General features: G+C 41.9%; 4 protein-coding genes and 1 long non-coding RNA gene across 11 annotated transcripts in view; all 5 read left to right on the top strand.

Annotated features, from left to right (window-relative positions):
• The first annotated feature begins 10753 nt into the window (after positions 1-10753).
• SERPINE2 (serpin family E member 2) lies at positions 10754-20779 on the top strand. Of its 3 annotated transcripts, none has more exons than XM_057417166.1 (9): positions 10754-11049; positions 12250-12369; positions 13493-13720; positions 14771-14968; positions 17419-17617; positions 17761-17861; positions 18882-18968; positions 19509-19592; positions 20105-20779. In XM_057417166.1, the coding sequence occupies exons 1-9, from the start codon at positions 10794-10796 to the stop codon at positions 20140-20142; spliced, it is 1311 nt and encodes a 436-aa protein (XP_057273149.1). In that variant the 5' UTR covers positions 10754-10793; the 3' UTR covers positions 20143-20779. The 3 variants fall into 3 exon arrangements, with proteins under 3 accessions (XP_057273149.1, XP_057273150.1, XP_057273151.1); XM_057417167.1 differs by having other exon boundaries at positions 10773-11049; positions 12253-12369; XM_057417168.1 differs by lacking the exon at positions 12250-12369 and having other exon boundaries at positions 10773-11049.
• An 8709-nt stretch (positions 20780-29488) lies between these two features.
• Positions 29489-56679, top strand: WDFY1 (WD repeat and FYVE domain containing 1). Its single transcript, XM_057417090.1, has 13 exons — positions 29489-29751; positions 36784-36851; positions 38545-38618; positions 39834-39888; positions 41213-41356; positions 43855-43861; positions 44454-44566; positions 47113-47239; positions 48843-48948; positions 51050-51151; positions 51943-52073; positions 53001-53109; positions 53805-56679. The coding sequence occupies exons 1-13, from the start codon at positions 29615-29617 to the stop codon at positions 53862-53864; spliced, it is 1233 nt and encodes a 410-aa protein (XP_057273073.1). The 5' UTR covers positions 29489-29614; the 3' UTR covers positions 53865-56679.
• A 7491-nt stretch (positions 56680-64170) lies between these two features.
• AP1S3 (adaptor related protein complex 1 subunit sigma 3) lies at positions 64171-82286 on the top strand. Of its 3 annotated transcripts, none has more exons than XM_057417149.1 (5): positions 64171-64281; positions 77872-78050; positions 79209-79317; positions 80258-80395; positions 81359-82285. In XM_057417149.1, the coding sequence occupies exons 1-5, from the start codon at positions 64171-64173 to the stop codon at positions 81392-81394; spliced, it is 573 nt and encodes a 190-aa protein (XP_057273132.1). In that variant the 3' UTR covers positions 81395-82285. The 3 variants fall into 3 exon arrangements, with proteins under 3 accessions (XP_057273132.1, XP_057273133.1, XP_057273134.1); XM_057417150.1 differs by lacking the exon at positions 64171-64281 and adding an exon at positions 66724-67003; XM_057417151.1 differs by lacking the exon at positions 64171-64281 and adding an exon at positions 77094-77171 and having other exon boundaries at positions 81359-82286.
• Positions 82287-93675: 11389 nt separating this feature from the next.
• On the top strand, positions 93676-95554 carry LOC130603440 (uncharacterized). Its single transcript, XR_008973170.1, has 3 exons — positions 93676-93994; positions 94393-94510; positions 94835-95554. It is a non-coding gene; the product is annotated as an uncharacterized LOC130603440 (long non-coding RNA).
• A 23874-nt stretch (positions 95555-119428) lies between these two features.
• Positions 119429-121896, top strand: part of SCG2 (secretogranin II) — a 6062-nt gene continuing 3594 nt past the window's right edge. Inside the window, exon 1 of one of the 3 annotated variants that reach the window (XM_057417191.1) lies at positions 119429-119560. The gene's annotated coding sequence lies outside the window, so the exon portion shown is untranslated. Of the gene's footprint in view, positions 119728-121896 lie in introns of all 3 variants that reach the window. The other 2 variants (XM_057417193.1, XM_057417192.1) reach the window with 2 other exon arrangements.

The raw sequence follows: 121896 nt of genomic DNA, 5'->3' as shown, positions 1-121896 counted from the left end.
ATTTACAGAAAGTACTAGCCTGTAAGTACCGTGTAATTCAGTGCACTTGTATTAACCATAAACAACTTTTGAATAAGCAAAGTGAGATAAAGAATTTCCTCTTTTTAGCTTTGGAAAGCACGTAGCCAATCACCTACATGTGAATTTAGAGATTAACAGTGTAAATTAAAGAACTATGAAAACATAAAAAGGTGCGTGTTTGGTTGAGTTTTTTTTACCAAAGTCTATAGCTTGTGTGTGAGAATGAGAGCTAAATATGTGCAACCATGTTCAAGTGTGTCTCCTGTGTGATGGTTAAAATGATGGGGTTGGAAGAGATGAGAAAGAGACACAAATAAAGGTGGTAGCATCCTAAAGCTGTAGCTACGCAATTGTTTCAGCTGGCATGTTATGGAAAAAAGCTTTCCTGTGCCCTGCTTTTGCCTGTCTTGTCCTTGGTACTAGAATAGAGTTCATTATTCAACTACATGAATACTTCTGCAAACACAGAGGTCTGTTGTTGTTTCAAACAACTGCTGAAGCTGGAGACGGTGATCATGGACAGGAAGAGGGAGGGAAAATTCAGTGGCAATGCTAGGATGAGCCATACTTGATTTGTTTGTCACGGCCTTGAACGCTTGAGTGCAAACTGAAATGCTTTATTTATCCTTTAGTACCTCTTCTTAAGCAGTGTCTGTGGAAACACATGAGTCTTGGCAGCTACTGTATCTTGCCTGTGGTCTGGTGCTCACCTTTAACAGCCAGAAAGATGCTTATATTTTCAGGCTGAAATCAGGAGGTGTCTGGTGCTGAGGTCTGTTAAATATGCTGCAAAGCAGTTTAAGTATGAAACTGTATTCATCTGTGGATTGATCTTCCCATGGTGGGAATCTCAATCTTCCTGACCATACTTGGCAATGTGATGTAAACCATGTATTTCAGGAAGCCTCCTGTTCTCTTCCTGGGCTTTAGAAACAGTAGCCTGAAGTTTTTTTTAGTATCTTGTAGTATGACAGCAATTATGGAAGGCATCAAGACTGATTACCAGCAAGTTCTGAACTGAAGACCCTTGCTCAAGTCTGTGTATATGAAATGTTAGTTGTCAACAGACCATAACCTACAGTTGTTAATTACAGAATTGTAAGGTTTGAAAGGGACCTCTGAAGATCATCTAGTCCAACCCCCCTGCCAAGGCAGAGTCACTTGGAGCAGGTTACACAGGAACATGTCCAGGTGAGTTTTGGATGTCTCCAGAGACGGAGTCTCTGGCATTGGCTCAGATAGGTTGCAGGTAAAAAAAACCAAGAGGAGAACTGAACATGCATCTAGCTTTTTCTCTTTCATTCTGTTATCTTCTTATTTTACATCCTTAAGCGATATGAGAAATCTTATTTAGAGGTTGGTGGATTTGGTAGCTGTATGTCTCCATTATGCTATATATCTTCCTCCTCCATAAGGAGTAGTTCATGTAGCTTTCTCAGCAGTGAAGGAAGCTTGAGGCCTCCAGCTGCTCTGGCAACTCAGCTTAAGAGGCTGCTTTCCCAGCTAATTGCTTACTTCCTCTTCTGAGGTTCATCATCTGCCTTACAGAAAGTGATGGACTGTGCAGCAGCTTCTCAGCCAACACAGCCTGTAAACTTTCAATCTGAACTGAATCAGATGGCTTAATATATCAGGTCATGACCTGCTCTTGCAGGATTTCTGTGCACAGTTCATACTCAGTTGTCCCTTTTTTTCTGTGGAAATTTAGGTCTTGCCTTTCCAGAAACCTGTAGTAAAACCAGTGTGATTAACTGGAAATGAGGTCAGATTAATGAAAAGTGCACGTTTTCTTAAAAAAGAGCTGCTAATTCTCTTATTAACTGGGTAATATAAGTCTTCTTTCAAATAATTGAGAAGGTATCAGGTTTCCCAGCACATGCTTCATTCCCGTGTTCTTACAGATTGTGATTCCTAGATTCTTAAAAGCATCTGTGATTTCTGATGCTTTTGGGGTTGGCTAGTTCTGCTTCTGAAGCTGGGAGTAGGGGGAAGATGAATATACATAAATGTCTATATGCTGTAAAGAAAAATGTAAATATCCCTATTCTTTTGGGTAACTTTTGGGCTAGTTCACTTAAGTGAACTTAAGTCTCTTATGGTGATGCTGTCCTGGAGACAGAAAATCAATATGCTTTTTTCATCGTAAATGTTAATAACTTTAGTCCTTGACTACATCACACTTCAAGAGTTACATTTGTTATATAGATTAGAATAGCATTTCTAGACTCACTTGCAGATAGGAAGCGGTTGATTATTAGTGTTGTACAGTATGATTAATAAATGAAAGGCTAGTCACCTATCACTCTGCAGATCTCCAACCACAAGTAAAGTAGATGGAGAGATCAAGAGCACTGCTCTAACCAAGTATTTTGTCAGGTGGTAGTATTCCTTAGATACTTGTAAGTTAACTAACTTACATAGCTTGTAAGTTTCAGGTCTTGGATCAGTGAGTTTGAGTAACTGCAAATTCTTATTATGATCAGAGAACATGGGAATTATTCCAATTTAATTCTATGGAGGAAAGAGTGTATCAAATACAACTGTGTAACTTTATAGAACTGCCAACACTGTTACTATGAAAGCCTTACCTTTTGTAGAAGGAAGAATAAGTAAAACATAATAATTTCAGGTGGAGTTTCTTAAAGGCCATTTGGAAGACTGAGAGACTGCAGTCTGGCATCGCTAACCAAAGCATGCATGTGGCTGGTGCATCCTGCCATCCCTTATTTTCCCAGGAGTATAAAAATATTATTGCTACATAGACACCCCTGTTTTCAGTTGTGCTGTAAGCGCAGACTGAACCATAGAGTGTGGAATGATGGGAACATAGCTTCATAGTATTTTTTTAATAGGAAATACAAGTACCTCTTTTGTAGGTTAAACCAAACCTAAAAGGTGTAGAATCTGAAGGCAATCATCTGTCTTCCGCTGTACAGCAAGTTGCATGCCTTGTCAAAGCTCTGTTGAACTTTTTGCTATTAGTTTGAGGAATCTTCTATGTCTTCAGCTTTGATTACTTTTTTTTTTCCTTCGCTTGGTGGTTCTCCATGTCTGAGTGTTTCAGATGTTAGTATCGTAACCCTTCTGAAGAAGGATGTGTACTTGGAAGTTCCCAACATTCAGTCTGTTCCAAGCACAGCTCTGCATGAAGTTTCAAAGTGGCCATGGAGCCATTTCTGCGAGGCTTTTTCTACTCTTTCAGCCTGGTATGTGCAGGAGATGGAGCATGTGTTGCTGGCCTGCAGACTAAAATTTACCTGGGGAGGGAAGTAGCAAGTTGCAGTTTGCTTTGCAGGGACGTAGAGGGGCGAGTCCTGCTATCAGGAGAGTTCTGCAACATGTAGGAATGAATAAAGTTACTGAGTTTCCCTTTAATCCTTTAAGGAAGAAAAGAAGGTCAAATACTATAGCAGAAGTTGGGGCTGAGGTAAAGGTGTTGGTGGTGAGGTAGCTGATAAGACACCAGCCATTGTTAGTCCAGCACCTTGTGCTGCTACTCTGTAAATGCGGCCCATTATCAAAGAGTTAATGCCCTGTACCTTACTAATAAGAGCTGGCAATCCTGTAGGTTTGCCTTTGGCTCTTAATGAGCCTGTACTTGCATAGTGAGTATTGTATTGTAAAATAATTGTGGGAATTGTGGTTCCACGAGGCTTTTCCACAAAATCTTGAAATGGGAGTCTGGTTTGTGGACCTGCTGCTATGTTTTAGGCAAATGCTTTAATTATTGAACCATCATTCCCTCTACTGGGGTGAATCCAGAGCAAGAGGGTATAGCCTGACTGCCATGTTGTGAAACACTACTGTGTTGCATCTTTTTGGGAAACTGGTTCTGCAGCATTAGTCATGATGGGCTGACTGTCCCATGCTGTTTCTTCATTATGTTAAAGTAACCACATTGCATAAAGAACTTAAGATCAACAAAACCATCCCTTTATTAAAGGGACACCAGTAAATTAAAAACATAATTCTCTTTAATCTTCTGATACTATAAGACTTGATAATAGATCTTGGAGAAGATTGTGGAAAATCTGCTTTAAATACAGGAGTAAATGACACATAGAAACTTTAACAATAGTTGTTGAGCTTACCATAATGAAAGAACACAAATAAAACTTGAAAATGGTAGTGGAACTATAAAGTCACAGAATTCTTTGTGCCCCCTGCTCTCTGATCTCGGCAAACTGTGTATTTATTTCATGAAGCAGAGCTAAAGTTTCTTTCTGTATAAATGAGAGATAGAAGTAAAAGGAAACGATATGTAAGCACCTTCTTGAAACTCATAGTTGTAGTATAGTTACAACTAAGTGATGAAATCAAAAGCTGTCTCTGGTCAATGTCAGAGACCTATTTTGTTTCATGAAGTGAACTGCAATGCACCACCATCTAGTACTGGAGAAGGTATGTGAGAGAATTAGTCTGGCTTATGAACTGGAAACACTAGTTGTGAGGCTACAGAAAGCTTTAAATGGAGCTTGTCTCTCTCCTTCATGCTAAATGGAAACTCCCGTGAAGCAGTGGTCAGGACCCTTCATAAAGAAGCACTAAACTCCACTGGCTCATGTGGGAGCTGCACTTGGATAAAGAGATGGTTCCTATTGGGGCCAGCCAGTTTTTGAAGCTGATGCTCTGCTGGGAAATTCCCCCTTGGCAAGGGAGGCTGGTTGGACACAGCTGAAAAGGAGGTGTTCCAGATGGAGACGGTCCATCTTGAAACAAACACAAATACACTAATGAACTGAGAGAGTTAGAAATGGCAGAGAGAGAATTAAAGCTGAGAGAAGAAAGTGCAGAACCAGTACCATGCTTCTTGCAGTTGTGTGCAGCATTGGCTGTATTGCCTGAAGTCAGACCAATATCTTAAGGTACAAAATGTTCTTAAAATAACCTTCCAGCTTATCTCTGTGTGCAAGTTGTTTATCTCATGTTGACAGTAACTTACTCCTCTTCTGAGCAATGTTAAGTACTGAGCTGTTTAAAAGCTAGCAATCATCCTTTCTTGGTAATGCTCTGCATGTACTAAACCTTCCAGGTATTGAGTAATATAAGACTGTTTTGTTGTGTTAGATACTTTAAATGTGACCTGACATGTTGATAAAATGTGGCTTTTATTTTTTTTGTATCTGTGGGGATGTCCAGGGTTTTTTTCCTTACTTTAAAGTAGGAAGCACTGGAAAGAGTTGTTAGAAGGGAAGAGCCAGCATTCAGGACATACCAGAAAACCTGGAGGAAGAAGAAACATCTCTTATTTTTGTTGTAGAAGAAACCACTTCTGAACTTTGTTGCATTCAGATTGTGGGTCCTGCTGCTCTGAACCTGAAAGCATGTTCAGATGTAGCAGAGGCCAAGCAGCATGGTAGGAAAGCTGAAGCTGGAGGCTTTAGGATATAAGAAGTTTAGGCAGAAGGGGAGTTGTGAACACCTGTGAGGGGAGAGGAGAAGCCTACCAAGAGGCTTGAGCATTTTAATATGCTGCCAAGTGTGCATCATCATCTGAAAACCAAGATCCAGCATGTGACCTTCCTATTGCAACCAGAGTGGTCTCATTGCTTTGCAGGAACAATTGCAGTGTGCTCAGCCAGCTCCATAAATGACTGCTAACAAGTTTGGTTGAGTATTTATTCTGTCCTGCTGGAAAGAGTTAGTTAAATGCCTGGAGTGAAGCTGCTTTCTTTGAGCTCACATGTCAGTTGCAATAAGACTTTTAAATTAGTAGCACAGATGGCACTGACAAGGATATCAGCATTTCAAACTTGGAGAAGTCTCCCATTGTTTGTTCCAGGCCATGTTTCTCTGGGCACAAAGGCTGCCCAGTGCCTGCCATGTGGACTCAAGGGCTTTGAGTGTTTTAGGCTCAATACAGCAAGACCAGCAATGCTGCAAGACTGCTTTTTAGTTTTACTCTGTTTAGCTATGCTTGCTGCCATTTTCGTTACAGCTATACACAAAAGCGAAGTCTGGTATCTAAACTTCCCTATGCTTCATGTATCTTCAAAGAAACTATTGAATACACCTTGCAGCTGCAAGAATGTGCTTATACCTTATAACCATTGAAGTTGGACTTCAAAATAAACATGTAGAGGTGTCTCATGGGATACTTACAGTACTTAGTGCGGTTGGTACAAATAGTTAAAAATGTATGTACAGGTCACCTTCTTCCTCAGTTAACTTTAAAATGTTTTTCAGGTTCTCTGGGACAGGTCTTTTCTCCAACGCACACTTTAAATCTGGGTATTTTTTTTCAGGTCATGAGTTTTCACTCTGATCTTGAACCAGACTTCCATCTCTAACTCTTGAGAAGAGGGCAGCAGCTTGGTCTGGCTTTCTTAAAATTGAGTCTTTCTTAAGCTAGTGCCTTCCTGTAAGAGAATCTCCCTGCTCAGCTGCTTTTTGTGCCTGGTGCTGAAGATGTAACTTCTCCCTGCTCTACCAAATGCCTTTCTAGACCTAGATCAAATGGTCTATATTAATGTAACTTTGCTTTTGTACCAAGCATTCTATAACTGCAGGCCGAAAGCATTGTGTTCTCTTTGTTGACATAAACAGTTCCATGATAACTTCAGCCAAAAACTTGAACTATGCATCATGTGGGTGATGTGAATAGCTGAGCCTAGTGAGAGTTGAGTACGCTGCCTAGTATGTGTGAAGGTTGGTGTTTGCAACACTTGCTAGAGTCTGAGGTCATCTGGAGATTGGTAGCCTGAAGACATTTCATCATCTGTCATGGAACAACACAAAGCTACCAGTGTAAATAGGACACACTATGGTGTTTCCCTCCTATCTTCCCCAGAGCTCTGTACCTGACAGGACTCTTTCAGCTGCTTAAACTAGGCTCTGCAGTTAGGTATAGGTAGTAACTACTAATTTAGCATGATGTACAGGACTTGGAATGGTGCTGTTCAGTGAAGCGGGGGGAGTAATGGAGTTCTTTTATGCTTGCCATGGGCAAGGCATCCCTCATGCAGCTGAATGCATGACACATCTGTTTTGTTCAGAAACTTTAGGGTTAAGAACTGGGTTTGCCTAACAAATTGCATTTGGGGGTTTTGTCACTTATTCTCTAGCTGCATTTCTCTGGGTCAGTGACAGTGTTTTCATTGTCCATTTAGAAGTTTTAAGTTGTGAGATGTCCTTCCTGTAAGTTCATAATCTAAGTGGGTAGCCTACCTTGAAGAGGGATTTTTAGTCCATCAGCTTTCAAAAGCCCACACTTATGTAAATGAATTTGCCTATATACCTTCCTCCTTCTCAGTTAGCTTATAAAAATATAAAGGTCATCGGCAAAGAAGTGCCTAGCTTTTATTTTTGTTAGGCTTTCTGAAGCATTAGATTCAAATTTAACTATCTTTAAGTTTTTAGCTTCAGCATTATGAAAGCTTGTTGAAAGCTTGTTGGTATTCTGTATAGCAGGTCAGCTGTTTTCCATCCTACACATCCTACATCCTTTCAGTTTTTTTTTCTCCTTGCACTGTACTTAAGCTGTTTCTTTCAGGATACGCAAATGTATGTCTTGTTACTGAACTTCATAGAGGTTGAATATACTGAAATCCATGCCAGAAGCATTAATAACATGAATGCCACTTCAGCTCAAAGATTAAATTTGCTCCTCAGTTAGCTGGTCAAGCTATCCAGTGGGCATAGCAGGGCCAAGAAGTGGCTGCTCTAACTAATGCTGAATAGCAGTTGTACAGTGCTCTGAGCACAAGAGTAAAACTTTTTCACTTACTGAGCAGCCATCTGCTAGAGGCCGTAATCCAAAACGGGGACCAGCCTTCCTAATGGCATAGTAGGAGGGAGAGGTTGGGCCAGTGTGGACACCTCTGAGGAAACCAGGTGCAGGAGGTAATAGTGTTGGCCTGAAACAAAAAAAGCAAACCCAGCCCCCTGCAGCAGTGGCCTTGGGAGCAGAGTTGGGTGGTTTTGACAAGGCTTTGCACATGTCATGGGGAAAATGCAAGGTTATCGGTAGCTGTCACCAGTGAAGTGCAAAACTTGGGACTCGCAATATATTGTGGTAAAGGCAAAGAAGAGAAATGTCTGACTTCAATTAGGCTTAGGCAGGCGCAGTATATAAATGACAATGAAAAAGTGTTTTATTTGTTTTCATAAAAGTGTAACTCCTGTCCTTGCCCTCATAATAACTTCTGGCCATGTAATGCGTCAAAGGTAGATGCACTTGAAATAGTCCAGTCTCTTCTGGTTTGCTCTCTGGACCACGTGGAGCTGCCTCAATCAAAAGCAGGGTTTGCAAATTACAGCTCAAATTGTGTTCTCTGGGATTGCAGTTGCCTGTCACCATCTGTGGTCTCCATCACTACATGGGACATGATGTATTGCACCAATGTTAACTGTTTGCTTGCTTGTAAATACTAAGAATGTCTAGCAGTTGTTTTTTTTTGTAGATTTCCCCCCCCCCCCGGCTACTAAGTAAATGTAAAAGTCAAATTAATAATTGGGATTAATAAATTGTTTAAACTGGTCCTTGAGTCTCTGGGTGGGGAGATGGCTGCCAAAGAAAGCCCTTAAACAGCTTTTCTTGGAGTGGGAAGCCACACTTGCCTCCTGCAAGAAAGCACTGCCATCAGAGTAGAGCTGGGGAAAGAGGGGAGCCTTTCCCCCTAAGAATGAAACTAGAGATTTCGAGTGGTTTGTGCTACTGTCAAAGAACACTCCTTAAAGAATAATCTGTAACATTTTTACTAGAAATAGTACAAGTTCACTTTCCCTGTCAGGCTGCTGGTCCTCCCATGACTGCTTCCTGCTGTAGCCAACAGTGTGGGGTGCAGGGCAAATCTAGGAAGTGACTCGTATAACCCTCTTCAGAGTTATACCCAAACATCACAGGGTGTTTGGGTTTTCAGTCCTGGAGGTCTCGGCTGCAGCCAGCCAAATCCAGTCTGGTTTTCAGACTGAGCTTGCATAGTGCCAGCTGATGGCTGGTGTGGAGCTCCTTTGGAAGGAATTGTGGGGTGAGTTTAGTTACTCCAAAACAGTTTGGCAGCTTAGCAGGTTGATGGGAAAGACTTAATTAGTGGGTGAGCTGTTAACCTGCCTTGTAGGGCAGCATTTTCAGTTGCATAACTGAAATCAATCCAAGTTCCTCTGGTCACAGGAATACTAAAACGCTTGGGTTGGGGAAGAAAGATGTCTTGCCTCCTGTGTCACTTTATATTAAGCGCCTGATTTTTCTGTGCTGCAGCTTTCAGCACGAAGCTGAGTCTATGCCCTGAAATGGTGTAGAAGAAAGTGGAAGTGCTGTATTTGTTACTTCCAAGTGCTTTAGCACAGTGAAAGTACATGCTATTAAAGGAATCTGTACAGACACCAGCTGGTTTCTGGCGATGGGGTGCTGCAGCATGGCTTTTGCCATAGGTAGGTTGTGCAGTGGCAGAGCTCGCTGGTGCCATACACCCTTCCGTGGGAGTGGGAGATGGATGTGAAGAACACCCAAGCCAAAACACCCTCCCCACCTTGGTGCTGCGGCCGCCAGCTTGGAGCTGCGTGAGCCAGAAGAGCAAGTGTGCAGTGCTGAGCAGAGGGGGCAAGGGGCGGAGGCTCCTATTTTGGGGTTTTGCCTGTGGTCACATGGTATTTTAATCAGTTGTATGCTTTCTGCAGCCTCATTTAGCCTTTGGTGAGCAAGGGAACTAGCTAGCCAGCTGCTCAGCGTGTTCGAGGCTAACGGCTAGTTGTGCTCTTGGAGCACTACAGTCAGCCCGGTGGGAAACAGACTTCTTCTTGGGCTGAAAAATGGAAGTCAGGACTCTAGAACTGCAACTGAAATGTCTTAAAACAAAAATGTGATCAAACCTCTCAAAGGTGAGCAGCGTACCTAATTTGATGAAATAGATTATTGCATAACTATTCCTCCAGGTACCTGTTTGCCCTAACAAAAAACGGGGATTGAATAAACTTCCGTGAGGAGGAAATACAGCCTATTAGCAACAAGCCCAAATCTTAAAACACTGAGTATGTGTTTAAGATTTGGGCTTGGTTCTCTCTAATCAGTTGCTGAGAGGTCCTGAACAAACTGCTGCTGCTTGTGCCTCCTTTCCTAGGAGGTCATGGGTGTAACGAAACTGCATTCTGTTAGGTGCTAATCTGCAGATGAAGGCTGGCCCATTTCAAATGTGAAATTCCTTCTGTACTCATTAGCTGCTGAATTTTTGTAATGGAAAAGCACAGGCTAACATCCAAACTTAACCTTGCGTTTTGATATCCTTAAAAGTTTTCCTCTATATTCCGATCATGGAAAACGCTAGTTAAGTAGCCAACTCTTGTTATTCTAGGCAGGTGTAAATTCCCAAACAGAAGGTCTCTTTGCATATGTATACATGCTTCTCTTCGCTGTAGAAAATGATCTGTAAAATGTACTGTGCATCACATTTGTGGATAAGGACCATAAGCCTGTCTAGCACTAATTTATTCTGAAGGGCAGCTTAAATAGAATGCTAAGACTCCATTTAACCGAAAGACAAAACCAATGGAACTTGTGTGTGGTGGAAGGTAGTATCCCAGCTTGGCAGCTTTTGTCCTGTTATATGGTCACTCACTGATACCTGGCTATTTTATGGTTATCTCCTGCTTCTGAAAACCCCTAGACCTAAAATACTGCTAGCAGTAAAACACAGGGGTGATTCCCAGAGCATGTGCAAGACTTGCTTGCTCTTCAGGTGAATAAGAATTTAAGCTGAAAATGAAAATGTTGTACTTGTGAAAGCTGATTTAACTTTCCCCTTTTGTTCTCTTTCAGGTATCTCCATCCAGAAATCATGAACTGGCACTTCCCACTTCTCTTTGCTCTTGGGACTTTAACATCTGTATGTTCCCAGTTCAGTTTTTATCCTCTGGAGGAACTTAGCTCTGATGTTGGAATCCAGGTCTTCAACCAGATAGTGAAAGCTAAGCCTCAGGACAATGTTGTTGTTTCTCCTCATGGGATTGCATCAGTCCTGGGGGTGTTACAGCTGGGTGCTGATGGCAAGACAAAGAAGCAGCTGACAACTATGATGAGATACAGCGTAAATGGTCAGTGATTCCTAAGGTGATTTTGGCTGTGGTTTGTCAGAGTCCTCATGCTCTTTTGAGGTGGCTTTCGAAGTGTGGTAGATAGCATCATGCACCAGTTAACTCTGTTTACCAAAGCACAAACTGGACATGCTTGAAGTTAATTGGTAATTTGAGTATGGACATGTACTTATGCTTGAACTGGCTTATAAGCAGCTTTATTAATGACTCCAGGGCCTTGGCTAGAACTGCCTTCATACTTTCTAAATTGATTTTCCAGAACAGTGTGAATGGCAGTCCAGTGCCAGCAGTACGCAGGAAGGCTTCAGTACCCCATTGCAGGCTGTACTAAACAGCCTTTAATGTGCCACTCATAAATAATGGGGGAAGAGAATACTTCTCATCACCACATGGAAAGCAAGGCAAACTCTAACCATTCAATTGATAGTTTCACTCTGATGCTCTTCAGTTTTGTTCATTTGTGTTTCTGCTGTCAGTCTCCCTGAATCTGTAGTCCTTGTAGTGCCCTCTTCTTGCAACAGCTGTTTCTGCTTGTCTCTGTGCCTGGTACTGCATGCATTTGTGTTTATATTCATCTGCCAATGTCTGCCCCTTGAGAGGGTGTAGGCTGAAGGCTCTTGCTGCTTTACTTTGCATGCTGAGTATTTTGTGAGTGTTTGCCAGCAAGACTTAACATCTTAGTGCCAGCATACTGCCTTACTTCAAGGAATAGGAAACCCTCCAAAGGTAAGTGCACATTTAAGTCTTAAGCAGTATTGTCATATAACATGTTGTCCTGTCTTCATTTGCTTTGCTGTTTTGGTTCTGGTTTTAAAATACAGCAAAATGATTTCTCAGCTTAAGATCTAAATACTGTAGATTGAAATCTCTTCATGGAATAATCAACTTCGGGAACATCTTAATGCTCTAAATAAAAACCTTGCAAAAATTCTGAAGCATTATATTAAGTAGTTTAATTTGGCCTGCAGGCTTCCCAGTCCTAGCTGTGAGACACAGAGGTTCTCAAACTCCTTAGAAGGTAGCCAGTACCTTATTACATGAATTTGTTACTGGGATTGCTACCTATCTCTGCACAAATCTCCTTTGCTCTTTTTCATGATTGCCTTGCAGTCTTTTGGCAACTACAGCAACTGCTTCTTCGGAAAGTTAATAGTTGGAAAGTATTTAATTTATCTTTAGCTGTCTTTTAATGCGATCTAGCAGCTGGAAGCAAAGAGGAGAGCCAGCATCATGAGACCAACCAGCTCTCCCCAGACCACCAGAAAGTCCTCCGTGGACCACCTGTGGTCCACAGAATACAGTTTGAGAACCTCTGTTATGGTATGTTCTCCGAAAGAATTTACCCATAATATTGGAGAGTGAACATGTAGAAATTCATACAAATGGTACTGCTTAAGCATTCATAATACATGAAACAGCAAAGCCATCTGAGGCTTTTTTTTACATGCAGCTACTAGAATAACTCTGAACTAATTTATTCCCTTCATATCCCTAATATCAAGTTTGTCTACATAAGGAAGCAGTCTGGAAATATTTCCCCCTAAACTGTTTTGGGAAGCAGAGGGAGCCCATTAATAACTGCTGTGAAAACAGCCACCCAAGAATCCTGTTCAATATTATGGCTGAACACAAAGTTGCTTGCCTAGCAATAGCTTCCCTGTGTAGACAAGCACTGATTCATAACAGGGAGGACTGGGTATGGTGATCACAGCAGTTCTTCTGTGCTGCCATATGCATTCTCTTATGTACAGTGAAGGAGCTAGCAAACACTTGATGATACAAGCTGCTTTCAGCTCCTAAGCATCTTGACTGTAAGCACTAGAACCTACTGCTTTCCTTTTTCTTTAAAAGCAAGCTCCTATTAAGGGGTTGACTCCTGCTTGTAGTTGATTTAGGCCAGCACCTAGTCTTCAAGGAAACAAGGACTTGAACATTGCCATAGAAATCTTCACAGCTTCCTTTATTCTCTAATAAATGGGAAGGAAAGATGGTGAGAAAACAACTTTTGCTTTGCACTCTGAGGTTCAGGGACACCTGCAGGCTGGTAGCAGGTGAGCTCTTGACTTTCTCACTGTCACAGAACTGACAGGTAACCTGGACTTAAGAGATACGCTTTGGAATAGTCTGCTTTGTGGAGGAGTGTGGTTAGGAGCTCCACACTAAGACTTGAACCTCAATACTATTCCCAGCACTTTCTGTAGCATTTTGAGCAGACAGCTAGCTAGAGGGGCAGCAGGCATCACAGTGAAGGTCATGTTTTTTGCTGGGAAACAGTAGCCTTTCAGATGAGAGATCAGAAATGGGTATTTGGAAGGCCTCTTAGAATGCCTGCCTTGGTCTCCTTGTGTGGTCCATTACTTTTTGTGTCATTAATAGTTGCATATGCAGTAATTGTTTGTTCATCATCTTATTCTAAATTAAACTTGCTGTTCTTTCCAACTAGGAGTTGGTAAAGCGTTAAAGAAGATAAACAGGCTCATAGTCTCAAAAAAGAATAAAGACATTGTTACAATTGCTAATGCAGTTTTTGCAAAGAATGGCTTTAAAATGGAAGTGCCTTTTGTTACAAGGAACAAAGAGGTGTTTCAGTGCAGTGTCAACAGTGTGGACTTTGAGGACCCAAGTGCAGCATGTGATTCCATCAACCAATGGGTGAAAAATGAAACAAGGGGTGAGTATTGGTGAGTGCTTTTTTGTGCATGGCAGGATGGTGTCTGAGGCCTATCAGATTTGGATGGAAATACTGGGAAAGAGAGGGGAGGTAGAAAAAGCTCTGCCTTGCAGCTGAAAACAGTCTTTATGCTGGTATTAGTGTGATGTTCTAGAGCTCATGGGCCAAGAATCTGCAGTCTTACAGCCCCAGCAGATGTACCTGTCTGGTGGACTTAAGGGATGTGTATAAGTCTGTGTGTATGCTCATTTGCCTGTGGGATCAGGGAGCTTCTACTGTTCTCTGCCATTATATGACTATTGATAAATCCAAGCTCAATTATCTTGGAGCTATGCATTCTCAAACATAAAAGATGCTTTCCATTTGACTCAGTAAATCAGACTGTTGGAAAGCTGTAGACAGTTCATCTTTTGTTCTTACTGCCCTAAACTCTTGCAAGGTATGACCATGTTCTTGGGAATCATGTTTAGTGGAGGGTCTTTAACCCTGCCTTGACAAAACTCTTCATGGTTCATGCCTCTTGGCAGCTAGCTGTTAAGGTTACATGTGCTAAAAAATCATGTATTGCAACTTATTAATAATCTAGGCAAACTATGTGCTTTGTATATCTTGGTTAAAACCAGTGCCTCCTGGATGTGAAGAATGTTAATGTTGGATGTTTGTGAAATACGGCTGTCAAATTCTTTCTTAACCATGTCAACCAGTTTTGCGTAGCAATGTTGCTAGGAGTATGTTAATGGGAAAGTGCTTCAGCTAAAACTGTTACCATTGTAACATAGTCTTAGATCTGTTCACATGCTTGAAAGGGTAAGGCTCTGTTAGTCATAATGTCAGTCTATCAATTAGCAAGATATGTTGGCTAATTATCCCAAAGGTTTACTTTATGACAAAGAATACTGTTGGCTTTATGACCCTTGGGTGTATTTCCCCATGAAGAGTTGGCACACTCGCAGATCAAGAGGCCTAAAGTAGTATGTGCTTCAGGTTCTTAATGAACAGTTGGCCAGTGTTATGACAGCAAATACTCAGGCTTCATTCATTTCTTTACAGGTATGATCGATCAGGTTGTAGCTCCAGATGATATTGATGGCAGTTTGACCAGACTGGTTCTAGTAAATGCTGTATATTTCAAAGGCTTATGGAAATCACGATTTCGACCTGAAAATACAAAGAAACGTCCGTTTTATGGAGCTGATGGGAAGACCTACCAAGTTCCTATGCTGTCCCAACTATCTATCTTCCGCTGTGGTGAGCTCAGTAACTACCACTGTTCATAAAATTTGCTTTTTTTCCTTGAAACTGAAACTAGAGTTTGCTGTATATGTGGTGTTTAATAGTATTGCTTAATCTAGTTTATGTAGGAGGCTTTGGATTACAGAAGTATCTCATGCAGCTGAGGTATGGATGAGCTTGCTGTGCAAGGTATTTAACAGTTGCTTAAGGTTCAATACTCTGTCAAAGTGCTTGCCTTATCCTGTTTCCTTTAGAAAGGAAAACCTGAAGTACCCAAACTGAGAACTTTGCATGTTACTTAAGCTTTGCAGTAAGGAGAAATCTTTATTTTTGGAAGAGCTGAGAATGCCAACAAAACCAGAACCCTGAGGTTTATCTGGTGATGGGCTGTGTATGAAAGAATAGAATCAATGTGTTTTGCATAGAATCAATCTATATTTTACTGTCTGATAAAGAAATGGGACTTGCATACAGTCCCCAGTCCTGTGGGACCCAGAGGAGCACAGGGCTAGTATGTTGGCTATATTTCAAGGTGTGAAGCTGCTCCTCAAATTCAAATCGAGTCACAAGTGAAAAGAAGTTCAGCAGGTTCAGCCAGACTTTCATCAGAGACTCTCAGAGCTGACATAGGCAGCTTTGTGACTGGCAGTGTACATCAGAGCTTCAGTGTTGCAGCCCTATCGGGATTTTATCAGTCAAAGTGAGATTGAAGCTCTGATTAAAAACTTCTGGTTTGCCCTTCCGAGAGCAGTGCTGCCTGAACTTGCTTCCATGTATGTTAAATACAATCTGAGAAATAGGCCTGAGAATAGAGTTTACTAAAAATCAAAAAACCAAAACCCACTGTGGCTATAAATGTCTAGTTTTATTGTCAGTAGTGCTCAACTAATATTAGTATTTGTGTTAAACAGCTGTGACTTTGTCCCAGATCCATGTATTTAGAACAGGTGTGATGTAATGCTTTCAGATAACTGCTGAAAGTGTGAGTTGGGTGAGGCAGAGAAGTATATTCGACTTATCTCTGGGGTTTGAAAGAAGTTCATGACTAAAGATGTGCTTTAGCAAGGCTATTTTAAAGGCTTTTGATTCTGATGCTGATGGAAAAAATCCCTTATGTTGGTTTATGTTAAGCTAGAAAATCTATTTAAGCTAGAAAGGTACAAGATAAATACCCAATCAAAAATGAGTCCTAACTTGGCAGTATCTCTGGATATCTGAACGCAGGGCTTCTGTCTTCTCTATGCTTGCAAAGGGATCTTTAAAAGTATAAATTTCTTAAGCATCTTAAATTCTATCAGTTGACTGTTTTGGTATGCCTCAATAGTCATGATAGTAGTACATAGCGGACAAGAAAAGTGGTACCTCACTGTTAGACAGTTTACCTTTTGTCACTGTCCTGTAGATGACTTAGATAGCCAATGTTTTGATCTGTAGGCCCCAGTCTGAGAGCCACTATCAGGCTCTCAGGAAATAATCAGACTGCCAAGCTTGACACAATTCCTGCAAAATAAATGCAGTATTGTCAGTTTTCTAGCAATGTGAGCTCAGTCAAGGCAGGTTACATGGCCCTGGCAACAAGATTAAATTTCTAATGAAGATGTCAATTTTCAGCTTGGGCTGACAAGTGCAGACTTAGATGAAGAAATGGGAAAGATAATAAGATCTTATTGCTATCCAAAAACTTTCCCAGAAACCTGTGTGTAGTTAAACTGACAAGTTATCACTTGAAACTCCTATAAAAAGAAACTTTTGCTTCCCAGTCACGTGCCAGAAATTTCACTGTAACCAAAGGGAACTTTGAAGAAGAGGTCTGCTCAAAGACAGTCTTACTGGCACTTGCTGTAACTCGGAGGCATTGCTACCTCACTCCTTCTCATCTAATTGGCCTCCTGCACTACCTAAAAGTGGCTGCTCTCCACTACCTTGAAGGACTTAAAGCTGCTTCCAAAAGAGATCCTTATTAAGCAAAAATATGAAGTAAATGCAACAGACTGCTTCAAACAGGAGCTCCTCCAATAACTCTTGGAGGAAAAAGAGCTTGTCTATAAGTTCTTTAGTTTGGAACATAGTCTGCTGGTTTTGTTTGTTTTTTGTTTCTCAGTGCTCAGTTGGTTTTGGTACAGCTAAAATCCAACTGATTCACAGACCTGCTTATTTCTAACATGAATTGACACTTTGGGCTGAGAAGGTTTGTCTGGGAAACAGTATGCCTATCAAACTCAAGTGAGTATTTGCTTCATGGTGTCGTCCTGTTTTTGTTTTTGTCAAACTAGCATCTGTACAGAGCCCATGACCCCTTTCGAAGGGCTGTCTAGCAGGAAAGCAGGCAGTCAGTTACATTTTAGTCAGTTTTAAGATGTGGGCAAAACTTTCCAAAAGACTCATACAGCAGTAGGTGTCTAAAGGTAAAATAGAGATTTAAGACTGGAAGGATTATGGCTTATTAGCTCGCCTTAATTTTTCAGGCACTACAAGTACTCCGAATGAGCTGTGGTACAACATCATTGAACTGCCATATCACGGTGAAATGATAAGCATGTTGATTGCCTTGCCTACTGAAAGTACAACGCCACTTTCTGCTATCATTCCCCACATCAGCACCAAAACAATAGGAAGCTGGATGACAACCATGGTAGCAAAAAGAGTGCAGGTTATTTTACCTAAGTAAGTACTAACATGATCCATTTCTTCTTCATGAAGTGTTTTGAGGGTCATATATACATATCTCTTCTAGTACAGGAGAAACAGTTTTTAAGACAACTTTCCTACATAATACTGATGCATTCTTTTTTGCTTGTGCCAACTAGATTTACAGCAGTAGCAGAAACAGACTTAAAGGACCCTCTGAAAGCACTTGGTATTACAGATATGTTTGACCAGTCGAAGGCAAACTTTGCAAAAATAACAAGTAAGTTTGGGTTGATAGGGGTTTTTTTGGGGTGGTGGTGGGTGGGTTTCTTGCTTTTTTTTTTTTTTAATCCATGGTGGTCCTTATTTATAGTTTCTGGCACTGAATAAGGGTCTCTTATAATAATGCAGTTGTCTGGTTTGGATAAATGTTATCAGGACATTCGAGCAAGTTCTGTTTTGTAGCCAGCCAAGCATGGCTGCTTGGTCCTACTGAATGCTGCAATGGCTCTCTTCCCCTGTAAATCCTGCAATGATTTACAACAGTAAATCATCTTGGTCAGCTTCTTAAGATTTGGTATTACAACCTGAGGGTCTCAAGCACTGTCTAAAGTCTGTGGCAGGACTTCTAAGAATACCATACCTTGGACTGTAACAAATATTTCAGCTGCAATATTTAGCTTTTCCTTGAAGTTCAATGACTTGAGCTGTAGGAAAGCCTAGGGACTACACTCCTGGTTTAAGGGACTGGACCAACCTAGAGCTGTAAATGAGGTGTAGACATTTTTGAACTTGTGGCTCTTAAAATGTCATTTTATTTATGTTCTCTGCTCCCATTAAATTCCCAATTTAGCTTCTATAGAGAGATCTAACAGAAAAGCCTGCTTTGTGCTGGTGTAATTTGAAAACAAAATCCTGTGTTTCACTGAAAGCAAGATGTCTAAGTGCTTTTTTTCTTGTCCTGACACAGAGCTAAATGGGAGTGTAACTTAAATTCAGATAGCATATTTTTTCAGTCACTTGCTTAATTAAAACTAAAAATGCAAGTGAACACTTCTAACTTAAACCATGATCTAAAACCTAGTAAATGGGTTAGGTTATTCCTTATTATTTGTAATTACTTAGTGACTGTATCCAAAGATATTACCAGTAGTGTTCTTTATTGCAATTTTGGGATTTCAGCAGGATTGTAGCAGCTTTTATTATTCTGAGCTATGCCAGCCTAGCTGCTAGCTAGAAGTTACTTCAGGACTCTTGCAGCTGGTTTCACTGAAGGTGCTGTTCTCCTTGGGATTTTCAGGAACAGAAGGTCTTCATGTATCTAATGTTCTGCAAAAGACAAAAATTGAAGTTAGTGAAGATGGAACCAAAGCTTCTGCAGCAACAAGTAAGCATCTGTATTGTTAGCTGTCAGACTCGAGGAAAACTGTATAAGGCTATACCACTAAGCAAAGACAGCCCACTTTGAGATCACTGCAGGAATGTGCTTTGTCATCAGATCAGTTGACGTATTTTATGTAATTTCTCAGGAAAATCCCAATTTGCCAGTATTGTTCAGACCACTGGTATCCTCTAAGAAATACAAACAGGCTTACTTCTAGAGAAGTGTCTCCTAATAGCTAATGCTTTGGCCACCAGTGTAATGTTCTGGTAATCCAGATGTTGAAGAGGACCAAGCTACTACATCCTTTGGGTGGCAACCCAAGACTTCCAGCTTTCTGTGAGTCCTGTGATGTCTTTTTAGAATGGTTCCTGTAAGAATAACCTGTGACCTGTGGTGGTTTAAATGTCCACGTTGGTAGGTTTTAGGCATTTATCTTTACCTGTACAAGCGTATAGTATGCACTAGGAAACTTCAATTTTATAGAGTATATTATGTGTTACAGTACTTGCTTTGTCTAACTTTAAACATTATCTTCCTTTCAAGCTGCAATTTTAATAGCCAGGTCATCCCCTCCGTGGTTCATAGTAGACAGGCCGTTTGTATTTTTCATCCGGCATAATCCTACAGGTAAGCAGCATTTCTGTGTACTTTTTTGCTTAGAAGTTGAATATCAGCATGCAACAGAGACAAAAGAAGTCTGATGCCATTTAATTACTATCGGTTTAAAAAGAAAAAGTCCTACAAGTATATTTTTATGCCTTTAATATTAGATTATTTAGAATACAACTCAGAGTTGTCCAGTTAGTTTGAATAACCCACCTACTTCATATTTGGATGATATATGTGCAAGTTAGTAGGGAACAAGATGCAGCTGCCAGCACCAGGGGAAGAGCAGGCTCCTGGCATCCTGGCAGCAATCCTCATCCCAAGGCTCCACAGAGCATCAACAGAGCTGTGTCTCTAGAAATACAAGCTGGTCACTTATCCAAACATATGCTTCCCTGGGCTCACAGACTTGAGGGAGGCTAGACAAGACTGACGAGATGGCTTAGCTGTGCTCTGTGGGCTTTATGCTTTCATGGAAAAGTTTAACTGTGTCTATAGACTATGGTAATCCTTGTTTTCATTTCATCCCTCAGGTACAATCTTGTTTATGGGACAAATAAATAAACCTTGAATGTGGAGAAGACTTTCTTCAAGAAGTAAACATTCATGTGACACACCGGTGTTCTGTTAAATATTTTGTACACTACTCTTTGACTTCACTCAAGAGCTAGTTTTAACCACTGACTAGGTTTTGAAACAGGAGTCGATGTAGTTGTGGCTTTGTGGGGAAAAATACAGATTGAAAACTACAGTATCTCTTCAAAATGTCTAAAAGATTCTCTAAACTACTGAATGGTTACCTATGCTAACAAACTTTTGAGCTTTTTCTGTATCTACTAAGAATTTTATGTATGGCTTTTGTGAGAGGATTTTAACAAAGAATGATAAATGTTTCTATTAATGTTGGTTTCTTCTTGTGAGTGGAAAAGGTCTAATTTTGTAGATACCGCCTATCAAGATTACTTTTGGTTCTTGAGTGTCTTGGTACCTGGATATTCTTGGTAGAAATAGATTAAAAGTTCTAGCAATTTTTATATAGTGCATGTATCACTGAGAATTTTAAAACTAATGTGGTGTTCAGTACACATCGCATTGTCCTGTCTTATTGTAATGTAAACTTGTCATTGCTAGTATACACTTTCTATTGGATTTAAATTTTATATTTGTTTTTGTACAAAGGAAAAATAAAACTGCATTATGAACTGTCAGTGTTGTGGATCATGGGTGTGCTGATGGGTATTTGGGTCCAGAGCCCTGTGAAGTACTTGTCTGAGACTTCCCTTTAAACAAGGCGAAAGAAGGGTGGATTTGAAGCTCTGCGTGTGTGTGTGTGTGTGTGTGTTTGGGGGCTTGATTATTCTGTGGTATTTTTACTGCCTGGTGCTTATTGACTTCAGCAGAAAAGGTATTCTGCTGAGGGTGAATTATCCATAGGTTCAGTATCTGAAGAGTAAGCCTTAGTTGCTATGCCCAAGTTACTGCTAAAACTGCTGTGTGAGGACATCTTGATATGCTTTTGGGGTGTTTCTTCCTGCTTGCTGTATCTAAGTTGCATGCACATTTGCATGTCCTCAGCTTCTTATAGGACTCTCTTGAGTGCAAAACCCTTCAAAAGATAAGCAGTAAATCCCTTTGTTTTACCACAGATGATTCTCTGTTTGTAGGCATGTTGTATCGCTCCTGTGGCAGCAGAGGGATGTGGATGGGAAAGGTAAATCTTTGCTAATAGCTGCCCTCTTAAAGGCACATTGACAGTGAGAGGAAGCTGGCTGATGTGGTCTGTGGTCCTGCTCTGTTTGGCAGACTTAGCCCTGGTGTAAATAGATGACTACTGCATAAGCTGGAGGATGAATGAGCATTGAGCCTCTTCATCAGGTAAGAATACAGGATGAAATGAAAATGCTTCCAGCATAAAACATCTGATCTGTCATGGATGGCCAGTCATAACCCAGTACAAAACCCAGGATGCACTTTCACAATGTATTGCCACAGATAATATGTGGATACTTAACTTGGTAGGGGGAGGGGAGTAACAAAACAGCTCTACAGGAAGAATGTCTGGCTCTAACTGCTGGCCTTTCTTCCTGTTTCAGCTGATTACTGGAACATCGAGAAGAATAAATCTGTCTAGCTGTCTTTTATGGGATGTATTAGCTGCCTGCCACCAAATCCTCATAAGCTGAGAGGGAAATGCTCCTGCTGCATGCTTTCCTGTGGAGCTGCACAAACAGGGCTAAGTCCTCTGCTCTCTAGAGAGGTGAATGGAGAAACCAGCATGATCTCATCCTGTCTTGAAGAGAAATTGAGCCATGCTGGGGGGCAGGGGACCACAAAAAATCCCCACGCCTTTATGCATGTGACTGATGTAACTAAAGATGCTGGTGCTGAGCAGGAAAGCTTTGCTGGCTAGCCTCGCATAGCCAGGCTTGCCTTCAATTTGTTGCATCTCACAGAGGGAAAGAGTAAAAGGAATAACAGAATTGTCACTGAGTTTTGTACAATTACAGCGAAACTTGTGTTGGTTTGTCTCGTATCTAGCTTGAGTATGGTTTCTCCTGCAAAAATAGAGGAATGTTGCCTCCCAGAAACTATATAGCTAGGACCTGAGCTGGACTTCAGAAGGCATAATGCATGTGAGAAGTGACTGCTGAGGTGCAAGTTGCCCTCTTAGGGCTCTAGAGCAGCATGGGATTGTATTTCAGAGAAACAGCTTGCTATTTTTATGTAAAAATAAGCTTACAATATGAGAATTAATTTTCCAGTTGCTTCTACTTGATGTTTGTGGTAAGAATTCAAATATTAAGGGCTTGGCATTCAAACTGAGCTCCCGAAGGGCTTCCACACAGCAGCAGTGTGTGCTCTGTGCAGTAAACCAGCTTGGGATTAGAGTTAGGCAAGAAAAAAAGCAATGACATAAGTTTTCAGACTCTCCTTAGCACAGTTTCTCTGTAAATAATTTCTGTTGGTCCTGAAATAATTTGCAAAATAAGATGATTGTTTAGAGTGCCAAAGAAAGAGTAACTATGGCTGTTTCCTTTTCCCATCCAGGCTAAAGCTGGACAACGAAGAGCATGGCTTGGCAAATGTGAACTGGCTTATTCAGCCTGATGGGGCTAGGACTAACTGCCCAAGCTGAGCTGTGAGCAAACTGATGGGGAATGTCACATGTAGCAGCTACTTGAGAACTTCAAGGTTCTGCAGGACATGGGTGAAATATGTCAGCACTCAGGAAAAAGCTCTGACATTCTTATGCAGTATTTAGCTCTTTTTCAATGCTGGGGAAAAAGAAGTTTAACAAAAGCAGGTTCGAAGTAAAATGCTGATGGCTTGCTTATAAACTATGTAAAGGAAGTCAGGATGAAGGGAAGTGAAGTAAGAGCCTGGGAAGGAGAGGGTTAGGTTAGCTGCTAAAATCTTCCTTTTTAGTAATGCTGTAAAAACACTGTCTGTTCTTCAGCCTGGGAGTTGATTCATATCAAATTTCTAGTCCTGCTCAATGGAGTAACTAGAGTTCAGTGTGATGTTTTAGTGGTAGGTCTGTGCCTACTTTCGTCTTATTAACCCTTACGGTAGCAGTCTGTTAGCTGCTTCTGAAAGGCTTTGGGGAATCTGCCTGAAATCTGCAAAAGTTGTCTGGTTTTGCATTTTCATTTTTTTGTTGTCTCTAGGAGTATCGAGCCTAAGGAGGATGCTCATGCTGCTTGGTTCTGCTTTGATCTATTCCTTCTTTACGCCCAGCTGCTTTGCAGTTCAACTTCGTCTTCATCGAAAAGCCAGTGTGGGTTTGGGCCTCTGAGCAATGTGACACAGACAGCCCTGCATGCTGCTTGAGGGCAGGAGGAGTGCTGGGGAGAAACTGTCCTCAAGGAAGAACAGAAATAGTGAGGCTGAATGTGTGAAGCTTGTAACTTAATGATGGATTGGTAATTTCAATCAGGAACATAACTGTCCAGAACTGCAACTCAAATGATCTCATTCTCTATCTGCTGTTGCTGGCTGCTTTCTGTAGGTTTCTCCATCTTTAAAAGTGGAGGTAACGCATCCTTTGTCTGCTTTTCTGAGGTGGAAAGCCCAGGGAGACTGTAACTCTTAAGTAATATGAGACTGAAGCCCTGGGTAGGGAATAGTTATGGAAAATGCCTGTGGTTACAATTGCTTTAGCCTAGAGACTAAGCAGGGAGGCAGAGTTTAGTAAAACTCACCCTATGTTTCCTGAGCCAGATTTGTAATGAAGTGGTTATTCATGAGGTAATTAACAGCAAAAATAGCAGGCTATTAATCTGCTAAACTGTGTCTCAGCTTTGTTTTCATATCTTCAGAGAGCTCTAAAAAGGTTGCTTTTCTTTCACAACTTCCACATTTCATTAACACTTTGTAGTTTAAAAATCTTATTTGGTGGACAGAATGGGGAGAGGAGGGAGGGGACAGATCCTCAGCCTTTGTGAACGGATAACTGCTTTCATCCCTTGGTATCACACTGAATTCCCTGCTGGCAAGCCCTCTCCTGACAGCAGCCTCTCCTTTAAAACCAAGACTGCATTGCCTGCCAGCAGCAGAGTGGGTTAATAAAGATGAAAAAGAGAAAGAAATTCAAATACCTCTTTGTAAGCAACGTTCTGAAGACTCCCTTGTGCTTCAAAGAGAAAGCCCTTTAGCTTAGCCCCATCAATTTCAGCTGCATGTATTAGTAATGCTACTACTACCTGTAGTGGTTGAAACCTGTCTAACACTAATGATTCCCATTATTACTGTGGTGCCAGGAGGCTGTGATAGTCTCATGTGCTGGATGTGACACCCAGGAGGAGACAAGCCCCTACCTAAGTCAGTAGGGGAACATGAAGGTAGAAGCTGCAGAGGGTGATGCCGGAGGCTGGTGCTGAAGCTGGCTTCAGACTGCAGTTGTCCTTGCTCTCGGTTCGCTAGGCTTGCTGCTGTGACAAAGTAGGCACCATTCACTTACCAGATGACAATTTTCTGTGAGCCCTTGACTAATGATGCTTTGTGTGCTGCAGGGACATGAAGTCCTGTTGAGTGGATATTGCTAACTCACAGTAACAAAGCTAGCTCAGTGCTGCTCTGCTTTCGGTGCTCTCCTTCCTGAAATTGCCAGGGATGCAATTTTTGCTTTCAAAGCCCTGGTGGGAATGGGTCCAGGGAGACTGGACCCTGTCTGGCTTGCATGTAATGTGTGTGTATTAACATGATGCTGACATTTCCATTCCAATGTACCTCCAACACATTATTAGCCCTGAGCCTTTCCTGGGCTAAGCCTATGGCACCTCTCTTGAATACTGGATCTGCACTCCTAATGCACCAAGTTCCCTGTAATTAAGTGAACCAGCTCCTGAAGGGTGTTTGTGCAATAGGGGGAGTGAATCAGATGCTTTTTCCTTTGGGGCAGTGAGCACCTGGAGCCTGTGGCTATCAGTTAATTATAATGGCTTTGAGCCACCCTGCCTTAGACCAAAGGGCTGGGCATGTGTCTGTGGTTCACAGGCAGCATTTGTTTCACTTCCAGACTAATTTGTGCTGTCTGATTTGGGATCTGAACAGATGGTTGAGAGTGGGGAAGGCAGTGCTATATCTTAGGCTGTATCTCACCAACCTGGGCTCTTCTACCTTCTTGAAATGGTTGAGGTGAGGACACTGGTGCTATAGGCTTGTTCAATGTGGCTGATGCCATGGGCTGATAGATGCATGCCCATGGGAAACACTGACCCATGGGCATTCTTGCAAAATGCTCCTTCCTCTGCCTGGCTGCTGTCCTCAGCAAGAATCATGGGGCTTCTGGTGGAGCAGGGGCAGCACATGCCCCTTTGGGAAGAGGTGCCATCCCCAATGCTCCTCTTTGTACTTAATATATATATAAATATATATGTATACATAAAATAGAGGGGATATAATTTAGATAGCTTTGTTCTCATTTATTTCTTGTGTTGGAGCTCTTAAAGGATGTTCTCTAAGAACCAGGGTCACGTACAGGGTGAAATTCCTGCTTTGCTGGCATCTCCACGTGGCAATATTTCAGACGGAGCTTCCATGTTTCCTGTCACTGTGTCTTATCTGGACTTCAGCAGGGTGACAGGAGCGGCCATCACTGTGGTCCTGGGCCACATGGGGCTGCAGCTCACCTGAACGTGCACACATATATCACCTTTTTGATAACGGGCTCTTTGCTTAACCCAGAGCTGTGGAGCCTGAGCAGCACCTCTGAGTTTCCCTACAGAGCCTGCCTGCAGGAGGGGGAGGCAATGCTCTGAGCTGTTCCTGCAGCTCCCACTCTTCCTAGGCAAAGTGGCTGCTTTCCCAGCTGTTTTGGGAGGGCCTCTTCCTCTTCCAGGGGTTCACCATCCCAAGGCAGACAGCTTGAGTGAGAAGCCCTGCAGCAGGGTGCCAATGGCCAGGATTCTACTCAAAAGCCCTTGCCTGCTTGCTGTCCCTGTTCCTGCACACTGAAGTGCTGGGCAGCAGTGCCCTTCCCGGTGGCCCTTATTGATATCTTGGCGCCCATGTTGATCTCTGGTGTGATGGGGCATGTGGAGGAGAGGGGCAGTCAATTCTGGGGAGTTGCTTTACCTTTCCATCTTGTTTTCAGGGATGCCTGATAGCTGACACTGTGCTAATTATGCCTGGTTTAAAGAGGAAGGCTGTGGAGCAGTAACCTGGCTGATGGCTCTTAGCCTGTTAAAATGGGCTGCAAGGTAAAGTCCTCTTCCCCACAACAGAGGCCTGTATGGAGGGTATGCTGGACAACACCTATTTCTGTTAAAGGCAAAGGTGATGAAATGTGCTGTGTCCTTTTCCTCTGGAGGGGCAGAAGCAGCAGGGGAAGCAAGGGCCATCACTATGTAAAGAACAATACAAATGTGGTCTTCTCAGGGCATCGCTTTTATTAACAAAAGAACAGCTTGTGCTGGATTTCTGCTGCAGAAGAGCTGGCGTGATCCAGGTGTTGTGAACACAAATGGAAATCTTGTCACTCCAGTGCAACGTGCCATGTGGCTTACTTACTTGGAACAATATGCCTTAGAGCTAGACTGACCATTATGCCATGCCTATGGCATGAGTGATTAGTTGGGGGGGGGGGGGGGGGAGGAAATGCCAGTACTGTGTTTTGTGACTGTACAAGAGGCAATAGGAGGCAAGCTGAAGAAAGGGAGGAGGAGGAAGGGTTTAGCAAGGAGCATCCAGATTGCGATTCTGGAGGTGGAAAACAAGGTATTTTCACATCCCCTGTTCCTGCAGAGGAGCTCAGAAAGAGATGGAAGAGCTGGTAGAAGAATATGATATACCTCTGAGCCAAAATCCATTTCCACCATAAGCCCAAGTCAAGGCAAGCAGGATGAAGAATACCAGATGATGAGGCCAAAGGGAATATCTTACATGAGAAGAAAGGAAGGTTTAGAAAAAGAAGGCTACTAAAAAAAAACTCTTAACTACTACTCCTCATCAAATAAAGTCTTCAGATAGCTGTTGTTGAAAAGACTTGTGTGGATGTACTATTCTATAGCTCCATGTTCATACAGAGTCCCTGCTGTGAAGTCTCTGTATGGGGAGGATGCTGCCTTCCCCTCTTTTCTTCAGGCAGAGAGCCAGAATCTCACTTCTGACAATTCACGTGAGTTAAGCAGCTCAGGTTTATAAATCAGAGCAGTAGGCATGTATAAATCTGAGCGGGAGAAAAATCCAAAGAAGCATTAGGCAACAAAGTGCTTTTTGGTGGCTGCTTGGATTAGGAGAGAATTATTAGTTCTGATCATAAGTATGTTGACTGGGCTGAGCACCGTGTTGCTGTTTGGAAGCCTGGGGAAACCTTGAACAGCAAACATGGTCCAGGCCTGAAACACTGTGCTTGAAGGATTTTTAGATCCAGCTGTGCCGTCTATCTCACCTATGTAGTTACTGCCTGTTGTCTGTACTGGACCGATTTGTTGGACCAGACCTGGAGTAAAACAGTCATGTCCCTGGTGACTGAGTCTGAGTGCCATACAGCCGGTCCCCCCTTGCCAATGGGGTTCAGGCCAGACTCTCACGGCGTTGTAGACCAGCCCGTTACCTAATACACTGTTAGGCTTACCCGTGGAGCTTCCGGTAGAGGTGGCAGGAGGAACTGGTAAATGATTGCAGCCGTTCCTGGTGGTCGTGTGCAGGCAGCATTCCCGCGTGCACGGCTGAGCGAGCAGCTCTGCGGCCTGCTGGACCTCAGCTCTGGAGCACGTAGAGCAGTAAAGCACTGAGAGAAACCCTAAAGCTCCCTCTAGCGTGCAGCAAGTGTAAGGACTGTAGATCTGCAGACGGGAGCCTCGAAGGGAGGTTGATGTTTAACCCAAGGGGATTCAGTCACCTGCATCCCTCGGATGCTCGGGGATGGGCTCTGGGGGTAGCTCTGCGTAGAGATACTGGTTTTGGGAAGAGCTGTTTCCTCTGCACCTCCTTCTCTGACCTTTCCCTCTGAAACCCTGGGTGAACGCTTGGACAACCCTGGAAAAAGTGAACATAGTCCCTTGTTACAGGGACTGTTATCTTGCCACTTCATCTTATCTTATCTCAGAACCATGAGAGATGTGAGGTAGTGCATGGCTGGACTGACTTGCTGCTTGCTTTGGTCGTGGTGGTGGTGCAAACAGGGTGATGGGGGAAAAAAAAAAAAAAAAGAACGGGTTGAGGAAGGAAAAGAAATATAGAGAAAAAGCAGGTTATAAATTTAGGAACTGGATTAAAAGAGCGACCACCAGAGAAAGAAAAGCACTATGACACTGGCATGAGGAGAGATTGGGAAACAGGGAAAAGCTGAAAGCAAAGTGCACTTAACCACAAGTATTTTAAAAACTTCAAGTTGGTCCCATTCGTCCTGAGTCTGTTTCTTTTAGTGTCTATAAGGAAGCTGGGAAACCCAGTAAAACAGATTAAATTCCTCTTTTTGGGCCGGTAAGGGGGAGATAATTGCTGTCTGCTGGCCGCTGTCCGCATCCAGGAGTCTGGGGAAGCCTCATTCAGCTTCCCTTGCTGCAGGCATGTGGCACTGTCTGTGATGGCTCATCAGATGATACGATTCCCACCACTGGGTCAAGGAGGTTTGTCCTCACCTCTTCTTGTACCTCATCTTTTTGGGTACAGTACTGTCTGGGATGCCCTGAGCACAAATAGCTTTGGATTTTCACACAAGTTTGTGTGTATTCGTTATATCTAGACACACCGCTGTTCAAATATTTACGTATTTGCTAGACCTGGGATCAGAAACTACATCCCTGCTCCCGGAGGAGGGTCCTGACCAATTCAAGTATCCTTTCCACGAGCCCCAGGCCCGTCGTGACAAGCAGGAGCTTTGGATCAGGACTGGACACAAAGGTGTGAGCACCACCACTGCCATTGTCACAGCACTAGCACCGAGGGGAGGGATTTTGCTGTTGATTAACCAACTATGTCGACAATAGTCCCATGCACTTGGACACTAAGACAACAGCCAGCTGCCTAACAACTTAAACGGTGAAGGCTTACAGTTGCTTCTAGTTTAAAAGGCATAAAGAAACTAGCTAATATACTTCCTGTGACTACACATCCTTTCTCAGTCCGTATCCCTCTGTTAATTAGTCCAGGGGGAATACTCTTTTCTTTGTGTCCTTAGTGAGACCCTAGGCCAGGCTGGGCAGTGAGGTGGCTCCTTGGGCTCTAGAGTGGTGGCAATAACTGTATTTAACAGCAGTGTGGTTTGTGTACGGGACAGCACAGCCAGCCCCATGGATCAAGCCGTAGGAACAGTGTTACAGCCCACGGCCACCTTCTCCCGCTTAGGAAGCCACAGCCCCACAGAGATCCATTTCTCCCTCTCTTCTGCGACATACGGCTCCGTGGCTCTTCTACTACAGAGAATACGGCTGCCGCCGGCCTGCCCCGCCCCGCGCCGGAGATGGCGTCAGCGCGCGGCCGTGCTGCGCCGCTACACGGGGCACCTCGGCGCGGCGCCGCTACACGCGACGTTACGGCGGCCGGCGGGCTTTCCCCGCGCCGTCAGCTGATGGGCGGCGGGCCGGTCCCGCAGCAACATGGCGGCGGAGATCCACTCGCGGCCTCAGAGCAGCCGGCCTGTCCTCCTCAGCAAGGTCGAGGGGCACCAGGATGTGGTGAGCGCCGCGCTCCTCATCCCCAAGGAGGACGGGGTTATCACGGCCAGCGAGGACAGGTGAGTGGGGAATGCGGTCCGGCCCGCCGGGGCGCCTCACGGGGCGGTGACGGCCCGATCCCCCACGGGGGTCCGAGGGGGCTAGGCCGGGGCGCTGGTGGCGAGACGGGCCGGCAGGGCTGGCGCGGCCCCTCGGCGGAGGGTCGGGTCCCGTCCGGTCCTCTCCTCTCACTCGGCGGTACCCACTCCGTGCGGGGCTGGGGCCCCGATCCCGCAGCTTCGGAGCCGGGGCGCAGCGGCGGTGCGGTCCCAGCGGGAGGTGGCAGCCGACGGGAGCCGGCTGAGTTGGGGAAGCGCAGCACTGGGAATGGGGTGAAATTCACTTTGTAGGCTCCAACTTTGCTAGGAGGCATGCAGCCATGACTCTTTGCCTGGAGCCGTAAGGAAATAACCGAGGCGGCACTTCGAGGGAGGAAAGTATCGTCACCCGGCTTCCCGCTCTCGGAGGGAGTCTGCGGGCGGGAGCGGGGCTGGGAGCGTTCCCCTGCGGATGGGAAAAAGCCGTCGTACTTCTTTTCCAGCCCTGCGAAGTAGATGGAAAAGTACAACTCGTTTGTGTGTGTGAAAGGGGTCTGCAGTGGTAATGAGTAGAACCGAAAGTGTGGGGGTATGCTTTCCTCTGCCGTCAGCTGTGTTGGCTCAATCACTTGCATGAGAGTTTGGAGCTCTCCAAGCTGCTTCAAAACAAGCCCATTCTGGTGCCTCAGCCTGAACGTCTCAAGCCTGGCTGAAACCGTTGAGAGAGTGAGTTGGCAGATCTGAGGGGAGAGGTGGTGATGAGCTGCTGAGGACAGTGGTTTCTGGAAAGGAAGGGAAAAGGTGTTCAGGTTGTAATCCCCATCCTTGATACGGTATGTGAAACATCTGTCACTAAAGCTGGTAATGTCATTAAGCAGTTATTCAGATGAAAGTGGAAATGAGGAAGCAAGTAGCACAAGATTGTTGGTTAGGAGAAAGATGAGGGGTCTGCAGTGTAGTGGTGAGAGCTGGAATTTCTGGCACGCTATGTGGAAAGTGACTTTTAAATATGAAGAGGCATAAGAGATTCTTCTTTAGAGCTCCTCTCCTGTAACTAGCAGGGTTTGAAAGGAGTATACAATGACTGGCGCTGATTATCAGCACTTCAGAGAAATCGGAACGCTCTAGTCTAGCTTCGCTCTCTGTGGAGAGGAGACAAGAACGTGTTTTTCACTAGTATGCGAAGAATTGTTTTCAAGTGCCAGTTGAGCATTTTAGAAAGCAGACAGTAAAAGTAGTTGATTTCAGAAGAGGAAGACTTAATAATTAGTTCTTCAAAGTGGCTAACTATATCCCACTCCCTTTTTTATTTCCCCTGAAGATTAACACACTTAATGCTTAGACGAGCTATCAGTTATCAGGACAGGAGTAAAAACTCATTACTGAAGTCAAAAAGTCTGAAGTACAAATGCCGTAAGTTTGGAGTAACTGAAGACAAAGATTTCCTTCTGTTTAAAAGTTATTTGAAAATATTTTTCTGAGCCACTTGGAGTCAGGCTCTTATTCCTAAAAAATACTTTTTTTCAGCTATCACATTGGGTGCTTATCTTAATAGGCCATTCAAGAAGTGCTCTTAAGCGTTTTAGTGTTATGGTCGTACCATCAAATTCTACCATGTGACAGATATCATGGTCTTCTTTCCCAGGCTTCTAGAATGATGGAGCTCTGGGTTCTGGAAGCGTTCAGCATCTTGACCCTTTGAGCAGTAATACATACTGCTCCTTGTTGAACCATGGCAGTAATTGTACCTTGCTTACAGCAAGCATTTACGCTTGGATGTGTTAGCTGTGTTTTCTGGCTTTGATTGAAAGGTGGACTTGGGTTAGTCTCTTCCCTTCCTGTGGAAATGACTTTCTGTAGTACATGTTGGATAACAGGTTTTGGATGGGACTGAGCAGCTTCCTTTTCATTCTTCTCTTGCATGAGATTGTTCTGGTATCTTAGTCATGTGCAGGATGAAGTTGGCCTTTTGGGTGCAACTGTGGGTTGAATCTTAACCTTGTTTTGGTGTGCTTCCTGGCTGGGAGAAGAGGAAATAGCAATTTTTAGGAGTGGGTATGAGTTAAACTGAATTTCATGGTGCAGGTTTGCAGAGGCTTGCATGTTGCAGACAATGTCAACTTTCAGACTTAAAGGTCTAAAGCTGAAGGTTAGCAGCCTGCATGCTTAGACTGTGTTGGTAAGAGCCAGGGATGCAGCTGCATCGTTATCTGGGCAAGTCAGATACAGACTTGTGCAAGGAGGGCAGAGGCCGTTACCCACGTTTGGTGTGTATAAATTTCTAAGAGAAGATTTGGACTCGGGGTTAAATTTGTGTAGGCTGCCTTACTATGGGAGTTTACTTAGACCTTTAAGCTTTCAGAAACCATTGCACTGTAGTACCTCTAATATGGGATACCTCCTATAGTACATCAAAGCTTACTCACATGTACTTCACCTACAGTTTAGCATGTTATCAAACTTACTGCTCTTCTATTTGTTTACTATAAACAGGATGTAGGTGTTAATACTGCATAAGTGATGATGCTGTTAGCATCAAGCATAGTACAGAGTTGAAGATGTGAAAGTACTGCTGTGTACACCGAGAAAGTAGTGCAAAAGCATGTTTGATTAAATCTCAATACAGCTAAGGCTGTCAAGTATTTCATAATAGCCAGTCAGAGGAATGTGTTTACAAGTTAAGTAGTGAGGAAAATACTGGTGCGCAAACATTTCCCAGCAGTGTTGTAGATTATCCTCTCATTAAAGGAGTCGTAGTTCTTTCTAGTTTAAGTTGTATTTTCTAGAATGAGAAGTAACAGGTTTTTGGTGGTGGTGGTGGTTTTGCTTGTTTGTTTTCTGTTTGGTTGGTTGGTTTGTTTTTTTTTTTGAGGGTACAAAAGGTGCCATTGTAGATTTGCGAATACAAATAAAAACCTAGCTTTTCTTTTGTAAGTTTTGAAGCCGAAAACGGTAGCAAGAATATACTTGCAGGAGTTAAATTACTAGTTTTCCAAATCTGACTTTTGGCAGGATACTTGCTATCGGTGAAGCTTTCTCAGAACTTACCCAGAAAGGGTAATTCACTCTGTGTCCCTCTGAGTATCTTGTCTGACTCTGGCTCCCAGACAATGTTCGGAATTGTTGCAGTGTTTACCTCAGCCTGGGCAGAGGCCTGGGTACCAGCTGTGAGTTGGATCTGTCCGCTCAAGGCTGGCTTGTGTTTTCTCAGAGCTGATATAGGCCCGTGTGGGCTGCACAGATCTGTGATACCACCAAATCTCTAGACTTGGCCTTATCATCCTTGTTCTCAGCAAACAAATACCTAAGGCAAGATTGGTGTTTCCCAGCTGTAGTTGGGGATACTGAGGGATTATAAACTAGTGTATAAGACCCTAAATGCAAGGTGAAGGTATTGTATATGCTGCAGGTTAATGGGATCTCTAGAGTCACTAGTACATCTGCATGCTGGTGTTCTGTGATCATTAGCAGCTGCTATTGCATTGGAACTACTGCTTGTAGTTGTGGTATTAAGTTTGGTTGGGCTTTTTTCTGTTATGGAACTTAAATATTGGTCAAAACTAATGTTTTTGTGAGCAGAAATTAAATAAAACCATCAACTGTGAGTCCTTGAGATTGCATTGTGTTGTGATTAAACCAGATTCCTAGTGCTGTTTTGGGAACATGGTCAATAGCAATGTAAATACTTCTGGTTTATTTTGACTACCAGAAAAATGCAGTCTTCTGTTTTCTTGCTAGGAAAACAATTGTGATTGCTTTCAGGTAGGAAAGCAATGGTTAGTGGTTTGAAGGTGTTGGGAAGATGCAGTTCTTGGAGCAGGGCTAGTGTGTCTGTGTAGTACTTGCGACAGTGCTGGGTTGTAACAAGTCTGGATTTGCCTGCTAATCTTTCATCACTTGTTTCTCCCTGACATAATGCATTTGGATTTTAGAGGACAGCCTATGTGGCACAAGCACAAATACTGTTGGAACACTAAAGGATTTTCTCAGTTCTCAAACCTCAAATTTTATCACCAGCGCTGTTGGGTACTTCCTCTGTACAAGAAGCAGCTATTGAGAGCAATGGAAATGTTTAGGAATTGCTAAGGCCGTGCTTGTTATTGCTTAAAGATGTCTTTTTGTGCCTTTCTTTATATTACTGAAAAAAAACCCAAACAACTAAAAAAAACCCTTTGAATTACTCTTTTATAAACACACATGCTTTCCAGCTGTTTCAATACTCAAATGCTGGGGAAATTTGGAGGTCTTTTTTAATCTTGTCTTACTTCCTCCTGCCACTCTCGGATATCTGAGCCTACTGTAATCTTAAAAGCATGTATCTATCTATCTCTGGGTGCTCCTTAAAGAGTTTCAGCATTTTCACATCCTTACTGAGACTGCTGTCAAATCAACCTGTGTTTTTCCAGGCCCTTAATAGGAAAAGCCTAAGGAAAAGTAAGTGTGGTGTGGTAGCCAGCTCTTCTCAGGTACTGAGCACAGGCCTCTTTGTTAAATAAAGAAAGTTTTGAGAGGAGTGCTGGAGTTTCTAGGATTGATGTAGTAGTTCTCATAATAAAAAACCAAAAATAATGGTACAAGGAGACTGTGGAAGCAGTATTACTGGAGGACTTTTCTAGTCCTTGGACCTAGAACTGGTACCAATTAATTTGTCCTAACAAAAGGAGATGCACCACAACTGGTCTCTGGGAGAGAACTGAGAAGTGGTATTTTGGCACAGGTTATTTGCTGAGTACTGTAAAAACAATCTCTTACAATTTTGCTCAGAGTTTTGTATAATTAGATATAAAGCTGTCTTGACAGCTTATCTTTGCAAACACGAGGCTAGTGAAGTCTAAATCTTGCTTAAACCAAAATAAGAAGCTTTCAGAAGTCAATTTTGCTAACTCTTGCAGCTATTTGCTTAGGCTCTCAACTTCAGTGAGGGGCTGTGTTACTGATGATTGGTGCACAAATTATACTCCCAGGAAATAATTTGCTTAGGAAAACCAAATCCTTGCTTCCTTTATGTTAATTCCTAGTTTAGTGTAGTCGACCAGAATACTGAGAGGAGATAAAGTCTACCTCATGAAAATTAGAAATGCATGACCTCAATCACTATGATAAACCTAGTCTCTTTATATAATTGCATGGTTTTAGCTAGAAGTGAAAGAGTTGAGTTAGTAAGTTTGGAAACTACTATCTGAGATGTTCTGAAGAGTTTGAATATGATGGAGCTGATTTAAAAAGCAGATTAAAAAGCCATTAAAGTGCACAGGTGCTAAACCATATCACTGTCATTTGCATCATAAAAATGTCTTGGAAGCATTGTTTTTTCTCATGTTACCAAGATAATAGCAACTGCTCTCCTGAAGTGTTAACTTTCTGACGATGGGGCAGAGTTCAGATTGCTGTAAAAAGAAAGTGATAGCTTTTAAGAGATTGTCTTAATGCATAATATCTTATGGACTGGAGTGATACGCATCTGCCACTGAACTGGTGGAACAGTGGCTTGATTCAAAAGCTGAAAATCATTGTTTTGAGGCAGTGTGTACTCAGCTGTATTGATTTCAACTTTTAGAAAAGGAAAGTAGTACATTAAGGGTGGCCGTTTGCTTTATTTTTGAGTGGTCCTTTAAAGAAAAGCCCTTAAATGGATTACAAAATTAGAATGCTACCTTTATATATTCAACCTCAAAAGTGCTAGTCCTGGTGCAGGGTACCAGTTCCTTCCTGTACTCTTCTTGTTAAACTTACTGGCAGTCCCATATGATGTTTGGCAAATCTATCCCCTGGTTGAGTTAGTTCCTTTTTTTAGCCAAAAGTAAATAGAACAAGTCATCTTAATGAACTCTCTTGGCAGTGTTTCCAGGTACACATATTTACAGATCATTTAGGTTTCCATGAGGAAGTTGGATTTAAACAGTATCAAGAAGGCAAACAATAATCTGGAGAGGAAATTTCAAGTAGACTTAAAATAACCTTAATACTGTGTACATGTGTGCTCTTAACTTCTTGATGTAGATACCCTTCAGATGTGCCTATTGTAGGAATGTTTTTAACTGACAATAACCTTCCACTTCCTTGCTGACTCTCTTATATCCCTCCTCCCAGGATTAGACAGTGGTGAGAGTGGTATAATGCTGAATGTTCTCAAGGCCATTTTTCCTTTCCTTCCAAGTCTGATTCTAGAAAACTACAAACCTAAAACAATGTTACAAAGAACACTGGCATGCTCTCACATCATCTTGCCAATTTCTTTCAATTCCCATGTGACTGGCTAATCAATCCTTTTCATATTTAGGCCAGAGGAGCAGTGCAGTGTAACAGTGCTGCTAATGTTGCTTGTCCTTTGCATTCGTACATGAGAGAGTAGAGGCGTGGCTAAGAGGAAATAACACTGAACTAGATATGATGTCCCCTATGGATCCATAAGTCAATATTTGGGGCTGGAGGTGTCAGTAATGTGCTGGTCTGGAGGATGAGGTGCTTCTCTAACAATATTCAGTATCTGGCTTGCTGAAGGATGAGTTGCACAGAGAAGCTGTAAAAATTCAAAAGTTCAGGCTTCCATAGTAGAATTATTTCCTCTTTTTTTTATTTTTATTTAAACAAATCAAACACTTCATCTGCTCTAAAACAAGTTCAGCCAAAGCTGAAAAGTTCCTTCAACTTGAATGTGACTTAAATCAGCCAGAGCCAAGGAGAAGGAATTAAAGGGATACGATATGTAGCAGTTTCTGTGGTGAGATGAAATAGTATTTCCATTCCATACTTGCTAAAAGTCCATATATAAATAGTTTTGGAGAAGACTCTTCAGAATCCAAAGGTGGCTATTCTTAGTACTATTATTCTTGTTATGTTAAAGTACTATTGGAGTACTGTGATTCTGTTATATTATTCCTCTACCTATTATGTTTGAGCTGCACAAAAGCTGGGAGGATTTGAGCTGATGTGTAAGTAAACTGGTTAACTGTTTCAGATGCAAGGGATGATGCACTTAGTTAAAACTGTCTTTTCCCTGCTCTTTCCCAACAGAACAATACGAGTATGGCTGAAGAGAGACAGTGGACAATACTGGCCCAGTATCTATCACACTATGTCATGTAAGTACAATGCTGGAGATGGTAAGTGGTGGCCAAGCATGACATGGGTTTTGTACCTGTGCTGTGTGTGTGAATACCTCCTTCCCATTTCTCCAAGTGTTGGATTTGCTCGGTGGTTTTGAAATTGGGAACTTTGCAGACACTCTGGCTCAGACTTTAGTTTGAAACTAGCTGTATAGTGGGTGAGATCTAAAGCAGCATTCTGTCAGAACCGGATCCTTCACCACATTAATTGCTGTATGGATCTGCAGCTGTAGATGTCTCAAATGCTGGCAAATAATTCTTTTGCTGAATAAGTGACCTTTTCAAATGATTAGCTTTAAAGTTCAGGCATAAGAATATTCTGTGCTTTCCAAGGTTGAAAGAACCTGTCTTCTTTCTTTGCCCCCCTCTCCCCCTCAACATTTAGATTATTAAGAAAACAGCACTGAGCAACAGCTTCAGTGTTGAGTAAATCTTGAATGTCAGTGTGCTTTTTTGGTTTTGGAACATCAGTCAGCCTGGGTTCTTTGCTGTAGCTTCTTTAATGTCTAGTTGCTACCTGGACACATACCACATGTAAAAAGAAGGAATACAATGGCAAAACAAAATATCATAACACGAAAGATAGTCTTTGGAATGACAATTCCTGGAGTAATTTCCATACAAATGTTCAATGAAAACCAAAGAATTGGACTTCATGGTGTTCTGTGCTGCCTTAGCTGCAGGCTCAGTAGCCTACCATCTAGGTTGAAAATATGAAATGTAATCTTTTTATTTTTTTTTCCTAATAGTTGATCTCAATTACAGCAGTTGCTCCATTTATTAGTTTTCTAAAACTATTCAGATTGTATGTATAAACCTACAAAAGTTTATGCAAAACAATGTCTGCCTGTAGGTAGTTCCAAGGGGTGGACTTGTCCTTATGCAGTATGACCCCTGTAATATTCCAGACTGTGCTGTCTGTCTTTAAATTTCTACAAACACCTTCAGGGCCACATTTTCTGAGGGTCCTGGGGGAAGAAGGTATTGGTTTAGAACACTGTATCTTTCTCATCCTTGTAATTTGCAAGTTAAATGAAGACATTCTTCAGTGAAATTTCTGTGCAAAATTTCTTTAGGACCTTTTATTGTATTTTCGTTGTCATTGCTTTTCACATCTATTTTAGCCCTTAATTTCAAAAAGGGAAGTAGGTCTAGAGGCTTTCTGCTGAAAAAGATTGTGTGTAATCTCAAAAAAATAAGTCTCCTTAAAGTTGCAGATGTTGAGACAGGATTCCATATGAAGTTGACATGCAATTACCTATTTGTCTCTAGCACTTTATCTCTCTCTAGTGATAAAGTCCTCAAATATAAAGAACAGATTATTGTTGTATACAACTTAGGGATCCTCTTGAGATAATTTTAGTGAGCTCAAGTTCTTAAGTGTAACCAGCTGCACATGCTGTGGTTGCTAAGTAAGCTTTCAGCCTGTGTAAAATTTCTCTTACTCGGTTGCATCCTGGGGCAGGAAATCATTTTTGCATATGCTTCCTAGTGCTTTGTCTGAGCTACTGTAATAGTGTTCCTTCCCTCAGCTTCACTATCTTACCAAGGGATGCTATCTATGTAGACTAATTTCAATCAGCTTTTGTCTTGAGTGGAAAAAAAAGCCATAAGTTGTGTATCCTAATGCCTCTGTTTCAATGACTGTTATGTCTGCCTTTTTTGACAGCACCATGTTCAGCCATGGCTTATCATCATGACAGCAGAAGAATATTTGTAGGCCAGGATAATGGGGCTATCATGGTAAGTTGCTGTGACTTTTCTTCAGTTTGTGAGTTAGAATTGCTTAGGTTGTCTGTGAGCATCAAGTGTTGCTGGCAGCTGTTAATTCATTTTCTTTCCTTTGTTTTTGGAATGCAACTACTACTAAATGGCTGAACTTCTTGACAGTTCACCTGAGATGTACATGGGAGGACTGCAGATTAGCAAGGGTTCTTCTGGCTAGATATGAGCCAGCTACCCTCAAGAAGTCATTGAGCCATTGGTGTAGCAGTGGACCCAAACAATTGTATTTCATCAAGGAATTATTTTGAGGGGTATATTAAGCTGGGCAGAGTGCTATGGTGGTGTACTAACAGCGGTTGTGAACTGTAGCTACCTTGCATCTGGCCAGAAGTATGGATCTGCTTGTACCTCGTCATGCACATTTCTCTGGATTCTCTTGCTGCAGATCTTTTTGTGATATGGAAATTTCAACACTACTCCTAAAATGACAAGAGGCAGGGCTGGTTTCTTTCTGGGAATTCTTCTGTCTTTTTATACCATCATTGTAATTGCTTTCACTTTCCTGGAGAGCAGATGCATATGGCAGAATAGAACGTGGGTCTGTATTCTTCCCCTCTTTCCTTGGCAAAGGAGGGGAATCTTGTGACTCTCAGATGCTTTAATGGTTTCCTTTCTCTGTGAAAATAAGATCAAAATCATAATTGTCATATAAGGAAGGATACAGGGTACTGCATGACTGTCATAAATAGTGATTCTGCTGATAAGTAGGTGTGAATTGCCTACACAGAACTACAGAGAATAGTGATTCTAGTGATAACTACTTGAAATTGTAAGCTGAGACTTTTAAAATTTCAGTAATGGATCAAATAGAAAATACTCTCACTTAAATATGTCCATTATGAAGTCTCAGATACTTAAATCAGAAATACTACTATGTACAGTTTTGTTTGTTCCTGCTGGGACCAAATGAGAGCTCTTTCTTCCTGTATTCTTCCTTCAGCAAACTTGATACTGAAATACGCTTAATGCTGAAAGGATGCTCCCTATTGAAAATGAAGTTCACTAGTTACTTCAATTTACAGTTGGTGTGTCAGTGCGCTATGCTCCAGCCTCAGAAACTGCTAGATATTTGCTATGCAAATTCTGGCCTTTGAGGTTACTGTTCTTTTTTGGGGTATCAATATTGCTTATGTTACTATGGTATCTTTTCTGATAGTTCCACTTTGCTTTTAGGAATTTCATATTTCAGAAGACTTTAATAAGATGAACTTTGTGAAGACTTATCCAGGTAAACTCTTAACCACTGTTTACACTGAGATTTGCATGTAATGCTTGGGAAATAGGACACCATCATAGATTAATCAAGTCCAAATATGCTTAAAGTCTGACTGACCTTCTAGATGTCACTTAGTTGGAATAACTGCCGTAAGAAAAATGTTGTGTTATTGAGTAATCCTCTGTCAGCTGAGTCTGAGTTGCAGTCATTAAGTTCAGTACATCATTAGTCTGTGAGTGTAATGAGCCAGAACTAGTGAGTTCATCTTTGGTTCTTCAACTGTGGCTCTGTTACATGAATGTTAGGGTAAGAGCTTTCTAAAGGTGCATATTGGTATTTGTAGTTTTCATCCTCACTTTCCATATTCACTGAGCTTGGTTACTTGAAGGTAAGAGTCCTTGCCTTCTCTGTCATCTTAGGAGAGCAATAGGGATAAAAAAAGATCTAATTTTTCTGGTACATAGGGAATAGGGATTGTTCTTCTTGTATTTATGGAGATGCTAATTTCAGCATTTGCACATCCTTTAAAGAAATACAAAACTCAATGGCTGGTTTAAATTGGAATATTCATGTGAAAGGCTTGATGGAGACTCTTAAAGACTGCGGATTATGTAGCAAAACAAAGCGCAGTTTGTCTTATGACTCCCTGACACTGATAGAAGCAATGTTCTTGGTTAGGAGAAAAAAGACCTTGTTCTTAAAGCAACAAAAAAACCCCTTTGTCCTAAGGAAGATGACTTTACAGCTCGGTCAAGGAAATTGCTTGCATACTGGGGGCTGGGGGGCTTCTTTCTAATGTTTATAGCTTCTTGCTTAGTGGCAGCTTTCTAAACAGAGTTGGGTGGGATTTGGTTGCTATCACAAGTAGCAGTTTGAATTACATGGGCTAGATATACTCTCAGGTGCTTAAAAGCATGAATGTGAGCATAGCTCCCCTGGGGTCAGGAGAAGGAGGCACTTAAAGCAATTAGGGTTTTTAGATGTGTTACATTACTCCCAGAAGTCCTGGCCTAACTAGAGGAAGCTGAAGATTTGCCTGCTCCTTAACCAGAGCATCTTGGGTATCTGGGCTGAACTCAGTTTCTGTCTTTGTGGAAGGAAGACTTTAATTAGCTGATTGACATGTTTGGTTCACTTCAGCTGGGTCAGAAGGCAACTACCAAACAGAACAATGCTAACCTTTTAATTTGGCTTAGAGGCAAATATAACTGTAAAAACATCTCCCTGGGGCATTGCTTAGATATCATCTTCAACCTATGTATCTCTGAATTAGAACATAAGAATACATCACTTGGAGTTTTAGGAAAAACTAGCCAGAATCCTTTTTTTTCCACAGCTCATCAGAATCGAGTGTCTGCTATTACTTTTTGCCTGGCATCAGAGTGGGTTATCAGCACTGGTCACGACAAGTGTATCAGCTGGATGTGCACCAGGAGTGGGAGTATGTTGGGAAGGCATTATTTCACCTCTTGGGCTTCATGTTTACAATATCCTTTGAAAAATGATTGTGACCCTGAAACTAGAGAATATTTTGTTCCTTTAGCTCAATTTGTTCCCTCCTTTTCATATAAAAAGCTAGAGTGAAGTATCTTGCATGTCTGCAAACCTGATTAGATGTTTAATACCTTTATTTCTGTTAGCTGTTGTTAGTTAGTAGGAAGGGGATGTTGTGACCTTGAGTTACATAAATCACAGTATGTACTAGTTCCTAATTTTGAAATGTTTGTAGCATCTTGTGACAGTGACTTTTAACTATCTGTAGTCTGGCCTGTATACTTCCTAGGCAAGTCACTTTGTTCAACAGATGCTAGTTTGCATTTGAGTTCTTCAAGAGCATAAAACATAATGAAAATCCTTTGCTTTAATTGTTCTGTGTTTGCTCATATTAATCTTTTCCATTTTTAAGCTATGGGGTACTTTGAAACTTTATTCATTACTAGTAGCGATTTGTCTGTGTGCAGTTTCCTTTCCTGCAGATTGCTTTTAACTGCAACATTTGTAGTTTAAAGACCAGTTGTCTATTCAGTTGCAAGTACTTCAAGCCATTCTTTATCCTGCAGAAAAGACTTACAAACCCGGTAGCTTAAAATGTAGTTCATATGTCATGAGCATGAGTGAAAAACTCATAAGCAAAACTCATAAGCATGAGTTAAATAAATTCTAAAACTGTTTTAGCGCTTGTTAATGGTGGCAGTTTAGATGTGGCTGGATAGTAACTGGAGGAACTGGTTGGTGTATGAAGATTAATGGCAGCAATGCAGAAGTGGCATGATTGAAAAGCTGAACTACATCTCTTATAAAAATAAAGACCTCTCTAAAATTGTAATATACCTGTGTAGTGTGAAGAAACTAAAAGAAAAGCTAACTGCTTGGTTGCCAGCAGCAGGTCCAGCCTTCTGAGGTGTCACATCTGTGCAGACCCTGCCATACTGACTGAAGAGCTGACTCACAGGTTTGTGTTGTTGCATTGTTCCTCTTTTTTGCTGTCCTTTGGAGTTGTGTCCCACAAAATATTTCATGTACACCTCACCTCAGCTCCATGCAGCACAGAGCGGCGTTAATATTGGGGTGTGTGTGTTAGGAGAATAGCTCACAGAACTGAAATTCTTTCCTGTTAGGGTGATGAGGCACTGGAATAGGTTGCCCAGGGAGGTTGTGAATGCTCCATCCCTGGCAGTGTTCAAGACCAGGTTGGACGAAGCCTTGGGTGAGACGGTTTAGTGTGAGGTGTCCCTGTCCATAGCAGGGGACGTTGGAACTAGATGATTTTAAGGTCCTTTCCAACCCTAACTATTCTATGAGTCTATGAACTGTCTGGTGCCTCTGAGTCTCACTATTTGAATTCAGTGGGTTCTATAGCTGATACTATTGCAAATAATGGAACAGTGTATTATGAAAATGGAGGAAAGAATATGACCTTTTCTATTAAGATAAAAATAAATTTCCACTGAAGACTGTGACATTTGCAAATGCATTGTCATTTATCCTGCCTTTGGATTTATGTTTGAAAGAACTAGGTTTCTGGTGTGTGTACTAGCTGCTGGCCTCCCTATCAGGAATTTCCGTAGGAGTTATTAATGATCCCATGTGTAAACTTCTGAAAACCACAGCAGAGTGCTTATTCTTTACTGGATTAGTGGGGATAATGCTTGCCTGAACTTCCAAGATGAAGAAAGTATCACATGGTCACAGACTTAGTGGATTTGTTGAAAGTGAATCATTATCTCAAGATTCTGAAGGCTTAAGAGATTTCAGAATCTCATCAGATGTCAAAACTTCTGTTTTTTTCACTTACGGTGATGGGCTTTTTGGTACATTGACTTTTTAAAGTTTAGTCTTTTCTGTTGTGTAAAGTAGGCTACTTTGCTAGCCACTGCTTGTGTTTCTGTGTGGCTCCAGAAGGACAGGTGAGATTATACACAACTCTTGGGTTATGTGGTATCAGCTGTTTGGATTTTTCATAGCTCTTGCATATATCCTGAATATCAAAAGTCTTGTAAAGGTGGCAAATTATATCGTTCTATACAGCTTGCTGTGCTTTAGCTTCTGGAAATGGTAGTTATATAGTTGCAAAGCCTGAATATCAGAAAACTGTTATGATGTATAAGATAGCCCAGTATGCCACCTTTTTAATAGATTACATGTTAGGGTGTGGTGTTGCTTTTATGTCACTGTTAAGTAACAGAACTCTTTCTGAAAATCATTTCAGTCTTTGATACTGTGCTCAAGGACCTGCATTAGTAAACTTGAAAGTGCAGAAAACGGACCGAGAAATTACATGGTCTCACCTTCTCAGTAGCTAGAACATTTGGAGTATACTTCTGCTGTAAGGTAAACTAGCTGTAGGAGGTCAGTGTCATTGTATCTTGGTTTTCTTATCCTGAGGGCATCAACTAGTATAACATGCCAGAAAACTTAAGTCTGTAGGAGCAGATAGTAGCACTGGGTAAGACTGAATACCATCCAGTGTCCAGTGAGGTGTTCAGTGAGTAGCTGTGCACTACAAGAAGTAGCTTGGGGAATTCTGGCATTGCTCGTAGAACATGAGTGCGTTCTGTAAATAGCTGCTAGAAATGGTCTAAATCTTCTTGTCCTGCCTTAAACAAGGGGAATTACATCATGGCTTCTCCAGTGGCTTTCTAAAACTTTTACTCACTTATTTTCCATGCTGTTTTACATGCACATATAGGGAAGCATGAGGAGAAGAGAGGAATGAAAAAGTTTTAACTATTATGGTCTCCGTCCTGTTTAGTAGTAGTGCCCCTCCTCACTGGCAGAGCACGAGAGACTGAAAAGCCCTTGATCAGGGTAAGCATTACTTAGCAACAACTAAAACATTGGTGTGTTCTCAGACTAAAGTTGAAAACACAGCACTGCGCCAGCTACTAAGAAGAAGAAAAATAACTGTTACAGCTGAACCCAGGACAGGTGGTAATGTAAATATTTATGTGGCACATTAAAATGTTGGGTTTTTTTTCCAATTTGTTTAAACTCTGTAACGGACAACTGTGCTATCTGTTTTAGTTCTGTAAAATACTCATAAGGTCAAATGGGGCTTCTCCTTGACTGATATTCAGATATGATCATGAAACTCGACATGCATTCGTTGGTGATTATTCTGGACAGATCACTCTCCTGAAGCTTGAGCAGAATACATGCTCAGTTATCACAACGCTCAAAGGGCATGAAGGTAGAGTAACTCTTGCTCTTAATTCCACTTGACCCAGATTATAGTACCCATTTGTAAACTGGGATTATGAAGTTTGATGTCTGCCTTGTAAGGATAGACTTTGGGTAAACAACTAGTGCAGGGTAGTAGTTACCAGAAGCTGTTTAGAGCTGTACATATGACTTCTTTAAGAACAGGCATGTTCTTGTGAGGGGAAATCTTAGCCTTGTAAATAATGTAAATACTGATGTATTTGCATATTTGCAAATATGTAAATACTGATGGGTATTTTTATTATAGATGAAAAATAAACATACGTATTCAATTAAACACAAGTTATCCACTAGATGGCCACCTTTAAAAACTTTATTCTCCCTACTATTGAAAAGAAGGGATGAGAATGTAGGGTCTTCTTGGTTGTTGGGTTGTTTTTTCCTGGAGACCTTCTAGTACTATAATAATACCTAGCAGCTCACAGTCTAGCTTCTAAAAAGCCACTTAATTCTGCTCAATACAGACTTTGCTGTTCTGATCACTCCTTGAGGCTCTAGTTTAGTTTCCTATGTTTAGCTGAAACTAAGCTGTATGCAAGAAATTTAGAGAGCCTTTTAGAATCAGAACTGTCTAGTGAAAGACAGACGTCTCATTCCATGTAGTATAGCTGAAATCCTTATATCAACTGAAGAACTAAATGGTCTGTAACATGATACGGAGTCACTCTCCGACGTAATGAGTAAGGCAAGAATGCAAATCACAGACAAATGTGCAATTTAATAATATACTGAGAGAAATAAACAAGACTTAATGCCTCTTCCCATGTGGTACTGGCAACTTTCAAATCAGCTGACTAGTTTGCATTTGGGTAGGGGTGAATTACTCAGAATCATGAGTCTGATCCACTGGAAAAGGCTGCCTTGTTTAATAGCTGTAAGTATAGAGTAGACTTTGTTAAAGTCGAGTAGGCTCCTGACTTACAGATGACTCTAAAATTATCATGCTGGTTTTGAATGCAGGAGGCAAGTCAAGATTTTCAAATGATAAATGCCTCTTCTGCTTTCAGCCAGAATTTCAGATTACTTCATTAAGAGCAAAATAATTCTCTTGGTCCTTTACCTCTGTATGCTTTTGCACTAGTCTGCTCAAGTGCAACTCCTTAAGTCTGAAAGCAGTATGTCTTGGCACAGCACTGCATAAAGTGCGTATTCTGTCTACTGCTTCTAAGCACCAGCTCCAGCAGTGCTGTCCACGTGGCAGCAACTTTGGCTTATATGTAAGTTCCCATCTGTATGGAGATTGTGATCCTCAAAACAAGAATTGATTTAGTATAAAAGATGTTTAAATCCGAGGGGCAAAACCAGGTTTTTCTTCAATGGGTGTAATAGTAGCTACTTTTTTTCCTCCACAGTATTTGGGTAATACTCTCAAGGCCTGGTAACTCTAAACTTGAATGGCATCTATTTCTTCTCTGAGTGCAGCTTTGTTTGCCAGACTTCAAGTCTGACTTCATTTTATTTCCTTTCTAGCTCTTGCGTTACTGTGACTTCATAATCAATCAGTGTCTGCTTTGCAGTTTAAATGTTTTTAGAGCTTGTCCTTCAGTGGGCAGCTGCTTTTTATGTTGCAGATGCCCACTGTGCTCTAATACAGTTATTCTGAGATGGATCAGTCTGAAATAGTCTAGTCCTAAAGGGGGCAAGAATAAGCTTTTGCTCCAGAGACCTGGAAGGGACTGATTTGGGCTGTAAACTACCATTCATCATGCTTTCAGACTAACAAGGTTTTTTTATGGAAAAAAAAAAACAACCAACCAAGCAAACCAAAAACCCAAACCTGAGCAATGGAAGGATGCTCTAAAGGGAAGGATGTCTGGAAGGCAGTAAAATGTTCTTGCAACTTCAAGACTATAGCTGGTTTGAGTAACAAAATTCATTCTTTAGTCTCCTGCCTACATTACAATATCCATGGGTTTAGTATAAGACTGCTGCTGTAAGATGACTGAATAATGAGCTGCACAGCCAGGTTGGGCCTTCTGAAATCTAGTTTTGTAATACAGTACATCGTGGCCAGATTTGCTAACAGCTGTGAAACTGTCACTTAGTTTCTTATTCCAACTATTAATGTTGTAAATAGTTATGTAATGGAGTTGGTTTAGCTGTGAACACTGCATGCTGTTCCGAAACTGCTGACCAAGCACCTTATTGTGTAGTATGTAGTAGTTTCTACTTGGCAAGTTTTAATACTTTTCACCTTCCAAAGATCACATTAGCCTGCCAGCTCCTAAAACCAACTACCTAAATACAATGGGCAGAAAGACAGTAACTCAAACTTTCTGATTTATGATTTGAATCAAACTTTCTTCTTAGGAATGTTTTGTTTTGTTGTTAAATGCTCTTTGTCTCTCTAGGAAGATTGTATCTTGCTGTTGAATGATGTTGTTTGCCTTAGGGCTTTCAGTCTCTGTTGCTGTAGTAAGGGACTATTTCAGGTTTCACTTTAATGACCCAGAAGAGCATCACTGTGTTGGGGAGTGACTCCCTTAGATCTAACTGCAGAATGTTCTTTCCTAGGAAGTATTACTTCCCTGTGGTGGGATCCAGCTCAACGACTGCTCTTCTCAGGTGCCTCTGATCACAGCATTATCATGTGGGATATTGGTGGAAGGAAGGGACGAACACTGCTGCTTCAGGGCCATCAGTATGTAATGGGGTCTTATTTTTCCTACATGTTCCATAATGAACACAGAGTCCCAGGAAGAGTAAATAGCACAGCAAAATATATGAATGTGAATAAGAGAGAAAATAACTTCTTGCAGAACTCTGAGGAGGAAGAAAGTCAGTACTAGGATAGTGTTACTGATAAATCTTTATTTTTGCTCATGTTAGATACGTTCTTGTTAACCATGGTTTAAAAGTAACATAAAAGTAGGTTATAGGAAAAAGGTGGATAAAACTCCTAAATCATCTTGTTTGGACCTTATGTAAAAGTTGCAGGCTTATGTTTTGTAAATACCTCACTGAGTTGCCTGTGAAGTTGGGGCTAGAAACTATGTATATGTGTGTTGATGCACCCATGTAGAATAAACATCAGTATTTTCCTGTTCCCAGCCATCTTCTCTCAGTGAGGTGATACAGTGATTGGCTAAATCGTAGGGGTGGTCTCTTGACTTCAGAAAAGTATGTTACATCTGCACTTTTCTATGGATAAAGTAGTTAGTTGTCTGTATTAATCAAGTCTTTATTTTTACAGAGACACAACACTAGCTGCCATTTTTTAAATCTAGGGCCTCAATTCCATCTGACTGGCAGTTCACCACCGAAGATATATTTTACTTTAGAAATGAAGTGGTAGTTGAGATCTTGTTTATGTTTAAAGATGTATTTGTATAGTGCATTCTCCTCTTGTCTAATTCCATAGATGTCTCCATCCACCTTTGATCAAGACTGATAGCCTTAGCCCTAGAACTCTTGTTAAATCTTGAGGATTTAGTTTTATGGCTAAAGAACTAATTAATAGAGTACTGGTTACAAAAAAAGTAACCGAAGTCAGTGACTGGAGGACTTTATACTGCTGTTACTGCTGCATCATGTGTCCTGGTGAAGACTTGTAACACTGTTAGTTTCTCTTCAAACATCCCACTTAGCATCAGACTTCATACTGAATGGGAAAGTAAGTTGTTCTGAGTAGCAGAATGTTTTTTTTTAATTCAACTTGGATGTTGCAAAGCAGTCTAATACTGTTGAGATCCTTTGTTTAGCATCTTAGGGTAGACTGTTATTTTGCCATGCCTTTATTTAGGATTAAATTGTCTTATTGGTGAATGCATGCTTTGCTTTGCAGCTACAGACTTACTGTGATTTGTTAGCAAAAGTGGAAGCTCCATCTGCTTCCTAGCTGTATCTTGAAACAAATATTTCTTATTATTTTTCCACTTGTCTCTGTTTTGATAACTGACTTTCCTTGCCAACACAGAAGAGTATTCGCACGCACGCTCTGAGGCAGTTGACACTCAACTCACTGTCAATGCTTACTGCCAGCAAATGTTAACGTGGAACTGTACCTCTGGTATTCTGGTCAAGCCTGTAAAAATGCTGTTCTAGGCAATGTCCTGATGCTAAGGCAATGCTCAGGTGACAGCATCTGTTCACTCATCTTCATGGCTCTACTTAGTAGACTTACCGAAGTGTTTGGAAATAATTTTTGGCTTCCTAGGTAGCTTTAAAAGGATAAATCAGGGTTTGCTGGGAAACTAAGCTTTGTTTAAATACCTGTGGGTAAATAGTGTCTACTTCGTTTGCAGTGACAAGGTGCAGGCTATCTGTTACATACAGCTGACACGACAGCTGGTATCTTGTTCAGCTGATGGGGGAATTGCTGTTTGGAACATGGATATCAGCCGAGAAGAGGTAAGATCATAACCAAGGTCAAAGATTTCTTTCTACTTTCTTTTTACTTTATTTTCTCTTTAGCCTCCCCTCTTTTTCAGAGGCTGATGTGGCTTTCCTTAGTCAGTTCTGCAGGCTGGTTTTCTTACATTACCTGAAACTTCAATGCTGAATCACATAGCTAAAAACTGCTGTTCTAGTGTCTGTCCATGCACTTCAGAATGTAGAGATTCAGTCCCCACATAGCATTTTTTTGAAGACCTTAGTACACAGCAGCTGAGCCTGGCATGCAGATTCTTTTTGTGTCAGTTCATATCCATCATAGAAGCTGAAAATATATGTATTACTACTATTTTTGGTTAAACTGTAATTATGGGAGTTAATTTTGGTTGCTCCCATAAAACAGTATTTAAGGCTCAGCTCTATTGCTATTCCTTAAATGCAAGTGTCATGGTTAAGAACTGTTTTCTTCTTCACCTGAAACACACTGGATGCTGTATGTGAAGCTCCTAACATTTTCATCATGACCTCTCTTCAAAGCTTCTGTGATATTATGAAACTTTGTAATTGTAAATAATTGACTTGCAATACAACTGGGAAAACAAGATGTGCCTATGTCTCTTTTGGATCTGCACACAATAAGTAAGGGATCTTGTAAATAATAGACAGTTTTAATACAAGTAAAATAATACAGTTAGCTTTAAAACAGCCATGATATCTCAGAACTCATTGGAAAAACATAATCAAGCCCAATCCAAAAGCAAAGAAACTAAATGTTTGAAGAATGATGAACATACTTCCTCTGAAGCACTAGCTAGTGAGTTGTGTTATAGGGCATCTTCAAATATGCAAATGAGACTAGACGACAGACTTGTTTTGATTAGAAGGAATGGTAACTGTGCTGACAGTGTTGCTATGATCTCAATCAGTTCCAACTATATGTTGGCAATAATGTTGGCAGGTTTTTACCTCCTATTTTATGCTGAAATGAAGATGAAAAGATCAGGAAGATATCCTGCTCTTCTGTTAGAGGGAGCCAGAAAGTGGATTGTCTTCTCAAAAATGCTATTAAGTGAAAACTTATTGTAAGTAACTGAAAGAAGCAATATGGAACATCTCACTTGGGGGAAAGGTGACTCATTTCCTCTACTTTGCTCCCCACCCCCCCATGCTAGACTTGTTACTACCCTTTACAGTATTTTCCACTAGTGTGGAGGAAGGAAGGGGATGCAATCAAGGTTGAAGATGTAGGAAATGGACATCTGGTATTAATAAATATTCATAGTGAGATGGTGGTGTGTCTGACAATACTATTGTTTTATTACTATCAACAATGGATCTAAGTGAATTCAGGAGAAAAGCTTTGTTGTTCCAGCTTTCTTCCTGTCAGGGGAGTCTCCCTGAAACCCATCAGATGTATAAGGATGTATAGAATATACATAATTCAAGTCTGTACTAAAAGTATTGTGCCTCTCTTCCTATTCATTACAAGGGTGCTCAGTTAAAGTATCTGAGAGTGTTAAAATATGTGAAAGCTCTTAAGGATTTTTATTTGGCCTAATCCATTTATGGCAGGAATAGTATGTTGGTGGGAGAAGGAGTGCTTAATGAAGGTATGAGCAAGATGGAAAATGCATATGAGTTCTTAATTATTTCAAACTGCCATCCTAGGGATACAAAATATGATTACTTCCAGAATTTACTTCTGGACCCTGCCTTTCGAGAGGATGATTGCCTCATATCCTCTACAGTTTGGACTACACTAGCCCTTAAAGATCATCTAGTCAACCAGAGCAGCAGTCCTTGAATGCCTGCAGCAAATTTAATAACTTAGATGTTTCAATTAGGTTACTTACTAAGGCAGTACCATAACACACTGCTGTAGGCTTAAAAAGCATAGGAGTTATGTAGGTAACAAATAACTGTAGTCTTGGATTTGAAGTCTTGTCTTTTATACTAAGCTTCCTATGTACTATACCTTAGGCAATCTGTTGTAATGTCCAGAGCTGAGACAGGGCATCTTTCCAAATAAAACTTTACTTTGTGTTCTTAAAACAGACTTCTTTGGCTGTCGTATGAGGAAAAATAATTCTGATTGCTTATATCTCTTGCTCTTTTATAGGCTCCTCAATGGCTAGAAAGTGATTCCTGCCAGAAATGTGAACAACCTTTCTTCTGGAATATAAAGCAAATGTGGGACACAAAGACATTAGGGTTGAGGCAGGTGAGATTGCTGTTTTGAGGCAGGTGAGATTGCTGTTTTGAGTGCTCAGCTGTATTTCAGCACTTAAGCAAAATGTAAACAGAAAACTATTAAAAGCTGTTAGATCTTTTAAACTGTTGGTATTTTTGCTGCTTTGAAGTGAGGGTTTATTGAGAGGTCACAGCTTCTAGGCAGTGCTAAGAAATTTCCAGATTCTATGGAAAGTATTACATCAAACTTCCATCATGGGGCAAAGCAAGTTGTGTTGTCGGCACTGTGTTGGATTTCTCTGAATATCTCTATGCACTGGAACTGTGGACAGCTAATCCTCAAGCATTGTGTAAAGCAGCACACAATGCCCCATAACTGAGCAAGTTGCAGCCTAACATTGTAGGGTTCTAAGTTCAGTGAGGCAGTGATGGCCCTGTTCTTACCGTCTAGAATGTAAAAGTCTTGCAGATAGATTTCTTTTTGGAGGTACTGGACAGGCACCAAGGCACTTATCTGTTTCTGACTTCCTTAGACTTATTATTTTCTTGGTTGATTATTCAACCCTTTTTTTTTCCCCTACTCCCAGAAGGAGCTTGCAAAAAGAGTAGAGGATGGTCAGGGCAATATGGAGGTAAACTCATTAATGGCCAAGAAGATTGTACAGAACTCCAGACTCCTTGGTCTTTGACCTAACGGAAGACTTCCTAACAGGTTGCTTCCTAACAGGATGCAAACCAGAAGCTGTCTTGGTTTTATTCAGTGAGTGCTTGGTAAGCGACACAATAATAGTGATTTGTTTGTTTTCTTCTTCCTCCGTGAAGCATCATTGCAGAAAATGTGGGCAAGCAGTGTGTGGGAAGTGCAGTAGCAAACGGTCAAGTTACCCAATCATGGGATTTGAGTTCCAGGTCCGTGTCTGTGATTCCTGTTTTGAGTCAATCAAGGATGAAGAGTGAGTATTAAAGAATAATAAACAAAAGTAATACTGCTGAGGTATAGAAATGCTTGTGCTTCCTCCATATCCACACACAATGCTACACTGTGTGACTGTTGACCCTCTGCTGCTAGGCCACCTTTTCCTTGGGCACTCAAAGCACTAAAATAGCCGAGATCCCTCAGCTGGCACTGCAGACTAATTTGGATTAGATGTGGTATTGCAACTTTTTTATCTACTCTATTTCTTATTTTCCATGAGCCCAGATCTAGAGCTGAAACATTTGTTTCAAGATTTCTGTTTAGCTAAATGCTATTGATGGCATGTGGATTAGTTCATGCTGAACTACTGAAAACTGCTTCTTTGGGAATATTCTTCACAGCCCAACATGCAAGCAAATTGGGTTAAACATTGTTTGCTGTCTCATTAAACCATTTTTTGCAATGGAGGAACCCTGTTATTATCTTGATAAGAGCAGCACTTCACTGTTTTGTCATCTCCTTGGACACGTGGTGTGCTAAAGGACCAAAGTAACCAGATCCCAAACACTCCCAAAATTGGCTTTTTTTTTGTTATGGTGGTAGTTGTTGGGTTGGGGGTTGTTTTTGTGGTTGACTAGCTATAGCCAGAGGATAAATGTAGCTGAGCTTGACTTAATAACCAAGAGTAGAATTATTTACTAATGTGCTTTCCCACTTCTGCCCTGGTATTATTAACAGGTTGTAGAAGACTAAGAAATGTCACACCTGTATAACTACACAAGCAATGCCATAGTATGACTTGCTAATTTAATTCTGGCCCTTTTAATATGGCACTGCAGTTTTCAGGACTGATTTGTTAGTCCTTGGGCAACTTTATTTTCTTGTAAGTTTATTTTGCACTGCTATAACGATGCTGTCAAGCTTCATCTGACAGCTGGCTTTCATTTGAATTGTTCTCATGCAGCCGTACTTCCTTGGCAACCTTTCATGAAGGAAAACACAACATTTCATACATGTCCATGGACATCTCCAGAGGGCTAATGGTCACTTGTGGGAGCGACCGGATTGTGAAGGTATTCATGTACCTCTTTCGTGCATTTATTAGAGATACTTAATAGAGGACTAATGTTTGTATATACTTTTTTCTTTCTGACAACTGTTGCTACAAAGTTAAAACAAGGTCAGCAAGAATCCTATCTGTTGCAGGCTGTTCTTCCTGCAGCTGAATGACAGTCACCTAAAGTGACTCCACTTTATGGAGTTTAGCTGTCAGAGCTGGACTCTCCTCTGGACAAACAAAGCAGTAGGAGAATGGGCCAGCAGCCTTAAAGGCACAGATGGGATGAAGCAGACTTCCTTAACTCTGAACTCCCTGGCTTCTTGGACCATTGCAACTTAAAAGCCTTGGTTATGAGACAGGGACATGGAAATCAGGCTGAATATAGAATCTTGATGTGCTTCAGTTACACATCCACCATGCATGTCAGAACTTGAGACTGTTCCAGTCTATGTTGGTTTTGTGTAAGCCTGTTTGTAACAAACTACATAGCGCTTTTTGAAACACACCCACAGAGAACTGCTACAAGGCTCTCTTGAGCCCAGAGTTTGACTTTAGGTTTGTAAGGCTGGTATAACTCTGGCTTTTTTTCTCAAGTAGTTGCTGCTTTGTCTCCAGGGAGGTATCCATGTTTGCTTTTGTGCCTCTTACAGAAATACCTCTTGGGTCTTACAATAATGCTGCGTAATTCTCTACAATATTTTCTTCCAGATCTGGGACATGACGCCAGTAGTTGGTTGCAGCCTTGCAACTGGCTTCTCTTCACGCTGATCTCATACATGACAGGGTTATGCACCTTATGTACAGCAATATGCACCGAACGGATGGAATTCTTCTTACGATTATTACCGCAAACACTGGCTGCTTGATTCTTCTCCTGCTGCTGTTCCTGGATGGACAGTCACCTTTGTAGAGCACGGCTTTTCTGTTGGGCTCACCAGGAATCTCCTTGGTGCAGAAGTGCAGTTTTGCAGCCTCTTGGACTAACTTAAAATGGCTACTGGCAATATGACCCCTTGATGAAAGGACCTGTTGTTTCTCAGTTTACATATATAGTGTTAACAGTGTGCTATCTCTGCTGATAAATCTTGTACAGATACCTTGTAGCTAAACCATTATCTGAGTAAAACAACTGTAGTAAATGCAATTTGTGCAAATAGTAAAATAACTTATTCTCTCTTCCAAAAAGCAGTTCTGTAGAATACGTTTGAGCAGTCACTGTCTAAACTGCCTTGAAAAGGTATGATGGTTATTCCTATGGAAGGAGGAAAATGGCACATAACTTCTTTCAGATGAGATAGTTGGAGAACCTTTGATCACACAAGATTTCCTTTATTGGCTTTCTTGTAGTGTTTTTCTTCAAGTTCATTTACTAGTGAAATCACTTTTGTGGGTCAACTGTTTTATTTAAGTAGCTGGTGAGGCTTTGAACAATTCTAGGTTCTTTAGGTAGTGTTTTAGCATAGCTAATAAACTTCTCTCATTCTTACGAAAACATGCAGCCCAGCTACTCTACTCTAAAGACAGGCTGTAGGTCTGAGCCATATAATTTGACAGCTCTATAATGGTGTTAGAATGGGAAGTTAAGCAAATCTGCCTTGTCGGATATAACGGCTAAGAAAATATGGCCAGCTAAATTTTAGAGACTTTTTTCCCATGGAAAGGCTGATGTTTCTTTAACAGTAGAGAACCTGACTCTGCTAAAGTGTGGCATAAACTCAGATGCTACCTTGATGTTGCTTAAAATGGATAAACACAGAGCAATAATTACTGAGGTACAGAACAACTGCTTTTTTTCCCCCTGCACTTAAGTGTGTTGATCCCAAAATACTTACTGTTGATTATTTCCTGTCTGAAATCAGAGAAGTGTAAAGAAGAACTGGGAGGGTTTTGTGACTGCAGTTGGCACGTACAGGAAATAATTATTGAGATATTGTCAATAAATTGGTATGTCAGCTGTGTGAATTTCCTGCATTTGAACACTGCAAGAATTTACTTTGAAGCTTCTGAAGCTGAGGTAATATGTCACAGTTTTAAGCTTGGAGCTGTTTAGATTTTTCTGAAGACAGAAGCATATGTGTGAGGACAAAAATTGTGGGTAGGTCAGCTGGCTTGGAATACATGGTGTTGCACAACTGTCAAAAGGTAATAGGCTCTTTCTGGCAGAGGACTTAAAGGTTAGATTGTCTTTATTTACAGCAACAATCAAGTGGTGCTATGAGTGTTGGTGAATTCAAGTCCTAGGTGTGTAACTTGACACTAATAACCTGCACTGGACCATGCTGTAGGCTGAAATACATGAAGATCATGGTATTGTTAATATGTCATGATTCACTTGCATTTTAAGCCAAAAAGCTGATAGTCTCCAAAGGGCATTAGAATCTAGAATATGTTACTGTTATTTTGAATCTGGCTTTGTCTGCTTTTTGATGGGCCTTCTCTGGAAGTTTGTCAAAGAGTCTTTTTAATTTGCTATGCTTATTGGGCCACCGAAGAATAAATAAATCCCTCTTTTGTGGGCATCCCAAAACTTGCCCTCAGTTTGGGATTGGAAACTTGTCATGCTGATTTGACTCATGCCTTGCTACATGCTACATGCTGTATAGCTTAGTGGTTTTTGTGAAGGCTTATTTCTAAGCTATTGAAAGAAAATCAGCTTATACTGAAAAAAAAAAGTTGCAGCTTTCTGCACTGAAGGCCTTCACCCTTGTAAATTAGAAAGGAGGCTGGGTGAATAAGCCTTGATAATGCTCTGCATTCACTTTCAGACTTCTTCATGTCTGGCTCTGGAAGAAAATAGAAGCCTTCCTCACAGTGTGTAAGACAGAACATGAATTACATTGCTAGAACTGTTTAAGATTCTACTGTGGTAGGTAAGGAGGATCTAGGATCAAGAGTTAAGTTGGGAGATTGATGTAGATGTCGGAGGAATAGCATATTTTTCAAACTAGATGTTCTGAAACTTACACCAATGATACTGAGGTGTAACTCCTTTGCAGCTAGCACTCCTGAGCTTCAGCATTTTTAGTTACATGCCCCCTGCTTAGCCTGCAGCTCCCCTCTTCCCTGTGAATACTTCCTCTACTTCTTTGCATTACAGTTTTGCCTCTAGATAATATAATCTCTACTACATACTGTTAAACCTAAGGAATCTATTTTCTATAATTGATATACTTAAAGATAGCATCAGTTTAGATATAACAAGACAATTATGGCTGCTAAATCATTAGTCATTTAAGTATACTCTTGGTGTTGAATGAGTAATGCTTACAAACCACTAAAGAGATAGTGTTTTGTTTATAAACAACTATTTTGAAGGGACACATATGCTCTCATGAATCTGAACATCAGCTGTAGTGTGCAATTACTGAGAAGGCTTGATCTGAAGCATTTCTAATCTTGCTTGTATAACCTCCTTCACTGGGGCAGGGAAGGGGAGCAAAGGGTACTAATATGTGCTAATTCTTTACTAGTTGTATTTCTGTACCTTGCAGTTAAGAGATGCTAGATAAACCTGTCCCTTGCTCCTTCTTGTCTGTTTTTTAAACTTTGATTACACGTATAATAAAATATTTCTTGATATTCACTTAGTCTGTTTGGATGATCCATCTTTTCTTCCATTCTGTGAATGCACAACCCCCATTGTATCCTCTGGCTCCTCCTTTACATAGCCCGTGTCCAAATTCTAGGTTGGAGGGAAAGCTTGTTGTATGTGTTGTATTTGGAGCTGAATGAGCTGCAGCAGTGGGGTTAAAGGCCCAGGATGAAACAGTGAGCTGAGACACAACCAACTGCTGTGTGGTCCCAGCTAGGGATGTGTAACCCTATCCTGTATCCTACTTGCCAACCCATATAGACCCCTTCTCTGGTTCATCTGGTTCCTCTTCAGCGGTCTAGCAAAGGCTCTTACAACATAGAGTATCAGAGGATCAACCCGTTCCTTGAGATCCTTTGGACCTGAGGTATTACAGAAATACTAATTTCTACTGGATGGGATAATCAGGCTCTATGATATATACAGAGGATATAAACTGCAGGCACAGGAGGTAGTTACACTTGTCTCATGATCCTTTCTCACAGAGCAAGGATGGGAACCAGCTGGGAAGCATCCTTATCCCTCAGTTACAAACAGCCTTCACAGGCTCAAATACAGCACTGGCTGGCTTTGTAATGCTTGGAATGTTTGCTTGTTGGCCAGTTAATGTAGTGTAGCTCACTGCTCCCTTGGGAATTCAGGAGCAATAGAAGGAATTTGAAAGGGTTTCACAAACTCCTTCCATGTCTGAAGGCTGGCTGAGTAGCCTGTGTGCTATATAATACTGTAATTTTACCATTTTTAACAAGACACATTTCATTTTGATCAGCTTACACTCCTCATCTTTTCTAAGGCAAAATACCTTGGTTTCTACTTTCCATAAAAACTGACTGAAGTCAATGAAGCTGTTACTGATGTGTAGTCAGAAAAGCCTATTTAGATGTCTGTGTAGACCATCTTACAGAATGTTTCAAATAAGGCATATGAACTCTAGATTTAGTTAAATTTGAAAATGTTTGAGAACTGCAAATGGTGTCCTTGTAGTGAAAGCACTGAAATATGTGTGTTGGGTTTCTAAATGAGATACACATAATGGATAGTTGATCACTTCTCGCATTCCTTATGTTGCAAACTTAGATAGCTGTGTGGCAGGTCTTAGCGATGAAGGGTTTTTGGTGTGGTGTTGACTTTTTGTCATGACCAACCATCTTTCAGGGAGTTGTAACATGGCCTTTGAAGTCTTTCTGTGCTTCTCTAGTGGGTATAAGGCAAGTATTCTCAACGATCTCTTCAGGGACTGCCACCAAATGATCCCACACAGCTTTTTGCCCCTTTGGAGGAAGTAAGGGCATGGTCTCTAGGCAGCTATGTGTTGTCTACTAAATTCTTTTAATATGTACAAGCTAACGAACAGATTCAAAGACGGTGTTACTGGTTTTATCATTTTGCAGTGGAAGAAAGTATCAAAATATTAGTAATAAAATCTATACAATTTATTTTCCATTAAATTAAATATTTCACCAAATAGTAAACTGAAATATATGGAGTAACTAGAAACTTTGCTTTCTGCTTCTATAGCATAAGCCTTTTTCACCCCAACATACAAGTAGCTCAGACTTGCTTTTAATAGTTGCCCTCCAACTCACTTGTATACCCAAGGTCCCTTACTATATAACCTGTTCTCACACAGGGAAGTTGAACCATATTCTTTGACTTAATTCTCAATGTGTTACGCTAATTTAGGTGGGATTGTCTTCAGAATATTTGGTATCTTCATTTGCAAATTGTCTTCTGTCACAAAGATATGAATTGCGTTATATCTAACTTATAACTAAATTCGTAAGTCCTGTCAGTTTTGTATACAAAGACCCTGGTGCACTATGAATCATGCTTTCTGTGAGGAACCCAGAGGTTTAGGTATCTCCTAGCATTTACCCAGTTCAATCTAAGATAAATTTATGTGGAAATACAGGTTGACTGTAGGAATTCCCATCTGTATTTCTGTGTGTTTTACATATTTTTATATTTTTCAGTTTTTCCTCTGAAATACTTTATATTACACTGTTCTTCAGGAAACTGACTTGCAATAGCAAATATTAGAGGTGCCTGCTTTTCTCTCCTATATCTTGTTCAGAGGGAAAGACACAGAATAAGGTTTAACTTGCTCCTGGCTTTACCTTTATAGCTGTTAAATAAAGATGCCATTACTTTCATTTTCTATATTGTTTTATTCTTTCTGAAGCCTGTTTTTCCTGTGGTTTCAGCTGCTCTCAAAATCTATATGCATGTATCTGTCAACACTCTTTTAAGTTCTAATGAACTGAAGTGTACCCCTGTGTTGTTGATCTGGAATGAGCACTGCTTGCTAATACTTCTTGATGTTGCTGTTGCTAAGCCATAGCTGGCTTTCTGTTCTAGTACTGTGCTGTGTCTGTTCTCATTCATTTTTCCTTCTTTCTCTCTTAGTTTATGGCTCGTTCTTCAGGTTTCCTCTGCAGCACTATGTCCATGTTGGATTTCAGCTCCTTGAAACCCGTGATGGCAGCTCTTGAAGCACAACAGAAATGCTTGCCTGAGCCTCCTTCATGGTCTGTAAGAGTGAGCTGAATTAAGAATGACTGAGACAGCAGGTGTGGAAGGTGAGTGCCTTTTAGGCCATTACCTCATTTCACTTACAAGAGTCCATCCACTAAACACCCATAGCAATGCAGCCGTAACTTGCTTTTATGTTTAGTGTAGCCTTTTCAGGTTGGAAACTAATACTGGGAAAGCCACGACCTCTTACCACCCTGACTGTGCGGTGTCCCAACTAAGTGGTGGACACCAGAGTTCTTAATGTTGGTGATTGGTAGGGAAGGACTGGGGATCAAAAGGACTGTCGATAGTACTTACAGGTTTTGGAGAATGTCAGGATCATCTCTGTAGGGGTAAAGAAACATTGCACATGTCTAAATGGTGTCTGTGGGGCACTCACTTTAAAACTTCATCTCATAGGTGTCTAAAGGAGGGAAACAAGACTGTAAATTGTGTTCATGACAGTCCATTTATGCAGAAGAAATGCTAGGAGTATAAGCATGCTTACAGGCAATGAGGGATGTTTCAGTCCTCATACTCCAAAACAGCAGCTCTCTTGTTTTATGGTGTGACTCTACCAACTGAGCACTCTGCTGTTTCAGAAGCGTAGTCTTTGAATATGCTTAGATTTTACAACCAGGATGGGAAGAGGAAAAGCATGAAAGAAACTAAGGGAAGGTGTAGAGGGCAATGAAGTAAATGGCAGTGTGGTTGAAGTACACAGAGCCTTTATTTAAAGGGTTCTAAGGAAGGACACTGGATTGAATAGTTGATAATCCAACTGAACACAAGAGGGCTACAGCAACACATTTTCTCTAAACAGAGAATTCTGGATAGAGCTTTATTAATGTCTGTCTACCTCTTGGCCTGCTCTTAGTTTTATGCAGCTGGGATATGAAATAAAATGCTATCCTTTACTTTTGTACACTTATCAGTTCAGTACATGCTATAAGGGCTTGCGACTGCTATTTTTAACACTTTTCTAGTACTTTAAACTGCTGGGATTACTTCCTGAACATGCTGTTGCTGCTGATAAGGTACCAAAATCTGTGGCACAGATAGATAATCAGCTATGTTCTCCAGTGATATGAATGTTTTTTCTGCACTTAAATTATGGAGAATACAGATTGTGTGAGCAAATAAGGAAAAGGGAACATTTGTAAAGCAAGGGAAAATTGTCTGGAAAAGTACAAACTCCTGCCTGGTAACCAAGAACAAGTGTTAGATTGCTTCTGTATTGATCCGAAGTGCAATTAAAAGCTACCTCCTGCAGCTGAATTTAGATTGGGCTTTTAAAGTTTTCTCTTTCTCCTACAGATCTAATATCAAGTGGAAAAAAACCTGCGCAGCAGGTCTCCTGTAGAGTCACCAAGTGGAGTGTGCATCAGCCTGAACTCCTGGTTCTGCGCAGGGCTGCTTACTGCAGTAGTCTAGCTCTGGGTGCCTGGCAACAGTTCAGTTTAGGTGCTGAGAAAAGACACCGAGATGTTGCTAGAATCAGTGTAAATGGCCAGTGAACTGCTTCATTTACTGGGGTAGAGTCAGTAAAGCTTCTTTCTGCAGTAAAAAGGTCTTTTTCAGAAAGGATTTTTTGGCAGTTTTTTAAAAGGAGGTGAGAATGTTATATTCTGTTCTCTCCCTGCTGTTCTTTAGACAGTGATTTGTGTCTCTTAATTGGAGCTGTCAGGATTTGTTTGTTTTCCTGGAAACATACATGAATATAACTTCCCAGTCAGTTACAAATCATTACTGAATGTATAGCTTTACTTATATGATCCACTATTAGCTTCTGCAGTCCATAAAGCTTTCAGAGATAAGGAGGGCCTAAGACAAAGGCTGTTTCGGTTTTAGGCATCTGGCATTTTAACTTCCTTTCAAGTCATTCATGTCCAAACTCACTGAAACCTACACTTAGGAGATAGAGAAGCTCTTGCAGCAGCTTTAGGCACACAAGGCTCACTGTAACTCTTGTGAACATTTTATACTTCTGAATGCAACAGCCTGCTAGAAGAATGGAATATAAGCAAAGAGGATGCAATACATAGTAGCATGAAAAAGCTGCTTGCCTCACTTGAAAACCTTTTCAAAGGGCCCTCATGAAAGAAGTATGAGCATTTTCCTCCAGGCAGGGACAGAAGCAATATGAGAAGGGTCTTAAAGTCTTTTTGCAGCCCATTTGAGTGAGATATATATGTTTGCCTCTCTTTGCAAGCTTTTGTGTTCAGATTAACTGGGCCTAAGGGAAGGACCTGACGTTTTTATGGCGTAAGATCACCCCACCAGTTCACCTGGTACACCAACTGTGTGCCACAGCTGCCTCCCCCTGCTCCCATTGTTGTGTGACACTGATAACCATCAGTAGTTCCTACCTGGGGAGTTTGAGCTATCTTCTTTATCATAACATTATGCAGGCACTCAGTGCTAGTGATGGAGAGACAGGGAGGGAAGAATTCCAGCTCCTTACTGCTTCTAGTTCGCCAGTGATTAAGTATAGCCTGGCTTTCCATGCTGGAAAACATCTAATTTAGGCATGCTCCTGTATCTGCAGCCTTGTTTCTGTAGGGCAGCAAAATTCTGTCTGCTAACCTGCAAGACTAGCCATAGTGAGTTGACATTGGCCACTGCTGCTAATGTGCACCGTATGCATGATGTGTTTGCTGCTGCTGCTGCTGCTTTTTTTCTGATGAACTTGCCAAAAAAAAAAAGCAGCAGGCTATTTCTCTTGGGTTCATGGGCCTAATTACTTCTCATAGAAAAGTAAGGTTACAGGAAAGCGGTTGTTAAGCAAAAAGAAGTTACTGGCCATCACCAAGGTAAATTACATAAGTAAAATGTAGGCTGAACAAAGGTGTTTTCATGGAACTTAGGGGTTTGGAAGGGGTGAGGAGAATGTTCATTCCTTAATTTTGTATTAATTTTGGAGATGAAAGTGTTGATGCCCCACATCTGTAGTACAACTGCACTATGATGCCCACATTCTTGCATGTTAGGCAAATCCAGTTCCACGCATTCACAGAGTCGTGGCTTCCCCAGTCATGCAGTGGTATCTGTAGACTCTCCCCATTTACCAACAGTGAGGAGCACCTGGGGCTTAAGTGCAAAGCCAGCTCTCTGTTCTGCATAGGCCGCAGTGGGCAGAGCAGGGGGCTGCAAGAGACAGGAACACGGCAGTGGTCGTGTGGAAGCTAAATGTTTACTAGATGTTTACCTCCTGCAAAGGCACCATGGGTACTGTGGCACTTGGTGTGGCCTGTTTACTGTTTCAGCTATCTTTCAGAGAATCTAGGGGAAGGTTTTGGTCTACTTTAACAGAGGCTGATAGCAGTAAGCATGTATTTGACAGGTATACTGAAGGCAAGATAGCGCCCAGGAAAAAACAGCGAAGCTGGTGCTGTCTGGCAGCATGGTGGGGTGTATGCTGCACCATCTTGATGTGGTCTGTAGATAGTGCTGCTTTATGGGCCCAGGATATGTACTCAGGAAGTGACAGGCCAGAGAGAAATGAGCAGATGAAGTATGGCTGAGATCTATAGGCAGCTGGGACTTGTACTTCTTGTGTTGTGCTGCTTGGCAGGATAGGGTGGAACTTACAGAAAACAGAACTGAGCAAGCACTGTGAACTGCTAGCATGTCTATCTAGACCAAATTCTTCACCATGAGGGTGGTGAGGCACTGGCATAGGTTGCCCAGAGAAGCTGTGGATACCCCATCACTGGCAGTGTCCAAGGCCAGGTTGGATGGGGCTTTGCAGCCTAGAAGGAAAGTTGGAACTAGATGATCTTTGAGGTCCCTTCCAACCCAAACCATTCTGTGACTATAAATCAAAGCTTATGGAGGGCAGAGGAATAGGGTCATGCATGCTTAGGGAAACATGTAAGTTGCCTTCACACTGTTAAAGGAGCACACCCTGCACATGTTCTCTGCTCCTGTAAACAAGCAGTTCTAACTGGGAGTGGATTTCAGCCCAGCTGCCCTCTCAGTTGTGCACAAACAATTGCTTTTGACCAAGGGACCTTTTCCACTTTGCTGAAGCCAGAGGCTGAAGAGGGGTTCTGCTGGTGCCAGCCATTGGCACCACAGTGTCCCCTGGAGTCCCTGAGCTCCTTTGGATTTCCCCTTCTCGCTGATGACTCAGGTGCATCATGCAAGAGCAGGGCGTCAATCTGCCCAGAGCAAATGGGAACCATATTCTATATCCAGACACATCGCGCTTGGGGCTAGATGCATGCTACGCACTGCGGAATGTATCTTCCTTAGACTACAAACATGGGACTTAAACATCCTAAGTCTTCTCATGTTATGCTTATGTGGTGGTTTGCATCTGGATCAGACTCCCAGTAAGAGCTTGAGAAGACTTAGACATGGATTTAGAGCTTTTGATTCACGTGCTGAGTCTGTGGATGTTGTGCATTTTTTGGCAAGAGCTGCTTATCAGCAAATCCCTGCCAGAGTTTACAGGGGTTTGCTGATCTACCCGCAGAGCTGCTCCTGTTTTGCTCTCTCCTCCAGCTCTGTCAAAAGACACAGGTTAGCAAAGCCCAGCCATTTAAGATATTTCAACTATCTGAGTTTCATTTTGATAGAGATGGGGTCCAGAGCAATCATGCTGGTTGCGCTACCACAGTGTCTTTAGCGTATGGATGCTTGGAAGGGGAGCAACTAGAGCCGATGGAGGACATGAACTGCGTTTTTGTTTCACTGTGGCGAGAAAGGCACCTTTTGAGTGGTTAACACCTGCACAGGGTCTGGGTCACCCCATGTGCGGGGACGGGGTCTCTGCAGCCCCTGCCTGTCATCGGCACCCTCGCTTCCCACAGCGACCGGCCTGTGAGGAGCTGTCCCGGAGGCAGCCCGACGCCGCCGGGGCCCCTCTCTCCTACCCGACGGCGGTGCCCGCGGCGAGTCCCTGCCCGGCGGCGGGGGGAGGCGCCCGCGGAGTGCCCTTTCGCGGCATTGTGGGAAGGCGCGATGCGGCCGGGGCCTCACCTGGCGCGGGGCGGGGAGGGAGGAGGGCAGGAGGGAGGCGGCCGGCAGCCAGCCCGGCCGGGCCGGCTCCGAGCCCGCCGCCGCCACGACATGGTAAGTGGGCCGGGGCTGCCCCTGCCCCGCCGGTGCCGCCCCTGCCCCGCGGAGCAGCCCCCCTCGACGGGCGCGTTCTCTGTGCTTCCTCGGCTGGGCGGGCTGGAGGCAGTGCGGAGGGGAGATGCCCCCCGAGCCCCTCGGACCCGCGGGGACAGGGTTGCTCCGCCCGGAGCCGAGACCCGGCGCTTGGCCGACTGCAGACCCTCGGCGGGGCCGCCCTGGACGTTGCTTTCCCGAGAGCCGAAAGCAAACAGAAATGTTTGCGCGCTGCCCGAGAAAGCAAAGTCCCCGTGGAGGTGGGTTCGAACGTGGAGCCTCTCTGCCGCCCGGGTGCCCCGTCGTGGTGTACCTGCGGAGGGGGCAGGTCCCGGAATGGTGCGGCAGCGGCTCCCTTGTGTTTGGGAGAAAGAAACATGGGTTTTGTTCAATAATCATTCCGCTGGAATAATCCGAGTTGGCTTTAAGTAGACGTAAAAGGTGTTCTTTGAAAGGTGCATGCCAGCCTGCTTGCGATGGCTGTGCCGGCTGCTCCGAGCAGCAGAAATGCCATTTTCAAGTAGGCTTGAACGAGGTTAGCACCTGTTTTGAGGAAATGGAAGTTATATTCTTTTTTCTTTTTGCCTTGTGACCGTTGGGGTGAGCTGGGGTCATGCTGACAGCCTTTCATAGCCAACCAGGAAAACAAGGCTGTTACAGAGAGAGGCTTTATAAAGGCTTCCTGTAACTTGAGGAGCTGAGGTTCAAGTCGGCTCCAGTGCCTGGAGAAGTATCGAATGTGGTTTCATAGGGATCTGTGTCTGCTGGCTGGCTCTGGGGTCAAAGCGGAGCAGTGCTGGGCAGTGAGGTTTCTTGTAATGGGAGCATTGGGAAGAGCTTTTCCCCACGTGTACTCCCTGGTGCCGGGTAACTGGAAAGCTTGGACGGCAGCCTTGCCTCCCGCTCAACTGCCTAGTCTCATGGGGGTCCTAGGAATTTAGTTCCGCTTTTCCATCAATTAACGCATCCGTGAGAGAGCGTATGGGTCTGGTTCTCTTCCTTGTAGGTTGTCTGTTGGCAGCCAGTGTACGTGTGCAGCCCAGCTCCGTGGTGGGCCAGAGGTGGCAGCAGCAGCTTGTTTCAGTTTGGAAGGGGGCAGCAGCCCTTCAGGTTGAAGGGCTGGCAAGCAGGATCTTGGGAAGAATAGCCCTTTGGCTCTCCAGTGCTGTAATTGGTGGTGGTTTGCTGGGATCAGTAAAGGTTGCCGTGGTTATTCTCTTTTGTTAAGCGTGTTGACCCGTATCCTCAGAATAATGGCTAGATTTTCCCCAAGGAGGACTGCGGGCTCTCAAGCAGTAAGATGGTCAGCGATGCTGACCATTGAGAAAGCATCTTGCTGCTTGATAATTCGGACTTGGGGCAGGTTCTGCAAGTGTGCCCGGAGTTGCTGTCTTGTACAGTTTGTCTGTTGTGTGCACCTGAAACACCAGTTAACTGGCAGAATGTAAGTCTCTCACCTCCTTCATCAGCGGCCAAGTTTCGTTGTTTCTCTCTATCCTCAAAGGCAGAACTACATTGTTTCTTTTCAGTGGTTTAGCCAGAATGCTAAATATGTGTTAGTTTAGTGTATTTAGGAAGGTGTACCTGTCATTACGTTTGCAAATACGTATACACAGTAATGAATTTACAGATGGCAACACAGTCTCCACACACCCTAAGTCCCTATGTAGATACAAGCTTTCTGGTTACACCCCGAGACAGGCCTACATATCCACTTCCCTCAGGTAAAGCTTATGTAAACAACTGGAACTCCTATTTTGCTCTTGAAGGTCAGTAAATATGGGAGCTGATTTCAGGGAAGCTGATCTCAGAACTCCCTGATGCATGCACTTCGCAAATGCCAGTTTTCAAAGCACTCACGGCAGTCCCAGGGGAGCGCTGCTTACAATATTGCTGCTTATGGACAATTTGGAGACTGTCTGCTGTATTGATTGTTATAATTTTATAAGGTGAGTGTGCATTCTTACAATTAATTTTTTTTGTCCTTTTCTGAGGGCGTAGTACAAACCCTTGCTGGTGTTATTCCATTAACTAGTGCTGCCAGCCTTACCCCCTTCTGTTGTAGAACCAGTGCTGGTGAAAGGGTGCTTTTGTCAGGCCACTCTTTTGCTTAAAATTCTTCTGTCTGTCATCCAGTCTCCATGAAGGGCTTGTTACACTGGGCTGTGTGTCAAGAAACAGGGGTTACTGGGTTACAAACCAAGAATAAGCCTTATTCAGGCTCACGAGTGAAGAACTTTCAACAGGTCATTTAAACTCGCCATAGATCAGTTCCTCCAGTTTGGAATGACGTAGTTGTGCTTGCCTCCTTTTTTCTATGTTTTGAAGTCTGAGTGGAAGGTACTTGTGCAAATGGTATGGTGTCTAGCAGGAAGGTCGTTTCAATTGTTTTCTCTGTTGCAGATTTCCAGGGAAGTTTCAGGAAAGAGTCTGTTTAGCAAAGCTAACTTCACATCCTGCTGAGAAAGTCAGCTTTTCTGCCTGGCTGCTACTTTTGTAACATGCTTAAACGAAGGCTTTACTATAAAGAGACTAAATTCTGCTCCCTGACATATATGGGTGCAGTAGAGAAACGTATCCTGAAGAACTGCTGTCTCAACAGAGTCGAAGAGCAGGGAGAGAGCAGAGAGGAGAAAATGATCAGTTTCTCCAAGGATATGTGTTACTGTAGTCTCTCATGCCTGTAAGTGTCGCGACACCTTGATCTTACTGCCACCTCAGTGTTATTAGTATTACATTCATGACAGTTCATGGCTCTGCTTGCATGGCTTTGAGTACAGGACTGCTGCCTGCATAGTAAAGGCCCTCCTTCCCTCCATTCTGTGCTGCTCATCAGCACAATGAGAAGAATTAGTACTTGTGGGCATGATCTGAAATCCTGGCCAAAGATCAAAAGAATCCTATGGAGCAGAGGGTCCCTAAAAATGGACTTGGCCTGACTAGAAAAGGAGTTGGCAAGCACTGTTTCCGTTTAGCAAGGCATTTGATACCAGTCACTGATCTAGAAGGGGAAATATTATTGAAGTTGCTGACACCTGGCTGGTGTTTGGCAATGGACTTTCAGCTATTCTGAATGCTGACCTCACCAACAGTCTCAACGACCTTAATTGTTAAAACAGACACAGGTCTGCAAAAGGTGTTTTCAGTGCTGCACAGAATTTACTGTCCACAGTTTGAAGAATGACTGTTTTTTTCCACTCTGTGATGTAGCTGTGTATTGACCTAGTGAAGACGAACTTTGCTTCTAGGCATTTACCTCTGAAAGACAAGAAGGGCAGCAGATTAGAATAGATGAGGGAAGGAGAAAAAATTGCAAATAAATGATTCTTGTTGTTTGAGGCAGTGTTCTACATTGGGGGGAAAAACAGTCCAAGTGGTATTTCTTTGTTAATTTGTCTTGCAGTGAATTGTTAGTGTGTGAGTAGATAATGGTAATGGAATGGATCCTGAGTAGATAGACTTTTAAGCTTGAGAAGAGATGACTACAGGGGAAGAGATAGAAATGCATGAAGTCATGAACGCCAGAAAGAATGATTGCTACAGGAAGTATTAGGGTACATCCTGTTAAATTTTTAGGCACTAAATGTAAAGAAAACAAAAGGGTGCTGTAGGTGTCCTAATAGTTAAGGAAGTTCATAGAGGATGGGTCCACAAGTGCATCATCTGGATCCAGTTTCTGGCTATGAATCCTTAAACCTGTGATTCCTGGAGATGGGACTACCAGAATGATTTTACACTTGCCATGTTACACATGCTGTCCCCTTCTGGAAGCTCCTCAGTTCACAGTACTGCTCAGAGGGTGATCCATAATCCAATATTCAGTTACTCTGTCATTCAGTTGGGCTTTTGAATAGCATTTTATGGGATTTGCGAGGAAAAATGTTTTCTAGGGTTCTTTATCTCTGACTGTTGATGTGGTCCTCTTCCAGTTTTATATGTTCTCTCTCAAGTATTCACTCATAACAGACTGTCACTGTTACACTAGAGAGCACTCTGGACTGGCTGGCTATGCAGTAATTGTGATGCACACTTCACTGTCCCTGGGTAATAAGCTCATTTCCGGAGAGAAATATTATGATGGATCATCTGCTGATTCTTTGCTTAGGTGATCTTTTAATTTATTTTCACTTGCAAATAAGGAAATTGTAGGTATGTCTCAGAGCCAGGAGTTACTACTAGGACATGGAGTGCCTGGAGGGCTTTGGAGAAAACCATGGTATGTGGGGTAAGCAAATGCAGAAAAAGGGCTGGAGTGTTAATGGGCAGCTGTGGCTATGAGGAAACAAAAATAATGCTGCCGAGTCTGTGGATCATGTAAAATGCTTGCTGCTTTTCTCTACCTTTCATCATTTCAGAGTCGCATGCTTTATAAACCATCCCATAGACCTTCTGCCTTCTGAAAGCATCAGTTATGTGCAAGAGCAGCAAAGGGACAAAATGATGAAAGTGGGGAGGAAACTGATGGTTCAGGGAGGACAGGTAGAGCTGCTCCTCCCTGAAGTACAAGGTTTATGCTTTGGCAGTACATCAAGCATTTATGTGAGCCAGTTGTAGTGTTTCCAGTGATGCCTAAATGAAAACCATGCTGCTCCTGTAAAAAGAATTCTTTCTGTATTGCATACACAGCTACTAATTACCATCCCTGCCCATTCATTTTCCTACTGTCCTATTCCTATGGGCTGTCATCTGCGTTTACTTGGCTGCTTTGGGTGTATGCTTTCTTGAGCAGCCCTTTGCATTTTTGCAGGTGTTGCAGTTTAGAGTTGCAAGATCCAGTCATGTACAAATGGTATTTCATTTGTGAGTAGGAATATAGTCAGAGTCACTGGTGTAGGATGGGAAAGTAAACTTTACATTTGTGTGTTTGAAGGCAAGCTTGACGTGCCTTTCTGGCCAGGCATGTCTTTCTGGACTAGTATGTCCTGGGTTTGTTTCCTGATACCACAGGTGTAACCCCGGCCATTCTATGCACCAGTCTCTTTTTCTTCTCTGACTGGCTGAATTTGTTTAGGATGTCCATCTACTATCCTCTATTCAGATGAGAAGAGAACACAGGGCATTAACATCCCTCTTCACCAGCCAGTAAATGCCTGTCCTTGCCTTGCTGCGTGACATTGGAGCTTGAAGGTGTTTTTGCTCAGACACTTGAGTTCTCCATGGCTCATTAACCAGTGCAGGAATTCCTGTGTGGTCATCACCCTCTGCTTAGTCTCCTGAGGTGTGTGATAGACACAGACCACCAAGGAATGAGAAATTCAATGCTATTTTGTTTGAAGAAAATGGAAAAAATCACTATGTTGTGAACCGCATAAATATGCTATGTCTCGGAATGCTGTATGCTGGAAGGAGAACATGGGAAGTGTTGGGTGAGTGTCTGTTTGCTCTGAGCTCTAGAAAAGCCATGGGGTGGTGAGACACAGGAACAGGTTTTCCAGAGAAGCTGTGGCTGCCTCATCCCTGGCAGTGTTCAAGGCCAGGCTGGACAGGGCTTGGAGCACCCTGCTCTAGTGGAAGGTGCCCCTGCCTGTGGCAGGAAGATTGGAACCAGATGAGCTTCAAGGTCCCTTCCAACCCATTCTATGAAACATTCGCAGCTCAACAGCCACCAGGCTGAGGAGATGGGGATAGGGAAGGCGCAGTATCTCAGGCATTTCCTTTCCAAGTCTCATGAAAAGAGCTGGATGAGTGAATGGCAGAATTATTTTTTGCTCCACTTTTTCATCCAAGAGGCTGAATTTTGGGCCAGCATAAAGCATTTTGTGAGATAATGTGCTTTGGCCTTTCCTTCTGTAAACAATGGTTGCTTCTTTTATGCTTAGATTATTAAATCCATGATAGTTTTTTACCATAATGAAAAAATGACATTTTAAAAGGGAAAATGGAGGATTTCTCTATTGAAAATGACTAAATGAAATGCTTCAGCATTTCTAAAAAAACTACTCTGTGCTCTTCAGAGTCATTCACAAATGTGATCCTAACTCATATGGATCTCCGATCTTTTTGGAGCTCAGGTTTTCTGTGAGCATCTTTGCTGGCAACTGGAGGGATGAGTGTGAGGCTGCTGCAGACCTGCAGCATTCTTGCTGCACCAGGCACAGGTGTCCCCAGGCTGAAGCACTATCCATCAGCTGGCTGAGGCACCTGGAAACTCCTCACCTTCTGATGTATCCACCCTGTCCCAGAGCAAGGCTTTTTAACTTTGCTCCTTGGAAGCTCAGAGGCAAGGGAAGGGCACTGCAGGACCTTCAGAGAGCAGGGCTTTACTGATGAGACAAACTGGAATTGAAACTGAAAGAGGCCGCACCTTGAGTCAGAGTCCATTGGGCTAGATTTTAGCTCTGTTTCTTCATCAGATGTTCAAGCAACAGACTTGGAAAATGGCTTCTTGTGACTATAAAGTACACTGGGGCTATAGTGAATGAGGGGTAGCTCTCTGCAGGTTGTTCAGCCTCTCCCCTGGTCTCCTCCTTCTTATAGTAACCTAGTGAAGATTTCCACTGCCTCCCAGAAATGTGTAAACAAATAAAAACAACTCTGAGAGCCCAGCCCAGGAGACAGAAGGGATGTGATCACCCAGTTAGTAATTGTACGGAGTGTCTTCAAATTGTGCTGCTTTCTGTAAGGTCAGCCAGCTGGGGTCCCTGCAACTGCCTGTCCCTGGAGCTGAGACTGAAGGTGGGAGTGCCGTCTCTCTGGTTCACACAGCTATGGTGTTGTCACTGGCCTGCTCTTAAATTGCAGAGTTTGAGGCAGGTTTTATGCAAACCCTCTGCCTGGATCTGTTCTTGCTTACTGACTAGAAACAAGAGAAATTCCACATGCAGGAATAAAAAAGCAGTGATTTAGGAAAACTGAGATAATTACCCTCTGTAAAACCAGGATGTCATTGCCTCCATCTACATCTTAGGAGGTATCTTGCAAAGCTGTGCTGTCTCTCCTCTCTGGAGAGGTGCTGGAAACTAGGCTTTGCTGTTGGTGGGACATCCAGCAGCCTGAGAGGAGAAGGCACAAGCATTCCTGTACTGTAAGGAGGATGTTGTTGAAGGAATGCTGCCTGTTTATGAGAAACGAGCCAAGGGTGGGAGGAGTAGACCTGCTGGAGGCAGCGATAAACAGGAGCAGAGCTGGAAGGAGCTTGTGGTGGCTTACAGCTTCCTTGAGCTTTGTTTTCTGATCCTTAGGTAGGAATCAGAAGTGAGGACCTTCAAGATGGTTTTGGCTCAGCTATACTGTTTTGATTATAGTTTTATTTAACTCAAGTGAGGCTATAAATGAGGTTGTTGTTTGGATCAATACTGTAAATATCCTCTAAATAGTATGCTGGTCAATTTAAAATCTTAAGCAATAAGAAAAGGGTGACTTCTGCATCATGAAAAGCATGAAATCAATGTGTAACTGTAGTCATGTGTGCCTGTAATGATCTGGCACAACTTTTATTGCACGGACTTTGGATGTATTGTTTAGGGGAAATGGTTCAGAAATTTTCCTAACGGAGATTAAGCGAGAAAGAATTCTGTGCCAGTTAGGCAGCAGTATGCTACTATGGTATTTTTGTGTTGCTCATTTTTTTTCACTTTCTTTTTTCTGATTTGCTTATGTTATGCTGACTAAATAAGTGTTTTAAAGCAGAGATTCTACAGTATTTAGCAAACATCTGTCAGCTTCTGCACTGCTGTGAATAAAAGTTTTTAGTAGCAGAGTAAACAAGTAAGGAAGTAGCCTGGGTTGGATTTTACATAATTACTTTTAAACCCTCAAGTGTGTGTATGAAAGATCACTAGCCAGATGGGGACTTGGTGCAGCAGCAGAATACCGAAATACCTATACTTCAATGTGCTCTTATTCTTTCTCTTCCTGATGTGGCTAGATTGTTAATACAGTAGCTGTGCGCTGTGTTTTTCTAATCCTAAGCGCCTGGCATTCCAAACCATCTGTGTGTTCACAGTGTAGCTATTTATTTTTTCAGGGAAAAATTATAGTAGTTATTTCCCCCCCTCCCCCCAAAAAAAAATTAAAAAAAAAGCTAAACAAATAAAAAACTAAAAGGAATTTTTTATTCTCTGAATGTTTCAGAGAAAAAAAAAAAAACAGCAAATCAGTAAATGGCTGGAATACTTTGGATGTTCATACTTTTTCAAAGAAACAGTTTAATGAAAGTAGTATTTGTTCATTTTCAGATGTGATGTGAAAATAAAAACTAATAAAAAAATTCTGGACAGAAATATGTTGGGAAATATTTGTTCATATTGGAGGAAAGAAAGAAAGATAATAGAATATGAACTCAGGCAGAAACAGTGCCAGACAGTCAAGCAGACTTCAACAGAGTCAGAATAAGGTAAAAGAGAACTTGATGATTAAAAAGTTGCTTCCTCTCCACCAGGTACAGCCAGTCAGTCTGGTTTTCCCCAGGCCCCTGTCAGCAGCCGTTGCCATGTCAGCAGCCAAAGGTGTGGCTTTATTCATCCCACTTTCCTTTTTATGTGGTCTATGCGTTTTCCTTTATTAGCATGTCATACGTTGCCTTTTGCCCTACTGGCAGCAGCAGGCTTAAACTGGAAGTTTCTAAGGAAAATCGAAGAGATTCCAAGTTCTGCCAAGCTGTCTGTTTTGGAATAGTTATTCCTAATTTGAAGATCTTAGTTAACTTGTGAGTTTCAGTAATCTTTCCGTTTTATAAAGGTGGCTTTGTTTTGGGAGGGCTTTTAACTGAATTTGGAAAGGTTACAGCTGAGTCAGAGTCTAAGCTGTGTTGCTGAACTGAGAGAGCTACCTAGCTGAACAAATCCTTGCCCAAACCAAGCACCCAAGGAAGAGAAGGATGTTTGCTTTTAGGTCTTCCAGCTTGCCATCTCCTCTTCTGCCTTCCCTCCCCTTAGGCTCCTTGGAGACTTCCTATTTCCTTGTCCTCTCCCACAAAAGCACCTGGAGCAGCCAGATGCCACAGAATAGGTTTGAAACCAGTCAGTAAATGTTAATGCAGGTTGAAGTATGGGAGGAGGAAAAGCATTTCTAGCACAAGTTCTCAAAGTGGAGTGACTCAGAGCTTCTCTGCATTCACCCCTGGAGTTCACCTTGCGGGAATAAACATGCCAACTTTTACAGGTTTCTGTCACTGGACAGTAAACTGGAGAAACTGGGAGTAAGGAAAGCTGCTTTGTTTTACTGTGTAGTTGTCTTTATTTGATATTCGTACAGGTGGTTTGTTCTGTATGTAATAGAATATAGTCCAGAGCCCTTTAGACAGTTGTGCTAAACATTGCAGTACAGATTACATTAAGTTTTAAAACATCTGTAAAAGCAACAAATGGTCTGAGTTTGAAAACAGTGAACCAATTGTGTTTTATCACTTTGAGTGTGAAATGACTGAATACTGGGTAAGGCTGCACTGAAGGGGACCTCCAGTCTTGGCAGGGTACAGTCCAGGAGACAAGCTTGGGTAAGCTGCTTATTGGATCATGACAGCCCATTAGCAAAAGGAAGGAGAGGTCTCCCGAGGAAGGTGGGAAAAAAAACCACAGTGTGTTAATTTTGCATATTTCTCTTACATTTGCTGTTTGTGAATATGTAAACCTTCTCTATTTTGCATTTTTAATGTCTGTTCAATTTACTGTTAAAATTATTTCATGTCCAGGTCTACCTTTGGATATTTTGTAGCCCTGAAACTGAAGGTATTGTTTGTTATCCTGGTACAGTTTTGTTCATCTGTATAAAGCAGAAGGCTCCCTAACTTTCCAACCTGTTGTATACTTTACAGCTGTAATTGTTTCAGAGATGCATGATAAGGGGATAGAGTTCAGGTTTAGAAATCTGGTTTAAATGCTTGTTTTTTAAAAATCCCTGTTTCTCCAACTAGAAAATAGTGGCCTACAAATACAAAATGCAGTCATTTAGGCTACTTGCAGATGCTTATGGAGATCAGTTTGCACAGTGCTGTGGGTAGTTAGGTGTGATTTAGTAAAGCAAGCTAATAAAATCACACTCAGCTCCTAGACCAAAGCTTGTCTCCACAGACTCTGTATGAGAAGGCAGCTGATGCTTTTCATAGGAACTGCACTTCTCACCCCGACCCACTCAGGCTTGGACCTAAAAATTCCTTCTGGCATCGGCCATGGGTCTGGTGATTGTTAGTCACAGCCAGCACCCTAGAATGGTAGGAAAGGAAACCAAGCACCCTGCTTCAAAGGTATTTTGCTTAAGACAAGTAATTTGCCTTTGTTTGCCTCTGGAATTAGAATTTTTAAAGATAAGTAAAATGTTTTGGGATAATCACCTCTATTTGTATTTTGGCTGCTGAAAACCAACCCAAAATTCCAACATCCATCTTGTCATTAGCAATATAGGAAAGCAAATATGTTTTCACAGTCAAGGAGCAAGGAACAGATGAGCTGTTAGATTTCTGTTTGTGCAGCACTTCAGTGTTTCCAGGTTTATTGATGCATCAGAATTTTTCCAGTGAGCTGTAATGAACAGAGCTATGAGAGTGAGGATTGTGTTGTATCATATCAGTGTGGCTGAACTGAATGAAACAACATATGTAGCAATTGGATGCTTACCACTCACAGAAATTAAGCCATGTGACCTCTTGAGAGGGTAATATTCTTTACTTTCTAGAGAGTTCCCCAGATTGAATGGACTTTAGAAATCAGAAAAAGGAAGAAAAGTCAAAAGAGGGAAAAGGAACCTACAGTATTTTTTTAAGTATCTGTAATTTTCTAATATGTTGTTTTGTTACAGAAACTCTCAACTGGGCAGTAATACGTACCTAGGCTTGAGGGTACACTATTTTGCTGCAGACTGTAAAATTAGAAATGAACTATAGTAGAGGCTTTTATCTGTTTTCTAGCTGTATATATTTCAATAATAGTAAAATTGCCTTATGAGTTATGCAGTTACATTCTGCATATGAAACAGTGTGGGATGGGGGATCCAAAAGATGGGATTTTTTTAAGCTTGTATATGAATCTTGATGTTTTTAAGAGCATTAGTAGATATTTTTTGATTGCAAGGAATGTTGCCTCTGCTCATGAAAGTGATGGTGAAACATCAACTGCATCTTCATAAGAAACAGTGGAGTTTTCAAAGCAGTTTCAAAAGGAAAGCATTTCAGTTTCCTATGGGTGAAGTATAACATCCTGAAGTAAGCTAATCAGCAGAAAATGGTGGTCATATTCACAGTGATTCCCTGGCTTGTGGGTAGTTGACCTTTTAGAGGCATAAGGTTGTTTTCCTGGAGATAAGTATACTACTTGCAGGCACTCAGATTTAAGGTCTTTTGGGTCCAGCGGCTGAACCTAAGCTAGAACACCCTTTCATCTTTCCTGTAGCACTGCAGGCAAATATATGTCTTTCTGAGCCTGTCTCAAACAGCACGATCTTCTTGGTGCTGAACATGCTGTCGGCTTTTGACAGGGACTCATTGACTAATTCCTTGCATTTTCAGTCGAATCTGATCATCCTCTCCTATCTGATTCACCATGGTTTTAGGAATTTGTTTATCAAATAGCTGTTACCTGTGCCTGCCTGATTGCTTTTAAATGGACACCTGCTGAGCTGCTGCTCTTATCTGCAGAACCTATGCTGCTTTTCGAAATGCACTTGTCTTTACAAAGGCTTTGGAGCTAATGTGCTGTGCAGCAAGAATATAACTCTTCCATTCATCCAGCTTGTCTTAGTGGACAAGTGTATGTACTGTAAGTACTGTCCCTTCATCTGCTGGGATAGGGTATCTGACAGCTGGAACATTACCATGTCAAAACCCAGCTGGTTATGTGAACAGAGAAAGGCAAGAACATGGTGCTTTGATCTTCACTGTAATCAGGCTACGTGTACTGCCAGCATCATAATTGTTTCAATTTAGCAAGCTCATCTGGAGAGTATTACAGGGCTCAAAACAAAATCCTTGTAATTTTATCAGGCACATTAGACTAATGATGGCAAGCGCCATATTTCCAGCAGCAGATCCTGCCACAGGCACATGAATAAAACAGTCCACTTTTCCCCAGAATTATCCACCTTTGAAGTCTTTCTCAATATAGTCAGATTTCTTATCTCTGGATTACTCAATAACTCTGTGACTTAATAGCTAGAGAATTGTTCTGAATTATGAATTAAAGCTTTATTTAAGATCCAGTAGCTTTTTTTTTTTTTTTCCCCTTTCTTTTACAAAGAAGCTTCTCTGATGTATTTCTCTGCTTGGACTTCACCAGAGCCTAGAATGATTCTGTCTTTACAGAAATCTTCATTATGATCTTAATAGTAATTGTGAACATTAACTTTGATCCTCACTGGGGAGACTTAGTGATAGGGAAATACAGGTACAGGAATAAGATGGGGAGACGGAGTGATAGGGAAATACAGGTACAGGAATAAGATGGAATAGGAAACAAGAGGGAGAAGAGAGTAGGGTGTATATTGAAAAGCTATAGGGAAGGGTAAGGCTAGGTTAATGGGGATGCGGCAAGGGACCTGCCAGCTCTTCTGTTGGGCATTTGCAAGGATTGAGAGTGAGGAAAGCAGTCTCTTATGCTTCTTTTTGGTCCTTCCAGCATCAGGGGTAGCCTTGTCTCTACATGGGCAACTGGCAGTGTGCCTGTTGTCATGCACATGGCTGTGACTGCAGTTGGACATCCTCCAAGTCCATGGCGTCTCCAAACATTGCTACTGGTGAAAAAATTATGAGGATGCCTGTCCAGAGTAAGGCAGTTCACAGTGTCTGCAGCCATTGGAAGCATCTCTATCCCTGCTAGGTTGTGGGGTTTTTTCTGTTTAACGGAAGGTGTCCCGTTGAGATGGATATCACAATGTCATCCTCAAAGTTTTCCTGCATTCTTAAAGCCATTTTCATGCTGTGGGTAGATGATTTACCATACTGCTTAGAGACTTAGTATGGTCAGTTATTTTAATCTGCTAATAAAAGTATTTGTATTGTGGTAATTTCTTCAGTAAAACTAATCAAGCTATCTTTCCAAAGTAGTTGGTTGCTTCTGCTTCTTCTAATCCTCTTCTATGAATGTGCTGCTTTGTTTGTGACCTGAAACAGTACAATACCATAATTGTAAGTGATTATGATTACTATCTAAGTATTCGTATTTCTAGTCTTGTGCTACACGGCATCCTTGATCTCCATAGCCCTGTGGAATATAAGTCTTTATTCCCTTCGCTAAGGTATCTAATCTTGCTGGTGGAGGGGTGGGGACCCTCTTTCTCACTACTGCAAAGTGGTGATGTTCCTCCTGTTTCCCAAGGAAGTGTCAGAATAGGAAGCAAAGCAGATGTTTTCACAAGGTAAGGGAGGACAGGTGGGAGAGAATCCAAAGGGGATGCTGAGGGGAGAGGTCCCACAGGGAGGGGAGAGCTGCCAGGGTAAGAAACAGGAGAGGGATCTCTGCTCCTCTGCCCAGCCTCCCGCAGACCTCACTGATGGCATGTCCAAACGTCACGCCAGGGCTGGAGATGCCTTCACTGGGATCTCACAGATTTCAGTGTCAGGCAGTGGAATGTTCTTCTCTGGCCATGGCCCCAGCGTTAACCGTGTTGCTTTGTTTACTCTAGATACACTTTATACTGCTGTTCAGTCGGCAGGGGAAGTTAAGGCTTCAGAAATGGTACACGACGCTACCTGATAAAGAGAAGAAAAAGATCATTCGAGAAATTGTTCAGATTATTTTGTCTCGCAATCAAAAAACAAGTAGTTTTGTTGACTGGAAAGACCTCAAGCTTGTTTACAAAAGGTGTGAGTAATTTTATGAGAACATATAATTACTATTCATATAAATAACACATGCTAGAACAGGGAAAATAAAGGCTCACTTTAAGAAAAACAGCATACAAAACACTAAGTGCTAAGCTAATAGGAGCCTGCCACCAGCAAGGTAACTGTGTGTAACAGCACAGTGTCCCTGGATAAATTGGCAGTGCAAATTGTGGGTGCAGACTACTTACACAGTCTGTCAAAAGAGAAAAAGGGGAATAACTTAATATTGGTGATTGAAATTTTGTTAGGAGGCTTTGGGCTTCACTGCTCCCTATTCCCCAAGGCAGCCTGCTGAGACGTGCTGGGCTTTTTCAGACTCTTTGGGTGGTTGCAGGAACTGTTCTGAGGTAATTTCAGCATTGTGTCATATTTTGTCTTTGAAGTATTTGTTGCTCCAGAAGGTGTTAATTCCCATTTCCTTTTCCAAACAAATCCCTGGTCCCCAGCTACAGGATGCTAAGTGTTCACTGACTGTTAATTCTTGTAAAGTTGTAGCAAACAACAGTAGCCTTAAGGTATAACACACTACAAATTAAGCAGTATCTCCCATTTAGCAAAAATTAGAGTTCCCTGCTGTGACGGATGTAAGCATCTGACTAGATGATGTGACAGATTGAGCCTCTAGCCACAGCACCAGAGAATTGGTGTAGATCACTACTCCCATCTTGGGCTGATTTAAACAGAAAGTTTTGCTGCCAGTTTCTCATGAAGATTGTTTGGTTTAAGCAGTTTCATACCTTATGTAAAATACTGTCAGTCATTTGATGGCTGGTAGCCTTCCACCTTTATTTTTGCTTTCATTTTTGTTAATAAAGACCAGTAACACATTCTGCAGTTTAATTAACCCTGCTTACTGTGGTGCTATTGCAGCAGGTGAGTAGTACTGATTTCCTGTGAGGTTTGTTAAGACCAGTGTTGGAGGCATCCCACTTTGCCAAGAGTGGAGTTTGTTCTTCTAACTAAATTAATAATTCCTTTAAATTTCTTTTTAAGTGTTCCTGGGACACTAGAATAAAAGTGTGTTATTTTAGAGACCAGATAGACATTAACTGTCATTTATGTAACTTGTAAGAGACAGAACAGAGCACTGAGGATCCAGCTGTTCACTCTCACATTTTTGCCTTTGTTTCCTTAGGTATGCTAGTTTGTACTTCTGTTGTGCAATAGAAGACCAGGACAATGAACTCCTGACACTAGAGGTCGTTCACCGATATGTAGAGCTTCTGGACAGATACTTTGGAAATGTAGGTTTCACTTTCCCTTATGAACTGTATTCCTGGCAGTCTGATAAACAGTTGTCTGAAGCTTTTTTAGTTTGTGTTTCTATCTGCACTATTTGCCCTGTAGTCTCTTTCAATCCAGAGTGATCTCATTAGTAGAATATTTCATAAAATAGTGCTTAAAACTATCAGAAGATAGTTTTTCCACCACAACCTTCCCCTAGTTAATCTTCATACTTTGTAAGTTTGTCTTGGAATAGTATTTGAGGGGAAACTTGAGGAAAGTTATTTCAGTCCTGCGTGACAGTGCTTTAGTTCTCTTTCCTGACATCTTCAGGTACACTGGTTTTGTTTGTTTCTTAATAGTGTGTAACAGTGAAGGATATAAAGAAGAAAAAGTGGGTGTTTTTCTTAAAGAAAAATCTGAAGAAGGTTAAATAAGTCTTTAAAGACTGCAACAGACCCATCTTTTCTATGAATATTCTTGAAATAGTTCCCACTACCTTAATTCATCTCTTATTTAAATCACTGTGCCATGACTCCTGTTTGTACCACCTCAAAACAAGAAAGCAGTTGGTGGTGCAAGGTCACTAGGACAGGGAATTTGTCTTGCTCTGTGAAACTGTGCATGAACATATGTAACCCATATTACAAGTGCTATATGAGACCTACTGTAAGGTTAGTAGGCTAGGAAGTCAGCTTTGTTCTCTGAAAACTGGTACGAATGTAGTGTATTATATAAAATATAAGCAGAATATCTTTGCTGTAAGTCTAGACTATTTGTATGAAGAGAATTATGGGTAGAAGCTGTGATATTACATAATAAGCAGTATTCTTCATCCTCCTAACTGCCACAAGAGTGTATCTGTTGAACAAGTTTGATCATCTTAACAACTTTTGGCCCAATAGTGATTCTGATACTACAAAAGTGATTTAAATGTGGGGTGTTCCTTTATTCTGGCAGGTGTGTGAGCTGGATATTATCTTTAATTTTGAGAAGGCTTATTTTATTCTTGATGAGTTTATAATTGGTGGAGAAGTACAAGAAACTTCAAAGAGGTCTGCAGTGAAAGCCATAGAAGACTCTGACATGTTGCAGGAGGTAAGGCAGAGGAAGACAAAAGACAAATACCTCATCTTCTTACATCTTCTGTGTTTCACAGAGCTGAAAATATGGTTACGCACATCTGAGGACTACCTAAATGTGGCTTGTGTTCAGTTTCAATAGTTACAACAATGCAGTTAAGATAGCAGTTACATAAGCTTTCAATTCAACCTTCTTGCATCTTGTGGAATCACCAGGAGGCTCTTTGTATACTGGTGTTGCTGTCTTGCAGTTTAACTGCTAAGGTTTCTTGGATATTATATTAAGAAACTGTTTAAGACATATCTTGGATATTTTTATAACACAAGAACATAGTCTACGATTATATTGTATGTATACATATGTATATCTAAATACAGAAAAATATGTTTCATTAATATATTGGAAACAGATGACCTACTATTAACATTTAAAACTGGAAAGAGTAAGTGCTGGCAAACTCCACTTTCATTCATAAACACCTGGGTAGATTTTCTGCAGGACACAGTTATACGAAACCTTTATTCAGACCCCTGCAGGATTGTCTTGTAATATACTGCTGAGCCAGGAATGGCAAAAGCACTTGAATGTGATGGATTTACTTAATTTCTTCCTAGGTAGTGAAGGATCCATTGTAATACTGAAGGGAACAGCATGCTGGTAGAACTAGCTAGGGACACACTGTGTGAGTCAAAGAGTTTTTCACAGTGGTCTGGCGTTTGCATATGAAACTAAGCCAGCTAAGTAGAAAGGCCTATACATGATGAGTTTAGCCACTGTGATATGTCATGATTTAAAGATCAGATTCTAAAATGCTGTAAAATGTTTTTAAAGCAGAATTATTTCCACATTTTAATTAATCTGATCTAATTCCATGCAAAACTATACTGTCTGTAAAGAGGAGAAAAGGTTTGATTTGAGAGGTTATTGTACTGTTCCATAATGCTCCATCAGTTGACCCTTCTTTTTTTCTTTCCCCAGACAGTGGAAGAGTACATGAACAAGCCTGCATTTTAATGTTACAACTGTCTGGAGAGAGAACTGCTGTATGCACCTGTAAACTGTACTTCCTAAAATTGCTTCCCAATGTGCCAGAGCCTCAGAGAAATACCAAAAGCAATAACTAAGGGGTTTGTTTGTATAATTGTGAAGATGAAGGTCAGCCAATGTAGCAGAGGGTTCAACAATTCTGTACTTGCCTTACTCTGCATATGAGTTTCTCAGAATTGTTATTACCCTTCATGTAGTTTCTCTTCTCCTTGCTGGACTAAACACTTGTTTTGTACCATGCCTTTTAGCTACTGGTTTTGTCATCATAAAATGTTACTTTGATGGTACTTAGAAGTATTTTTACTAGTTTTAGTCCATTGCTGACCATATGACTCTACTTTTGTACAAATGTCCATTATTTTGAATGTAATGATTATTCTGCTCTAATAATAATTTTTTCCAAAAGCCAAATTGTTGTGGGCTTTGATTTCACAAGCGTATTTTGAAAAGATGAAACCATCTAGTTTAGGAAGAAATGTGCTTCTCTTTGGACCAAGCCCCTTTCTTTCACTATCTTCCTTCTATTTTCTGCTCTAGTCTGCTAATAAGACTGCTCCAACTGCTACTAGTATGCACACCACACCTCTAATCTGGAAGGCTGTTCTGACTCAAGGTGGGCTTCTCCCAGGTTTAATGAATCCTTTTTGCTGCTGCATACAGATGGCCTCTTTCTGTCTTTCTCCTCATTTTCCTGTCCCCCTCCTAGGTTCCCTGAACCTAAACAAAGGCTGTAACCTTTGGAAGTGTGCAGCTTGAGAGCAAGGAGATGTCCAGAAGAGAAGAAATTAGTCTTTGGGAGTCATTGATTGCGCAGGTTTGCATTTCCCTTCGGCATAGATTTTCTTTGATTTCTGGGTTGTACAGTTGGTATTTTCCTTCAGGGATGTCCTTCATTCTTACTCCTGCTCTTTCATTGCTCCTTCCTTCCCAGTCTGTCTGTATCTTCCTGTAGTGAGGTTTGGGGTTTTTTTGGAGGGTGGGAGCACTTTGACACAACATGACAACTTTGTTAATTGTCAACCCGGTTTTCTGCCTGTTATCTAGTCTGTTAGTAAAACTGTTACAAGCTTGCTCATAGCATCATGATGCTCTTATTATAATTACTTTATCCACCTGTTTTCTCTGTATTGATGTCAAAGGCATACTTTCAGCACCAAAAAAATGGTGAAACTGCTGAAGGGCTTTCAATAGCTCTGAAGACCTTCAATTTAGTAGTAAATTAATGAAATTGTATGAGTTGTATATTATTTTCTCATGGCTTGAAATGAAGTTGGTTTTTTTAAGTAGCATTTAATTGATTAAGGAGCCACTTTAGAACATGCAGAGACTCTTTCCGCCCTTTACTTTTATAAGTGTCTTTTATTTGGTGAAATCATCAGCAGTTTCATTTGCTTTTACTCCTCCTTTTTGGAACCACACTGTGATTTTCTGACTCTTACAATTCTTGTGTGAATTCTGGAGTATATGAAAATAGGAGTTCCAAAAAGAAGATTTCTTGGTATGAATAAAGATATCTTAAGCTTTTTTCTTCAGTCATTTGAAGAAGAGCTGTAGGACTTCTTTGTCTCTTGTTTTAAATGAAGAATTCCTTATGAAATACATTAGCTAGGGGTACTTATGCTAGCCATGTCAATATAGCATCTAAAATACGTAGCATTGCCAAACTGATGTATCCAATGTCAACTTGAGAAGTGTGATGAAATTAGTATAGCTTCCTTGCCCTTATGCAGAAGGTCATTGGAATATGCTGCACCTGTTGTGCCAACTGCTTTTATACGACAAAGTTGGATGGAAGTACGTGTTAGGTACTCTAAAGAACTGCTTGATTATATTTGTGGTCTAAAAAACATCTACAGATTCCTGTTGCTTTTGCCTGCAGATGGGCTACACAAAGTAGGTAGGTGGGTGTTACTTAATGTGACTTTTGCAAATGTCGGTGTGTATGTATAGTATACCTATGATATAGGACAGATTGGTTTGAAGCAGAAAACTTGTATTTATACTTCTTACAACCTTCAATGAGAAGGAGGTCACTCACCTAAGTGGCATTACAATGGCATTCAGCTCAACCCAACTCTTCTCCAAAGGGACAAAGCCCAGATGAAACCCAGTTATTGTCAGATTGCCTTTAGGTCACTGTGTCAAAATGCCTGTGCCTGCCTCCATCTTTGCGGAATTCCATTGCCGTCAACAGGACTCTGCATAATGTAGTGCGTTGAAGAGTATAAGTCATCAGAAGACTTAACGCCTCTCCTGTTACCTTAGTTCTTTGATTTTTCTTAAAACTGGTGATGCATATATCTTTGTATATATTTACAAATCTCTCTGCAGCATTGCCCATTTCAGTTGTGCTTGCTGTTGATGTTTCTCTCTCCAACTTCCCTGACTCTTCTAGGCAATGTTCAATGTAAAGTTTTGTGAGACTACTTTATGAAATTATTATCAAGAAAGTTTTAGAAAGCAGGTTCCTTAATGGTTTTCCCAATCTCACTAACCTCTTCTGCAGTTACCTAAATTCTCACCTTGTTGATGAGCTTCAAGCACATACATCCTAGTTTGCAAAATTGCATTTACTAAAATAATCATTAATCATAGTCATGTTGCTAACCTAGATTCTCTTCCTTGCTTTTGCCAGCTGTATCTAGCAAAAAACTGCTTGGTTTTTCTTATTAGCATCTCTGCCTGAAGGATTCTTGCTGTGATGTTGCCGCTTGCCTGTTGTGACAGGGCTGGTTCTCTGTCATGCAACTATTTGCAACTCGTGAGTTTTGACATCATGACAATTAAAAAGCGAGAGACAGACACTGACTGGGATAAAAATAAGTGTAATAATGTCAAGAGGAATAGTAGAACTATGACAAATTATTATGAGTGAGAGATAGGAGTGACGGGATCTCAGAGGATACATGAATTCTTCACATTTGTTTCTTTTTTCATGAGGCATTTCTGACTGTGGTGTCAACTCTTATGAATAACTATAGGAAAATTGACATTCAGGTTACCTCCTGTAAACCTTTATTTAACAAAAAGCCACTGGAAGTGAATCTTCAACACCTCCTTCTAGCTGCTCCTACATAAAACCTGTGTTTTATAAAGTTCTGTGCTTTCAGAAACCCAGACAGGAAACTTAGTGTAAACTATAGGTATGGTTCTGTGTCTGCATGTAATGCTGAAATAATGTTGTACTTATGAAAGGATGAAATACTCCCCCCCCCCCCCCCCCCCGCCCCCATTAATTTACAGTCCTTTCAATAGATAACACCTTTTTTACACTGCTTAGCACTCTGTGTGTTGGAGTGATACAGCATTCAGTAACAGTACATTAGGGGTAAGGAGGGGTTGGTTTTATAAGGAAGGTTCAGAGGAGTTTTAACAATGTGAGTGAAAATTTAAAAGATACCCAGAGACGTTCAATCAACAAAATAACAAGGCTCAGTACAGTTCACAGATAAAAAAAAACCCTCTCTGTGCCTCTCCATGACATTCTGCTGCACTGAAAATGTGTTGGAAAACATTTGTGTTAGCACAGCTCCTCTGTGAGGAGAGACATTGCTCTCGGCCTGCATGAAATGACTAAACCCAAAGGTCTTTGTTCTGCAGTTAAGCCCTATGGTGGGATTTTCATTAACTTTCTTTGATGCCTCCATGAGTGTGGAGTCTGCATCATCATCTTACATCACTGTATTTTTGCTTTAGATGGCTGCCAAGAACTTGTGAGCTCAGACCAGGTAAAAGCATCCTTCTGGGGAATTTGATGACATTCCCACTGAATGCAGTAGTGTGCATGCTCCTTAGCGAGATTCATAGTACAGGTAAGATACAGCTATTGATTTAAATGTCTATTAGTATTTTTCAGGGATTTCATGAAGCAAGCGGGTCTAGGTTGAAGTACAGTAGTGAAAGCTTAGTGCTTACGGCAGAAATAACTGCTGCAAGAGACTTAATGTTTGCTGTCATGGAAACCTGTAGCCTTGGAACATGACTAATGAGACCCAGGCTAAGGGAAAGGAAGAAGCTATTCTTGAAATTACTGTTCAGCGAACCCTAAGGAAGACCAATAATATGCATTATCATAAATTACAGTTGTTTCAAGTTCTGTTGTCTAGTCCACTTAACCTTGTCTTTTTATTTACTTATTTTACAGCTCTTGTTACCACATGTTTTCTTACATTCTTTGTAAGATGTACATTCTTTGTTATAAGATAGTTCAAAGCTAATCCTTTGCCCATCTAGAAACAAATAGCATCTTATTTGCATTCCACTTTCCCAGGACACTACAAAATTTGGCTGGCTTTTGTGGAAAGGACACACTAGAACCAAACTTGTGGCTGGCCTGGAGAGCCCCAATAAGCTGAGAAATAGTTAGCAGTTTAGCTGGGATTTTTGCCTTTGGTTGTAGTTGTATGTTTTAAAGACAGTCCACGTACATGAGATAGGCAACATTTCTGTGTACAGATCCATATGGAAAAATCCAATTACCCCTGTGTTTTAGTGCAGTAAGATTCCTACTTTCCTAAGCTGAAAGGAAACTTGGTTGGGGAAACATGTAGAAGGTGCCTTAAAGTTTACTTTACCCTTCTGCCATCTCCTTTTAAAATTCTCACTGAGAATTCTCCTCTCTTTCAAAGCTTCCTGCTCCAAACCCAACATCTCCCATTACACACCACAATCTGCAATGGAGAATAGAGTGCTGATGGATTTTTCCTGCAAAGGTGAGCTTTCTGTGTCTGTTGTAAAAAACAATGCTGAATGTAGAATCCCTAGTGGCACAGGGTGACAAATTCATTACATCCACTTGCTGTGGATCTCAGTTGCTCTGTGGATCAGGATTGTGCATGAATAAATTGCCAGCAGCTCTGTGAGTCTCTCTGCTGTGTGGTGATCACAGTTCAGGGTCCTCCTGGAATCTAACAGTGAGGAGTCAGCCTCAGCTGAGCCAAGCCAACAATGACACATCACAGAGGAGTATCATCTTCACAGAAGTTTCAGATGAAAGAATATGTTCTATTTTATTTCTCAAGAGGGCTTGGGGCATGGTCCTAGGTGAGTATTACCCTGGGTTACACCTCTGAAAGGGCAATCTTGACAATGTGGGAAGAAAGGAGTACTCTGGGGAAAAAGGGAAAAAACCTGACTGGGTTTGGAAGCTGACAGCTGCAACTGGGGCAAATGAGGGTTTTTTTCTGGTGTCTGTTGTCAGTGACAAGGTGGTTCTTGTTCTCAGAGGAAAAACTGGCTTGGGTAATCAGTTCTTGTTTGGCAAGGACTGACACAGCGTTGTGTTGGCAATGATAGGAATGTTCTGGCAAAAAAAGGTACTGCAGAGGGCAATGAAATATAAATTATTTTTAAATACAGTAATAAAACATTGATTCATTTTGGCTGGGTTAATATGAGGAAACAGCAACATTAAAGATGACAGTTCTGAGTGATGATGAAATTAATTAGTATGTCAAAAATGTTATGTCATAATCTATACTCTTGCATTTATGTTTGAACCTGGCATAAGAGTGGAAGGACTAGAACATCAAGAAATCCTGTGCATCCTTTGGTCCCAGGCAGGATCTGAGTGATGTTTTTCTAACTTCATTAAATCAGCCTGTGGTGGAGACCCCAAAATGTTCTTGGACAGTCTGCCCTGACAATTCCCTCAGTTGAAATTCTCTTCCTGATGCCAACTCCTTTAGTGTGACACAAGCCTAGTACTGCTTGTGATATCAAGGATCAATATAGAAATACCTGGTTACATTTTTCTTTGCAGCAGCCTTATAAGGGATTCTCTGTTTTGCTGTCTAACTCCCAGGTAGTGCTTAGGGAGTAATGAAGTACAAGGACAGCTGTGCCTTCAGTAGGGGGGGGGGATGGTACTGGTTGGTTTTACTCTTTATTCTGTTATATGAACCATATTGTGTTGTGGCTCATTGGTAGTTGATCAGAAAATTGAAATAGCAGATAAATTGATGAAAACCAGAAGCACAATCATTTTCTTTTTCTCCTATTTTCTTACACTCTGTAACTGTTTGTAACAACTGTGCATGAGACCTGGATTCAGAAAGTACTTTAGGGTGTCCTTTATTGCAAGCATGCCAGAAGCTCAGACTGCTTTAACAGGGCTACCTGCGTTTTTTGAGGTTTAAATTGCTCCCCCTGCCTTGCTTGCTCAGCACTGGGAAAACAGCTGTTTCTGTTTAGGTGTAGAAAAGGGGAGTTCTCTTCACTGTTGCATGCTTTAATATAAAATTAATGAGAAATAAAGTTTGCTTTAATTTGAACAGGTAATGGCTGTTGTGGGAAGTTCCTGCACATCATTTTCTTGCCTCTGTCAGGCAGGGCTCTTCTGAGAGGAGGGGAAACTTAAAAGATGGGTATGTTTTGAAGCCAACGCAAACGGGGAAGGGGGAGGCATTACAAAAGGGATGACTTGAGCCTTGCCTGGCTTCTCTGCTGGGCTGCTGGGTCAGCAGGGCTTCGGCAGTCAGTGATGTGCTTCAGTTGTGCTGAAGTGGGCACAGCTGGACACAGCTGTACCTGCGGCAGGGGCCAGGGCTCAGCCTGATGCCTGCGGAGGGGAAGGAGAGGTTCTGTACTCACATTACTGTGCCTTTTCTGACCTCACAACACAGTGCAGGCTGGGCTGCTGTCTGGCAGGCTGGGGCAGAAATCGCCTGTGCTTTGTGCTTGTCCTTTGCCTCTGTGCTGTCCTTCTACACTGCAGGGTCCCACAGAGCATCCTGCTGGGGAGATCTAGGAAGCGCAAAAGCCTTTGGTCTAACTTGCTTTTGCGGCTGCAGTGAGGGCTGGGCTGGAGCTCAGACCTGGTTCAATGCAACATGGCTGTGCTACACCTAGGACTCAAGTGTCAAAAAAATGTATCAACTAAAAATGTTTCTACTCTAAATGGTTAGTGTTTCACTGCATGGGGGGGGGCCTAGAGCACACAGAGACAGCGGATCCCTCAGGCTGGTGGTGGTTGCATTAGTCCATTCAGCAAGTAAGCGTCTGATCGGTGTCCCAAGCCTCTGCGCTGGCTTCCAGAAGAAATGGGAGATTAAATCCTTTGAGACATCAGGAATAGTGGACTTATACAGGGTTTGCTGTTGGTTGACTTGTCCTGCCATACACTAACAAACAAAGCAGCCTGTGCATCCTGTGCTAATAAGGTTTCCCTAATATTACAGCCACGTTGAAGCATCCAGTTCTCTCCTAAATAATGGAAAAAATCTGAGACCCTAAATATTTGGAGATTACTCCAGTAAAAGGAAAAATAACGGAAAAGCAAAGGGGTGCTTAGTGAGAGAGGACAGCCTCTGATTTCCTTCTGTTCCTTAATGAGATGTGCTTGTAAGAACGTACTGATGGCAAATATGTGGTTATTGAGAGTATTTTTGTCATTGTGAGTAACATCAGAGTGATTCGTGTCAGCAACTCGGGGGTCCTAGTGATCATTGCACTTTGTGTGGAGATGGAATCCCTTGTGATCATTGTGCTGTGTGCAAAGGGTATAAGTGTCCCTGTCAATACCACAGTGAGGAGGAAGAAGAAACAAGGGAATAATTCCCCTGGGTCAACCGCAACATTGTGCAAAGAAATGTTTTGTTCATTGTTTAAATTGCATGAATGTTCTTAGAAAAGGGGGGGTAGGTAATTTAGAGATATGTCCTGTTACAGAACGTTGTGAAATCTGTGCGCTGAACAAATAAACACATAAGGAGTGGAATTTATGGGGGCTAAGATGGCGGTCAGACTTGTGATAGACATAATATTTCTTCACCCAGAGACAAGACCCCAACAACAGGTGGAGAAGCCCAGGAAAAGAAGACAACAGGATTGGCTGAGGAAGCCCAGGAAACCAAAAAGTATAAGAGACTATCCCCAGAAGTTCCCTGTGTGCGTCTCGGGCGGAGCAGAGACCCTGGTGAACCCAGTGCTGCTTGCTTATTGTCTCTCGATATTAATGATAATAAAAATCAATTAAAACAGATTGGCTAGGTTTTTATAACATCATTGTTTTAAACTTACAACTTTCTGCAGCTGCAGAAGGCTGTGTATGGGAGGCCAAGCAGTAATAGTGCGACACACGTAAACAGGAGTGAAAGTGCTCCCTTTCTGCTCCAAGGTGATGCTGGCCAGGAGAAGGAGGGAGGTCCTCCAGGGTTGTGGCATGATGCTTCCCCTTTGCACAGGTCGGGGCAGCAAGACATCTCTTAGTCAGGGATGGCTGCCAAGAGCATTAGAGAGGCCCTCAGTGCTAGCTGGTGGCGGGAGTGAGGGCAGCCTCTCCTGCCTCCAGTGCTTCCATTAACTCCCCTTCATTTCACATCTCTTCCTTTATCTACTCACTTTTAACTGACTTTCCCCAGAAGGGATGAAAGGGTTTTTATCACCAGAGAAGACAGAGCAGTGGAGCCCAGGGGCTGTGTTCTGCTCAGTCCTCAGTTCCTTCTGCCAGCACTTCTGCAACCTTTCCCTTCCTTATACTTTCTGTCTGTTTCTGCCAAGAGTGCAAAGTCTTTTAGAAAGCCTTGTTTGAGGAATGACCGCGTTTCTGGTATTGTATTCCTCATTTCTCCTTCTTAAGTAATTACAGCGCTCAATTTAGCTCAGATGAATTCTGCAATACAGTGACGTTTTACATAGTGCATTGCTATCACTAAGTAAGATGGTAGCTAGGCACTTTTTCAAACTGAAATGTTATTTAGGGTCTAAACTTGAGATTATGAGGTATGTGCAAAATTCAAGTCTATTGGTACTGCATTGATAAGTGATTCTAGAAAGATAAGCAGTAAGAGTATTTTCACTCCCATTTTAGAGTGCTCTGTTGTCCAGAGCTAACTCAGATACCCAGGGGCCATTTTTGTTGTGAACTTTCCATTTGCTGCATATCTGAGAAAACAACTTCTGATTTGGCCTGCTGGTAGACAGGGACCCCACTGAAAATCAAGCAGTCAGAGAGAGTCAAGGCTGAGAATACTGGGAAAGCCAAAAGGTCGGACAATGAGCTAATTTCAGCAAAGTGACATCAAGATTATGTTGATTTATATAATCTGTTTTTATTTGACAAGTATGTCAAGCAGTGGCTTGTGTGTTACACTGTTTTTTCTGCACCTTTTCTGTCATGTACGTTTGGTCAGTCATTTCAGTCATCCTTGGGCTTTCATAGCGTATCTGTGGCCTGAACAAGTAGCAGGGGAAGCAGTGCAGGTGGGAGCGCAGCCATACGCAAGCAGCACTTTCCAGCTCTGGCACAAAGCCCGTGTGTGTGGATGTGCCCCACGTTGCCATGCTGTCTTTCCAAACCTCCATTTTACCCCTTAATTGACTGCCTTTGCTGAAGAGATTGAGCTAACAGCAGTATTTCTGCTTCCAGCACCGTGCTGGGGGAAGTCAGTAGCAGGCTGTAAGCGATGCTGCCCTCCAGGCAGCCGGGAACATGGAGCTAAATATATCTCCTGTCCCCTGCTGTGGCCCTTTGCAGCTCAAGAACAAGTGGTTGCAGCCTGGGATGCGCTGCTGCGGGAGCTGGGCTCCGAGGAGACCGAGGCTTGGCTTTGCAGCCTAAAGCTAGCAGAGAAAGTGAAACATCACAGATGCCAGTAATTAATCCCATGTAAGAGAAGAACTCAAATTACTCGGCTTGTTCTCCTCTTCATTGCTTTGCATAGTTTCTGAGTAAAATGCTGTTATCCATGCGACAGAAGGATTTGCCGTCTGGATTAAAAATCTGAATTTTAACTACACAGAAACAGCCCCTTTCTAGATTACTTCTTCTGCTTCTATCTTTCATGGCACTGGGCCCACGTTTCTGACAAAGACAGGGAATCATGCCTGCGTTCACATATTTTTTTTCATGTCTGCACATTTCAGCTTAATTTTAGCCAGGCACAGAGGCACGGGAAGGGTCTTGAATTTGGCAGCACTGACTTGATGCTGCTTCTCTACATGTCTGTTTGGGCACCCTTATCGGGTGTTACTGGGAAGTATTGTTTGGGCAGTTTCAAGGACTGCTTAACAGCTACTTTGTGGTGTGTAAACGTCTTGTGAAAGTACTCCCACCCCATTCTGAGCATATTGAGAGCTAGGATGCTGCTCACTGCTTGCCAAGCTCCGCTGAGTGGGGCAACGCTCCTGTGAGATGCACGAGAAGGGCTTCCCAAAAGGCCTAATTCTGGGGGTTTGTTTTGAGTCGGTATCTAATAAACCAGCTTGCCTGAGGAGGTACCTGGTTTTATGTTTCCAGTATTCACCAGAAAAGTTTACCCTTTGAAGGAGCTGTCAGTGCAATGTGCATGGTGTAACTCTTGAGGCAGAGATGACCCCTGACCAAACCCCGTGTGTTTGGGAGGAAGTTCAGGCTGTTATGTTGATACCTTTTTTTATCTTTTTAATGAAACCTCCTTCCTGCCATTTCAGAGGAGAGGAGGGTTTGACGTCATGTGCTGATGAGTCACTGCTTTTAACAGGCCAGCAAGTGAGGATTGAGAGTGCTGTCTGGAGCAGCTGCTTTGTTAATCATTCACAAAAAGCCCAGAGAAGGCTCAAGGGGAATGCTTGTGAATAATTAAATTTCTGTTTTCATTATGGAGACACAGTTGACTTACCTGGATCTGCTAGGATCCAGGTATTGGGAAGGGAGGGAGCAGGACAATGATCTCACTGATTTATTGATACCACTGTAAATAGCTTTTGGATAGTCATCAGTGTCAGCCAAGCATATACATGATTTAACAGTTTCATGCAAAACTTATGTAATATAGCTCTGACCGTCAGCTACATCTCACTTGCTGCAACTACTTCAACCATTGGGTATGTTTTCTAGAAGAGAGTTCTTTGAGAAGCAAATACCCTTGATAGGGCAAGACAAGGATTTTACTGGAAGGCTGGAGATCTGGAGTATCTCGTAGCCTGAAGTCATAGAATCATAGAATCCTTAGGGTTGGAAAAGACCTTAAGATCACCTGGTTCTATCCCCCCTGCCATAGGCAGGGACACCTCACCCTAGGCCATGTTGCCCAAAGCTGTGTCCAACCTCGCCTTGAACACTGCCAGGGATGGAGCATTTGTCACTTCTTTGGGCAACCTGTTCCAGTCATATATTCTTAAAGGAAGCAGATTTGCCCAGGTTTGTTCACTGATGGTTCTCCTGCTCATAAACAGCTCCTGGGGATGACTCCATCATTTTGAGCTAGTGCTGAATCAGTATCTTGGCAGGATAAATTGCACTCATCCTTGTTGTGATGAGCTTCAAACTTCAGTTGCCAATACACGATGACCAGAAAGTTCATCAAATTCTTCTTTGGATGAGTAGGACTGTTATTTCAGACAAGGTCCAAACTGGATAAATTCTTACATGGTGAATTATTCACTGCTCAAATCTTCCATTTGTAGGTTGTTTAGGTGTCCTAGACAAGAGCTGCTGCCTTTTACCCAGCGGTAGAATAAGACAGGCAGTTTTATTCCCAGAGCAATCCCACCCCCTAAATGGTGAGTTGAAGCTGCCTTAGAACAGAAGCATGCCACTTGGCTTTGACAAAATGTCAGATTCAACTCCACCTACACAGCTGTAATGCTGGGACCATTAGGGGAGTGGGATTGCCTGCAAACATTTAATTACCTATACCATGTGAGTAGGAAGTTGTTATTCTGGCTGACAGAGGAATAATGAGGAAAAAAAACACATTATGAAAACATTTGAATCTGAAGAATCTTTCTGTCTTTGGGCATTGTTTTAATGGATTTATGATACCCCACTGATGTGTGGGCAGAACCCAATTAGTTGCAGACACTGAAAGAGTAAACTTTTAAATAATTTGTTGAGAATGGAATATTTTTTTCATCCTTTAGCACTAGTGGCTAATTTACTGCATATTTGTCTTCTTTAACTGATTAGTAGAAGAGCTTAACTGATTGTGTCAACTTCTCCATACGCACATTAGCCCCAAATTCTAAAGCTTCTTACCACAGTAAAACTCACTTATTCAGTGGGCTGTGCTATTCTTGATAAATGGAAATAAATATTAGTAGATGAAACCAGATAGTATCACTGTGGAAGGAAGAGTTGTCCTAGAAATGCAATAGTTGATGATTTGCCATTTCTGTAATGAGACAACTTCCAGAGCCCATTTCTCAGTCTGCACCCAGTCTGGACCCTTTCAGAAGAGTTGGCCTTGCTCCCTGAGCAAGTACATGGTTCCTGGTGGGGCAGGAGAGGGGGCTGGCTATTTAGATGTTTAGGGGAGGCAGCAAAGGACCAGCAGAGAAGATATGTGAAATCTTACGGGGGGAGCAGCGGTTTCACTGGAATGGGTTGAAATTTGTGATGCCAGCAACATGTTGGCTGACTGTTCTGAGCTGGGAAACAAGAACCAGAAGGATGGGGAGAGAGGTGGGCTAACTAAGCAGCTGAGCTGTAGCTCTTCTGATGAGCAGCAGAATTAAATGTAGGCCAAAGGAATGCTAGAAAGGCTTCTCTGCAGAACTGGCTTTGGTGGAGAAAGCAGGTGGTCCCTGCTGAGGAGTTCAGGGATGGCTGGACTGCCTCTTTCTCAAGAGGACCAGAGATGAACCTAAGTAAGTTGCGGGTGCTGGGATAGCTGATGTGTCAGTGTGGTGAGTTTGGGGTTTTTAAGGTTTCTGTGCTGTAAGTAAATGAGAGATGATGGGTGAACCTGGGTCATCGCACATCACAGGAGACCAGCCATGGAGATGGAAACAAATCAGGACTGAAGCATGAGAACAGTATGGGAAAACCAGTAATGCTGTGCCCTTTTCACCAGGGTGACCTCGTATCTATCAGGGGACATGGGAGGGAAAAAGTTGATCTTAGAATTTGAATTTAGAGCAGAAGCACTGAAGAAATTGTCAGTGAATGGGTTATATTCAGTTTTTCAGATCATTGCCATGCTGTAGTGAATAGTGTTCTCTTTGCAAACCCATGAAAGGTATGATCAGAAGAGCTCAATTTACAGATGATGACAATGGGAGGTTCTGCATATACCCTTTCCCAATCAATCAGAGATCATGAACCAAGTGTCTGTCTTCCCTGCCGAATCACAGCCTGAGAAAAAGGATGCCCAAGGATGCCTGGTTTGTAACTTTGGTCCTTTGGTACATCCTTACTGGAGTTCTTTTTTAACTTCTGCCTTCTGAGCCTTGGAGATTCCTATGTTCAAAACCAATTCCTATTAATTTTAAGGCTTGGAGAAACTTGTATATTGAAATCTGTGATTCACATAAATTGACAACATTATAGGTTTACCTAGTTTTACTAATTACTCCAGATATTATAAGATTCAGTGTCATGAGCCACTGCGTGTGGGACATGGATAGAGCCCAGTTCGAATACCAGTTTAGGGTGGTTGTTTATACTAGCAGTAGAAAAAGTATCAGGAAAGCAAACTGTGTTTGCAGATGGAGTATATTTTGTATAGCATGCAATAGTAAAAGTCACCTTTCAGAGCTACGTTGCTATTGAAAAGTTGAGAAATATGAAAAATGGAGGAAATCAAGCAGGAGCTTACAATGTATGAGCCAAATCAAAAGGAGGAAAGCATTTAAAAAAAAACACTGTTTCTGAGGCCTCATGTCAAATGTTGACTCTACAAAAGATGTTTTTTTTTCAGTTGCTCATTAAAAAGGATCCTACTGAAGAGTTATTGTTCCCTGAGAAATCAGACATGTTGTGCGGGCAAACATATTAAAAAGAAAAGGATTTCCAGAAAGATGTGAATGCAAGAAAGCAATAAAACCTGAAGAGGTTATTAAAAGCCACCCAGAGAAATTGGCCACATGAGGTGTATTAAAAAAGACTGAGAAGCAATCGACAACAAGAAATCTTCTGGGACACCAAAGCCTAAGACTGGATGTAATCCTGATCACCTGGGAACCTCTGATCTCCCTCTCCTGGAGTCCTCACTATGTGGATGAAGACAGCTGATGGCCTTTGCCCTGATGTTCCTGCAGCTGGAGGCATTCTCAGTGGGAAGGGCTGGCAGATTTCAAAACAAGTTTTCCCTATTCTCCAGCCACATTTTTTCTCCTAATTGCAAAGCCAGCACGGTTTGTTTTGTTGGTTTTGTTGTTTTCTGAAATAACTAATTCAGCCAGCCATTAAATCTCTTGCTCTCTGTACGCAGCAAAAAAATGTGAGTTTGTCTGGAAAAATAATAATTAGAGAAAGATTAACACAAGGGACCAAACCCATCTGCAATTGAATGATGGGCTCTGGAAGCGTTCACCAGCCCAGGTCAACAGTAAAAGGAAACTGTCCAGTGGGTGCAGATATAAATTGTGACCTCAGGTCAGTGTTGCAGGGGAAGTATAAGCTCTGTGACACTGAAGGGTGTGTATCCCTCCCACAGGCTCTCTCATCATAGCAGAAGCCTGTCTGCTTGCCTGCCTTGGTGTTCATTAGCGATCACAGAGTTGTGGAGTAGGAAAAGCACAACTGGCTGCTGGTCAAATAATCAGATTTCTTCCCTCACTTCTGACCTCTCGATTTGTGCTCAGGAGAGCTCATGCAGACTTCTCAAACCTGCTGGGTCTCGAGGGCTGCAGTCCGTATCTTATGTGGCATAAGCATCAGGGCATTTGTGTAATGCTGTAGCCTATTACTTTAAATGTGTCATTATTAATTATTGACAGAGCACTCACATACTGAATTGTGATGTTTCTGCTCTTTGATTCTTCTATAAGAAAAATAACAGTTTCCAAATTTAAACTTATAAAGCTTAAAGTTTTAAAGAGATGCCTGTTCTCCCATGCCTGTTTTCTTCTAAGGTCAGGAATAAGTTTCTCTTCCAGCTTCCATCCTTGATCTGGCACCATGCAATTTACAAAGGGCTCTATGTCCAGTGTAAGCTAACGCATCAGATGACTCCAATGCATCATCTACAAGCTGTTCTCACATGTATGGTACCAAAGGCAGAAGCAGTTCTGACTTTGGTGCGGTTACTCACTACTGCCTGCTTCTCAGACCTGAGTAGCAGGCATCCTCAGAATGAGTCACGGCTTGAAACGATGCTTATAAAGATAAAATACCTGTTGCACCCGCTTCCCTGGCAGCCTGATCTTCCTGTCATGAGCATCATCCTTCTGTGCATTGCAGCAGAGATTCTGAATGTCCCTGTGAAGCTGCTCCGCATTTCGAGAGCATGGCACTTTGTCTCCTCAGAGAGACAAAGATATGCCTTTCTCTTAGATCCCAGCCTACGGGAAAACAAGGTCAACCTGATTGTTTCAGAACAGATGGCTTCCTTCCATGTAGTGGCATTTCCCTGGCTAAATGGAGCCTGACTATACTCAAATATCAAATGCAGCTATATGTGGATTTATAAGTATAGTAGCAAATTACAAGGTTAGGAGAATTTAGAACTCTGAAAAATGAGCAAATTTTAAAAACAAAAAATCACTTTAAGTTACCAGTTTTCTTTATGTATAAGAGTTCATCCTTTAAACTAAGCTAAGCTGGCAGGTAACAGGTTATTGCAGTCCCTCCTGGGGAAGGTTTTCAGTGAAAGTTGACCGGAAGCAACAACACAGGAAGACCTTGATGTATTCTGAGCCATCTCCCCCAGTGGAGCGAGGTTTTGTTGGGTTCTGTGGAAACATGAGCTAAGCCACATCTGAGCTGGATGCTAAAACACAGGGTTAACTGTGAAGCATAGGTAATGAGGCTAGAAAGTATCCAGGTAGGTTAACTGGACACAGAAAGACTAAGTTACTGTTCTGAGTAAATTCATGCTGTTGTCAGCTTTGCATACTTTTCCAAGTCCCAAAGAAATAATTTAGATTATATTAATTAATCATTTAAAATAACACTGTGCAGGGGATAGAGGCTCATTCCAGCTCTGTTTTCTGTAGTTCCAAGAAATTGGGTGGCTGATTCAAGCTATTTACCCCTGTGCTAAAGAGTAGTCCTGGCAGCATGTGGGAGCCCTCCCTTTCCAAGGGTGGCAGGCAGAGCTCCCCATTCCAGCTTTAACTTATTGCCTCCTTTCAGAAAATACAGCAGAAATATAATCCAATCACTTTGGCGTTCAGAGGCCCTGGCTCACTGTAGGGCAATCCAGCTCACTAACAGAGATGCTGCTTCGTGACTCATTTCCTCTCCTCAGCCACTGAGTCACTCACTGTCCATTCCTATTGCTAAAACTCTTTGAAAGAGTCTGAATGGATTCCTGGGCACTTGATGTTTTATCCACCTTTAGATGTGGAAGGAGGCACTTGAAGGCATGAGAGTTTGTTGCTGCCTCCAAAACACCACAAACTACTTTGAAATACAGACATACCAAGTGCATTTGAAAGCCTGGCTGAAAATCTTACAGGTGTTCTTTGACCAGTAGGTCATCACTAGAAAAGGACTGAACTGCAAATACAAGGATTTCACAGGGGTTCACAAATGAGCTAGGGCTGTAATTCTGTTTTGTCGCTTGGGCTTGCTTCCAGAGCAGAACTCGGGTCTGGATCTTAAATACTGCCAGTCTTCTAAGTCAAGTACCAAGTTCAAGTGTACAGTCAAGCAAGGTCCTTGACCTGGGTATCTCCACTGTGCTTAGCTGTAGTTTCCATGCGTTTGTGCTTGTGCATCTGTGCAGAAGGCTATCAGCCACCTGGAATGCCTCCACCCTGCCTGCTTGGCAGCCTGTCAGCTTCCCTGCCCAGGTTTCCTTCTGACTACATCTTTGCATTCTTCCTTTTTAGCTGCTGATTCTGCTTCCAGAAGTGCTGCCAGCTCCCTACAAGATTGTCTTGTCTGTCAGATTTCTTAGTGCTTATGTTGACTGCACCCCACAAGTCTCTCTGTCCAGCCGTGAGACCAGAAACTGATGTGGTTTTCGGATTGAGCCTGCTCAACTTCTCCTCACATAAATCAATCCACACATGGTATGGGATCCAAGGTCTTTTACAAGCAAACCCAGTTCATTACAAAACAGAATCTTCTAAAACAAACACTTGTATTGAAGGATTTTTTTTTTTTTTTTTTTTTTACTCAAAGATTTTTTGATGTTTGGTTTGGTTCTGGGTTTGTATCATTTTTGTTTGTTTTTTTTTGGAGGGGGTGTGGTTTTGGGCTTTGTTGTTTTTTTTTTAACCTTTATCAATATTAAAGTCATCCTGTTTTAATAAATTTAGGTTTTTCTCTTCTGAGATGGAAACTAATATAACGCAGTAAGTCCCAGTATTCTGATAAAAATTGTTCACGTATTAAATCTCTTTACAAATCCCAGGGAACAAATACTAGCATAAGCATTCTCAGACTGAAAGGAAGCTCATTTATTTTTTATTTTATTTGGGCTGGCCAACCCCCCAAATTCATAAGTTTTCATCCTTTTTCTTGTGATTTGCTTACCTAAGGTAATAATTATGTAGTGACTTAATATGTAATATTCCTTCATGCTGACCTTGTACTTAGCTCCAGTAGTTCCAAAGGAGATCTCCCAACCTTCTTGGAGTAACCTGCCAGAAGGCAAACTCATTATTCATAGACCTGCTTTATGTAGGTGTCCTCTCTGCTCCCAAGTAAAAGCCATCCTAGCATGAGAGCTGTTGACCCCTTCCTTATACTTGGCAGCTTTCACCAACCCAACTGTTAGTCCAGAATACTTGGTTTTAGTTTTCATTTTGTTAAGTTCTGGTGGACATTCAAAGTGACCAAAAGGAGGCTGGAGCCATTGTTAAGCTGTAGAGCTCCTTCCTGGTCCTGTACTCCTGGGCTTGTGCCTAACCCACTGCACTACTACAGTGGCGGCAACCAGGAGCTTGGGCTGAGACCTTCATTTACCCAAGTAAGTTTATACATCCCCCTGCAATGAACATGCAAACCAGACTATTACTATAAGTAGACCCATTATGTGAGACAGCTAAAAAATTAGGGGAAACAAAACAAAAACCGGCTCCATAAGATCTGATTAGTAGTTTTTGCTCAAAATTGCTGGCAACACAATGATTATGTGTTGTTTCATAAAAATTGGCTGAGACTAAATGACTGAAGCTGAGCAAGGATTGATGTGTATGCTTAATTTACGTGTGCTCTGTCCAAAACAATCTTGATAATCAAATGCAAGTTTAAATGTTCCCAAAGTCTTTGCAGAAGCAAGTCGCTGAAAATTAACTGTGAAAGCTTGGAAATGTGTTCCCCCAGAGCTCATGGATATTTTAATCCCTGTTGTTTGGCTTTGCTCATTATAGGATGCATCCTTCTCTCCTCATTAAGATGTTTATGAGATATGATGACCAGAAATAACTGAGATTGATTTGTGAGTTACCAACCCTAATGAGTGATGCAGTCTTGGTGTGGTTTGGGTTGTATCTCCAGTGCAGCCTTCTGGAGTTGTCTGTACCCTTCTTGCAGCTCTCCTTCCTCTCTGGGGGGGGAAAAGGACCATCCCTGAACTCTGAACCTGGCTTATGAATTTCTGCAGTCTTTTGAGTTTGCTTTCTGTCATATTTCAAACACCTCATGAAGGGACTTATTAGTGGGCATTTAATATCGCTTAATATTAGGGTTTCTTTGCTCAGTTTTAGTTTTATAGCTGCATTTTAGTTAGTCCTCTTTTCCATCATTTAATTCATATTAAAATACTTTGTATGTTTTGGAACAGAAAATTAAACGTACCAAAGCAATTTGGAAACCAATAGCTATCAGAAGCTAAATGTAAGTCTGTGAGCAGCCTAGGGGCTTGCTGTTCTTGAAGTTTTCAGAAAGCTAGTTTTCAGAGGCAGAAAAGTTGTATCATTGCCACAGCTTTGGCTGGTAAAACATGCCTAAGAGCCGAATCCTGTTGCTTAGCAACTTGTGAAAGATCATTAACCCTTTCCCAGCACCGCCCTCCTGAGGCATCTTTGTGGACAATAATTGAATATGAAGAAACTACTCTAATATCTTTAGCTACTAAATGTATTGATTTATTAATCATTAATGTTAAATGAAGGACCATCTTAATCTTATCATTAGTTACTGAAGGAGATCTCTTAATCAGAAGTCATTCTTCCATAACATGACATGCAATTCTTGGAAAGGAAGGATCATGCAATTTCAGTAAAGATGGGGTAAGAACTGGTTAAAAATAATTTGGGGTGATGGTGGTTCATGCTGCTGCTGATACTTCTTCATATGAACTCAAGTATTTCTAAAACTTCTACTAGGTTTGAAGATTGTGCCCATGTATTGACACTGCTCTTGCACAGTGTGCCTTAGAGCAGAGTTCGATAGCAATGGTAGATAGGGAAGTTCCTCACCTCTCATGTCTTGCCAGTCCCAAGAGGGAAATTTTAAAGGCCATTTCAGTCTAAAAATGCTCCTTTTAATTAAAAATAGAATTAATTTCTGAGGTTGATGGGCTGCAAAATTTAAATCTTCTTCTTTGAAAGGTGCCTGAAATTCATCAAGAGTTAATGAGCAGGAATGTGGGGTGTGGTGGGTGTGTTTGCGTTTACCTGGTGTCGCCCTTTTGCAGATACTGTGGTGCAGAAATCTTCCATACAGTGTTACTAGTACGTTCCAGCACCTGGGTTGAGATGATTTCCAAATGTGATCATTCTGGATGCTGTTTACCTCACTACAGTCAGAGCAAGAGGAGCAATTCTGATGGGTCATTCATTTCATCTCCTTTAAACATACCCTTGGGTGGGCTCAACCGCCCTGTTTTGCCATCTGTTGAAAGCACCCTGAAAAGACCATTGCACTCCAGCCTACAGCGAGTGCTGGGGGAGATGAGCCCAGCCCCTGGTTTTAGTGGTATCTTGTGCAGCATGTTTCCGCAAGGATGGCTTTCTAGTGTGCTGCTTAACAACAGTGACAGAGCAGACATTTTCAATTGCAGCCATGGAAAAAGCCTTACATGGGAACAGAGGTTAAGGCATAGATAGAGGATTTTAAATTGCAGTAGCCTCTCTTTGTGAAATTAGCTGGTAATAAAGGCAAGAATTCCCCTGGAGCAAGAAACACAATGGGTTTCACCTCTCCCCCTCACAGTGTTCCAGCAGCAGCAATTAGTTTCTGTAACTATTGGTCCTCAATTGTGGTAGCTTGAGAGGAGGCTGGGACTGTTGACTGCAGAGAACAGCTGCTGCCTACACATGACTGTGTGCAGCAGCATCCCAAGCATCGCTGTATCTCTGCTGTCACCAACTGAGAAAACTATCTCAGCTAGAAATATTTTGTATTTGGTAGTGTTGAGATGGTGTTCTCTTGTTTGCAAGTGGGTTAATTCCATGACCTTAGCAGAGACTTGCAAGGCATTAAAATTAATCCAGATAACAACTCGTCGTGACCACAACCTTTCCTACAACATACCCGAATGCAGTCTCTGCATTTGTTTGTCCTTACTCAGTAACACTATGTGTGCTCCTATTAGGCAAATACAGAAACTGTTGGAGATCTTGTTTCCCAGATGTTTTCTCCTGATGCATTTAAGACTTTTGGCTCCAGACAGCAGCCCCTGGAATAAATAAGCTGTTTGCCACGTGGTGTTTTGCACTACTGCTTTTCATATGAGTCTTCATGTCACTGAGAGATCTCAAGGGAGAGTAATACTGTAACAGAGGCACAAAGCAAGGCAGATACTTCTGCATTGTTAGGCAGATTATTTACTGCTGTTTTGAACATGCTTTCTTAACCCACCAGCCGCAAAAGAAAAGAAACTTGTGCCGTCGATATCTGAGCTGTTTTCTTTCACTGCTGTCAGTAAGGAGATGGAGCTTACAAACAGGGCTGTTTTGGCATTTGACTAGAATGGATGAATTTGAGCTTTCTGATATATGATTTCTGTTGGCACCTATCAGAGGAAATACCCATTTATCTTGTGCTGTGCTAGTTGGCATGTCACGCAATGGGGACAGTGTGTATTATTTGCCCAGCTTTGTACCTCTCCTGGCATGCATTAATTATGCAAGTTGTGATGGTTGCTTATGAGTAAGTAAACCTGTGCCTGTGCTTCCAGTTTCATTTCTGGGCAGAGACCAGCCTAGGAAACCCTAACATAAGTGTTCACGTACAAAACTGTCCAGCAGTCCACTCTGTGCTCCAGAGGAGGAACAAGACGTTCAGTGCTGCTCTTGGGGCTAAGGATGGTCAGGGCTGAAGCAGCAATGCCCCAAGCTCTCTGCTGAGCCACGGTAATAGAGGGCAATGTGTAACCTCCACTCCTTTCTCCTTGCCCACTCTCTGAGGTTGGAAATCAGATTACTGCCATTGCTGCCCACTGATGGACGCGCACACACCGGGAGGCAGCACGTGTTCACACCATGGGCTCTGCCTTGGCTAGAGTCTAAATTCCTGTGTTCTCTTATGTGTGTTTCTAGGGGGAATTTTCACAGAGTTAAGATGCTGGAATGTGAAAATACACTTTAAAGAGAAACAAACTTAAGCCAGGATTTTTGTGGGCCATAGCAAAGTAATATGTGTGGATGAATGTGGTTGCCATCAGGGAAATGCTTGGGATTTTTTGTACCTTTCTGGTTCAGACTTTGTGTGTACTGAAGGCCTTGTGATTCTGAGGAGCTGTGTGGTTTTATCTCAGTAGGAGAATCTGCATGTTGGAAAGGTTGCAATTTATTTTGATGCTGAAATGTAACAGCACAAGGTGCATCCTGAGGGGTATGTGGGTTTCAGCGTGAAGGGTGGTTCACAGCTTAAGATGCTTCTGTGGGCTAGGGCAGATTGGGATCAGTTATGGGCCCCCGCAGTCATCCTGTGGGAGCACACCAGGGACATGGGCTTAGACCCTCTGTGAAGCCACAGCTATATATAAAGTACTGTCCTGTCCCCTCCCTCCCTTCCCTGCTGCACCAGGGAAGGAGCACCATGAAGGAGAGAAAGTTCATGTACCCTGATGATGAGTGAGGGGAATATTAGCACCTGAGAGCATGATGGGACCTGCCCCGACCTGTCTCTGTGCTCAGGTGGTGCGGACCTAAGTCAGATGTGATCCAGCATCCACAGAGCTGCGTTAGCACCAGGCTGGTTCTGCTGCTTGGCAGATACACAACTATACCTGCCCACAGGGATCAAGTTCTGCATTTCCCATGAATTCGTTTATTTAGGGGGAAAATCTGGAAGTGCAGGTATTCACTGGGTCCAGGGATGCTTTAGCTGTGTGAGCTGTGAATAAAAACATGGCACATGAGATCCCAGTCACTCGAATGGGGAAATAAAAGACAACTAATCTAGAGATTATTGGTTTGTTTTCTTTTTTACTTGTTGTAGGTTAATATTTAGCCACCCCTGGCTGTGCTTGAACACAGCTGCAAACACAAACTGTGGGACAGGCGATAAGGAGTGGCTGGTCTCATTTTAACATCCCTTAATTAGTGCATAAAGTAGCCTGTCGACTGCATCTGAAATTTAAGGTCCGCACGCTGAAGTGTTCACCAGGATTAATTAATACATGATTCCAGGGGAAGCTGCTTCTTCCAGTGCTGTCAACAGAGAGCCCTGGGGAGTTTTTTCTTTCCAGCTGGATGACAGCTAGTGACAGATTTCTTAATATTCGTTACAGTGTTGATGCCTTTAACTGCATGGCACATCAGGAGAAGAAGATCCAATGCTCTGAATAGCTGAACCTGGCCATTTTGTTCTCACCATTTGAGTTTAATGACATCGCTTAAGTCCTGTGAGAGATGATCAGAAGTTCTTCAGTTAGACTGTGAATTGCCATATTTTATATTGCTTTAAATTCATTGTGCTTCAGAGGTAGAATGAACTTTAATGCCACAATGCTATAGAACACAGAAATTTTTGCAGCTAACTTCTGTACAAAACCATAGGAAACTGTTTTCAAGCACTGTACAGGGTACCTGTCACATTTTTCATGGTTTATTTTGCGCAGTTTTCTATCCTATGAGTTTTCTACCAACCTCAAAGCCTATTGAAACTTTTATGACATTTTTCATACTAAAGAGGCCTCTCAGTCTTGGATGCTTACTGCTGTGATGGGCAGGGAAACTTCTCTGTTCTGCAGAGAGAAAGTGGGAATTGAGAGGCTAAGTGAGATGCTGAAGTCCCTGAAGGAAATCCAGGACAGATCAGGGAAGATATGCTCTTGGTTGTCCTGCTAACCCAGATAGCCAAACTAACCCACATGCTCTCAGACTTGCTATTTGGACCTGTGTGGTAAACATCCCTTATGCTGAAAGCATGGCTCTCTCTCACAAGGACCAGGCCCCATGCCAATGAAAATGCAACAAATTCTGGAAAGAGAAGCCCAATGACTCTGTGTGGATGTGCCTCCGGATACAGTGCAATAGTGACAGAGGGCCCTCTTTTACACCCACTTAGAGATATCTCTGGGTGCCCATGCAACCTCTGCAGCGAGCGTGGTAACATGGCAAACTGCTGCTGCACTCCCACAGACAGCAAAAACAGGAGAAGAACCTGGAGCCCTGCTGTCATCTCACTTTGGAAACAGCAGAAATGGTCATTGTGTGTGGAAAACTTCATCATTTGTTTCATTTTTAGTGATTGGGTAAACAAATTGCTGTAGTTAGAAAGGAGAGCCTGCTTTCTGTCTAGGTTCTTCCTCTTGTAGACTGTCAAGTGTTAGCAGAGACCTAGCAAAAGTAACTCTTCCCAGTGTTCCTTTCCACATAGATGGAGACAACTGGGGAACGATGGTTATAGGTATTCAAGACTGTTGGACCTTACACTCACAGATGCTATGTACAGGCAGAAAGGCTACAATCACTGCTTAGTTCCTTCAAAGACTCCATCCAGTCTGAATCCCTTGGCTGGGACGTGGGTGTGTGCTGATGGGGAGCAACTCTATGCTTTTCATTCAAACGTTAGACAGCAACTGCTAGTTGTCCTAGCTGAATTCAAAGGTTTTCCAGCCCAATCAACTTGGGTGGTATTGCAATGCAATGGCTGAATTGCATTGTTCATGGTTTTGTTTTACAACCATTACTCAAACTGAAAGTTAGGTACCTTTTCATTAAAGCCAGCTCTAGTGAAAAGGCTTCCTCCTCTGATTCAAAGTTCCAGGTGATGGTAACAGAGATAACAATTGAATGTTTTTGTTCATCTAAAAAATAATTTCTGTAGTATCAAGAGGGAGAAGACGCTATGGAATTACATAGTTCCAGGAAAGTACATATACAACAAATGTTGTATTGTGAGAAGGGGCTCTGTTCGCAGATAAAAGACATTTATTGACAAAGATATAAAAGATGCTTATTGACAAAGAGATAAAAGATGTTTATTGGCAAAGATCAAAGGAAGTCCAGAAAAATATGACTGAAAGTTATCTGATTAGTAGGCAGTCATTGAAACCAAAAGTGTCCCAGTTACAGACTTTCAGTGCACTTCTTGTGATCTGGATCACCTCATTCTGTCTGATAAACATTGCCTTTAGTTTGGGAGTGTTTCTTGCCTTCTGTCCCATATGAACAATTTGATTTTCCTGGCCCATTTGCAGCAGCATGTAATAGCAAAGTGTGTATGTTAAGATGTCACACGGCTTTTATGTCCTGCGATTCTGGCAGTAGGTCACAGCTTGAAGTATTGACAATATCCAGTAATGAGGCAGTGCTGTGTCAGATACAAGTGGATGAGTTATTTCTTGCAACCATCTGATTTAATTTCTTTCCTTCAGTCCCTGAATGATCTACTGTGAGGTTTTGACTGCCAGAGATTTGCGCGTGTGAAATGACAATGATTGTTTTATGCAAATAAGTTTCATGCTCTGGTTTGTCTATCAGCTATTCGGAGAAATTATTTCTCATTATTTGCTATTTCAGCTGAATGACAGCCCTTGCAAGTCATGGGGCATTGAGTCGGATTCCTAAATGAATAGCTTCCAGACTCACATGGAGCTTTCAAGATGATCTCTCAATAGGGCTGTGTGCATGCTCCAAGCATAAACCCTCATGCAAACATATTTGCTGTGCTTTCCTCTTCTCTACTCCATTCTTGACGATGTTTGTTTATTGCCAGCAAGGAATGGGAGTGCTGCCTAGTCTGTAAGGCTTGTATTTAGACAAAGCTTTGTGAGTACTCTTTGACAGCATTTTCTTGATTGTAAGCATGGGCCACACTGATGCAGGAAGACAGGGTTGAATTGACAAAGCAATATGCTAGTGGTTAATGGGTGAGCTGCTGTGGGTTTGCTGGTGCCACCACATGCAGGTTGAGCTGACCCATGCTTGTGGTGTTCAGGCACTGTCCCTGCTCCTGCAGGCAGCCGTGGCCAGGCCACCATGCTCATACAGCCCAAGTTTTGTCTCTGCCAGGGAAGCAGCCAGCATTCACTGTATTCCTTATGCGATTTTTCAGCAAGAGGTAGTACATGAGAGTGCTGCATCATTTGTGACAGTTGTAGCTCTAAATAGGAAGTGATTAATATTTCATTATTATTTTTCTGTAAGGCATGATTCTTGGGAGAATGCATCAGTCTGACTTGCTGGAGAGAATGAGCCTGCCTTGCTTTGCTTCAAATCAAAGTGTAGTCAGGCACTGCATGCTAATATGCCTATATTAGATGAAAACTCTCTGGCTGGCTGACTAATGCTCTGCTGCCAATATGTCAGTATAAAAGTGAACACTTCAGTTTTAGAAACTTCTGCTTCACTCTCCAGTATTGCAAGTTAACTGTCTTTCTGCCTTTGTCTTGTGCACCTTTGATCTAGTTTTTAAAATAGTGCAGGAGGTCACGAATATCAGCTGGCTGCATCAACTGTGAGTTCTTTGATTCTGATCTTTTTTCTTATTTACTTATTTTTCCCTTTCCTGAGTCATAAGTAAACCTCCTTAAAATGTTTCAGAATTGCACTGGAGAGAATAGCAAACAATCAATCAAGGAGATGTTCCTTGTACCTGTGATATAATTTTTCTGTGAAGGTGGCTATTCAGAATGTCTCAAGATAAAATATAGTGGCAAATATCTTACAGAACTTTGGTCCTCATAATATTAATAGGATGGTCCCTGAGTTACTGTTAATCAGCAGCTAGGCCACCAAGACTTTGACTTATGTCCTGTACTGCTCACAAAAAGTCTACTGGAAGGTCATGGGGAGGTTGGTAAGAAAAATGAGATGGAAGCTACTCTTCTCCTTTCTTCTCTGCAAGTGGTCCTGTAGGAAGACTTACGTTGTAGCAGGATGTTGTAAAGTATTGCAAATCAGGGCGAAAGAAACAGTGGGACACATTCTTATTTACATATACAGGGTTTATTCTTTAATCTGAACCATATCAGACCAGAAGAAAATGAGACTAAAAGATGATGTGTGTTGCCACAGACTAGTATAATGGCTTCATCTATGTGCAATACTGGAACATAAATAATTCACAGTAGATTTTGCTGGTCCCAACCAAGGTTTCAGTCTGTTAGACACAGTAGAGAATAGTACAAAAATATGATGGAGGATTATATTGCAGACAAAACATATGTTAGGAAGCGTCCGTCATCTGTGAAATGTTAATTTAAACTCTCTCTCCCCATGTAAGTGCTACATTTGTTCTTAATTACAGTCACGTCTACCTGGTCTGTACAACAGAGTGGATAGACTTGCTACAACCAAGCAAAACAGGGACTCCTGATTCTTTCTAGGATGCTATTTTAGAGCTGGATCTGTTTTTATATCACAGCTGCTCCATATTTTTTAAGGGTTGTTGGTAGTCTCTAAATAAAGCAGAAAGCAATGTGTAGGAGTGACAACTACTTTCCAAGACAGCTCTACATTGACAAGACACTCAAAAATAAGTTTTGGAGAGGCGTGATGTGCAACACAAGAAGTATTTTGAGACCTCATTGAGAGACAGGGTCACCTCAGAAATTTTCTCTGCAGTGCCCAAGGATTCGGGGACCTGGAAAACAACATAGCTGAATTGCATTTCCGTCTGAAAAAATCCTGATAAAACAACCCCTTTGGGATGTGTATAATTTAATGCACATGTGGGTATATTCTATGGTATTTGAGGATCCATCTTTTTTGAGCTAATGCAGCTGATATGTCAGGCAAGACTTGCTCAGCATTATTAAAATTCATGTGGCTTTATGAATATAGGACTTAAATCAGCACTACAAAAAGTATAAATTCAACAGGTACTTTGTAGGTCAGAGTAGTCTTCAGATAAAAGGCGATATAACCAAGGGAAAATACCATATTTATCAGTGGATTGTGGGAATCTTTGTAAATGTTGCTTTTGATGGTCAGTATATCAATCAAATTTGTAGCCTTAGTTTGTGATCTGTTTGACTGAAAATCATTGTTTGATTGTTAGTTTCTTGGGATCTTTTCTCTTAAAGTGTTGTTATTTGGTAAAAGGAGTGGTTGGATTTGGTTGTAATGATTAAAAAAAAAAGGTTTAGTTTTGTTTTGTCTGATGCCCCTGGCACAGAAAAGCCTCTGCAGTTCTTTTTAGTTTCCAAGTTAACACTCTCTGAGTGATGCTGACTGCCATTAGATGCTTGGCTATCTGAGCAGCTGTGGGAAAGAGCAACAAAAACTTAGAACTAAGAACTGTAAAAGTAAATAAAAACCATGCATAAGGGCTCTCATTCAGCGAACACTGCTGCTCAAAGCACTTAGGTATGCTTTTAATTTCTGCATATTACAAATTTATTTGATCTTATTACAACTGAAGCATATACTTGGAATTCTATTGTTTTACTGTTTTTCTAAAGCAAATAAATGGCTGTAATTCATGTATGCAGTTGGTGGGTAAAAATCAGGGACCACAGCTGCAGCTATATGTATGGATTTACTTCTGGGAGCAGGTTCTGCTTTATTTTTGCTTCCCTGCAGGTTAGTTGTGCTGGGATTTGCTCTGTTATGCTTCTTACTTCACCTTATTCTTCCTAAGATTTCTCTTATATTGTAAGCCCCATTTCATACATTTAGTATCACTGTTCAGCAGCGTATTTACCCTTTGGTTCCACCTCCTTGGCACAGACCCTGCTCAATATTCCTGCGTCAGCTCCCACACCATCTGGCCCTTCCAGTTCAGAGTCTGGCCATGATCTCCAGAGGAGCATACATCTCGGCTGGGCTGGCTCACATATTGCAGCCACATCTCTCACAACTGGACTGTTTCTTTTGCTTAACAGTTTCTGCCGTGTCTCCTCACAACTTACAGTTCTTCCTTCCCATTTCTTCCTGTTTTGTACAGAATACCTCCGTTCTATAAAAAAATACAGTAAGATGGGAACTGACATCCTTCACAAAGCATAGCAGTGAGAAAGGAAATCCTTCTGCAGGAGCTCAGGGAGGACTGCCACACAGGACCGAGTCTGTACCTACCAGCCACTGCCAGATCCTTGCAGAAGGAAGGATGAGGAATGAGGAAAGGAGCTCTGTGCCCCAGCCAATGCAGACTCGTACAAACAGCCACTGATTTGGGACAGCTTCTGCAGCCATCATCTGAGAGAGACGCCAAGCAGCAGCGTGATGTTGTCTGGAGCAAAATGTACCCCTGCTTCTACAGACAACAGAACCTCAGGAGAAGCTGAGAAGATACCAGTTCAGCAAACATATATGGTCATGACTTCCTGATTAAAAGCAAGCAACATTAAAACAGCAGGGTTGTGTTTGGTTTTGATTGTTTGTTTTGCATACAATAATATCATGAAACAGTCATGTAAAATTGAGTACCTCATCAATATTACATCTGCAACAGATGGTGAAAACCTCTCTGCATGGACAAGTAATCCATTTAGTTCCTCAGACAAGATCTCCAGTGCCAGATGTAGTATCTGGTCTTTTGAATCAGATTTCAGATACACTAGTGGAAAACCATAACCAGCCAAACAACTCCCTGTTGACCCCACATCTATGCAGGAGCATACATGCAAGCCACGCTCTAGGTAAGGCTGGCAGTAATTCATTGCAGTGCTTTGTGACCTGATTTTAAACAGCTGCAATGAATTGCTTTTGTCATGTATTTCAAACAATTTATTTTGGGTGAACTGGAACACTTCTATGGGATCCAGCATCACATCAAATGCAGTAGATATTGATGACAGAATACCTGTCATTCTTTTGGAAGATGGCCATTGATTCCTTGGGGAATGCCGCTTGCATTGTGAGCAGATCCTGGGCTGTGCTATTTTCCCGTGTGTACAGACCTGCTGCTGGTGGGATGGACCCGAGGTGATGATTTGCAGCACAGCAGCAGTGCAGCAGCAGGACTGCTTCAAAATACAGTTAAGAGCTACAAGTCTGGAGGAAAACATCATGACAAACAGGAGCCTCATGGCTGGGAAGGGCACACAGCCCTTGTCAGGTGCTTACCAGTAAGGTGTATCAGACACAAAAGTATTTACTGTAGGGGAAAATCACAGCATTTTCCCTTGATTGTAAGGATTTTACTTGCTAGTCAAGGCTCTGATAGCTGAGAGAGATGCAAGACTGCTATCTAAAACAGTTTGGAGGTTCAAACAAGTGTTCTTCCCAGCTTATAGAGGTGTTACTAGGTGTAGATTGTAGCCTGATTGGGAAATAATGTCACCAGTTATGTTTTAACTTTTGCTAGAGAAGGAAGCAGCCTGCCTAGCACTTTTTTCCTAGCCCAAGAGTGATTGAGTGATTGAGCCCAAGAGGGATTGAGTGATAAGGAAATGAGAGGTGTTAAGAGAGCTCTTAATCTTTTCAGTGGATGGACGTGTTGTGCCATGTCCCCAGCTGTACCCATCCTGTGGCTCCCACCCCATCCTGTATTGGATGGAGCATGATGTCTTGTCCACGTGCATTTAGGCATGGCTGCAGCTCACTGCTCCCAGACTTCACTGCTTGATTTCTCTGTCTCTTGCTGTTAGGAATATGCCTCCTGCACAGCTGGGTGATGGCATTAAGTCCTCACTGTCCAGGGGGTGGCTCTGCCAGTTGACAAATGTACTGTGCTGGAGGTCCTGCTCTATGAGCCATGGGGCATGCCTGACTGCAGCCCAGATACTTGAAGCAGCGAGGCTGGCCATGCAGGAGACTGGTGCAAAGCTGGTGCAGAGATCACCCCTGTATCTCTTCTGCTTTTTTCACTGAAGTTGTGGGCTTGCCCTGATCCTATAATCACTAAACCAGTGAAGCTACCGCTGGAGCCAGCCAACTCTCCCTGTCTGTGTATGCTGAAATTCAAAGTTAGTACAGTTCAGCCCTAAAAATCTGCTTTGATACTGATGAGGCAAATGTTAATAGCTATAACCACATGGGATTATATGAATTTGTGCTCTCGTTTTGATGAAATCACTCATGTCTGTGTTGAATTAAGTTTAAAATGGTTATGTATTTTTTAAAAAAGGGCATGACGTGAAGTGGTTCTGCTTGTGCATATGAGCTGCCAAACTGAACTCTTTGCCCTCTTTGTGGGAGAAGTTGTCTCCAGGAAGAAATTCTGTAACATTGGCTCTGTGCTGTGCCTTGCACTGAGTCTCTTTTTTTTACTTTTGTTGCATTCCTGACCAAATGCTAAATTTGGTTTTGACCCAGATCTATATAAATTACTGTAGCAACAGGGTTGGAACCTATGTGGGCATATACTTACTAAGCAAACAAGGACAAACCTATGACAACAAAAAGGCTGTAATGACACTGGTGAAACTAATGGCACTGTCAAAGACAATGCAAGAGAAAACTGTGATGATGTTTTAGTCCAGGAAACAGACCATGGCTTCTTGTCCTCCTAGCTTCATCAGATACATAGATAAATTCTTGCATGCTGAAGCAGGAGTTGCCATTATGACTTGGGAATAGAAGGTCATTTGCCCATGTGAAGTAAGGCAAGCACATAGTTCATGCTTTGAAAATGGTTGGATTCTCAAAAAAAATTAAAACAAAAAAGCCCAAACAACAACAACAACAACAGCAAAACCCAACAAAAAAACCCAAACAAGCCAAACAAACAAACAAAGAAGTCAGGAGTGTTAATTTGTTAATTTTGGAGTGGCAGTTTTTCTACTCTGTAGCCTATCCTGTGTTGCAAGACCAGGCAGCAGATAAAAACCACCAGGTTTTCTGCCAGACAAAGGGAGATCAAAAATCACTGAGCTTTTTCATGTTTATGAGTGATTAATGTGAAAAATAATGAGTCCTTAATGTAAGTAAGGGATACAAATGGGTTAGCCCCAAGATCATGAAGTTTCTGCAAAGCAGATTTGCTGAAATGATTTAGTGGAGGTCTAAATAATGCAACTAATCCTGTGCACAGCTGTGAAACCACTTCTGTTTATTTAAAACAAAAAATTACATCAATGTGTGCACAAATCACTTCTGTGTCACCTTTTTTCACCCCCATGTAAAACCTTTGTGTTCTTTCATGAAGAAACATCACTGAAGGTCAACGGTGGCTGACCCAAATACCCCTCGGTAGGATCCTCACACCAGCGAAGGAGATTGTTACAGGCAGACAGCACTCACTCAGCAGAGCCAAAATGGGTTTGCCTCTAAAGGGCAGCTCTGGAGGTTATGGTTAAGTAATCTCCAATGCTTTCAGGTGAGCCTGTGGAGGTCCTCCAACTGCCAAGCCATGGTTGCTTTGTTTCCTTCCCCCATGAGCCAGCAGTGGGGAGCAGTGCAGCTTCTCAAAACATATGACCTGGTTATAAGCAATCATCAGGGTTTGTTTTTTTTTGTCTCAGCTGTGGCAAAGGGGATTCGGCTGTGGCAGGAGCACGGGCCGCATCTTCTGTATCTGAATGATGCTAGAAGTTGCCAGGTTGTGCAAAGTCTTGTGGGTGGCACATCCTTAAAGCTGCTTGTGAGCAGCAAAACTTCCCTGATCACTTCCCACTGCTGCGCTCCTCTGGGTGTCAAGGAAAGGGGAGCCTGCCTCACGTTAATTAAAACTCTTTTTCTCAACTTCTCCTTGGCAAGGTGCAAACAAAACCCTCTTTTCATGCTCAACAACTAAAAATAAATCCTATTTTGGGTTTCAGAAGCAGCCGCATGACTAAAATGAGCTGTTCAGTTTCATTCATGTTTGCTGTCTATTAATCTGTTCCCCTCACCCTCAGCAGGGTATGACTCAGGGCTTCACATTGTCTTCCTCCCTAAACTATCTGTGTTTTGACTTTAAATTCTGCTGTCTGACGCAAAGCAGAGCTGAAATCATGACAGTTTGATCCAGCCAGCTCCCAGGAGGCTCTTGATCTTTACTGGCTGATAAATGTAGCACTCAGAACAGCTACGCAGAGCAGATGTTGATATTTTTACACTAAATGTTGGTAAGCAGATGCCACAGGCTTGTAAAGAGCCTTGAAACTCCACGAAAGAAAATATGTGAGTACATATGTGGGGGAGGCCTGGAGATAAAAATACTGTGGTGGTTATATGAGAAGACGTATATTCCTTATTCTGTTGGTATTTTGCTATTCCTGGTCATGGTTCTCGAGCTGGAGGCTGCACTGGAACAAGTATAACTGTAAACTCCACCCCGATTGATTCATCCTCTGCTTTTACATCGTCCTTCCAGCAGAGGCTTCTTTCCTCCTCTAGTCCCAGGTGGGCTGTTACGTCCAGCCATGAGCAGTCTGTGCTATGTGGTAGAACACAAGTATCCCAAGCCTGAGGCATTCTATAGTAAGTGTTGGTCATTGGGCAGGGAGGAACAGTGAGGCAGCAGGTCATGCTCCCCCAGCAGTCATGAGAGGATCTTTTAGGGATGTCATAGTCCTGGGATAGGACTCACAAGCAGGTAGGGCACAGCTGAGCCTTGGGTGACCCTAACTCTGGTACAGGAAGGCCGAGCTGCTGTATGCACAGAACACTGTTTTCCATTACAAACCACCACCAGGTTTAGTTTGCTTGGTGAGGAGCTGGGCCAGGATACCTCCTGTGGGCAGGCTGGTGGGCATGCATGGAGGGAGAGCCTGTGAGGTGCCCTCAGCAAGGCTGCCATGGTCACCTCCTTGGAACAGGCACCTGCACAGGCTCCTGCAGAGGGACCATTCATTCTGGCATCAAGGAAGCCTCACGCATATGGAGTACCTGGATCTCAGACAGCACAGGGTGGATAAGGGGAAACCTCCCACCTGGGGCATGGGAGGCTTCTGCTGAAAAAGCAACGCCAACCAAATCGTTGTTGGTGTGTCCACAATGCAAAGCCATGTCTCAGAGGCAGCAGCCAAGTCTTGCCCTAAGGTTCCTCTTCCTAGTTAATTTTTTTTACAGGCAGGCAGCCTGAAACCTGACCAGGTAAATGCTGGGTAAAAGTCAGGATCTATTTTGAGGTTATTTTCTGTTGTTAGCAAAATCTGTTCTTGAAATGTCCCTGTGGAGTGAGGAGCAAACCTTCAGGGAGGCATGTGGGTCAGGCTACTTAATCCCATTGCAGCAAGGAATAAAGCCCAGTGATGTACAGCCACCAGGCGCTTGCCTTGACATCCACGCTTTTAAAGGACTGCGGTTACAAACTGCAAAGCTCTTGCTTTTCCTTACAGTGTTGTGTTTTTCCCTCCCCTTACAGCTTTGGTAATGAAATTTGAGCCATTTATTATGTGCTAAATTTAGGGAGGCCAAAAATATTTGCATACAAATATGTTTGATCTTTCAAGCATACAGAATGAGCACAGAATAACAAGTCTGATGTTGGACACAAAGCAGAGTTCAAGTATTTTAAAATTAAAATAATTTAAAAGCATCTATATATGCGATGGCAGATGAGATTTTTCTGAGAAAACCTCCCCCTTCTCACTATATACCAAATAAATGCAGATATTCCAGTCAGATATGGACTGAATTTCAATGTGACAATGGCACTTACTCTGCCAGAAATGCCACATCTGTAATGAATTGTAAATTATTTTTAGTTGCCACTGGAAACAGAGGAAGGGGAGGGTGAAATAATCAATATTGACACAACCACGCTTTATTTTTAAGCAGTACTTGTCTTTGGTGGCACCAATTAGAGGAGGAGAGAGCTGGAGCTGAAGTGAACTGCACAACTGAACACTATTTTGGTGTTTAGAAAACAGCCACAAGTGTGCTGCCTGCTGTTGTGCATTACTGTTGGGATGGTCATACCATAGAGATCACCGTTTCACCCTCTCATGTGAGCTGGGCATGTGTGGTGGGAGGCAGGCAGGTCTTACTGGGAGACTGTGGTCCATGAACAGTGGTGGTTCTTGCCACTGTCCCCACCAGTGCTGGTGCTGTTTGGTGAATGGGCACAAGGGCAACCACACCAAGCCCTATGTCAGACCTTGCTGCCTCCTGAGGTCAAGTTGTCCTGACTTTCCCTTTTCCATTAACTTTAGGGATGATGATCGTCTAGCTGGGTATGACACAACACAGTGGGCTGGAGTCCTTTTGCCCTTGTTTGCTGCAGCAAAATACACCCCTACACCCCATGGCCTCTGTCTTGACTGAAACAAAATGTCTTTGAAACTTTACTTACTCTTCAGTTAGCATGCAAGATATGGGGTTGATTGCTTAACTTTTAGCTCCTCATGATGTGTAGCTATGTAAGGTAGAACATGTGACAGGGCAAGCTGTTCACAAAACCCATTGTGCTTATTGCTGGTCTGTTCCCAGGATCCACAAAAGGATGCAGCATGGTCGAAATGCGCTCAGAAAAACAAGATTACCAAGCTCCTCTGGTTAAACAGTTGATATTGAGCTACTTCTAATGCAATTTCCTAACATTCAGGGGTGCTGTGATGTGATCTTACTCTTGCATAAAATGCCATGGAACTTCTAATGACAGAACAGATCAAATTTTCTGTTGTATGACTCATTCTGAGGAAAAGAATGCCATGCACTCAATACAACAAAAGTACATTCACTAAGTACTTCCTTATAGGACTTTGTGGACACAATCAATCACAAGGACAAAGTCCACGCAACACTTCTTGACGTGGACTAAAATTGACAGCTGAATTGTGTATACCCTTCGGTAAATCTTATCCACTGAACCCAAAATAGCCATGGCAGACCTAAGCCAAGCGTCTGCCTGACTTCACACACAGTAAATCTCAAGTGAGTATTTAAGAAGCAGAGGAAGGAATCGTGATGATGTGCCAGTTAATTGGGGTTGTCTGAAATATCCACTGGTCCTGAAGATCAGGGGTAGATGGATGGGGGCAGCAGGATGATTTCACTGGAAAGAATTTGCTAGATAAATGTTAGGACTTTGGTGGCAGAATGCATAAAACAAGAGTCTATTGGAAATACCTGCAGGAGCACAAGAATATTCCCGAAAATCTGGATTGAGCATTTTTCTTCTTGGGTTTGTTTTGTTGTATTTTTTTCATTTTGTTTTGTTCATGATGACGGTGTTCTCCATGGACTAAGGTGCATTAGCAATAACAATGTCTGCAGCTCTATGTCTTGTGGGCATTCAGAGCCTTGCTGAAGGGGAATGTGGTGTTCAGCAATACCGCTACCAGCTGCTCAGGGGGAACTTGGTCCTTGCTTTCTGCTTACTGCAGCAGATGCCTTTGTGTTTCCCCTTTTCAGAGATGCTATAATGGGTCCTAATGTAACCTTTCTTTTGTCTCTTTTCTTCCTGGGCCCACTGATGAAAGGGAGCATTTTGGATGGTATCTGTGGCCTGAATGATGCTGCTGCTGAAGAGTTTCAGCACAAAAACTGGTCCTATATTTCACTAACAAACAGCTATATGTAAGGTGAAACAACAGGCTTCCAGATCTCCATTTCAACAATGGAGATCATTCAAATTACAACAAATGCAGCAAGGGTAGTCCTTTTGTCTGTGTTCATGGCTGCAATTATTTCTACCTTGCTGTTCTTACAACAATTTAATTTTGCAACATTTATTGGTTTGGAAGGAACATTCATCCTAGGTTTTTTGCATTTTGTGCTGTAAAAGGTCAAAACTGTCAGAAAAGATTTATTTTGTGGGAAAAGGAGCCCTTATTTAAAAGCTGAAGTAAAACAACCCTTCTGGAATAGAAAGGAAGCAGAAGGAATGAGCTAAAACCCAGAGCAGCAGCTGAAGCAATGTGTTACATTTCATGCTTTCTGATTTATGGCAAGGTGGTATTTACTCATCCTAGTGATCAGTGCAAGTGCTGGCCTTTCTGCACAGGGAATGCTGAGGAAGGAGTTAAAACCGCAAGGGCATTGCAGGCAGTGCCCAGGGTGGGTAATCCCTCTCCAGCTGCTTCTGAACTGGAGCTACTGGGGAGGGGGGACCCTTCTGCCTTATCTTTCCTTGTTGACCTTCAGGTTTTCCATCTATGTCAGGCATACAGTGGAGGTGTGTCATTCCCTTCCTTAGCTCCTTCCTATTCCAAGAGCACCTAGCCCTCATCAGAATGCTGTAGTTGGTCCAGAGCTCCTGGGCCTCCCACGCTTGACGAAGAGGCCATGGATGCTGTGGATTGTCCCCACCCTGTCAGGAAGCCAGAACTGTGCTACTGTGGCTCATTCAGTGGATTAAAAAGATCGCAGACCCCCATGCTGACTGTAGCTGTTGGAAGGCTGTCTACACGAGGTATGCACATGGGTACACACATGTGCACATGTGCACTGCGCTGCCGCAGCACATGGCCTTCCTCACGGTTTGGCTCATCATCACCCTCCAGCCCCTGTGTGCCCCTGCCCACAGCCCCAGCATGTCACCCTGCCCCTGTCTTGGCTATCACCTAAAACCCAAGATGTTGCTCAGTTTAATAAACTTCCCTCCCAGTGCTCCTCAACACCCCTGGGCTATGGGAGCTGAAAAGCAGAAGGTCCTGACTGTGCTCTTCCTGCCTGCTTGCTCTTCATTTTATCCTTTTTTTTTCTTTTCCACTCTTTACCACCCTTTTTATGTTTTATTCTTTCCCTTCCCCTCTCCTCTCCTCTTTTTTCTTTTTTTTTTTTCTTTTTTTTCTCTCTTTTTCTTTCTCCTCTTTTCTTTTTTCTTTTCTTTTTCTTTTCTTTTCTTTTCTTTTCTTTTCTTTTCTTTTTTTTTCTTTTCTTTTCTTTTCTTTTCTTTTCTTTTCTTTTCTTTTTTCTTTTCTTTTCTTTTCTTTTCTTTTCTTCTTTTCTTTTCTTTTCTTTTCTTCTTTTCTTTTATTTTCTTTTTTTCTTTTCTTTCTCATTTTCCTTTCTCCTTTAATTTTCTTTTCTCTTTTCTTTTCTTTTCTTTTCTTTTCTTTTCTTTTCTTTTCTTTTCTTTTTTTCTTCTTTCTCATTTTCCTTTCTCCTTTAATTTTCTTTTCTCTTTTCTTTTCTTTTCTTTTCTTTCTCATTTTCCTTTCTCCTTTAATTTTCTTTTCTCTTTTCTTTTCTTTTCTTTCTCATTTTCCTTTCTCCTTTAATTTTCTTTTCTCTTTTCTTCTTTTCTTTTCTTTTCTTTTCTTTTCTTTTCTTTTCTTTTCTTTTCTTTTCTTTTCTTTTCTTTTCTTTTCTTTTCTTTTCTTTTCTTTTCTTTTCTTCTTTTCTTTCTTCTTTTCTTTTCTTTTCTTTTCTTCTTTTCTTTTCTTTTCTTTTCTTTTCTTTTCTTTTCTTTCTTTTCTTTTCTTTTCTTTTCTTTTCTTTTCTTTTCTTTTCTTTTCTTTTTTCTTTTCTTTTCTTTTCTTTTCTTTTCTTTTCTTTTCTTTTCTTTTCTTTTCTTTTCTTTTCTTTTCTTTTCTTTTCCTTTCCTTTTCTTTTTCTTTTTCTTTTTTTTTCTTTATTTTCTTCTCTTTTTTAATTTTATTTTTCTTTATTTTATTTAATTTAATTTCATTTCATTTTTCTCTCTCCTTTTTTTCTCTCCCCCTATTCTTCCTTTCCCTCTTTTCTCTGTTTTCCTTCCTTCCTTTTTCCTTTTTTCCCCTTTTTTCCTTTTTTCTTTGTTTTTCCTTTTCTTTTTACCTTTAATCTTTTTTCCTTCTCCCCTCTTTCTCCCCCTTTTGTTTTCTTTCTATTTTCTTTTATTTATTTTTTCCCCGTTTTTTCCTTTTTCTGTTTTCCTATTTTTTTCCTTTGCCTTTTTCCTTCTCCCCCCCCCCCCCCCCCCCCCGCCATCTCCCTTTCATCTCCCTCCCCTCCCCATGTTCTCTCTACCCTTGACGGCAGTGGGGGACACCGGGGAGGCTCCCGCTCCCCACGACCCGCTCCCCGCGGCCGCGGCGCGGCCCTGCCGAGTCTCCGCCGCCCGGGCGGGGCATGAGCTCACGGCTGACGTCACGGGCGGCGAGGGCAGTATAAGCGGGCGCTGTCCGGTGCTGAAAACGACGGCGGCGGCGGCGGCGGGAGCGGCGGGAGCGGCGCTGGCAGGTAGGGGCTGCGCCGGGGGGCGGCCGGGAACCGCGGAACAGGCTGCCACCAGGGAGGGACCCACGGCAAAGAGAGAGCCTTAGCTAAAGCGCGAGCTACAGCAGAGAGGTGATGGGCTGTAGCTGGCGTTGGTGGTGAAACATATGTCTGCAAAATACAGACCTATAGTGAAAGATACATTCTGCATCTATACCTATATCATCTATATCTAATCTGTATCTATATCTATCTATATCTGTCTATGTCTATCTACATCTCTGTCTTTTATCTCTATCATCTACATCTACATCTATATATCATCTATATATCGTGGCCAAAGGCAGAAAGTATTGTGTTTCTGTCTGTGACTGCGTTCAGGAGTGCCAGCTTGCCAACATGGCATATCAGTCGCTTCAAAATACAGGCTAAGAGGTTCTCTGGATGCAAACACATCTGACAACTTTCCAGATGTATGCATAAAAAGACAGGCGGTATATACATTCAGAACTGCTTGGGAATTGTTTTTTTTCCCCTTTTCCTCACCATATTTTTATTTTTGTTAATGTTTTGAGTCCCTTGCAGACAGTAAAGGGTTGGATAGAATTAAAAACAAGGGAAATTTACTGCAATTGTGTTTGTTATTGATTGCAAAAGTGAGTGGAAGGAAGAATGTGTGATATATTTCTGTATTTTCCTTATGGAAAACTGCTATCAGATTCCCCCTTAGACTTTCAGGGCAGGGACTCATCCATAGGAAAAGTTATGAGTTTTCATCCCAATTTTTCACTGGAAACATTGCATTTACATCGGAGACGGCTGCTGAGAGAGATCATGAGAAAAAATTAGTGCTACCATGGAAACATCCCAGAAAGAAGATTTATTTTTTAGTCTGTTTTGAGGGAACTTCTGCCAGTCTGCATTGCCTTTGTACATGTCAGATTGTGAACTCGATTGCCTAATTTGTAAATAGGAACCTCTATATTTGTTGGCGAAAAGATGATTTTCCTGTTTGTTAGGTGCTAATGGAATAGCTATTAGCTATTAGGCTCCCTGTCTAGGCTAGCTTCACAATCATCTATCTGCAGACAAAACAGCCATTTTAATATATTCTCCTTTGAGAGGCACAGAAGAAAATGTTTAGTATAAATCCTAAGGATAGTAAAAAATATTACCTGTTTTGTTTAAATGGGATTAAAGTCTGAAAGACTGGGGAGGAGTCCTCTGACCCTAGGTAACGCGGTATATTTAATGACAAGGTTTTATGACCTGAACTCAAAGATTTTAAAAGAAATCATTCCCAGATCCATTTGACAAGGTTTTCAAGTATCATCTACTAATAAAAAAGAAGTGAAAATTGATTTAGAGACAAATGCACCCAAAATATGCAGAGGGTAGCCAATGCCCTTTTATTCCTGCTGCAGAAATGTCTCATTGAGCAATATCAGTTTCGTGTGGAACACTAAACTGAACTTTGCCCTGCTATGCACATTTTGATTCTAATGGGATGCTGATGGCTCTTACAAAGGCTCTAACAATACATGATTATGTGCAGGGAAGGAGGTTGAGTTCCTGGCGTCTGTAAGTGGGAGGTGCCTGACAGATAATTATGGAACAACTCTCCCTTCCCCCACCCCTTGGAAAGGACAGTTTCTCATACGCTAATCAAACTAACTCTGTTCATAACCAGTCTCTCTGACGGAAAAGAAAGTCTTAATTTCATTTACTTGCTGCAAGAAGTAGTGAAGTGTTTTCTTTCTTCAGGGAGATATAAATTTATGTATTGAATTAATGCCTTTTCTGTGACAGAAAATGAAGGAATGTCTTGGCTTTTTTTTCAGGGAAAACTCAGATCTGGAGGGTGGGACCTTCTAATTAGTTGTTTGGAACTAAGCCTTTGTAAAATCAATGCTCAAATGTACCGAGGCTTGAAGTCAGAAATGTTCAAGGAAATTGTTTGCTATTACAGCTGTTACCTTGTTCAGAAAAAAAAAACAAAACAAAAAACAACCCAAAAAACCCCAACCAACCAAAAAGCAGCTGTCTGAACTGGTACTGCTTTAACTATTTAGTTTAGTCATATTTAGTTAGGGTATTTAGTTAACTTTAGTTAAGTCATATTATGTTAGGAACAAAAACTGAGTGGAAAAATCTACAAGTGAACTGAAATGAGTGTATTCACACTCACTTTCTACTTGCAGCAGGGGGTAAATAGTGGTACGTGTAGCTCTTTCATGATAAACTGAACCACCTGCGGCTCAGCAAGATGCTTTTACCAAGCCAAAAACCAAACGAACCAAAATAGGTTAATTAATCAAAGTGGTTTCTTTCTTCATCATTTCTTTCTCATAATTCTACCT

The sequence above is a fragment of the Pezoporus wallicus genome, unplaced genomic scaffold (genome assembly GCF_028554395.1).
Source record: "Pezoporus wallicus isolate ANWC-B61680 ecotype Strahan unplaced genomic scaffold, APGP_CSIRO_Pwel_v1 contig_360, whole genome shotgun sequence".
Classification (NCBI taxonomy): Eukaryota; Metazoa; Chordata; class Aves; order Psittaciformes; family Psittacidae; genus Pezoporus; species Pezoporus wallicus.
Note: the sequence above shows the minus strand (reverse complement) of the source record. Positions and strands in the feature narration are given on the sequence as shown.

Excerpts from the sequence above, each read along its gene's own strand:
- AP1S3 (XM_057417149.1), top strand. The coding sequence starts at position 64,171 with ATGCGGCCGGGGCCTCACCTGGCGCGGGGCGGGGAGGGAGGAGGGCAG. Across the intron at positions 64,282-77,871 it reads CCCGCCGCCGCCACGACATG|ATACACTTTATACTGCTGTT; the intron begins GTAAGTGGGCCG and ends TGTTTACTCTAG. Across the intron at positions 78,051-79,208 it reads CTCAAGCTTGTTTACAAAAG|GTATGCTAGTTTGTACTTCT; the intron begins GTGTGAGTAATT and ends TTGTTTCCTTAG.
- SERPINE2 (XM_057417166.1), top strand. The coding sequence starts at position 10,794 with ATGAACTGGCACTTCCCACTTCTCTTTGCTCTTGGGACTTTAACATCT. Across the intron at positions 12,370-13,492 it reads GTTTGAGAACCTCTGTTATG|GAGTTGGTAAAGCGTTAAAG; the intron begins GTATGTTCTCCG and ends CTTTCCAACTAG. Across the intron at positions 18,969-19,508 it reads CAAAGCTTCTGCAGCAACAA|CTGCAATTTTAATAGCCAGG; the intron begins GTAAGCATCTGT and ends CTTCCTTTCAAG.
- WDFY1 (XM_057417090.1), top strand. The coding sequence starts at position 29,615 with ATGGCGGCGGAGATCCACTCGCGGCCTCAGAGCAGCCGGCCTGTCCTC. Across the intron at positions 39,889-41,212 it reads CTTTGTGAAGACTTATCCAG|CTCATCAGAATCGAGTGTCT; the intron begins GTAAACTCTTAA and ends TTTTTTCCACAG. Across the intron at positions 47,240-48,842 it reads CTGCTGCTTCAGGGCCATCA|TGACAAGGTGCAGGCTATCT; the intron begins GTATGTAATGGG and ends CTTCGTTTGCAG.